Here is a 144,179-nt window from a genome sequence, read left to right on the forward strand (position 1 = left end):
TCCCAAGAATGCGACGCTGGCGGAGGTGATAAAATGTGAAGGTTTCGAGCACACCCCGCTAGCTGGATCGAAAGGCGCGAGAGAAAAACAAAATTTCTCTAAGCGCCAAGGTCCGCCTAAACCTAATGTTCATCGAGCCAGAAAACTATGTTGTGGGTGCTAGCTGTAGCGTCGGTTACTGAGAGAAGACACTCCGTGGGTTTCCTGTGTATGCATTAATGGTCCCTCTTTACCTTTTTTTTTTCCTGCATTGGAAAGTCTATTTATTGGTACGCTTGAACCAACAAATTTGAGCTGCATTGGAGACTGTGTTGTTCTGGCCTTAGGGTTGACAAATATGTCGTTTCTGACAAGTTTTTATTATTATTATTTTTTTTTTTAATGAAAAATGTTACAGGTGCTAACAATGTCATTTCTTAGCTCGATTAATACTAGGCTTAGGCGGGACCTCGGCTCATAGAGAAATTTGGTTCTCTGTGTCTTTTGAACTAGGTAACGTCGCATTCTCAAACTTCGGAATTCTTTTTTAGCACCGCCGGCATCACATTTTCATGGAGTTTCAACTTTCAGGGATGCACAGTTTGTTTTTGCAGGCCAAAGAACCATGTTTTATTTTATTGGTCAACCCCTGCAATAGGTGCGGCGGCGTTCCACCAAAACATTGCATGCGTGGTGGCATATAAAAAAAAGATGCAATGAACTCAAGTCCCCTTATACAATCACAATTTCATCGCCAGATGCCACACTAAACATCAATCTGATAGCAAGCGCTGCAGTGAAAATGCTATTCACTGCGTTTGACGGAATGTCTAAGACAGTCGATTTTCGTCAATTACATTGGGCAGCAGATGTTTCCGCAAACATTACTCATAGGGGGAATTTTTTAAATGAGCAAAGCAATTTTGCTTAAAGGCCGACGACCAGACTCGAGATTCTGCAAGGCAGAAGATCCTCCTCACCGTGGGGGAGGAGGAAACAGGCAACTGTGGACAGGGTAGAAGGGGGGGAGAGGAGGAAGCGGGTGAAAAATGGAAAGCGCGAACTGGCGGTCGGTCTTTAAGGTACAAACAGAAAAGCAATGTACAATTTTCTCTCTCTCTCCAAGTCTAATATTTTCATGTATGACTTATTATTTGCTGCTTGACATAATTTTGTAATTTTCTTGTCTGCACATTTGCCTAACATAGGGTTCAGGGGCCTTGACAAACTGCACTGTTGCAGTTTCCTTCTCCAGTCCCCCCCTCCCCATTCTTTACTGTGGAATGTAATAAACTGAACTGAAACTTAAGCATACCAAGAAGAAACTGAAATTCGGTTCTTAATTTCTTGTGCAGTAGTATTTGTGTTTTTTTTACAATTGCCACTTGATTGATCATAGAGACCGCAACTTAGTTCTGTGACAGCATCTAAAGAATCAAGGTGGCATGTAAGCAGATTCTTCTAACAAGTCATGATTGTTTGAAGGGGCAAAGAAGCTAAAGAGGCTTACACTATCAAAATGGAAGGGCGTGATCATTACATCAGCCAAACTTCAGTCACTCTGCATAGCAAAGAGATATTTTTTTTTTCTACACATGGTGATTGACCATGACTGAGATGATTGTTGTTGCTGGTATGTTCTTCATTGAACGTTCAGTCGAGTCTCAGTGCTTGTCCTATTTAGTCCCTTATTCTCTGTCTTTGTTCTTTGCATGCTGTTTTGCCATTTTGGCTATCTAAAGAACAATTAAAGTCGATCTGATGAGATGAAAATATGGGGCGGAAAGAGCAGAAAGAGCTCTTACCCAGTGTATGAATTGGAATTCCAAAGGGCCACCATAAATTGGCAGAACTACATTTGCTCCTTGAAAAAGCTTCATTCGAGGTTAGTCTACCTTTTGACATTCTCCAAAAAACAACTGCACCCCACTGTTGGAGTAGAACATAAGGCCATCGATTAACAATATTTAAAGCTCCGTAAGACCCTCTCTACTGCCACATTTTCTCTGAAAATTGAAGTTTTCCAAAATCTAGGGTTTAGGAAAGAAACCTACGCACTTACTTTCTCATGCACCATGCAGAAGAAATCATTTAAATTCATGGAGGAAACCATAGAATGAGAAGACAAAGATATAGGCTCAGACTCAAAACAGTAAGCTACACTGTCATACCGAGAGCAGGGCATATGTGCTCAAAGTCCCAACACAGCTCGCGATTTCGAGTGCACACATTATCTGTGGTGACGTCATTCACCGATCTCCTTCGGCAGATCTCCATGATTGGAACTTGCATGCTCCGTAAAAAATTTTATACATTGTGAGGTGATACGGTATGAATGAAGGAAATGTGATGCGATATAATATGGTATACTATAATGTATGTGAAGAGGTACGACATGGTGATGCATGTCAGAAAAAGTCAAATTTGGGGTCTTATGTGCCAAACTGTTGAAGGGCATCTGGCATGCCCCAGAGGAGGACTGAGGATTAATTTCAACCTCCTGAAGATCTTTTGGATGTACAATCGAAATCTTGAGTACACAGCATCTTCCCCATATTGAGCCTCCATCGGATTGCGGGCACCTCAACCGGGATTCGAACCCGCAACCTGGGAATCCTTAGGCCGGCCGTTTTTCTCGAAGCGATTGAGGTGGCTGTTATGTATGTGAAAAGATATATCGTATGCAGTCATCTCTTTATAAAGCTACTCACCTGCACTCCACCATTACGCTGCGTGCTCTTCCTCTTTTTCCTCGGTGTTATGCCATCCGCCTTTTGCCCGACCTGGAAGAAAGCCACCACCACTGAAATATGGTTGGGACCAACAGCAGAATGGGCCCCAGTTCACTATGATGCATACGAATTCGCAAGGGGGGTATGTGACAAAACCCGTACCAAAAGGACGATGACATGCCAATAACACCAAATGTACTTAGATTATCATCTCCAGACCAGCGGAGACAGATGCTAGGCGAGTTCTTAGCATAAGGCATAAAGTCGTGGCCACCATCGACCCTACGCCATTAATTATGGTGCACAGTAGCTAATACAAAAGTGTGTGGGACTGTTTCACACAAGGAGCTTGATGGGCTTAGCCGAAGCCAGCAAGCGAGAAGAACAGTGGCTCGGCTTTCCTGAGTTTTAGTTTATGCTCTGTTCAGCCCAAAGCACACAGTGTTGGAGCTTGCACTTGTTGGATCAATCAACCACTTCCCTTTCATCGCCTGACACTGCTCTCTGCGCGTAGGGGGCGGGAGCGTAATCACACAGGGAGAGATAGGCGTATGACTGGTCTGACGACCACATAGCTCCCACCGCATCGACTGTCGGCTTAGAGTTAAACAGAGTATACAGTACTCTTTGTGTACTTCAAGTCCAAAGGTCAGAAGCTTCAAGGGAGGGAAAGAAAGAAGGTGCAGCTTCTGCATTTGTAGGAATAACTAGTCTTTCCTAGTTTTAAACGGCGAGGAGGGGGTTCTTTCGTGTTGCGGGAAAAACGGCGAGGAGATAGGGCTGGCGAGAGTAAGCTTCCTATCCTTCTGCTTGCGGCCATAACGTTAGCAACTATTATTTTCCGTTTAAACGACGTAGCCTCCACGTCACTAGACAACATAACCATCGTTATACCCAGAAATTCAGTGCAGAACTGCGTCTTGCAGGCGACGTACCACCCCAGTCATCGTATTAATAATTACAAATCGGAGATGAGAGAAAGCAGACAGGACATGTCTAATAGAAAGGACACACTGCAGCGCCATTCAAGCGGCCCCTCTATATATCTGTTGCAAGTCAAGAGAAGCAGGATCAAGCCCCTCCCCTAAAGCTTTCTGATCACCATAGTTAGTGGTTTCCTCCTCCCCTGCATTTGCTTTGTTTAAGTGGAAAGAGGCTTGAGGAACTTTCCCTTTCTTTACCTACAGCAGTCTTGCGCTTCGGCAACGCCTGACACAAGAGCGACGGCTGAGCGCGCGCTCTCGTGAGGAGAGAGTGAGAGAGAGAGAGAAAGAGAAGCGTTGTAGAGCGGCTAATGGGAGAATGGGCACTGCTTCGCGTTCTTTCGCGGCTTCAGACACCGCCGGCCCCGCTCCATGGGATATAGTTAATGTTTTCGCATTCAAAATATTGAAGACATCTCAGGAGGCATCTCAGGGGAAAATGCCTTTTACCTTGTTGTTCCTGGGTGCTGCAACAGGTGAGTGTTTCCTTTTAGCCATTTTGCCACCGTTCTTGGCACGGCTTTCGGGCAACCGTCTGATTGCCTCTCTTTGCACGTGGCCGCCGAGCGCAGGACAGGACGCGTTTGATCGTCCGGAGCGTCTGTTTATGCTAGATGAGCGCTACTGTTACACAGTTATACTTTGCACAGCGGGATACTTCACGGCCATAACCAGAAAAAAAGTATGCTGCTTGAAACCTCCTGGAACCTCGAAACGCGCACGCCAAGACGCACACAGCAACACGCAGGATCTCGAGCGTTCAGCGTCGCCTTTGGTTACCGCAGCAACGGGCAACATTCAATCAGGGTGATCAGGGTTGTTTCCAATCTTTCCAATGGAGTTAAGCGGTGATTAGGTCTTTAGCTTCTGTCCTCTGGTGTTTGTGGTAAACATAAAATAGTTTTAAATTGGCATAGTAAAATAAAATAAGTTGAACTTATAAATTATTTTTTTATTATTTTTATAATAATACTTTTGTTACAAAAAATGACGAGTTCTTTTATTACCACCAAACCACAATGGCGCGAGTCACCGCCCAATGTTACGAATATGCCACTTTTGATAAATTGTCTACTCATCGTATTTGCCGGATAATTTTGCCGTGTTTATTTCGTGCGATACACCGTGTTTCTGTGCAACGAGCTGCATCGTGCTGTGTACCGTGACGGCCGGTTGTTTTCTTGCAGCAGTTCCGTGGTGAGCGTTTCGATGACCGGGCGTTTTACCAGCGGCAACCCGGCAAGAGTCCACTGCCAGCGTCGCGATGAGTCGCTAAAATGATCGACACCTTGCCAGCTGATCCAGCAGAAACATGGACTGCTGGCTCTTCAACGGTAATGCCCGCTCGAGACTCTCAGGGAAAACAATCTTTGCACTCCGCGAATCATTAATCGACTCAGTGGCTTGTCGACTGAACAGTAGTGTCGGCGGTAAATGGTCTTGCGGTAGGCGTCTTTCAAATTGCCGGCTAAGCCACATGTGGATAAAATCGAAGTTGAACACCCGAGTCATGTGCGAAGTAAGCATCAAAATCGTGGACTAAAGGCCGGTTCTCACATGCAGCGAAGCGCTGATGTAGCGCTGCTCACACTTTTGACGGTGCGATACAAAGCTGGTGAACGCGCTCCCGTCAGCACGCGCTTACTGCGAGGTCAGCGCTGTGCTTGTAGCGCTCCGCTGCATGTGTGAACAGGCCTGAACGCAATGAACTGTTTAAATTCTGCTTTTCAGACCACTGGGAAGCTCCACTTTGTGCTGTCATACGCACTCTGTTGTAGCTGAACAAAGTTCCCTCGCTTTTTGTTCTTTCCAATTCTTTTTCTCTGCTACCTGCTCGTTTTTGTGACGTCACTTGTGAGTTGTGACATTACACTGGCGCCATCTATCAGTAGCTTTGGAATTTTTTTTATCTGCTTTTAATTGGACTGAAGGTACAGCTCTGGACAGCTACCGCCATCTATGAGCGACGGTGACAACCAGAGTGTTGTGTCAACATTTCGGTGTGGACCGACATGATCCTGGGGAAGCTAGCCCTTAACAGCTCCGCTGTAAAAAAAAAGTTTGCATTAATAAAACAGAATAGAAGTGTTTCTGGGTCACTGGTTAGATGGCGCTAGCGTGATCTCGTCGTTAAAACCCCTCTATCCTGGGAAAAGTGGCGCCATTCATTGTTGTAGAAATGCTCAAGGCACGTGCCCCACGCCACTTCTGGGAAATTCATGGTGTCTGAAATGTAGCTCGGTGCTGCACTGTGCCGCCATGATCTTCCCGAGGGCTGCACGTTGCATGTGCCTTGTGCATCGGTGCACCTTGTGCTACTTTTGAAACCTGAAGGGGCTTTACTTCTTGTAAGTTGTTGCAACGCAGTTAATCACACTCAAATGCAAATGTGTGGTTCAGCCGTCAGAGTTCTCGCTGGCAGTTTAAAGTGGTGCTCCGAAATGAAAAGTATTGCTAGGGCGGTAGAAAACGACACTGTTGGGAAGTATTTGAAACACATTGTACTTAATGTACTTTACTTGAAGTACAATCTTTGAGTATGTACTTCTACTTTAAGCATTTTTGCTGGTACTTTCCGAGGAAAGGGTGAAATTACGCTCTCTCAAGGAACGCTTGCTTGCGTCCTTGGCTTTCCCAGTACAATTTCTGAGGTTGACTATAAGGGTTCAAGAACATCTATGAAAAAAATGGCGCATAGTCATGCGACAACACGCTATCCTCTTTCAAGACGTCAATCAGTCAATTCTCTGTCTATAAGACCGATACAAAAAAGTGCCTTATAAGTTGATTGTGTTAAATAGTTTGCCAGCAGGAGTGAAACAACTACTCTATAGCATCTTGACTTTATCCAGTATTCGCCGCCATTTTCGAAAAATGACTGATGCATCCCCGATTACCTCCGGGTAATGCGTGTCAGTTCTAAACAAAACACTGTATAGGGGAATGAAAGGGCATCATGAAAGATTGTGTTAAAAAAGTACCTGTACTGTTTTGAAAGTACATTCTACTTATAGTACTTCACTTGGAGTACATTGCACCCAGTGTATTTACTACTTTACTTGAAATACTTAACCTCTAATTTACCTTGTACTTTACTTGAGGTACTTTTCAAATGTACTTTACCGAACACTGGGAAACGAACAGGTTAAGGTTCCTACGTCTGGCTAAGTGAAAGGCTAGATGGACAGACCTTGTATATAGGAATTCTAACCCAGCAAAGCACTGCTTCAGGGTGTGAAAACGAGCCCTGCCACATGATGAAGCATCCATGCCTCTCCAAGACATTTACTATAGACATTTACTTGACCTGACGTGCACGTCAGCTGGTAGACGACTGAAGCTTCGGTGCTGACCAGTCTGGCTGAGAAGGGCTTGCTGGAGTGAAATTTGATGATCCTAGTCTAAAGGAAACTACTGATGTCTTGTTGCTTGAAATACTGACAGCCAATCTATACAAAACACTTATACAATTTTATGATGTCTGCTTACCTGCGTACCTCCATTCATTCTCAATCTCGGGATAGTCATTCGATTTGAAGAGCTTGACATTTCAGCAGTGAGGTTCACAAAAGGGACACTTATAATGCCAGCCTGGTACTTTTTGGTAATCGTTACTACTTACAGGCAGCTCTGGGGTTCACACTAAAACGAAGACAGGGCATGTGCCAAGAAGATGCAACCACCATGAATCAACATCACAGACAGAAGTTTTTGTTGTATAAGCAATCTTTTGGAAAAACTTGACTGCTTTTTCAAAAAGGAGTTGTTGTGAACCAGCATCTGCATAGAACAAGCCTCGCAATAAATGTGTTCCTATATCTGCAGCACATACCCCCCCCCCCCCCCCCCCCCCAAAAAAAAAAAAAAAAAATTACTATGTTCTTTTTTTTTTTTTTAGCCCCAAAAATGACTTATGCATTGCCAAACGCCTAATCTACATTGAAATGTAGTGCTAGTGGTCCGAACAAGATGCTAGAGTCTCAGAACCAGTTGTCATATTCAGAAGTTATAATTTATTTTCTGGACCCATTTGTGGGTTTAGCCAGGGGACATTTTCATATTGAAAAGTTTCGAAAATCACTTTGAATAAGGATTGGCTCAGACGGTCGTGTCGGTTGTGTTCAGAACGACCGAAACGACAGCAAGGGCTAATTCATTGGGGTAACTGTTTGCCATACATAACATGGCAAGCTAGCAAGAAGTAACTTCGTGTAGCAGGCACGATCCACGGTCGTGCCGGTGTCCGAGGCTTTGCCATCATTTCGGTTGCTGTGGACGCAACTGGCGCAGACGTGCGAACCAGCTCTAAAACTTTGGCATCTAATCTGGCCCGCTGGCACATTTTTTTTTTAGAGCGCAGCTCTTAGGCACCTGCTTCCAGTACGTTCCCTATGATGACGTCACATGTGACATCATGAGGGTCACCAGTAACGTCACTTGTGACTTTACCGTGTGTTGCATTATGGGTAAATTTCCCCGCTAAATTTAGCGGAAAAATTTCCCCGCTACATTTAGTGAGAAAATTTTCCCGCTAAATCTAGCAGAAAAAATTCCCCGCTAAATTTATTGGAAAAATTTCCCCTCTAGATTTAGCAGAAAAAATACCACATTAAATTGAGCAGAAAAAATTCCCCTCTAATTATAGCGAAACATTTTTGCCGCTAAAGTTAGTGTGAAAATTTCCCCGCTAAATTTAGCGAAAAAATTTCCCCTCTAAATTTAGGAGAAAAAATTTCCCTGCTGCATTTCGCAGAAAAATTTTCTCGCTAAATTTAGTGGAAAAAATTTCCCGCTAAATTTAGCAGAAAATTTTCCCCGCTAAATTGTTGCACTATACAGATTTTACTTACAGTGGAAACAATAGTAAGTTGCAAAAAATAGTTATGGAGACTAGAAAAAGACTTCTGGTTTAAAAAAATCATGCGAGGGAGAATTTAAAAGTTTAGGCAATATATAACTCAGCGTAGCAAAGCCATAATTTGTTCTGCATCTGGGTAGGTAAAAAAGGACCTTTTCTTTCCATTGTTCATAATTTTTTTTTGTTTGACAAACGGGCAAATCTATATTTAAATAAATTATTTACAGGCACAGTTTTAAACTGTAGGAGAGTCTGCCTAGTAGGGGAATCGTATGGGATATTTTAATAACAGGAAGCATTTTCTTTTTGTAAAATTATGATCTCTTGTGTATTAGATACTGTGTATCTCCCCAAACAAGGAAACAATAGATTAGGTATGAAAAAGGAAAAATACTCCAGAGTCAGCTTTGTTTTCATAGGTAAAACATGCCTATGACGAGAAGTAATTCCAACTGTGTTAAAGAGGGCAACACAAAGCTCGTTCCTATGGGCATGCCACATTAATGTTGCAAAAAAGTTACACCGACGGATCAGAAGCTTTCCACTTACTCCATTACAGTATCCTTCAAAACTATGACCGTTGGATTAATTACAGGCTTTCCTTTAGGGCGGAGAACTATTGCTTTAGTTGTTTTTTTTGTTGTTTATTTTTAACAAATTGACATGACCATTGCATTAATAATGTCAATACACTGTTTTCACTGAGGATCAGTTGTTTGATATTAGAAGAAAAAAAAAGGCTAGTGTCTTCTGCATAGGCAACATATTTTGGTAAAGGGCTAATATTGGAAATATCATTTATATACACATTAAATAGTAATGGCCCTAAAATACTACCCTGAGGGAAGCCATTGTAGATTTGAAGGGTATTTGAGGGGCAGTGACTCATAACAACATATTGAAACCGCAAGCTTAGTTAGATATGACTTAACGAGATTTCGGTCATTCCCTCATACACCCCAATGCTCTAGTTTAACGCAGAGAATTTTGTGATTTATGGCATCAAACGATTTGGTAAAGTCAACAAAAACACCAAGAGTAAGAAGCTGCGATTCAAAATTTTTCAAAATGTATTCCTTTTGGACAAGTAAGGCACATTCCGTTGATCTATTTTTAGTAAGTGCATATTGGCAATTAGCTATCACAGAGTGTTTTAATAAAAAGTTATTTAAACGGCAACAAATTATGCGTTCTAACCCTTTTGGAAAACACATAAGTACAGATATGGGCCTATAGTGCCCGAGATCATTTCTGTCGCCTCTCTTATGAATTACTGCAAACCTTGCCAGCTGCATATCCATAGGAAAGGGCCCTGTCATAAGGGCTTCATTTTAGATACGTGTTAGACATGGTAAAATTGTTGGCAGCACATTTGATCGGGCGACTCTGCAGGTTATGCGAGTCAAGGCTATTCATATCTTTTAGGCTTTTACAAATCGAGGAAACTTCAAATTCGTCTGTTGGTTCAAAAAATAAAGATAAGAAACCGAAAATGTTAGGAATGTAATGACCGTTACCTACTTGCCAAAAAAAAAAATATTAAATGCTGTAGCCAAATTGGAATCCAACAGTACATTGCCATTAACTGTTAAACTTGTAATCATTTGGTTTTGAATGTTTCTATTGAGGAGTAGGTTGAGGCACTTCTATTTTTCTTTAAGTTAATAGAAAGGTGTTGACCAAAAAGATCATTGTAGTGAGCAATTCTAGCTGACCTAATTTCACTGTTGAGCCAATTGCACAAAGACTTGTATTGCATGATCACAGTGAGACTTGTTTTTATTTAAATGCTGCAAATAGTTTGTATTTTTTCTTGACAAGCTGAACAAGTCTGCGAGTCACCCAGGGCTTGTGCGCATTTTTACGTGGTGTTATTTCGACAGTGGGAAAGCAGTCATTATAAATTGAAGTGAAAAGCTCAAGAAAGCTATTATAAGCATCATCAACAGTTCCTGCATTGTAAACCTAGCCCCAATTGACACGGGAAATATGATTCCTAAACATGTCGAGTCTTTCCTTAGTTATGAGCTGACGTCTTACTTTGTTGACAGGATTTGAGCGGATTTGTTTTTTTATGCACAAAAATATGGAAGATGATCACAAATATTAGTGGCAGTACGACCTGCCAGAAATGTGCCATTGTTATTTGTAATAATTAGGTCTAAAACAGAAGCTGTGATGCACATAAAACTAGTAATTACATCCTGGAAACCTGTACTGTGAAGTGAAATTAATATTTGTTGCTGAATGGGGTTGTTTGTTCTCATATCAATGTTGAAGTCACCAGTTGTATATCGTCCACCAAGAGGTGGACGATATACAACAAAAAAGGTATTGCGCCCAGATTGCACGATTAACATTTCAATAACGCTGTTCGATAAACTGTTGGCGAATAACACTTCGCAGATATCTTTTTTTTTTATCAGTATAGCAGCGCCTCCCCCCTTGTTTTGAAGGGCGGTTGATATAAAACGGGTTATACCCCAGAATACATACAACGTCAGTGTCAGTCCAATACAAAGTTTCGGACAGAAAATTGATGTCAAAGGAACACGAAGAACATGTGAGATTGTTTAAGACAGCTGCACAATGTGCCACCACCAACTGGTTTTTATACCAAACTCTATCATTTTTGATATGATGGTGGGTGCATAAACTGTTCAAACTCGGATGCCAAACACCAGTGTCCGGCGTTAGTTGTCTGCGTTCGCACAGTTAGTAGATATCCACCGTGCTAAAGACAAAGCCAGCTAGCTTTGCATCTACCCTCTAATTGGTGTGGATGTGATTTCATCTCGGCTGTATGGTCTTCTGTGCAGATTGTGCTCTTTAGAACATGTTGCGTCTTTCGTAATGGTTTTCGTGGCATCGCCAGAACTTCCCTCGGGGCTCCCAGCCCCAAGCATGTGATGTGTTATAGTTTGTTGCAGCTCAGGAAGGTAGGGCGAAGGAAAGGAAGACCAGGGAGGAGGAAGCAGACAAAACGCTAAAGAGAGGAAGAAGTTTTCCCCCCTCTTTTCCAGCGTTCCCTGTGCTGGAACGCTGGAAAGTTTTCCCCCCTCTCTGGCCTACCTTCTTGAGTTGCAATGGACTGTAGAAGACTAAGTTTTATTTGGGTGTATCACGCATAGCCGGTTATGACAAGCGCACCGTGGCACGCATGCAGGGCGTGCGCACGGCAGCAGCTGGCTCTTGCTGCTGCTCTTGTGCGTGGCAGCATCTGCGGGAGCGGTGTTCCACGAGCGGGTGTCAGGCACGGTGGGCGGCGGCAACTACAGCTACTACACCCTATCCAAGCCTGGCTCGGTCACCATCCTGCTGCACCCGGTGTCTGGAGACCCGGACCTCTACGTGGCGGAGCGAAATGTGCAGCCCACCTTCGACCTGGACAACCACTGCCTCCAGGTGGAGTGCTCTTTTTCTGCAGACTACCGCAGAGACGGGTTGTTAGGTTTCGGTAGTCACGATAGACCATTCTACTAAAGGCTCTCTGGGAGGCTCCATTTTGTTTGTCTGCAGCACCTTCTACATACGTACGGGCATTTCAGCGGAACCGTTGGGGTAAAAGGGGGAGAGGGGATGCATTCGATCCTGACAGCAGACGATAAGCCGTCCGTCTTCCACGGGGTGTTGCAACCAATTTGGCAGGATAGGAGAGAAAGACTGTACAAGCCGTGCCCATTGTTTGGTCAATTCCAGTGGGCTGTAGGGGAGGCTTGTTTCTCTCTCTCCTCTTACTCTTGTAGAGCGGTCTATAGTTACTCACAAAGTGAGAACGGCTGGGAGAAGCTTCAGTTGTCGTGTCTCCAGTGCATGCTTCCTACATTCGACAGCGTTTTGGCATTTTATGCACCTCGAGTGCATGCACGTAGCCAAAACATGGCAGAAGACATGAAGTGCGTGCTGAAGGCTGGCCGTTCGAATGACACGCCCTGCCATTCTCACTCTGCCCCTCTATTCTCACTCTGTGAGTGCCTACCGATAAGTTTCCAGAGTGGGCTGTGCCCTTCTATCTTGGGCTCATTTGCCAACAGAGTTTGTTTTTGGCCACTCCGCTCCAAGCGAGCCCAGGCACCGTAAAGCCACACTCTCATCTTTGCCCCCCTCTGGCGCGTGGCCTTCGCAGTCGACGACATGCGGCTCGGAGCGTCTGGAGTTGCCGCGGCACTTCAAGCGCCCCGTGGGCATCGGCATCTACGGCCACCCGTCGCACGCAATGAGCACGTACGAGCTAGAGGTGCGCGTAGAGGACTCGGCCGAGAACCTGCTCTTCTTCGACTACAACTACATGGCCGAGAAGCAGGAGCCCCGGGGCGAAGACCCGCCCGAGCCCAGCCGGGAGGACTCCGGCAGCCAGCTGCCCGACGAGTCCCTGCTCTGGACCGTGCTGGTTGGGCTGCTCAAACTCCTGCTCCAGGTGCTCGAGGGGTGACCCCCGTGGCCGACCTTCGGAGGCCATACGATGGCTTCGCCGACCGTCGGTGGCTCAGAGGGAGCCAAACGTCGACTGTGCGAACGGTTGGCTGCCGTCTTTCGGAGTGCTTTGGACGCTCAAAGAGTGAACCCTGCGGCCGACCTCCGGAGGCCGAAGAATGACCACACAAACGGTCGGTGGCTCAATAGAGACTGTGCATTGATTTTGCGAACGGTCGTTTACTTTTTTTTGGTAAGCGAGGGCCGGTTTTCTAGTAACGAAGTCTTAGCTAGACCGTGAAAAAAGAAAGCACTGCCAAGGTTGTCGCACAGTGGAGTAAGTGGCACATTAAGACGAGTCTCAAGAGCTCGTGCCCCAAGGCTTGGCAGGCTTGCTTTCACGCAGTCTTAGCTAAGACTCTGCTTTTAGAAATCGGACAAGATGCTCGGAGGAGGACTTCCAGAGGCCGAAGGACGGCAGCACGAACGGTTGGCGGCCAAGTAGAGACCGGATATCAACCGTGCAGAAGGTCGGTTGCTGTCGTACTTTGCCTCAACCCCTGCAGCGAAGTCAGGATGTAGTCTATGCTGCGTTTAAAGTAATGGCACGAGTCGGGAGCCGTGACTCTTGCTTCCTATTGTGTCCGAACCATGTAGAAGCTCTGCTGTGTTCTTCATTAAGGTGAAGCATGGAATAGAGGTGGGCCATTGAATAAGCCGTGACTTACAACCGCTGCATTGTTCCAAAGCCTCCAGAAGAAATGGACTGGCTAAAGGGTTGTTATAGGCAGTTGGGTTGTGCCAGGATTCATAAATGCTATTAAATCAGGGATCATTCTGCAAGAAAGTCTTTGATTTGGTAGTTTTGTTGCCAGCTTGTCTTCAGTATTTTCGTTGCTTATGCCTTCAAATTCCAGAAATGAGACTGTGTAGTGATGTTACAATTTCAAACTTAAAAGTTGCTTTCCGTGTTCATTTTTCACGAAATGCAGAGGGTGTTTTTCGGAGTTTATTTTTGTTCGATTCACAATTGTCTGAAATTCTGAGTTTATTTTACCGTGTACCCAGTTTATAAAAATTCAAAACCAAAATAAATGAAGTCCGGGTACTATGAAACATTCTCTTGAAGAAACCTTGACAAGCTAAAAAGCGAACCCCTTTTGTCAGTAGTTTGAGATTTTAAAGGAAACTTAAAGGGACACTGACAACCCCCAAAGCTTGTTTTTAATTTTTTGCCAGGCGATCTATTATGGTGTCCGAAGATTACCCAGTCAGTATTTTGCTACAGTGTCACGTATATTGTTAATAAAATAAGAAATGCAACTGCTTGAAACCGAAACCGAAACTGGACTGGGGAAGAAGAAGAAATATAGAGGAGGAGAAAGTTGCCAAAAGTCACCTGGCCGTGCAACTTCCTTTTTTTTTTTTCAATCAACGTATTTGCAGTTTTTTAGACGCCACAAAAAATGGGTATCATAGTTTAGTTTATATTTTAGTATTGAGTGGCTGCCTTCGATGAACCACGAGCTTGATCATCTTTGGTAGTTGTGTCTTAACCATATAAAACTGCTCGTGACTACGGAGAAGAGAGTGAGCGCGATTCAAACCCACCAGTTCTCGATTGGCGGTTTTCCGGCGGAAAGAAAACTAATTTTGAGCCGCAAATTGGGTTCTGGGTAGTTGCGCTCCCATATGTCGTGTACAAATAAAATCCTTGGTGGGCATAAATACCCTCTCAGTGTCCCTTTAAGTGGGATCTCCTCAGGACCAGTGACCACGTGCTCTTATGAAGTTTATTTGTAAAACACTTGTCTTTTTTGCTTTTAATTTTGTCATTGTGACCTTGAAATTTCGAGTTTTCCGGATAAATCCAAATGACGAAAAATTTACCAGTGCCTGTTTTTTGGATATTTTTTTATTTATCTGAAAACCCAGAACCCTAGCTATATATCTAGTAAATTTTTTTGTTTCTCTTATTATTTTCATAACAATGCTGTGTCTGCTTTTAGGATAATGCTTGAGCTTGATCTAGATAAGCTACTGTTGATTTGCATTTTCACCATTCCTTCTGGGATGAGAGTCTTAAGTCCTCCACCTTGGAGAAGTGCAATGGTCAATTGCGGTCCTGTGAGTAATCAGAATGTCCCACAGGTTGCCAGCAGAATGCATCAAAGTCTTGGATGTGTGAAAGGGTTCTGGCACACTCTGGAGTCAGAGAGAGTCCTTTTTGAGGAACTGCTGCATGTATACTAATACTAGTTATTGCAGAAATTGCTGCACATGCTAAGATATATGAGAAAGGTGCGCATAGTGGTTGTGCAAGATAGCTATATTTTGCTACCTTTCCAGTGGCCTCTTTATTATCACCTTGCCAAGAATGTTTTTGGAGCAGAAATAGTCAACCCGTGTGTGTTTTCCTAAATAAAAGTAAATCCAGTGTCTTATGCAAGCTGCTACTTGCTTTTTTGGTTGGCTGAGCTCTGCGCTTTTACTGTACAGTTGAACCTCGATTTAACGAAACCCGATTTTACGAATTTCCCGATTTAACGAAATAATTAGCTGGTCCCGGTGACTTCGTTAAATCGAGGTTCAACTATATCGTAAAGCTTCCGTATAGATCTATGGTACCAAGTGAAGGCTGTGAGCTGGCTGAGGAAGTTAGAATATAGGGTGCTTTTGTTTAGGCTGAATATAGCTTAATAAAAAAAGGGACGCTCAAGAATAAAGCAACAAACCTTTGGGGTAAAGGTGTGGTGGACATCAGGGCATGAGGGTCATTCAATAATCTATAACTAGGGTTCTGTGTTCTCAGTGTTTATTTTTTTCCCCTCGAATTGAAGGGGGCTTAATATTTCCCACAGATTTTTTTTTTTTTGTGTGTAAATTTGTTATAACTTATCCAATTTATGCAAAAAACGCAGAATCTGTATGAAAAAATAAACCCGTAAAAAAATACCCCCAAATTCGAAAAAAAAATAAACACCGAAAACACGGTACCCTATCTGTAAGCTCAAACTAAATAAACCAGTTTTAAAGTAGAGTCCAAGTTACAATTGATTCCGCTCGGCACAAGCCACGATACGCAACACACACGACGAGACGCACCCCAACACACTTTTCCAGTGGAAGGGAAACAAAACCAGCCGAACCTTGCTTCCCTGAAGTTACGCAGCCCCGCCATGTCGTGGCGATGGCCCAGTGTTGTCAGATGTTTTTTTATTTGTGCTAGAATGCTTCGCTCGTTATTGTTGGGAAAAAAAAAGGAAGAGTTCAGCAGTCTCAGGTTATTCAACATAATGGTAAATTGAACCACTCTTTTTCCTGTAAGCCCCGAGAGGCACAGGCAAGCGCTGGTTCCAGTTTCGTCAGCGAGAGAAAATGAAGAAAGAAAATGAAGAAAATTTCCTCCTTTCGAACTTCTGATAAAAGGTGCGCCTGACCGGTGACTGGGCGCGCTATGTGAAGTCACGGAAAGGCAGCAACGGTGCGTTCAGAAGGAAGCAAAAATGAAATTTCCTTTCTTAGAGTATACCAGTCCGAGATGCAAAAAGGTGCCCTAAAACCCTCTATAATGTGATCTAAATTCGACACACCATTTTAATAACTCCAAGTATCTAAGAAGCTACCAAGACTCGAGTTGCCGTCCCTGCCGTCAACAGTTGGACCGCCGCTGCTGCCACTAACATGGAGGAAGTTTGCATTCCTTTCTCAAACACCACCAGACGGTGCCGCATGAGAATCGGTGAAACGGAGGAACGGGAGAAACTTCCTCACCTTCCGTTGGCGACAGAAAGGAAAATCGGTTTTTCCTCCATTTCTCCTTCCTTTTCTTTAGGGTGCAGTTGCGGGTCAGTGTTTAATACTTAAACTGGTAGGAGGTGTTACCGTCGTTATTGTGATATTTTCCCAGTAGTGCACTCGCGTTTACCACGTATATACGAGTACTACGCTGCAGTGAGTGATGGGATTTTTTTTCCTATTTTTTGATGGTTTGACATAAATAAAATGATAGTCTGTCCTTGATTAATTTTCATGTTTAGAAAATATGCGTGTGCTTAAAATAAGTGTTACAAGGCAAAAAAAAATTAAAATGTTCTTCCATTTGGGCGCATCTTCTGAGCAGAATGTCGCAGACTCCGATGACAGTTTCATAACTGCAGTCGTCCATTCAGCGACACGCAGCGTCTCTGGAAGGATGATCGCTTATAATCCAAAATATGATAAAACAGAACATGATAGAATGAGTTTCACTGTATTCCAACTCGAAGAGTCCTTCGTATAAAGATAAGCAAACTGTTAATAAAGTACCATCCAGACGTTTTGGGTTTTTTTTTATTCACGCTTTTTATTACGATTTAACATGAATGTGCGGATTGCGGGTTGGATACGGTTCCGACTTTCGCAGATGCAGCTCGGATGCAGAGACAAGGTATATGAATCGGAAGTGGATACAATAATTTAAGAATATTGTGTTTCCAGTTTGGATGCGGATACAAAGTCTGCGGATGTGGATCGGATGATCAAACTGTTATCCGTGTAGGACTTTACAGATAAGTCACGCTTAAGAGTAAGGACACTTGAGCTGTCTTGTTAATACTTGAAATCACTGTTGCCAGTTACCTTAAAACTTTATATCCGATTTTGTAGGAAACATTATTTTTGTTCTCCAAAAACATTAGAACAGTCTGCAGGGGAGCAAAGCTATATGGCGTTGCACCTGGTGCCGTAACGAAACCTGAGCAAGCCGAAACCTGATTTTCCCATTGCATTTGCCCCGCACTAGGCAACAAAATGGTAAAAATCGTAACGGTGCAGGCGAGCTGGTGAATATTAACCATGTTGAATTAACCTGAGACTGGGGTAGAGAAGAAACATCCAAACGTAGAAGGGACAGAAAATAGACAGGACGACGTCTCCTGTCTATTTTCTGTCCCTTCTACGTTTTGATGTTTCTTCTCTACCCCAGTCTCAGGTTAATTCAACATGGTTAACAAAATGGTGGCACCCACAAGAAAATCAGGAAATGGCTACTGATACCCTAAGCATAACTTATGGTGTGGGTTTACTTCTACCCTTTGCTGCAGTTGAGAGCACAGAGTGTATAGACACTTGTCCGTGGCTTACCTGATTTCTCGTTTAGCATTTATTTAATAACGGGTACTAACATCAATTAAAAGCTCTTTCCAGCTGTTGTTAGGTTCAGACCACTGTGCTCCACAATGCAAGGCTCAAGTGCTAAGACGAGAAAAGCGCTTTGGATATGCGCCTGCTCATTTAGCCCAAGGTATAAGACATGCGCTTGGACCTTTGCCTTGCCACCACTTTGTATAACTTGCGAGAAATTACAAAATTTCTCGGTATTTTCTTAGTGTTCTACCAAAGGGTGTCCCAAAAAAATCTTTTAGTGTAAAACAAGCCGGAAAAATCGGCGCCTGTACTTGAGTGCACCAATCTTTCCGGCTCGTTTCAAAGTGTCGGATCTGCTTGTTCCACCCTCTTGCGATTATGTGCACCGTGGATTGCTGTACCCCGCTTTCATCATAAGGTGAAACGGGGTATGCACTCTGCTACTAAGAACCCTGGCAATTGCCTGCTCCCCTCGTTTTGTTTTGAGACTACCTAACACACTTGGACAGCTCGTGCAGAGTATGAGGCTTGCCTCCTTTGGCTTACTTACCTTGGAAGGCATAGGCAATCTCTGTTTTTTCTTTGGGGTTTGTTTCATGGAATTCGATTAGGTTTATAGCCAGTACTCTTCAGCTTGCTTGGCTCGATTTACACTACCCAGCTTTGTGGAGGATTCGGACTTGGTTATTGGAGATTTCTTGTAGATAGACCACTCGGAAACTGGGAGTTGCAAACCATTGCAGCACATTTTTAATGTTTGGCCAGACGGGTGTTCGGGACCAGCTAAAGAGTCCATATTTCTTCGTCTTAAACACCGCAGACACCGGCACTCGATTTCTGCCGCGGCAGCCACACATTGAACACAAGGGTTGCACACAAAACCTTGTTTGTGAACTCATAATCTGGAGTCGGTTTTGGCGTAAAGTTGGATGGAAACTCTTGACTAGACTGGAGTTTTCGTTCTGCGACGTCTGCTCGCAAGTCACAACCGAGGTGCGGCTTCCACAGCCAAACGTCGCGGCACTTCTCTTCGACACTGTTGCTTCCAGTCTGGCACTGTTGGATCCCAGCGGACCCTGTTTGCACTGGGCAGCATCCCGAGTTGCACCGGGCAGAGGAGCAGCAGATGCCGGACGTCTGCTGCCGCCATCTGCTTCCTCTATTTATTTATAAATTAAAATTTTTCAATGTACAAAGAACTGCAATGATCACCACAATCTGTACCACGTACAGAGCTACTATTTACATATGTACATCCACAAGAGTCACGTGGACATTAGCAGCCAGGAACACAACCTGTAGAGGTCGCGCGAGTTGGACGAAGCAGGCACTCACTTCTGGCTCATTGGCACCTGCGACCCAATGTGTTGTGCAGTGAGCCACCAGTCGAGGGATGATAAAAGGACCGTTGCCTGTATCCGGGCCTGACTTCCTGCACTGGAGGTACTGTAGAGCAAGGCATGCTGAGTAGTGGGCCGTAGCGGGAATAGCTATCTTGCCCTTCTGGCACAAGAGGCACTGCAGGACGAAGCATCCTGGGGGTGGGATCGGCAGAAGCAGGTGTCAGACAAGCACCACCACAGCATCGAGTTTGTCGTCGGACGACTCGAGCAGAGCCTTGGGCCCCGCTGTACTCGGCCGCGTGGCCAGGAGTGCATCTTTCTGGCACTGTTTGTTTGTGACCTCCGCAAGGTGGTTGGTGTTTTTGGAGGTGTCCAGGGGCAGTGCCTTGAAGAGGTGTGCCTTGTTGCGGGGGTCCAGCTCGCAGAGTTCCGTAGGTTCCCAAATGGGATTGCAGTAGCGCCGCACGTTTTCCTCGTTCTGGTTGTTGGCACGGTCAGGCTCTTGGGCAGCGTGGTCGACTTTTGCACTGACACTCGGCACGGCTGTTGGCGGCCTCGGTGGGCATAGGGCCCCAGGAGATCGCAGGCACCAGGCAGCCAGTGCCCCCAAAAGACAGAGAAGGGCCAGGCCAACCAAGGACACCGTGGCTGCAAGCAGGTAACTGCGCCCTGAAAGAGACGTGATTGTTTGCTTGATGGCGAGTGTATTGAAAGATCTCCCTTGCCCATGTGCTCTACGCAGGCATGCCTCTAGTCTACATACTTCTTTAAATGATTATTTTTAGCAGGTGAAGAGACTCTGCTGCTTTAGAGCACTGTTCCTGAATTTTCTGCAAAAGCCTGCTTTTTATCATTGCACACCTGCATAACACAATGTGCTGTGTTCTGCAGATGGCAGTCAGGTTCTGCAACATCGCACGCCTGTAGAACATAATCCCTGTGCCTGAATGTCTAATATCATTGAAGATGAGCAAGAACGGCAGATGGTGCCTGCCGAAAAGCACCCAGCAAGTGTAATCTCGTGGTAACCCGTTACTTGAAGCATATCATCTGGCACCCTTGGAACTAGATAAAGTATATTTTTTGCACCTTGTGTAGCCCATAAGTCAAAGGTCTATCTATGCAGAAGCTAAATCGAGGTCTTGACAGCGAGTGCTTTGTGCATCTGCAATGGTGTAGACTCACCTGTAGTCCTTTGGTCCAGGCCAACAAAGGAGGTCTCCACCTTGACCTCGATGACTGAAGCCAAGGCTGTGCTGTTGGTCAGCTTACGACTGATGAGGTCAGCCAGCCGCCTGGCACTCTCGCTGACGGCCGCATAGGTAGATGCTGATGCGTGCCCCGGCATGGACTGCATTCAAGACGTACAGGTTGGAGACTCCTTCACACATTGTGTGCCCATCAAGAACGATTAAGGACATCAGATGTAATACATCAGGGTAATCAGATTTCAAAGCCCTATGATGGCTACAGCAACCCATCTCCTACAGAGTGACTTATGGTCCAGGATCATTGCTTACTGAGGTCATGCTTTGTTGAATGCTCAATTTATATAACTGAGAACTCCCTGTTGTGTAAAATGCTATTGTTGGTGTCCGGCATAGTAAACAAGAAGCAAAATCGATGGAAGACTCACCAGAGTGACCTCAATGCTATCGGGGTCCGCCATCCTCTGTGCACACAGGATCAGGATGGAAGGTCTTGGGGAGAGCTGCCGAACACCGTTGCACAAGGACTCCACAGTGGTGCCCTGCATGAGAACTGGTTTCAAGCACAGTCTTGCATATCACCTTTTTTTTCATTTTTACTAAAGCATTAGGTGGTGCAGTGCTGAGAAAAATTAGTTGCTTGAATTCAGACATCAGACTCCAATTATTCAAAAGATTTTCCAGTATGATCCAATCAGTGATTTTCCAGAAAGGCTGCTAAAGAGAGCCAGAAGCTTTTCACACCCTGTTGAAAATTGGGTCTACCTATTATTTGGTGCTATGTGGCTTGCTGGCCTTGCTGAATTGATGTATGTTGTGTGAAAGTGCCATATACATGGCTGTAAATGATTCTGAAATCTGAAATTCTGACATCTTCAGGAGTGACATCTATTCAGATACCTTGGAACATCATTCATGAAAAGAAATGCCGCTTAATTCGTCCTATTTACAGATTTCAAGATCTTTCCATCTGCAGGGCCCTGGTCCTCCTATGAGCATGCGCTAAGGGGAAAAACGCTTACCGGTGTCATGGTTCTCCGGTCAAAGAGCAGGGTCATTTTGGCACAGTTGTTGCTGGGATCTGCTCTGTTGGGCAGGCATTGGGAGGGCTTGGTGGCATGTGACGTGTTGGCCACATCGCTGCAGTCCCCTCGCGGCCCCCCGGTGGGACAGGGGTTCACAAAACACGCCTCTGGGGCCCTGGCTAGGCAGGTCTGCCCCAGTGGACACTGGCCGGTGGACCCCACGGGGTCACAGCCAGACTCCGGGCATGGGCCCTGTGCAAAAAGGCTCAGGATCAGTCATCAGCGCTGGTGCCTGCCATCGCAAGATGACAATAGGTCAATCAATACCATATCTAATCTGCCTTGTTTGCATCAGTGGATAGCACTTCCATGTGCTATCCACAAATTGGAGTAAAATGGAGCAGGTGCTCCCTTCGGTGATGACCACTGTGTCAGCAAGTGTTGTCAGCTCCAGCTGCTAGATTTTATTAGAGCCTAACAGTTCATTGGGTTGGCTGGGGCATGAACATATCTCTTCTACTTATTACTTTGGTTTAGATTAATTGCTATATTTAACTTCCAATACTTATGGATTGCCCAATGAGCTCATTTGAGTGAAAGGGACTGAGCTCTATAGAAAGAATTTGACTGATTAATGGGAAGTAACTTGAACCGAACTCACAGGTGAGCAAGTAACGGATCCCGAGGTGCAGCTGCACAGGGTACAGTCCAGTTGCCATCGGCTGCCTTCTGGGTACACGGTACCTTTCCACTCGCACGGGGTGTACGTTGATGGTGTCACCAACACTGCATAACAAGAAAACACACTCGGGAACTTAGTATGTAACAACTGATGCTGTCCTGAATGAGCACATTAGTAGGGACACGCTGTGTCCATCATTGCCAAAGTCTCTGAACTACCCAAATAACCATCTCAACCTGAAACAGTGATGTCATCAGTGACATCAGCAAGACTTGCAGGTGCTCGCAATCATCTATTGGTTTAGGGTGAATGTCACTGCCACATACCAACGTTGCAACGTTTGCCAGTTCGTCCGGGGGGGCAGCTGCAGAAGTAGTCTCCGATGGCGTCTTGGCAGGTGCTGCCCACGGCACAGGGGCTGGATGCACACTCGTCCACGTTGATGCGGCAGTCTGGACCCGCGAACCCCGAGGCACACTCGCATCGAAACCAGTTGACTCCATCTATGCAGCGACCTCCATTGTGACACGGTTGGCCCCGGCAGTCATCAACATCTACAGGGGCAACAAAGACTTCAGTGGTTCATCATCATTCTGCTGTATAACTTTTTCCACAAATAGTACTCTACTAATCCCTTATGAAGAGCATCCAAATAGGACGGTGCCCATAAAATGTTCTGTGCGGACCGACACACCCACAGACCAGTTAGTCAGAGAAGTAAAGAAAAGAGCTCGATGCACGAGACACACGCTGGCCAGAACATTTGAGCCGAGCAGAAAAGCAGACGCATGTGTCCAGTGTCCTCACTGAAATAATTTGGTAGAATTTCGTCCTTCCCCACAGTTCCAAGTCTAATAGGACATGTGGCTGTCCATGAATGCTCCAGACAATTTGCAGGTGTCCAGATAGAGTACTCAAAGATGTCGGCGAGAACTCACTCTGCTGGCACAGCCTGCCCTCGAAGCCCTCTCTGCAGATGCAGGAGAAGCTGTGGCCCCTGTTGACGCATGTGGCTCCATTTTGGCACGGGTTGGACTCGCAGCTGCTCCCTTTGGCTGTTTGTGGAGGGTGATACGTTAGTCATGTCCAGACAGGGGAAGCCCAGTGTCACTAATACTGTCGGACTGTGACCCAAAGTACCCCGCTACTGTCTTCATCATCAATGGCACAAAATGGCAGAGATTGCTTGAAGATACCAGACTCTATCTGTGGTTGCCAAACTGTCAGCATCTTCGAAAGTGCTACTGGGTTTTCCGAGTGTAATCAATGAAAAAAAAAAAAAAAAACTTACCAATTTGGCAGGTGTGGCCTTGGTAATTTTCTGGACAGTGGCACACAAAGGCATCCCCCAGGTCCTCGCATGTACCCCCATTGAGGCAAGTACTGCTGTCACAGTGGGAGTCCCCTGCAGCATGAGTTACAATTCGTTAGGTTGCTTAGAGTAGTAATGCGATAGCATATTAAGCTACTCGGCACAGATTTCTGCTTGTGTATGTCGCCTCTAATGTAATTAATTTTCCGCTAAATTTAGTGGAAAATTGACTTCACGTGACCTATGCAGCAATTCAGATTCCCCGCTAAATTTAGTGAAAAATTGACTTCACATGACTTATGCACCAATTTAGGTTCACCGCTAAATTTAGCGGAAAATTGACTTCACGTAGCTTATGCACCAATAGACCCTTTACAAATATCCCATAAGCCCGTGCGTCCCGCGCGACGAATAATGTGAGTCCTCGATGCAGCCCTCCCATCGTCTTTCCTCCCACTACCATGTGGCATACGCGAGCAGGCGCAGGTTACCAACGCAACAATGTTTGAGCAGCCGAAAGCCACGTCGGACGAGCAACCGAGCGCACAGAAATGGGAGAGAGGGTACCGCATTGGTGCTCCTTTCTCTTCCCTCTCCTTTGTACCGGCTCTGTCGTCTGCTGCATCAACGCTTTGTCAAACCTAGTCGAACCCTGCCGCGGTTGCGGTGCGAAATCGGTAGGTTTGGTGACACTGCGAGATGTGAAGATAAGTTACGACGAATAACATATTCAAATAAGTGAATAGCTTCAACTGTTGCGATGCATTTACGCTGCGACAGATACGGTACGCCGCCAACGACGTACGCCGTTCCTGCGGCTGCTGGCGGTAGCTGCCGCGACTCGTGCGTAGCCGCGGAGGCGCAACGAGAAAGCGCGTGATCTGTATCACTTTGGGTTCCCAAAATTCCCCGCCGTCGTGGCGCTGTGCGTTTCGCACAAGGAGGTTATATTAAGCCTTCTGGAGTGGTGGTCTCCCGCACTCTCCCATGCGACCGGGTGAAGCCAGTCTTGCCGGTCGGTGGCCATCTTACTAAAGGTGAAACGAAACGGCACTCGAAGCGGCAGTAGCAGTGCACCGTTGCTTTTGGGGCTGCGTATTAAAAGAAAAACAAAACTGAATATTTTATTTGTTTAGAGGCCCCAAAAGCTGCTAAAAAGGTAGAAAGCCGATCCGCTTTCTACCTTTAGTAAGATGGCGGCGGTCGCCGTTTTTGGCGTCAGCTCCGCAGCGCCACCGCCACTCTAGAAGTCCTAAATATAACCACCTTGGGTTCGCAGCAGGTCTATTCAGGTTCCCCGCTAAATTCAGCGGAAAATTTACCAATAAAGTTGCCCCGCTTAATTTAGCAGAAAATTTATGTCACGTGACCTATGCACGAATTCAATTTCCCCAGTAAATTTAGTGGGGAACCCAACACCTGCCCATATGTGCAACTATTAGTGCTATTGCATTCATAGATAATAACCCTTGTGGTTTCTACAATGATCAAGTTGGTAAATGCCAAAAAAAAACCACAAACAAGAAATTTGCTTTTGCCATCAGTTTTTATTTAAATTAATTTGATAAGGGAGTATAATAATGCTGTCCGATATATAAAGCAGAACAAATAAGTTTTGCAACTATTTGCAACCTCTTACATTATGGAATGATATAATGGAGGTCGATCGATTGGATATGATATTACTAAAACAAGAAATTTATGTTACTTAAACATTCTTGCAGAATAGTTTGGATGCCGCTCATTTTGTATTTATGCAGAACAATCATCATGTTTATTAAAGCAAAGGAAAACTTTTCCCCTAGATGTCTATTCCTAACTAGTATGTGCATCTTGAGAACAGACAGGTGAAAACTACCCGTTAGTGCATGGATGACAATGCTAGGGCAGACTTACTCAGATTGCAGGTCTTGCCTTTCCACTGTCCCTGGCATTCACACAGGAAGTCAGCAATCAGGTCCGTGCACTTGCCATCGTTGTGGCACGGGTTAGGATGGCACTCATTGCGGTCTGCGAGAGCATTGCAGGAAGCACGTATGAGACGTGGTCAAACTGGGAGGGAACCTAAAGTCCCTCGTACAGCCACCAAATACGCTAAGCCATAGCCTCCTTTATACTCACAAAGTCCTGCAGTTGGACGACAGAGCTATAGAGTGCCTGGTCGCAGATTTGGAACGCGAGGATCTGGTAGCACAGAGCATCAAAGAGCCATTTGTCAGGGAACCTAGAGTTCATGTATAGCTGCTACCTACGGTAGCAGAGTTGCGCATTCAGCCTCCTTTCCCGCACGAGCTGGATGCTTTGCTCCTCACGTGACTAAATTTGGCGAATAGCGGCGCCGCGCATGGAAAACAGGAGAGGAGGAAAAGGAGGCGGAAAGCAGGGAAACATACGCCGGGGCAAGAGAAACGTCGGCGGAGCGACCGTAAAGGTGGCTTTCTTGCACGCCAACGGATGCTTTGCTCCTCACGTGATGGATCTCGGCGAATAGCGGCGTGGCGGCGCGGGGAAAACAAATGCGCAACTCTGGCTCCCGTAGGGAGCGTCAGCGCATAGCGTTTGCAGCGGCGAGGACCCGAAACACACTTGTTCGCTCGGGAGAAGTGTGTTTCGGCGTATCGCCGCAGCGGGACGCCAGTCACGTGGCTCTCCTCTGATTCATTGTGTGCCGCTCCACCTTTTACATTTTGGCGGTCGCTTCTCGTGCCGATCTGCCAGGCTTTGTCAGTATATAGGAAGCTATGGCTATGCTTGGAGTATCAACATTCCTCTCTAAGAGTGTTTCGTGGGCGTTGCCATTTTGAGGTTGTGTCAGGAAGCTCAAGCGGTGTTGTTTTGTTCTGTCGCGGATTATGTTAACATTTCTAGAGGACGGAAAAGCGCTTCCTACATTTTCAGGCAAAGCTTCAGATAAATAGCAAGAAGATGGCGGAAGTGTCTCTAGTCCCATGCGTGGGCATTAGGTGGTCCGTATAATTTGCACAGACACTCCAAAGGCACCTACTGTTGCTGCAGTGAGGTCCCTCCCATCCGTCCGGGCAGAGGCAGCGGTAGCTGTTCAGGCCGTCCACGCAGGTGCCTCCATTCACGCAGGGCCGAGTCGCACAGTCGTTGATGTCTGTACAGAAAAGAAGGCGGTGGCGACGATATGATCCCTCCGTGTCTGCACTGCGGCGAAGCATGCAAAGGGTGCGGAAGGGACGACATCACTAGAAGATGAGGCCTGACCCTTACGTCATCGTTAGTGGACCTCCGACCCGCCCCGAGCGGTAAAGACGCTGAAGCTCGACTACGAGGGTACGCCACAAAGCGGCAGACGCGCGCATCTTGGCGTCGCCGTCTGCTAGCGTCGCGCCCGTTGTGAGACACGGCAAGAGACGCTCGCGGCACTGCGTGGAGCCACACGTGATGACGTTTGGGGGAAGGCCTTGCCCCGCGTATTGAAAGGGGGGGTAGCCCAGGGGAGAGGGACCACCACCGGGGGGACCGGAGGAGCGGCATTCCAGCCGCATCCGGCTCCTCGGGGGTGGCGCCTGCACCGGCGGCTTCTGGGCTTGGGCTTCTGGACAGCTCCCGGCAGCTCTACCCCCCCGCCGCGCACGCTCTTATGCCCGGCTCAATGGAGCTCTTGATGACTCCGAGCGCACGTCGGTCGCGCTACCGAAAGGACCGCCTCCTCCGAGACACCGGCGGCCACGCGCCCGTCGAGAGGGAATGGCCACCCCCCCTCCCTCCCGGCCCTTTTGGGGCCAACACTGATGATGCCCTCCGTCCCCCCTTTGCGGAATGCCAGTGGAGTGGAACTCCGCGAGGGGAGGTTGCCCAGCGAGTTCTTTACGCAGGTTGAAACATGCGTGGCGCAGTCGATGCCCGCGGGCGGAGGTGATCGAATTCGCGCGGTCATTCCGGAGCGCTCTGGAGGGCTTCCCTTTTTGACGCCACTTTCATTTCATGAAAACATCTTGGATTTCTTCTGGTTTCTGTGGCAGTGAAGGGCGTATGGTTACGTGAAAACTGAGCGCTGGTCTGGACAAGGGCTACCTCTTTCGCCATGAGCGCGTGCTTGAACTAATCTTGCACTGGTAAGAGCCCGCGTGCTCGGCAGGCCCATTCGAAGCGCGCAGCTCGCTCTTCTGGCTTTTGCTGCGCTTTAAAGTGACACAGGCGCGTCCCAAATGCTCACAATTTGCGCGTGAAATTAAAGCTCCATGATTAAAGTCATGCTTCGCGTTTGTTACAACTTCCGACAGCCATCGTGCGAACGCGCGAGGAGTGCTTAGCCGCCATGACGTATTTGTCGCTACTACTCGTAAGGCAACTCAAACTCATCAAATGGCTTTACGTGATACGTCGAAAAAGCGTCACCCCATGTAAACTAACGTAAAAAAAGAAGAAAAAAATACGAGACGGAAGTCTGTTTTGTGTTTTTGAAAGTAAACCCGTTTTGGTATCTCTAGACGCGTAGTTTGCTTTATAGCCTAAAGCCTTTATTTACGTTTGCTTTGGTCCGTAGCAAAGGATGTCTCCACCCTGACACACGCGAACATCCATTTGACTGAAGATAACGTAGTAAGGAAAGCGAGCTGGTTATACTTAAACATTTCTAAAGCCCATAGAAAAGACAAACTAAAGACGTCTCGGTTGAGACGTCTTGTTTGTCCTCTCTTTGTAGCCTCCGTCTTGGTTTTAGAAATGTTTATTCATTTGCCTCTTTGAGAACATTTTCTTGATGGCTTTGTTGAATGTTGGCGATTCGTCTTTTGCTTGTTACTATGATTAAGATAGGCTTATGGGGCGCGTACTGTTTTTTGCGTAGCTGGAGTTGTAACGCAGCCGTCGTGCATGTCAGGCGTTTGTCGCTCTTTTGAAGACCAAATATACGCAATAATCAAATATACTGTGTAACACCCGAGACTTTTATTAACAGGATCCGGTCCCTTAGCCAAACGTTTTGGCTAAGGGACCGGATCGGGGATCTGCTATCTCGAAGGCCCGAAAATAAATAAGTAAATATAAATGAGGAAAAAAAAGCTATAAATAACCCTAGATAATCATATAAATGTACCATTGAAAGAGTAAGAAAAAAAAATGAAAGACGTTTACAACACTCTGTAACGCCGAATTAGAGCGCAGCTCTTGGGGAGGAGGAGGGAATCGTACTGAGGGGAGAGCATACCCCGTGCTCTTTCTTCCTCACCTCCTCATCCTCGCTGTTACTCCTCCCCTCCTCCCTCCTCTTCCTCCTGGTCGTCATCCTCCCCTCCTCCTCCTTCACCTCCTCCTCCTCCCTTCATCCTTCAAGCTCCTCCATTCCTTCTCTTCCCTCCTCCTCCCCTCTTCTCCTCTTCCCCCTCCTCCTCACTCCTTTCTCCTCCCCTCCCTTCTTTCTCCCCCTGCCCTCCCCTCCTCCTCCCTCCTCTCTTCCGCTCCCTCTCCTCCCCCTCATCCTCTCCCTCCTTCTCCCCTCGTCCTCCTTCCTCCTCCTACGAGACGGAAAGCCCTAGATGCATTACCACATCAAATGCGACCGAATAGCCTTGAAGAATGGGTCCTGCCCACTGGATCTCCTGAGCATCGCAAGGCAACCTTCGATTCCCTTCTCAGTTACGTGAAGGAAGCCAAACTCACACAATTCATCTAAAAAAAAAAAACACATAAACTCATTCGCTCAAAGATGACTGTCACAGATTTCAATAGCTACTTTTGCTTTTCAATGGTTATGTTGTTGTCCGTTGCCGTGTTTGTGAGTGGGGTGCGCGAGCGCCGAGGACAGGAGCACGAGCTTAGCCCGCGCGCGCGAGGTTTTGTGGAACACACCGGCGGAGTAAGGTTGCGACGGTGTGGATGGTCGGCGCTGAGCAGATCCGCGTCGGTATGGTTGTTCGAACACCGAGAAGGTATTCGACGGAGACGGGTGTGAGTGCTTGTGAGTGAGTGCTGTGCGTCACTACAACACCCAAGTCACCATGGCTTCCCGACCCCGACTGGCGGCGCAACGAACCGGACCTCCACCTGCACCTTGGAACGCTGACTCGGCTCTCCCCCTCCAAAACTGTATGACAACCTCGATTCGACTTTTGATTTTTTTTCTTTCCTTGTTTCGACTGTGTGTACGTCCTGTGTGCCTTTCCTTACTTTTTGAATTATTTTACATAAAATACTGTTCGTAACGTCGGCATGCTTTGCTCTCAATTCCTCCCGCCTCTCAGGATGTCTATCGCCAAGGTGTGGTCCTAACACCTGGACAGCGGGCCAAGTCAAATTCCAAATTTGTTTGTTTAAATGGGATCTTTAACATCCGAACCTGTGACAATGACTTAAGTCAAGATCGGCGAGCGTGAATCACCTTTTTATAATTATAATAGACATTTTTCAACCAACCAACCCCCTCCTCCTCCCCGCGCGGTGCATCATGGGAAATGTCCCATAATGCATCGCGCGCGACCCTCGTGACGTCACAGGTGACGTCACGAGGGTCCCGCGCAGCGCATTATGGGGCATTTCCCAGAATGCACCGCGTGGTTACGCCGACGGCAACGGCGACGCCGCTCAAGCCGGAAACGGGCGACTAGGACACACAGGGCAAAATACTAATGAGAATGATAGAAGTGACGTTGACGATACGCAATAGATACGACACAGGACATTAAGCACAGTATACACTGGAGCGCAAAGGAATTTTAAAGGGATACTTCAACGAAATTTGAAATATTCCCGTCGTGTTTAAAAATAGGTTGAATATGATCCACAATATCCGTAAATGACAATCGCACGTTTGTATTTTGATCCTGGTGGCTGTATTTTTCGTTATAAACGGCCCACTCTGGCAAGCGCTCGGAGAAGGCCCAGCTTAGAGCACGTGACATCCAACGCAATCGTGACGTAGGTCGTCTCAAGACGAGCAAAGCTACGGCGAAACTGACGTCGAGAGGGTGGCCTAGGCGTTCCAGCCACCGAAGCGGCTGCTTTTGTACGAATTTTGAGTGACGGGTTAATCTTCTATAATCTTCTAGGGGGACAATAGCGACTTCTGCGACACACAAAAGGGATTCTCGGGAAGAGGGGAATTCCTCCTTCCCCCCTTCTCTCGTCGTGGCCGGAGACGAGACAACCTCCGTCACTAGCTGTCAAGGTTCCTAGACGAGCATTACAAACGAGGCGTTAGCGACATCCACCAGGTGCTCCTCGCTAATCGTTTAATTCGTTTTAAAATTCCTTTTCGAGACTTTTTTAAACAAGATATTGGTATATTCCATGTGATACCGCTCTTTTGAGCGCGCGCCGAAATTTCTTTGTAGTATTCCTTTAACATGCATAGTCACACATATATGAAACTGGGAACTAAGAATGGTGATAAAAACAAAAAAAGACCCGGGAGGAGAAACGTTTCAATACCGCAGAAAGTTGTCTCTTTTCAAAGCGGGAAACGTCTCTTTTTAGGATAATGCAAAGGTGCAAGCGAGTCGGACAAGAATAACGATAAAATTCCGAGGACACCTAAGCATTTCTTATGAGTTGTGAATGGGAAAGCATGAATGGGAATGGGAAAGCATGAATGTCGTTCTTCCGCTCCCTTAGTTCGTCTGCGGCGCACTGGCGTGGACGGCCGCGTTTCGCTGCTGCTGAGGTAGCCGCCGATGGCCGAGCGCGGAGCTTGGCCGTGCAGCCTCTCCGGAGTTTGCCCGTGCTGGCTCTGCTTCCTCTTACCGGCAGCCGGGCCGCTGCGTGCGCTGCGCCGCCATGGAGAGGGTTTCTCTGGTGGCGTCCCTTGCAACTACACCGCGCGAGAGCCAATGGGAGCCTCGTTCCTTGAAACTATTGGTGAATTCCGCTCGCAGATCTTGAGCGCTCCAAAAGCGCTCCATTTCGAGCGCGCATATTCCGGCTGGCAGATCTGGCTCGAGTTGGTCCATCTTTCTCTCACAGATCTCTAGCGGCGCCTACTCCACGGAGCGCCTCAAACCCCGCCGAACTTGCTCTGCGGGATTTCACAGATCTTCCCGGAGGTTGACTGAGCGGCCCACGTGATTTTCTCCTAAATCGGCAGCGCGCATGCGCGGCGAGGTTGGCAGGGTCGGCGGGCCGGTGGAGCCACGGTCGGGTCGTTGAGTTGGATCTGTTCGGGTGCGTCGGTTGTTTACGAGGGATTGTGACGGCTCGAACGTTTCTACCTCGCATAGATCAGGGATACAAAGCCGGGTCTTTGGAGTGTGGTAAATTGTAAGTGCTGACATCTGAAGAACGACAGAAAAGTCGGAGGCGGACGCAAAGTTAGGCCTGTTCGTTCTGCAGCCACTGACTGTTTACAGTTTTACACGGCATTCCGCCGGCGTTTTCCCGTGCAATAAAGCAAGAAGAGATTAGGCAACGACCGTGCAAGTGATGGTTTGTTACCTCTGTGTTTATTGAAGTCGTACCAGAAATCTGAACTCCGCCGATGGCGGTCGCTGTCCGTGCCCCGCCGCTTCGAGGCGGCTGAAAAATATGTGACGGTGCCGAACGTGGACGTCTTCGTTATTTGTGACATGCGCGCAGTGGTACGTGTAATTTCGTCCGGCCTGTGTCGCTTGTTATGTGTCGCGTGTTATTTCTGCAGCTAAGCAGTGAGAGTTGTCACTGGTCATCGGAAAGATCAGTCGGCTGAGCTGAGGCGTTGGTGGGCTTGTCAAGTTCGAGCAGCGGCCATTTTAAACGGCGGAGGGGGAAGCGGGGGGAGTGGTTTGGGGGAGGTCGCTCCAAAAATTCGAGTTTATCTTCCCCTCGTCGATTCGGAGCGGGTCCCACGGAGCGGAATTTCGCCTTCGTCGTGGATTTTGGAAAGCGCTCTGGATCGACGTGTAGAATTCACCATATGACGCGCGCCAGCCAATGGGGGCCTATTCATCAGATTTCTGCTACAGACGCTTCGCTCCAATGGGACAGGGGAAGGTGCCGTTTGGCGCGCGCGGCTTCAAAAGCTGATGACGTCGGTTCTCTCCATGGGCACAGTTAATGCTTTCGCATTAATAATCCCTGGAGAAGGGGGAGAAAGGACACGTTCTACCTCCTTTTCCTTCGACTCGAAAGTTTCTTCTTTTTTAGGGGCGAAGCTCCTTAGGGGCTAGCCATGTCCGTATGTCCGTCCGCCGTCGGGTAACGAGCACGTGAGCACGTGCTCCCGTGCTCGGGTAGGGCAAAAAAAAACAACAACAACCGCATCTTTACGTGATGATTGATGTTGATTGGGGCGAAGCTCTAGTGGTGCTTGTCTGCGTGGGCGGTGAGCCGCAGCATGCCGAGCCTTTCGTTCGTTTTCATCCATGTCAGAAAGAGAATGTGTGGTATGGAACGTGGTTATATACGCATTTGAGCATTTGATCGCAGCGTGACATGGATGAAAACGAACGAAAGCCTCGGCATGCTGCGGCTCAGCGTCTACGCAGACAAGCACCACCAGAGCTTCGCCCCAATCAACATCATTCACCACGTGGAGTTGCGGTTTTTCCCCCTCACAACAGTGTCGGGTGTTACACAATATCATCACCAGCTCTCCTCCACATTCGCAGCCTTTTCGATACGCAATAGACCCTTTTCAAAACTCCATCAAGCAGCATCGGCAGTAACCAGTCGTTTTGCACAAAGCGGATCCGAGTCAACGTGTCACACCATATCGCGCAGCCCTTGTGGCTAATGGATGCCCAAAGAGTGTGCCCAAAAAGAGCAATGGCGAACTAGGATCACTTGCGCGGCAGCTATTACAAAAAAAAAAAAAAAGAAAAAAAAAGGTTTTGTTGGCTACAAACATTTCATAGAAGGCCGTTTTATCGAACACGATTTCATAATAGCGCAGCAGAAGCCTAGAGATTTCTGCCATGTTTACGTTGCTTGAACATTGAGCGAGCTTAATAAGGTCTATACTTTCTTGGCGATTCACGAGTAGTGACCACGACTGAGCTGTCTTTAATTATTATTCACGAATATACGTTCCCTTTGAAAACGGCGAAGTATCGACCGTGCCGCTATCGGAATCGTCGGAACAACCTACTAAATCTCTCGATTGGCTACGGCGGGATGATAATGAGGAGCTCCGGACTTTAAGCTCTCAGAGAGGGTGTAAAGGGGCGACTCACTCTCGTGGCAGTAGCGTCCCGTGTAGCCGGGGTCGCAGAGGCATCCGAAACCCTGCGTCCTGGGCAGGCAGCGTCCGTGGGGTCCGCACAGCGAGGCCGCGTCCGGGGCCAGCGGGGCGTCCCCCAGCGCCGAGCAGGAGTCGGCCCCGCTGCACGGGGGCCTGGCGCACGGCCTGGGCCGGGTGCAGTTCTTGCCCTCGAAGCCGTCGGCGCAGTGGCAGTAGTAGTCGCTCTGGCCCAGGTTGAAGCACGAGGCGCCGTGGCCGCACGGGTTCGGGTTGCAGGGATCGTCGTCCACCTGGCAGCGGACGCCGCCGAAGCCCACGGGGCAGATGCATCGGAACCGGCCGCCGGGCAGCGGTACGCAGTCGCCGCCGTGCTCGCAGGGCCGAGCCGCGCAACCGTCCGACGCCGGTTGGCACACCTCCTGCGCGACGCAGGACGTGCGCTCAAGCACCCGGTCGACTTGGGGGGACGATTCGTTTTGGCCGTCCCGCTTTAGAGATTGGTTTATGCCCTTCGTACTGCCTCAGTGAAGCATCGTGTTTAGGGTTCCGTGTTTTCGGGGTCTATCTTTTGTGAATCTCTGAGCTGTGTTTTTATTTATTTATTTGTCTTAAGAGGGTGAGAAGGGGTTGCTGGATGTTTCTTTTTGTGTGTGTGTGGCAATTTTTGGTGTTAAACAAAACAAAAACAACACAAAATGATCTGGACTTTAGGATTGTGCGTATCTTTGAATTCTCGAATGGGAGTTTCGAATAATACGCTGTTCGATATTCGCTTGGAGATGAACTGCGATACTGGTATTTTTCATAAGTGTCGATCGCGGCGGGTTAGCCCCGTTGAGCGCGCTTTTTGCCGAGCACCGGTGCACTGAGGAGAAGCAACACGCGCGGAGCTCGCTTGCGCGGGTGTTGCGTCTACTACTTCTGAGATCTTGATAGCTACACTGCAGCAAAAGTTTCAAAATTAAGCTGACTATTGCATGCGTATATCTTCGGAAGAACAGATGCTAGGCGGCTGAGACTCCCGTTCTGTCAGCGAGGGCGTGAGTCCCGGCAACCTGGCAACCTGCTTTAATCATTCTATTTTTTTTTTTTTTTAAGATTGAAGAAAATAACTTTGCATATAACAAGGGTATCTATAAATCCACTCGATTATGTATAACTGGGCATCTTTATAAGTTTAATTTTATGTCAAATCCGTCGTTTACTTGCCATTCCAATGTAGGCATTGGACTTTCCGAGGCCACATTTGATATATAGTTAGATCAAAATGAGCTTAGAAATTTAAAAGTGGAAGTTTAAAAACAGTTTTTTACAAGTTCAGCTGACTTTTCGCTTAAGCGTGGTACAGTGGTGAGGAGCACAGAAGAACTTAGAAATTAAATGTGAAAATATTTGGCTAAAAACCAGTATTCGCTTCGAATTCGCATCAACCTCAAAATCCACTATTCGCACATGACTGCCTATTTCGAAAAATACGGAACACGGGCACCGGATTCTCCAACCCCAGGGAACAAGCACCTGATCCGAGTGCTCGGGAGAACTATCGACACGAAAAGGAAACCGGCCCAGGGGAGTGGTTCCCGAAGCAAGAAGCAGCCTCGCCGACAGGACACACAGTAAAGCTGCAGATAAAGGTATACCGGGAGTTCCCGAGGGAAGAGAACCGTGTTTTTCTGCCCGGGTAAATAAACTATGCATAGCAGAAAGCTCAAACTTCGCGAGAATATGACGCCAGCGGTTGGGATAGAACGTTGAAAGATTGAGAACATGACGCCACCTGGATCAAAACATAATTGAGAAATACGAAAGACGGGAGGAAAAACACGGTTGTTTTTACTTAATAACTCTTTGTATGTCCGTGAAGTCGGGGTTGATCAATAACAGCTCTAAGGCGGGATTTTCTTTTTTCTTTTTTTTTGATTTTGATAAAATCAGCTTGGTGGTTAGTTTTCGGTGTTTGTCGGTGAAATACCGAAGACACAAAACCGTGCTTATGACGTGCCCGGTTTTCGTTGAAACCAGCATTCGAAATCAGTACCGAGCGAGTGCAAGCAAACCGAATGAATTTTTATTGGTTGGAGGTGTCAAAATATATAAAACAAAGTAAAGGTACCATGAAAATGTTACTATCCATCACGTACAATTTAGAGCTCTTTCCGTGGGTACACATCTGTCAATACGTTTTTTTCGAAAAAATCTGTGTACCGTAGACTTTTTTGTATATTAATAAATATGTCAGGGGGGCTTCGGCTTTGTTTACGAATTGGTAAGAAAGTCGCTTTTATTCTCAACTAAGAACTCCGGAAATGTGCGCGTTTTCACCAACAAAACTTTCCTTATTTTTTTTTTTTTTTTTGCAGGATTTACGGCGGTGTTTTTGCTCACTCTTTCGGAATCGAGCCACAAAAACGAGAAAACCGATTCATAGAAACCATAGTGTCACACTGTCGGATGTCGCGATCCTGGCGCTTGGGCGTGAAACTTTCGGCGAAAAGCACGAGCAAACGCGAGTGTCGCAGTCGTCGCGGCGTCCCAACTTCCGGTTTCCGAAGCTTCCGTGGATTGTCAAGCTGGAGAGGGACGCCGCCAGGATCGCGGCCGGCGACAGCGCGGCACGTTTATGACGTCATCGGGCGGAAACCAGTCGGATCACTTTTTTGGACGCAGTGTACACACCGGTCGGAGATGCGCTCCGGCAGGCACCGTAGTCGTAGCGGTAGATTTTCTACCTCACCCACCGAAAACCCGTCCGTGAACACGAGTCCCGCGCCAGCGTTCGGGAGGAACTCGTGTTCCATCGGGGAGGACACGAGGTAAAGCCGAACGCCGACGCGCGACTCTTGTGACGCTCTTTTGTTGTGTTACGTGGCTAGGAGCCAGCCACATATAACACATTCTGCATTATGAAAAAAAGAAAAACGTAATAATACGATCATATTTTACGCATATATTGAAAGAACCGTTCGACATTATATGTAGTTTTCTTAATGAAGAACGCACATGTCAATTTGATGTTTGGATTTGGTTGTCTACCGTGCTTTCCCTGTCAGATGGCAGATAAATATTTTAGAGAGAAGCTCTTACGCGCCCCGTTTCCGTGTTGAGCGGCGTCGCCGTCGCCGTCGGCGTAACCGCGTGTTGCATTATGGGACGTTTCCCCTAATGCACATGATGTGACGTGCGACGTCATGAGGGTAAAATTTTCTCGCTGAATTTGGTGGGAATTTTTCTGCTAAATTTAGCGGGGAACATTTCCCGCTAAGTTTAGCGGAAAAAATTCCCCCTCGTGACGTCACACGTGACGTAACGTGTGACGTCACGCCCTCGTGACGTAGTTTGACGTCACACGTGACGCCACTCAACCCGTAAAAAGTTTTGCGCTAATATAGCGGGGAAATTGACGTCACGTGACCTCAGCACCAATTCAGTTTCCCCGCTAAATTTAGCGGGGAAATGTTCGCTAAATTTAGCGGGAAATTTAGCGAAAAATTTCCGCTAACGGGAGGGGAGCAGGAGAGGAGGAAAGGAGGGTACGGAAGGGGAAGAGGGCATACCCTCCCCTCCTCTCCCTCAAGAGCTGCGCTCTAATTCGGCATTACAAGGAATTGTAAACGTCTTTATTTTTTTTTGTTCTTCCGCTTGTTTTAATTTTATTTTTATTAGCGATATTTTTGTTAAATAGATGTAGCGCACAACACCGAGATCATAAAGATACGAGAGACTTATTCAACCACTTAAAATTGTGAAGTTCGCTCGTAAAACTAATTAAGTTTTTCCTTCATTCATGGGATATCGGTCGTACTGGTAGACAAAAAACCTTTTTTGCAATAAAGTCTGTTAAAAAAAATCAGCAGACCAGGAACCAGGCATTTCTGTTAACAGTGCTGTACCTGTGATCTGGGCCCGAGCACGCAGCGCGATCCCTTGGGGCAGGCGGCGCAGGGCGACGGCGTCTCCCGGTCCGGGGCTCCGCTGTGCTTGGCGGGGGACGCCTGCGTGTCGTCGGGCGTCTCGCAGCTCGAGCCCCTCCAGCCCGGCTGGCACAGGCAGCGGTAGCCGGCCACCAGGTCCAGGCAGGTGCCGCCGTGCAGGCAGGGCGACGACGAGCACTCGTTCACGTCTGGGAAGCAGAGACGAACGCTTCTTTTTTTAAGTCCGCGCATACCCCATTTCATCGCAGGGCATGGCAACACAATCGTCACGTGACCAAACGTCACGGCGTCAAGTCATGACGTCACGTCACGTGCCATGGTGTTACCTGGCATCTTGGTATCACTTGACACTTCGGCATGACTCAGTGACCTAGCGTCGTATGACCACGTCGCGTGACGTCAAATCATATACAGGGTGTCACAAAAAAAAAAAAATTTACACGTTTTCTTTTACCGCCAAAAAAAAAAAAAACTAGGCATCGCCAAACGCTCATTTTTCGCTCAAAGGTAGCGCTAGAGGTCACAGCTAGATGCCAGAGTTTCAGACCAATCCGATATCTATTCAAAAGTTATATGTGATTTTCTGAAAATTTCAATGGGAAAATGGAGCCCATTTTTGCCCTTCTTCGGTTCCTGGTGCCATAGAGCCCCATGTATTCGAAAACTCCGTCGGCCGCCATTTTCCCATTAGAATTTTCAGAAAATCACTTATAAATTTTGATTAAGGTATCGGATCGGGCTGAAACTTTGGTATCTGATTGTGATCTCTGGTGGTATACCTTTGGGCGGAGAATGAGCGTTTGGCGATGTCTGGTTTATTTTTGCGGTAAAAAAAAACAACGTAAATTTTCTTTTGCGACACCCTGTGCATTACGATTAACACTCCCGTTTATTGCATTTCAAAACAAGTTTAAACGTTCGCTTCTTAACTATAGCGGGTTCTATGCATCGTAGGACTTGAACGAAAGGGACGCTGCCATTTGGTTCTTTTTAATGCCATGGAGCGAGCCGACGTCATCGGCTTTGAAGCCGCGCCAAACGGCCCCTTAACTCCTTTCTCCAAGTGAAACCGCAATCTGATGGCTCCCAGTTTTAAAACTATACGCGAAAGCCGGGCACTCAAGAACTATCAAGATAACCGCTACCAGCAGAGCGCTTGTATAATCCCTCAAAAAATATTGTGAACATTAACTTGGTTTAAGCATTGAAAAACAGATTTCCAAACTATGCGATGCAGGATATCTTACGACTCTTCTAGCCCGCCCCCCCCCCCCCCCCCCCCCCCTGGTCTGTGAGAATATTTGCAAAATATTGAAACGCACAAGGACAGACTCCAAAGAAAACGGAGATACTCTAAACAATGACCGCCGGAAGAATGAACATTCCAATCGTTTGCTCAGCGCCAAACAAAGCATACTCTATGTGCAGAAGAGTTAACCAACCAACAAACCAAATGAAAACATGCGACACTTCCCACGGAACAAGATATGCCCAGGGCCAAGCAGGAGTTGTTCATCACATTCCCCTTTCGTGCAGTAAGTGGTAACAATGGCCAAACAGGCCGATGCATAAACGACAGAATTAGGGAGCATGCAGCTTCTGTGGAGGGCACAGCAGCAGGCAATTTCTTACTCCTTGTAATACATGCGATTGCAGTGCAGCATTCAGCAACACCACCATTCTGGCAGCAAACAAGAATCCTTTTGCACATGAGGTGCCAGTCGAGGCACTGGCCATTGAAGAACGCGTGGAGGAATGTGTTAGTGCCCCGTCCATCACTATCACCACGTGACACACACAAGAAAATCGGTGTTTGCGGTGCGCCATGCCCAGAAGGTAACGGTAAATTTATTAAGTTTCTTGTGTAAATATAATTTAAAACTAATAATGTGTGCATGCATATGTGAACATCCTCCGAAGAAGACGATTATACATACGAAGAAGTGTATAAAAGCAAAGCTGTCAGTCAGCAATTTTGTCTTATCTCGTCCTTTCTACTTCTGTTTGTGTACGTTCAAGCTGACCCATCACCCACTATACTTCGCCCATTGTATGAACAATACGGAGATAGGCAGTATTTCAAATACAAGTATTTTAAAGGCGTGTTTAAAGTACGTTGAGTATTTTGTATTTCGTATTGAATTACATATTAGGAAATGTATTTGTTGATTGTGTTTAAATAATAAAAAATTAGTATGTTAAATACTTGTATTACAAATGCTGTCAGCATACAATGTTGTGCACTGTTCTCAATCAAATGCTATTTTTGGCACTCCTCTTTGCGATAAGAGTGTTAGCAAAACCCATTAAACTTGCTGCGCCTTGTGCATCATGAACGTCGAAGAAAAAGAAGGAAGAAAACAATGTATTTAGGGGGGGGGGGGGGGGGGACAAGATGGGTAGACTTATAAACTGTTTGGTTAGGTGCTTTAATTTTTTAAAGACGTTATATGCTGTTTGAAAAGCCTCTGGTGCTTGGATTAAACGTTTGGAAATAAACTTGCACTGAACACAACGTGTTTCCTAATGTTGTGATCGCCTACCAAACGCCAAAACCCTTTTATTTTTATTCTTTCTTTTTATGCACTCCATTCTTGGTACATATGAGCTCCACTATTCAATTTGGCGCTGTCTTTTTAATTTGTAATTTAAGTTAAATCTAAGATTTCAAACTGGGAAAACAAATTTTATTTCTAAAATTATTGGAGAATTATCAAATACCCCTCGTTGTATTTGCATGTTGTATTTAAACGCCTTTCTTAAAAAGTGTAATTGTATATGCATTTAAAGACATCTTGTTGAAGTATTTTTTATTTGTATTTCAATCCCTGGGGTGTTGGTATGCTACCACTTCGGCTCGCGTTTTTGGTTGTTGAAAAATATGATCGCCGAAGTCCCCCGCCGTTATCAATGGTTTTCTAAATGTGTTAGCATTTATTATCCTAGTAAATACATGCGGCCGTCTTTGGTTTGGACTGGACTGGACTGGTTCCGCGAGGCCGAAGCTCGGTTCCCGCCGTGTTCTTTCGCTTCGTTCGTTCGCTCGTTACGTACACTTACCCTCTTACCTAAGAGGGAAAGCGTACTTGGAGTTTTAGTAAACCGTGTTTCCCCCTCCGCTAGCCCTCCGCTACATAGAAACCGCCACTGTGCCTGCGCGCCGATGGCCTTGGCTGTACAGTTCCGGGTAGCGGAGGGGCTTAGCTGAGGGGGAACACGGTCCACTAAAACTCGCTAATGACGCGCCGCTGTTGATCCGCACTCCTCTTACGGGGCCGTAGGCACATGATTTTGTTTGCCCGGTATGCACAACGTACGCGACAACCTAAAACCGAGGCGCAGCGACGACGCCGTTTGCGCGAAACCGCCGACACCCGAGAGAGGAAGATTGGCTTTTCGAAGACAACGCCATGCGGACTGTAGGCGGCGATCGAAGAAAGCTTTGGTGGTGGCTGCATTCGACGCCTAGGAGAACAGACTGACTCTCCGAACACAACAGAGTTCGGTCCGTTGCGAGGTTGAAATACCCATCCTCTCCTGTGTCGGAACCCCTGCGCTAAATGATGAGGCATGTCGTCGAGAATCAACGTAGCAACAGCAACTATTTTAGCATGTTTTTTTTTTGTTTGTGATTTCGGGAGCAGAGGGTTACATATGGCGGTCTTTTACAGGTTGTGCCGTGTCATGTGCCAGATCAACGCACAATGCTCGGGTTTCAGCAGACAAGCATTGGACACAGGAGGGTTTGCCCCGATTTTCATTTCCTACGTTTCAAATCTGCGGAGATGCGTTAGCGTCAGTGAGCTTCCAGAGTCTTCACCTTCTTTGGGGAAGGGATAGTACGACTGTTGGTGCGGATGAATGTTGATAAACGCACTACGTCTGTTCAGGCGTTAGCGTATAGTTGCGTTCAGAGCAACCTAGGTAACACGCTTATACGACAGTAACAACAGAGTCACCGGAACAACTGTTCCATCGCGCCAACCGCCGACAGCATGTAATCACGGAGCCTCAAGGACCGAGCAGAAATCACGAAAGGACCTGTTTCGTTCAGTTCAGAGTTTTCCCACTAGGTACCGTCCGTTTTGCTGGATTCGCGAATTGACTAAGCGATAGCCCCAGGGCCTAGTGAATGCAATCGACTCGAGGTCGGCCCACTCACTCTTCTGGCATCTGTTCCCAGTCCATCCAGGCAGGCAGGCGCACTCGAAGGTGGAATTGCGCTCGCTACACGTGCCGCCGTTCAGGCAGGGGGACGCCAAGCAGGGTCGTTGGGCTGCGACGCGCGAGATGCGTTGATGGGCGTCAGTTTGCGTGAAAATGCGTACCTTTAAATCCCGCCCAACTGGAAAGAAAAACACTTGGGAGAGACACGTACAGATCTTAGGTATATTTGCAAGTGTCCATCGCTGTCCCGTGGGATTTCTTATGACCAAATTTTACGTTAATCAACACGACGTTGTTATCTACCAATTGGCAATATTACATTTTTTTTTTTTTACTCTTGATGTGTACTTTGGGGCTTTTTTGATACGACATGACGGGAGGCACGACAGGTGGACAATATTCAAGGATCCGAGCGTAAGGGGACAAAGGAGGCATTGACCTATTTTTACAATCTGAAACATAATTTTAGGACTCATTACAAAACCGAATGCGGGAGCATATTTGAGCATGAACTGTTCTGACCTGTTCGCACGTAATTTTTCATAAAGTATACAGCGGCCAAAGTGCCATTCGTCGAGTAGCACTTTCGAGCATCACCCATCCCGTAATTTCTAGTTTCAAAAGATTTGATGCGCTGCCAACTATCATGGTCGGTGACAGATTGAGAAGGTAGTTGAGGATCCGCCTCCAGCACGATTCCATGGCTTCCGTCGTGCTTTAGCTGAGCTTGCGCTAGATGGGTGTCGAAAGTTGAAAGATTGTGCTATAGGTGGAGCTCTCCCTGCATTCTTAATATGTACCCGACTATTCACTTAACGTTAACTCGTCATTTTTGTTCGACGCCAGCGTGATATAAGACTTAAAAGTAATGCTTTTAAGCTTCTGTGCACTAGTTTTTTAAAGGTGTCATAGGAATTGCTCCCAAAATCTTCTTCGGCACGCACCATTTGCGCATGCGCAGTGTCGACAGCAGCGCCACCGCTGTTTGTTTGTTTGTTTGTTTGTTTTGAGTGCCCAAAAACAGCCCAAGCCTATACATTGGTGCACTTGTTAGTAACATTTCAGATAGCATATAAACGTAAACAAGAAAAGTATGGTCGCCTGACACACCTCTAAAGGAAAAACACAGGAATTGAATAGTTGCAAAGCATGAACATTATTTCAATACCTGAAGCAAGCACTTCCTGCGTGGCGTGACGTCAGCGAGTTGAGTTGGTGTGTGGACGCTTTGCAGCGGCTGTGCGCACCGCCATAACCGACCTTCAGTTTTTTTCTTTCACTCTTATTCCGTTTACTTGGCTTCATCATTACCATTGCAGGCCAGGTTATTGCCATTTTAAATTCTACTGTGTCTTTCTCACCACCTTTGGCCCTTTAGCAGGCTCGTCAATGCCTGCTTCAGTGGCTCAGTATCTCGGAAAGACAAAATAAGGTCGCAATGGCGGCTACATTTGGGCCCGTTACCCAAGCAGCACGGATTTTGGCCAAGCTTTGGTCAATGGCTGGCGATGGTCTTGTGGCCAATGGCTAAAGAGTGGCCGCTCATCGGCCAATGCTTGACCGATGGCTGATGGCCAGTGGCCAATGGCCACTGCCCAATGGCATTCTGGGCAGACCATTGGCCAATGGCCATTGACCGATGAGCAAAGGACCATTGCCAGCCATTGGCCAATGATTGGCCAAATTTGTGCTGCTTGGGTATCAAAGTAAGCAATTTGAAATGAGAAAAGCTCTGTGTCAAGCTTTCTTTTTAATACTGGTATGCTTTTATCTAGCCCATTTACGCGCTTGAATGCGCGTGTTTGCCGCTTGGGGCGGGTCGAGGATTCTCGAACGACGACGGCATGGGCATGTCTTTTCCTCGTGTATGATATTGCCCTTCGGGCACACAGTCCTTACCTTGTCCCTGTCCCAGCTCGCAGTTCCGGCCGAAGAACCCCTGGCGACAGCGGCACAGGTACTTGTCCTGGCCGATGGTGTGTTCGCACGTGGCCCCGTTGAAGCACGGCTCGTGGGTGCCGCAGTAGTTGAGGTCCTGGTCGCACAGGATGCCTCCCCAGTTGACGTCGCAGATGCACTGCCAGGGCGTGTTATTGCAGTAGCCGTGCCGGCAGCCCGGGTACGGCTGGCAGTGGTCGCACAACTCGGATTTCCAGCCGGGCCGGCACAGGCACTGCCCCGGACGGTCGCAGTAGCCGTGCACCGGGTGGCACCCGCGCCGGCAGACCGGGCTCTCGCAGGTCGAGCCCGTCCATCCGGGACGGCACACCTTTGAGGCAAACCAAATCAATTCATTTCTTTGAGAGTGAAAGTTTGACAGAAATCGCACGTAGCCTCCACAGCGATGTCAATGTTTTGAGGTCTACTCGGCCTCTTCAGGGATGGCTGTGGCGATGGCAGTCTCAACGGCCATTGCCACAGTCACCCCTGAAGAAGAGGCCGCGCAAGCATGGGGACGTCTTGTCCTTAATTAGGGCTTGGTTGGACGTCCCCCCCCGCCCCCCCCCCCCCCATTTTAATTACATCGATTCATTTGCTGTCATGTGGTCAGAAAATTGGCCGTCTCATGGCATTTTGCTAAGGGGTCATTCCATGCCAAAGGAGACGGCAATTTTCGTCATATTTTGGATATGCTTGAAAAAAAATAATATGAATAAAGACACATTTGAAAGTAAGGATGACTAAGTTTGAGGGCTGAATTATGTTTATTTTTGCTGACGTCATGCTCCAAAGTGCCGGGAATTTGAGAAAACCTCTTGTATTTAAAAAAATTGCTGAAAAAAAGCTATTCTTACCACATAGCTTTACGTTAATTTGCACGCAATCAAGCATAAATATATTCTATCTTACCTTGAAAGGAAAACACCTTACCCCGCCATTTTGGGTCCAGACAGGCACTACAAACCGAAGTAAATTTTTAAGATTTCTTGATTTTTTTAGTCAACTGGAAATTAAAATTTGACTAAGAAACTTTTTCTACTTATTTTCATAAGCCTTATACTCGACTAGGTTTCATTACTACAGTAAAAAGTTCTTCGGACAGTTTTTAATTAAATGGTGAATATGACACTTTCTTCAAAAACTGCCCTATAGAGGGTAAAAAAGCCATGTGGGCAACGGTGCTCGCATTTTCTGAAATAGCCAAAAGTTTAACCGACCCCATCTGTTCAACATAACAAAAAATTGGAAAAGTTCTTATTGTTATTTTGGAGAAATTATTTTTTAATTATGAGGCAGAACGGCATCACCTCCAGGCGTCCACCTCGTCGGGAACGCACGCCGTCGTCTGCTACGATCGAGTGAAACACTGCACGGGGTACTTTCGTTAATTATATTTGTATAGCTAAAGCTGAGGATCTTGACATTATGACATCTTTATTTATAGTGACTAGAGAGTGCATACATTTTTTTCTCTAAACTATATGTCCGGGTGCGCTTGCAAGTTGAATAGCGACAACTCGAAATATTGTTTGGGATACTTTTTATCAAAGCCGGAACAAAGCACATTTGCAGCTCACCGACGTTTTTGTTTCTTATGTAGATAAACATAAAATATAGTCAAGAAATACTATATCACATTTAGAATATCAGTGTTTCATTAGCTTTCAGTTCATGTCATAGGCTAGAACACTGCGCACGTCTGGAATGTCACGGGTGTGAACCGTCTGCCGCGATGTCTTAAATTCGCATGGAAAACTTCCTGCTCGATGGACGTGGGTGTTATTTTAGCCACCACGTAATAATATTCTTTTGACACGCTAATTTGAAGGCTTTAATTCCACTTTACATGTGCTCAGGTGACTGGAGACAAAGCCGTCGTCTACTAACCGAGTTTGTGAACGCAGACGGTTCATCAAAATTGGTTAGCAGACGGCGCGTCTTCCCTTTTTGGTCATACTGCGTTTGCTTGTAAAAAATGAAATAGTGAACGCTTGAGATCGTCAACGATGCCGAGCGATAACGGTGATTTTTGTCCTTTTCAACGAAAAGGTATTGGGGTGCAAATACATAGTGCAACTGAAACACAGAGAGTGAAACATTAAAAGAAACAGAACATTAAGAGTGGATATTCAGGCCAACGGCCATTCGAAGGTTATAACACAACAAAAGCATGTTGCGTGTTTACCACTTGTAAAATATATGTCTCCCCTATATGAAAAAAAGTTGTGTTGTGCTCCTATCGAAAACCCCTAAATATGAGTATCCGCCTGCCCTTTCTGGTATATTGATATCTTATCTGAGTGACATCTGTACATAGTATTTCTGGACTATATATTGCATTCATCTACATAAGAAAAAAAGAAATGTCGATGAACTACAAATGCGATTTGTTTCAGCTTTGATAAAAAGTATCCCAAACAGTATTCGAGTTGTCGCTGTTCAATTGCAAGCGCACCCAAACATATTGTTTAGATAAAAAAAAAAAAAAATATATATCCCCCTTCTAGTCACTATAAGTAGACATGTCATAATGTCAAGATTCTTAGCGTTAGCTATACAAATATAGTTAACGAAATTAAGTTCCCCGTGCAGTGTTTCGCTCGACCGTACCAGACGACGGCGTGCGTTGCCGACGAGGTGGACACCTGGAGGCGATGTTGTTCTGCCTCATATTTAAAAAAATAATTTCTCCAAAATATCAAAAAGTACTTTTCCAATTTTTTTATATGTTGAACAGATGGGGTCGGTTAAACTTTTGGCTATTTCAGAAAATGCGAGCACCGTTGCCCACGTGGCTTTTTTTTTTTACCCTCTATAGGACAGTTTTTGAAGAAAGTGTCATATTCACCATTTAATTAAAAACTGTCCGAATAATTTTTTACTGTTGTAATGCAACCTAGTCGAGTATAAGGTTTATAAAAATAAGTAGAAAAATTTTCTTAGTCAAATTTTAATTTCAACTTGTCTAAAAAAAATCAAGAAATCTTAAAAATTTGCTTCGGTTTGGAGTGCCTGTCTGGACCCAAAATGGCGGCGTAACGTGTTTTCCTTTCAAGGTAAGATAGAATATATTTATGCTTGATTGCGTGCAAACGTAAAATTATGTGGTAAGAATAGCTTTTTTTCAGCAATTTTTTTAAATACAGGAGGTTTTCTCAAATTCCCGGCACTTTGGAGCATGACGTCAGCAAAAATAAACATAATTCAGCCCTCAAACTTAGCCATCCTTACTTTCAAATGTGTCTTTATTCATATTATTTTTTTCAAGCATATCCAAAATATGACGAAAATTGCCGTCTCCTTTGGCATGGAATGACCCTAAGGCGTTCAAATGCATAGCATAAGGTCTCTTTACGCTACCCTTTTGCGGGCACCGTAAGGAGGCCACTCGGGGGAACATTGCTATGTTTTCGTGGATATACGTATAAAGCCACCACAGCGTCACGTGACTCCATGGTGCCACCTGACGTCACGTGACCAAATGACGTGACGTCAGTTCGCGTCACGTAGCACCATGACGTCACGCACGACCTAACTACGCTACGCATTTTGGGCGCCTGTGGGATGACGTCACGAGGCTGGATGCCACGGACAGGAAATCCTTACGGTTACCCCTATATAAATTCTGTGTATTAAAAAAAACAAAAAAAACGGCACGTGAAAGAGGAGGATTGAGACAAGAAGTTCTTCAACAGCCACTTGGCGAAGAAGGTCCCAGCCGCCCCGCAGTTCGTAACAGCTCATATAAAAGCGTACGGGTCCTCGATACGAAAGTTTCACGATACGAGCTGTGTCGCGTCGCAGCAATTTAGCAACCACCCTGCAAAACAAATATGAAGAGGTGACCCTATAGCTTGCAATCACCGATCTAGTGTGCGTCGGTTACCGAGTGTTCCCAACTGCTCGAAAACGTTCGAATGGTCAGGAAGGCTTTGATCGTGCGTTCTCCGCTTCTCCGCCCGCTTTCATTCTCGCCACTCGACAACGCATGCGCACTCAAGGCCAATCTGCGCAGGAGGCGTCCGCAATTAATTTGCAAACGCTCTTGATGGTCCCTGTCTTAAATGCAAGTACCTAACGCTTTTGTGATACCGGTGGCGCCTTGAGGCCGTAGTTTTTTTCTTTTTCTTTTTACCGCCCCGAGAGTGCGAAGACGTGGCGGGAGACGGCGCTGTCACGCAAACGGTGGTGGTGCCACCTGATTAAGGCCCCGGTGCCTCTAGGGCAGGGTTGGGCAGTATCGCGATACAAATGTATCGCGATAGTATTTCAGAAATACATTTCGTATCTGTATTTCTGTATCGCGATACATTTTTTTCACCAGTATCTGTATTCCTGTATCGAAATACATTTGGAATGGTTCTTTGTATCGCGATACAATCAGGATGAAATGTATTTCGTTACATTTCTTGAGAAATACTCCTCCCCCCCCCCCCCCCCCCCCCGAAAAAAAAAAAAAGGAAAAACAAGTCCGAACGCATTTTTTTTTTTACTTCTGAGGGCACCAGAGTAAAGGAGATGCTGGGGCATTGTTACTATGCTGACCAAGGTTCCTTTTGATTCTGCAAACTATTTTTCTATGCGTCCTCTTATCTCAACTGAGAAGTGTTCCGTAGTCGGGGACTCCAACCAGGTGGCGTGCCAGGAGTGGAGTCAGAGCGTCTGCCGCAGGTCCTTAGGTAGGGATTTCTTGAGTCATTGTTTGCTGGCATCCAATGCCCGCTGCTAACCGTCTCTCTCGCCTTAGCGTACAAAGTACACCGAGCCGGCAATGCTGAGTTACAGTCCGTTGCAGCACGAGCCTGGCGGTGGTTGACTTGAAGTAGTAGGATGACTCATGCAGTGAAGTTCAACACATATGCGAATGCGTCTGCGGCTGCGCCCGTAACATTGCACGGCTCAAGGGCACGTCATCAGCCGACGTGAACGTGACCCGCTGGTCTGGTGATCCGAGACCCAGGAAGCAGGACAGACGTGGCCTCGCTGTGCCATCCCAGACTACGCACTCCCGCGACCCCTCTCGGGACCGCTGTTTCTCGGACAGCTCGTACCTGTACGGTAATATCAGCTCGCAATCCACGAGGTCTCTGTTTGGATAATGCTAGGCAAAACTTCAGGACTGCAATCCGTGCGTCGGTGGCGGAGGGTCGGTAGTAAGGACCTTCATAACAGGGATGCTACCGTATCGTTTTTTCAACCGTAACAGAAGAAAAGACATGTATTCCAAGATCCTTCAGGTGGTCCACTATTCTCGAAAATTCCAAATGACACTGCATTCACGATCTTCAACTAGGTAACCTACAACGAAAGTACGTATTGTCCTTTCGTACAGCAGCGTGGTAAAGTTTCATGTTCAAGGCCACACATACAGATAAAGAATACTAGTTCATTCCACCGTGACATCATGTGATCAATGTTGACAGGATTCCCTCGTCAGACAGACAGGATGTCATGGAAGGGACCGCGGTCAGCCCTTGATGGAACGTTTTTTTTGGGCACATTGAAGACCCCTTGTCGTCCCAAATCAAGGCAAAGTGCCAAGCTATACAGGAAAGTAATTTCGGGATCGAAAACATCCACTTCAAACTTTAAGCCTCATCTCAGTTGGAGTCTCAAAAAATTTGTAAAATGTATTGCACTATCAGTATTTCTGTATTTGTATTTCTTCCCTCCCTAAAATGTATTCCTGTATTTGTATTTCCAAATACTTTTTGCCTATTTTTAAAATGTATTTCAAATTCAAATTCAAATTCTTTATTTGACATTCCTTGTCGAACAAAAAATGCCAGGGCAGGAACAAAAAGCTACAATACAGTAGCTTGACGGGGTTCCTGCCCCTACCTTGGCATAAGAAACAACCAAACCGACAGTTTAAAATTGACAAGACATATACACAGAAATTCAAACTATGAAAAATATACATGTAATCAATTTACATCAAATATAAACTAATACTGACATCGTGCACACTAAAACATGTATTCCGACAGTTCTATACAGGAAAGATATAAAGCAAATACAACAAAATTTTTGCACAATTATTCACTGTGTGAAAAAGTGTTCTTTCAATGTTTTTTACAAATGGTGTGTATATCAAGGTTCCTTTTCTCTAAAGAGTTTAGACAACTAGGCATGCGGTGTTGCAGCCTGTCTAACCCATGATTAGTACGGGAAAAGGGTACCAGCCAGGAATCCTTTTTTCTAATATTATACGATGCATCATGAGGCCTTTTAAGGTTACACAACTTGATAAAAGTGGAATTGTTATTTTTAATGCTAAGTTTATATTTCATTATTAGATTAAAATTGTATAAGTGCTGGAAGGGAAGCACATTGAGTGAAGCAAATAATTCTTTTGTGTGGGCATCGTATGGGGCATTTACTATATGACGAATAGCTTTTTTTTGTAATAAATGCAACTTAGTTTTGTTAGCTTGCGACGTCACTCCCCAGACAAGGTTGCAGTAGTTTATATGGGATGCAAAAAGAGAGTTGTAGAGCATTAGCTTGACTTTAGTTGTTAGTATTTGTCTGAATCTACAAAGTATACCGCAAGCCTTTGCCAAGGTCCCAGCAACACGGTCCACGTGTGCATTCCAGCTTAAATGTTGATTAAAAGTTATTCCCAGTGTTTTGACTTCATTTGTAACTTTTATCATTTCTGATCCGATACGTATCGCGATACATTTTTACAGATGTATTTTAGTATCAGTATTTTAGCTACTATTTCAATGTATCCCAGTATTTGTATTTCCAAATACATTTTTGAGTATTTCTGCCCAACCCTGCTCTAGGGTCATTCTTGTATGGCTACAAAACGGTATGTAGTTCGTCGAAAGAAATCTGAAAATGCTTACTCAAAAGTAAGTTCGCTAACACATTCTTTGTGTTTTTGAGGATTCTAGGGGAAGCAATTTTAGTCAGATTAATGCAGCAATTAGATAATTAACTAGAACATATTGCCGTTTGCTTCTCATTTTCGTCCTCCGATATTAATGTGAAGGCGATGATAATGTTTAAACGCTTTCTCAATATTATGATAAAGAAGTGAACGAGAGCTTTTCTGAATTTTTTTTTTGTTTCAAATTATTTTTTAAGAAATAAGTAGTTTGTACCACAACATGTTTTATTGAAAAGCAATTTGAAGCGAAAATTTAGAAAAAGGCTCTCGTCCACTACTTTATTGTACTACTGTGTACGCGGTGTAACTTTAGCAGTCTGTTAATGTTAATATTAAAACGGGGAAAAATGGGATGCGCGTGACAATATTTACTCGTTAATCATCCAATTACATAACTAGCCTCTGAATTTATTAGTCTCACCTTGAGTCCCCAAGAACACAAAACATGTGTTAGCAAAGCTAGTTTTGAGTTTCCATTTTTATATTTTTTTAATCAATTAAAAAAAAATGCCTTTTCGGTAGTCACTTGAGATGGCCGCCGTGGAACCGGAATTGGAATTCTGGACGCCCGTACAAATAAAGGCTGTTTCACATACTTGCTATTGCCTACGACCGTGGGCCTTAAAACCTCTTGCGATCTCTTCGGGAGAACACACTGGTGCCGTCTATCGGGTAAACGCATTTTCAAATTTTTCCGAATTTTTTTATTTTTATTTTTTTTTTTGTTTCTGCGCATTATTTTTTTTTTTAATTATTTGGCGATTTATCAACGAATCTTTGTAATAGATAGTACGTACATTTAAACTCGCAAATACCGCGAAGCCGTCGCTCTAGTGAAATTACGTTCCAATATCACCTCATAGATGGCGCCAGCGTGCCATTGTGTTCTCTAATCGCAAGAGATCAGAAAATTTCTTTCATAAGCAAACCTAAGTGCGCGAACGGGCCTTAGAGAGTCACTAAAGTGGATTTTAAGATTGCATTTTTATGATCCGAACTGAACTTATGTGCCCTTGATTTTAAGGGGTTTTAAGAAGCTTATAAGCCTGTTAAAAAAAAACCAAAATTACAATCATGTGCGACCTTTTCCCCAATTAAAACGCAACCAAACATCCCACCACGCCTCTTTTCTAAGATATATATCAGAAAAGGAGCATGCCGTGATGTTTAGTTGTGTTTTGAATTAATACTTTTTTTTTTGTTTTGTTTTATGACGTGTTTAGGGTACGTAGATCGAGTTTACGCCACAAAAAGGCAAACTCAGAATCCATCACGACCAGACTCGAGATTTTGCAAAGCAGAAGATTCTCCTCGCCATGGGGGAAGAAGGAAACAGGTAGGGGGGGAGGGGAGGGGAAAAAGCGAGGGAATAGTGGAAAGCGGGAACTGGTCGTCGGTCTTTAACAGAAGTGACAAAGAGGCACACAGCGCAGCACAGGAGGGCGTACCTTGCGGCCCTCGGGCGAGCAGCGGTAGTGTCCGAAGCGGTCGTCCCTGGGCTTGCACAGGCTCCAGCAGCTCGGGCCGTAGTAGTTGGCCGCGCACGTGACCCGGACCCGGTACGCCAGCTGGGCTCGGACCCCGGGATGCCGCAACGTGTGCCACTCGGCGCTCGGCAGCACCAGGCCGGAGTAGGCTAGCCGCTCGATCACGTGGTCTGTGTCTGCGGGTTTCGGGTGGGACACTGTCAACCGTCCTTTGGGCGTTTATACATTTTTAATAAAATTGCCTGGTTTAGGCATTAGAGAGTTGTAGAATAGAGGACCACAAAGCTTGACCCCCAAACAGCTAGGGGCGTCACATAGAGCGCATGATCAGAATAAACTTCCTATTCTCTCAAACGCAGTGAAGATGGGATAACACTTGGTGGGCTTGTTAAAAGAGCAGCACTTTCCATCGGAATTTCGCGGAATATATTCCCGCGCTAGATTTTTGTGGGGAAATCGTGACGTCGCGTGGCGCCATGACGTCACATGACGTCATGAAAATCGTCACGTCATGTGACATTATGAGGTCACGTGACACCTCGCTTCTTGTGGCGGGGACTTTATGGTGTTCGAGAGATTCGCTCCGTTGCTAACCATGGCCTTGCGACCAACACGGGCAAATCGAGTTTCATGGAGGATGCCCATATAAAGGTGATCGTCTTAAAAGGGAAGTACTGAATTTTTGTTGCCTAATTTGAGTTTCATTTTCTTTCGGTGATTTACTACGGAAAAGTTGAATAAATCGATTAATATTACGGTCCGCTTGGATTTTATCATGGTGCAAATCCTGAGAACTTTCTCAAAAGCTAGCAAAACACGAGTTGTCAGTCTGACAACTGGAGCAATCAAAAAGTAAGTGTAAGAAGGCAGGTAGGCTGATGAGGCAATGTTGGGGGGCATCGTCATTGTCCCTTCTTCATGCATCGTATGAAATAAACACACACACACACACACACACACACACACACACACGCGCGCGCGCGCGCGCACGCACACACGTGCACACGCGCACACAGAAACAGGGGGGGGGGCGCATAGATTTGATTGCTTATGGAGGAGAAGGTAATCTGTTTCTGCTACTATGTTTGCATTGTTCTATTCTCTCTTGTCCTGACGTTGTACCATAGAAAGTGATCGAAATTAAGGCTAGCTTCGTGCACCTATATCTTTCGTTCTTCGCCTGTCCGTCTTTCAATTCGTTATTAGACTTCGACCCGAGGTTCCGGAAACTCAGTTGGTAGAAAAATGGATCCTTACTCAAAAGACAGCTTCCCACGACTACATCGTCTACTGGAAAACGTTACCAGAAATGATCGGCGCCCGAGTTGAGCTTAGGGTGACCACCTTCCTGCTAGCGAAATGCGGGACACGACGGGGGGGGGGGGGGGGGGGGGGGGGGGATGATGGATGGGATGGGATGGGGGGGATTGGGATATGTAAACAAGCACACCATGAACCGAGGCTCTGTTACCACATTTACCATCATGAGCTGTTTATACACCTGAAATTGTATTTCAGGAATTAGGCTAAAATCATTTTCACTCCCAGCGATATATTTTTATGCCAAATATGTTATTAAATGTGTCGAAGTTGAAAGCATCAAAATCAGCTGCAGCAGAACTCATTGCATCAAATGAAATTAAGAAAAACAATACATGTTTTTCGGGTTATTGTTTGCTGTCAACTCTTACATTTATCAACATGGTCCTACACAAATTTTTAACAATATGTTCTTTTTCGACCGTTGTGAGTTGCAGTCTTTTTGCCTTGAGTGGCTGTCTTCACAAGAAAAGAAGAAAAAAAATATTTACATCAGCTTTTTAGCCATGACACAGCGATTTAAGAATAATTACGATATTTTATATTTAAACTTTTGGCGAGCAATTTTTCTTACAATATTTTGCCGCTAAGGGGAGAGTAGTAGTAGTTAGTGCGGAAAGCCGGAACATGCGCGTCAGTTCTCCTGCAAGAACGAGGGTCGCTTCCCGCAGTTCTTGGATAGAAAATGTTGTACCATTGCAATTCACACGATTGCCAGCGACCTCCGCGCTTCCCCGTGACCCGTTGTTCGGCAGCACCATGAGTTGCAGAGTGAATTTTACGACAGTATGAAATGCGGGACATTCTGAAGATTTGGGAATTTCTCGAGGGACGCGGGACACGAGCCCTCAATGCGGGACAGCCCCGCGAGTCGCGGGACGGGTGGTCACCCTAGTTGAGCTGCAAATTCTAAACTATACATTGAATCAGGGTTGGGCTTTGAACTGCGTTCTAAACTGGTTCACGTAGCAAGTCACGTAGCCCCACGTGGGCATTTAAGGGATAAATAAATGAAATGAAATGAAGTCGATATCTCTTGGACGGACTGGAGAACCCCAGATACGTCAGAGCGGGTGAAGCCTGCTCTATATTGGCCATTTTCTACCGCGCGTTTTGGAACCTGCTTTCACGGCTCCCTCTTCACACCGTCAGGCAGAGTGCACTGCCGGCGAGCGAACCCGCCGCCACAGCTTTCAGTTCTAGCCGCCAGGTGCCGTCGATTTCGCCCGAGTCGCCAGTAGAAACGCGGGGTATGGCATGCTGCCTTCACGCATTCTCGCTTTCTGATTGGTCCTTTGGCGTTCTTATCGGCCCGTGCCGCACTATGATTGGCTGCCGGGCAATGATCATGTGCTCGGGACTATCTGCACGCTGCGTCTTTTGAGCTGTCATTGACCTTATACCAGACTTGGACGGCACTCGTTACGAGTAATCAAATTAATTGTGATCGATTACTTTATGGAGTAATATTGTAATAGTTTGATTACAGTTATTGGGAAGTAATCGCGAGAGTCATCTGATTACCTTTGGAAGTACTAATTTCAATCCACAAGGTGTCTCAAATAGCGGCCAGGCTTTTTAAATCGACGGCAAAATTCGGTTTCTTAACCTCTCGTGCTACGATTTTGTGCAGCGTTGCCCACAGATGGTGCATTTTTTTTATATAAAATTTAGAAAGAGCAAACATACCCGAGAAAAAAGTAAAACAAAAGAAAGAAAAAGGCTTAGCTCATATGGAAACGTACCGAACGGCGCCGTTTGGCACGGGAGGCAAGAGTTATGGCGCGGGCTTGTTTGTAAACTGTGTTTTAGTCGATAGACCATTCCAGAAACTGGCTTTTGGCCAGTGCCACTTTCAGCGTTCGTACGTATTTGCGTGTGCTTTAGTCGCCTTTCGAAGCGACAAACCTAGGGCTGCGAAGGAGTCGCGTCTGTTCTGCGAAAGCTTACACTTCGGGGACTGCGCGTGCCCCTCGGCGTGCGCCGGAAAGCCAATTCTTCGAAGCAGTTCGTTTTGAGGTCCTTCGAGGTGCCCGTCAAGCAGACCGCTGTGCAGGTGAAACAGGAGCATTACACCCCAGTTTCGCGAGTAATTAAATGCCTTCAGAAGGATACCCGTGAAAGAGAGAGAGAGAAATACAAATTGGATCGGGGTTTGCTTTATTGGGCAACTACGGGGAACTCCAATATGGCGACGCCCTCCTCCGATGCCAGCGTTCGACGCGAAAAAAAAATCGTTGATTCTCGCACAGTTAACCGCCACGTGCGAAGACTCCGCTCGGACACGCGCCACCGGAAGTCGACTCGTGTCTCTCGGCCTTTTTTATCGGCTTCTTTGGGTCCTTCGTCGGAAGAGACAAAAAAAGGAAGGGCGGGGAAGCGAATTCCCGAGGGCGCTTTTTTTACTTCCGGGTTTTCCCGTAAAGAAGGGGACCTGCTGTGGCGGCAATTATTTCGGGAGACATCCGCCACGTGCGGTGGTAGCCCGCGGTTCCGCTAAAAAACGACGGGGTCGGCCCCCGGGGGTCGACGACCGCGCTTCAACCTTGCCCTTGACGGACCGACGCGTCCGAGCGGAATGCTCGTGCACGTGCACGCGCGGCCCGCCTCGATGCACCCCTCCCGCTCTCGAGCCTGGGCCCAATCGCCCGGAGAAGAACAAGGCCTGGCCCGTGTTTTTCGTGCCTCCGCTTGGCTGGAGAAATAACGGACCAGACGGACGACGTGCGGCGATAAAAAAATATGAGAAATTTTGGGGTCTAACGAAGCCGCTTCGTCTTCGATTATTATGGCCTGGCATCTGGAATGAGTTCCACGAATAGAGCCTGCCCCCCTCTCCCTTTAAGCCTCGTTCTCACTGCTACGGTGTCTCAAGTCGCAAGGGTCGATCTAAAATGGACCGTAAAAATCGACGCCAGCACGAAGCAATCTAAACTTTTCATCAGAGGTGTATTTCACAGGTTCGTTTTTCTTGTAAAATTGCAAAGCGTAGCTCCGTTTCTGTAAAAAATAAGACCAAAAAAACTTGTCAGGGTCAATGGCGGGCGCCGACGCAGACGACTGAGTCGAGCGGCCGGGCACGTTTGGCGCTCGTATTGATAGATGGCGCGACCTCCTTATCGATACTGATCGCGACGACCATGATTTGCTAAAATGAAAATAGTATTTTTGCAGTGTTCCCTTGGTTTAAAAATAAATGCGGACAATAAAAGCAAAGCTTAAAGATTAAAAAAAAAAAAAAAAAAAAAAACGCGGTTGCAAAATGACGGCGTTTTTGCTGCCGACGTATTTCGTCTACGTTTCGTCTGCTTTCTTTCGCTGGTCGGCGGCACGTTCCGACGCTGCTCCCGACGCCATCTATCAATACGTGAACCAAACGCGCCCCGCCGCTCCACTCGGTATTCTGCGTCGCCGCCGTCGTTGACCCTGGCAACTTTTTTGGCCCTATTTTTTGCAGAAAGGGCGCTACGCTTTATAATTTTTAAAGAAAAAACGGGCCTGTGAAATACATCTTTGACGAAAAGTTCAGGTCGCTTCGTGCAGGCGTCGATATTTACGATCCATATTTTACATCGGGCCTGGTGACTTCAGACACCCTATGCATCATACAAGAAGCTAGTCTGCGGACACCGTCTGAGTGACGCTCCTATCACATTTGTACAAAAGCCTTCTGTAAACATGTTGGAAGCATACACACACATGCCTGGAACGTGCCTCGAACATGACTGAGGCATGTCGGCAGATAATCATGTCTGCCGGAAACACCTTGTCTTCTTTAATGCATTAGCATTAGAACGCCCCTTTTGACGAAAACCCGGCGGTGTCTTTCCTTTGTCAGTTGTCGCGTGCGTCAACCGCGTCACGTGTCAACCTCTCCCTCTGAACCCGGCGCTGACAAACTGACAGACACCGCCGGGTTTTCGTCAAAACGAGCCCTTTCGTTTTCGGCCAAGTCACGGGCACAGCTGGCACGGAGCCAGAGAGGAGGAGTCGCCGCGCAACACCTCCTAGATAACAAAGTGCTGAATGAGACGACTGAATCAGAGAAGGCCAATGCTGGACACAGATTGGAAACGAGTGCTGCGCCAGCGCTCGGCTTTGAGTCAAGTTTGAGCCGAACGTTGACGGAATCGTCGTGTCCAATCTGAGCCCAGCGTTGGCCTTCTCTGATGACGCCATCTCATTCAGCACAACGGCTTTGTTATCTAGGAGGTGTCGCGCCGCGGCGCGGTGGAATGCGGGCGTGCTCAGTTGCCGCTCTGCCGTCGCCGGTTGTTCTTCGCTCTGGGCTTTCGTAGTAGCGGCGCGTGGGCTGTGATGTTTTTGTGCAGTTAAAACGATGGATGCGGTTCCCTCCACGAGTGATATGGATGTGGTTCCTTCCACGAGCGGTATGGATATGTTTCTTTCCACGGGTGATATGGATGGCCGTATACAAGGGTGTTGACAAACTCTGGCAGACAGAGTGCAGAAATTGGGGCGAAACAAATTTCAGGAAGATCTGTTGGCGGATTTTCGGCGAATCCGTTAGCTTGACCTTTGGGAAGCGCCAACACTGACCCCTAACGAGGCCAAAAAGAGGCAGCAAAAATAGAGGAAGCAAAAGATAAAGCCAAAACAGACAAAGCCGAAAGGGGTACGTGTGTGGTATTTCCCAAAGGGTCAACCTAACTGATTCCCCAAGAATTCACCGATGGATCTTCCTGTAATTTCTATGAAGTATGAGCAGTGTGACATATGCACGCAGTGTGACGTGCACGCACGCTCATATGATAAATAAAAAGGAGGAGTTTTTCCTTAGTAAAACGCATGTTTTTCAAGGACGCATACAACTTCGTCTCGATGTACCGATGAAATAGGCGTTCGTTCGGCTCCGATTCTCCGCGCATTGAAATGACGTAAAAGAGACGTCGTTTCGACTGCTTTTCTTCTACGGCACGCGGTGAGCAGAAATTATAAACTGCATTTCTAAGCGTTATTCGTAGTATATTATAGCGCCGATTCCCTCGTGTGACTTAATAAAAACGCTAGTTTTAACGGTGAATTGCATGCTCACGGAGGCTCGCACAAATTTTGGAACGTCACGTGGTACAGTGTACAGTGAGGTTTAAAAGAGATGAACATCAGCCAGAAAGGTCAGAAAAACAATAGATAATGATAAATAAAACGAAAGGCCGAGGAGAGGACGCCTCGACTCTTTCAAAAGACGTCCCCATCTGCCAAAAACTTTAGAAAATACAGGAAAAAAAAAAAAAGGAGCACAGCTGGAGAAAAGGATTTGGTAACGCTTTGAGAAGACGCGGCGGCACACGCCAGGAAGGCCGAGACTCGTCGTCAGCGTCCGTTTCGTTCCTTAAAAAGCGCTCTTCTGCGTGTGACAATTTGATCGAGAGATCGAAGTACCCTATTAAGAAAAAGATACATTTCATATATGATTTGTTTGATAAACATACTTTTATACATTTTAGATGGCTCATAGAGCTTACCACAATATACGTTGTCATTGGTCTCTTGGTCACGTTCATATCATTGTTCTCCACCACAGCCGTAAATGTTGTGTTTTGTTGTTTATATAGATAGAGGGCACAGTGCAGTATTTGTATTTATACTTTTGTTTACTGTGCTATAGGAACGGTTCTCTGCCTCATATACTCAGTGGCAAGGTGAGAAGGGCAGGGGAGGAGTTTCAGCTGTTCCACGTTTGCAGCGCGAGCTTCCCGCCGTCGATGACGCCTGGGCGTCTCGCCAGCCTCGAGCGTGCTCGCGCGCAGTCAAAGCACGACGGAAGGCAACCAGCGCGCGCTGGAGTCCGGGCGTTCGATAGAGACGCCCTGCCGTTCTCACCTTGCTATAGTGACTATACTAGCGGGCGTCAGACACGTAGCCAGGATTTTGTTTCGGGAGGGGGGGGGGGGGGGGGGGGGGCGCCCATGACAAAATGCTGTATGAGGTGGAGGGGGGAGAGGAGGGTCCCAGCAAAATTGAAGATTTCGGGGGGAGGGGGGGGGGGCGGGCCCCATGGCCTCCCCCCCCCCCCCCCCCCCCCCTGGCTACGTGCTTGGAGGGTGTACATTACAGAAAAATAAATATAAGGACAACACCATCGGCCATTAAATGTCGCAAAATAATCTTGATTATAGATATTTCCGGTGGCATTGTTTATCTTTGATCGGCATCTGTGTCGTCTCTCAACAACTATTTATTGCGTGGTGGCAAAAAAATCGCAGAAAATTAGTAAAAAAAAATGGCGAACTTTTTTTTTCGTTTTTTTTTTTGTCATGCAACAATTAGTGTGAAGTTTTAATGCTGTGGTTAGCGTAAGCACAAACACTGAGGACGTGATCGCAGTATCGCTCGTATCGCAGAGAGGACGTCCACGACGTAACTCTTAAAATCACATGAAAACATACATACGCACACGCACAGATTGGCGGATGTTAATTTTAAAGATGCATCTCTCGCTGACAGAGGAGCAATAATGCGTAGTGCTTATTTGAAATCACATTTTCGGAAATGCAACGAATCGCTGACAATACCAGTTATTCTAAGTCATAATTACGGAGAACCATTAGTATAAAAACCGAAATCCGTGGTGCGAAATATATGCTCCCGAAGGTGCGCGCTCAGCGGCATGGCCACCACAATGAGAGTTGATATGACGTCAGTGCAGGCCTTGTATACAGTGCACGTGACTTCATTGAACGTTACACCTCGCAGATTGGTCAAATTAGAGATTTTGTCATATCGCGTTCAAGATCAGAGACATCTATCGTTATATATTGCGTCGTTATTTTCCTGTATGATATTTTTAGTTCATGGTTCGCTTATATTTCCTTCCACGTTGGAAGGTCTTTTCTGCTATTAGACCCCAGACTATAATCTTTGATTCGAATAAACGAAAACAGCGCGAAAAAGGACGCACGAACGAGTCCTCTACTTGTGCCTGTGTCCTTTTTTGGGCTGTTTTATTTATTCTGATTACGCACCGCACTCGCCGAATTACATACCTTGTTATCCTCTATGGCTGTGGCTGTAAACTTCTAGACTGCATCATGAACGAACTAGGCCAACAACAAGTTTTAATTGAGCACTCATTGTTTATTGATATAAAATATAAATTAATAAACGAACAAACAAATGAATGAGTATATGAAATAGCAGGAATGAAAGAGAAGACACTCACGTGGCTGGCTCTGGTTGTTGTGATCTAAAGCCTCCAAGATGAGCGTGAAGGATCTCTGCAAAGGACAAGAAAAGAGTACTACTTCAGTCTGGGACGTCGATTGAAGTCAGCGCATCGTACACTAACAGTATCCCGAGAGGCAGACACTATCCGTCACTGCACGTCCGAAAAAAAAAAAATAGAACTACACAACTATCTGCGGGGAACGGGGGTCGCAACTTCAATAGTACGCATTTGGTCACCGTCCCTCCGTTTCACAACTCGGCCACCAGGCTGCGATAAAAAAAAAAAAAAATGTATGCCGCGCATTTAGATAGGCGCGGTAATGGCCGTCTTCTCCGTTGGGTGGCGTCGCCTTCCTTGGAGTTGAGGAACATACTTTATAAGTAGGAACGTCGCAACTAGGTTCGACTTTCCTAACTTTCAATTCACAAGTTTTTCAAAAAGTTAATGCGCCTAGATGTGAGAGCGTATCAACCGTCTCGATCGACGTCCCGTGGTTTATGGATAGCGTTTGCAATACGAGCTGCGCTGAGGTGACGGAGATGTTGTTGATCGTCCGGAAACGTCTCCGCCCGCTTTTCCCCTTATCAAGTGACAAGGCGACGCGCGCGCGTGCAAGCATTCTGCACAGGAAGTGTCCGCCATTACATTGCTGCAAACGCTCTCTAACGTTTGAGTTGTTCACTCTCTTAAATCTAGGCTCTCTGTACACACTGAAAACGAGTTGGCACCGCCTATCGCAAAAAGGGTGCAACATTTTAACGAACTAACTATCTATCTATTGCACAAATGTTGGTAATTGTTTTCTGAAATCTAAAACATCACGCCTTGCATTTCTTAAAATGGCTGTGATAACAGACTGTACTCGTTTTCACCTGAGATATTTAAAATAATATTATTTTTTGTTGTATTTTTGGGGTAGACAAGTCGTGCAACACTGTTTATAGGGAAGCTGAAGCGGTTTTGAATTTGATTAAGACCACCTAAATACTTTTAATCTTAATCCAAGCATCACGAATATCACAAAAAGTATGGTATTTCATGTCCGCATCACCTAGAAAGACGCCTTTGAAGTTGCCTTGAAACCACGCCCCTCCGCGGTAGTGGGAGAGTAAAAGGCAAAGGGAAAACATGACGTCACGAAAGGTTCCTCGCACGTGCTCCTCGACTCGCAAATTCCGGCGTCGTACGTCGTCGATACTGAGCTAGTTGGTGATTCATGCTTCTGAAAGATGCCAGCTGAACGTAGGATGATACGCGAAGAGAGAGAGAGAGAGAAGAGGACAAACACACTTCTGGACTAGCAACCATTTACTGAAGATCATCTTCCACAGCCATTAGTTTCATATCTCGGAACTAATGGGACTGGAAGAAGAAGAGGTTTATTTTCAATAAATGGTTGCTAGTCCAGCAGTTTTGAACATGTTTCTACAGAAGAGGCAGACACCTCAGCGAATCCGAGGAGCTCACGCGAAGCGGAGACGAAACGAGGTAAGGATTTCCAGTTGATAGCTGAGCGACAGATACAGCACACCGATCTCATCAGCCAGTTCGGACTACGCCACCGCTGCCGATATGCAGCCTTCGACGGAACCGAAATTGCGAGCTTTGTTTCGTTTTATTTATCGCAAAAAATGAAGGGATTATTCCAAGTGGTTAATGCATACGTCATTATCTGGGGAATATAGCTATGGTTATGTTAGTTTTTTTTTTCAACCCTTGATCTAGTCCTTATTACAGGCGTCTATAAATGTGTGTAATTATGTTATAAATCATACAGGCTTTATCAAATTTTGAAGAAAAAAAAGTTTTCGTAGTATGGAGTTGAATATATGATGTAAAACAAGGATGTGTACATAAATTATTGTTGTATTGTTTCAGTGAAAAATGTACGTCTCTACTCAAATTATTCACTTCATTCTTCTTTGGCCTCAACAGCCTGGCAGTATAAATAAATAACTAAATAAAAAAATAACCTGCTGAAAAAGAATGAAGTTCATAAACGTCAGTGAGCGTTGAAATTGTGTCAATACTGTCGCTTTGTTGTGACGGCCACGGATGTGTACCCGTAAGTAGCAGTAAAGTAGCAAATTAAAAATATAGAAGTAAATGTAATTGAAATTTTTGTATCTAAACACTTGATAAGAGGTGCTAAAATTTCAGCAACGGTGGCTGTGACTTACACGACGGTAACTGCTGACCTAAGAAAAAAATAATAATAATAACGTGTGTTTCATCGGCTGTTATGAATGTGAAGGGATACCTTTAAGAGATATTTACTGAAAGTCCCGACGGATGGCTCACTGGACGCGCGTGACCCCGCAGCTCCGCGTCTAGCTTGCGTCAGCAGCGACCGGTACTGCAGCGCTTTTTGCAGCGTCTCAGAACGAGCGCGACGCTAGGACGCGGCAACGCCAATCGGCGGACTCGCAGGCAGGTTCTCGTCTAGCTTCACCCTGTTTTCCGCTTGGGGCGGGTCGCGAATCCGCGAACGATGACGTGAATCTAAGTGGTGTTGGGTAACACCACATCAGTCAGAGACGCGCGCTCCAGGCGCCTGGATTCTGCGGACGATGCCGGGAGCCGCCGAATGTAGGTGTGGGCTTGATATCTATACTATGGTGCCTGGAAGGCGTCTCCGACTGGTGTGTTTACCGCGCCCAAAAAAGTGGTCCCTCGATTTCCGCCTGATGACGTCATAGGAGTGTCATGCTGTCGCCGGTCGCGACCCTGGTGGTGTGTCAGCAGCTGTGGTGTGTGTGGCAGACGCCTGTTATGCTGCAGGTCGGTCTTCACAGTGACAGTCCACGGAAGCTACAGCAGCCGAAAGTTGGGACGCCTGAGACGCCGTGACGACAGCGACACTCGCGTTCGCTCGCGCTTTTCGCCGGCATTTCTACGTCCAACCGCCAGGATCGCGACAGTTAACAGCATGACACTCCGGCTTCTGTGACGTCATTTGTTGCCACTTGGGGACCACTTTTGATGTATGGGCAGCATAGGACACTAAACACACCAGTCGGAGACGCGTTCCAGGCACCATATCTATACGATAAAGTCGAGTCGCACAGAATGAGGAGCACCTCTCGTTTCTCCGCTACATCTAGCGGGAAAACCTCAATTGGTGTATAAATGAATTGGTGTGCAATTGACCTGGTGTGCTATTGAATTGGTGCATATTCATACGCGAATTGTAAATCTAGATTCAATGTCAGAGCTAAAGTTTGCGGGGAAATTACACGTTACGCTTTTTTGACATTTTTGTATGTAAGCCCATATAGCAAGCCTAAAACATTCTGCGCGAAAACCTAAATGTTTCTTTAAAAAACACAGAAAATAAAAACCAGAAAAAAAACAGGGTAGTTTACGGAAGACCCGAACTCGTCGCGAATAAATGCCGCCATTGTTCCGTCAGCCCTTGCGGCCTTGCACCTTCGCGGATCCTTGACCCATGGGTCAAGGATCCGCGAAGAGGAAGTCCCGGCAGGAGGGGACGTCAACTGCCTGACTGGGTCAGCGCGTCGGCCACTCGTCTGAGTCGTCTCCGACGCACAAGGGCGCGAGGTCAGCGGCGAGGGGTTAAGCGAACCTGAGCGCACTGAACGTAGTAACATAATGAAACTTTTCTTTTCCCGAATTTCGCTTTATTTTAAAAGTTATAGCAAACCAATATTACAAAAACAAGCAAAAAATAACCTCCCTCATGACGTCCTTGGTTGCTTGATGTGCCGTGAACTAGAGGAGGGGTAGTGAGCTCAGCGAGCGCTCACGGCTGCCGCACTCCGTGTCGACGGCTCGTGAGGGCGCCACTAAAGCATGTTCTGGATAGGCTGTATGCAGCGGGCAGCCAGAGCGGCTCTCATTGCATTTGCTGCGCGATTAAACATTAATTCGGCATGACATTTTATTGGCCACAAACGACAGCAAACACGGGGTACAGATCAGTTCAGAATGAAAGCCACTTCGCGCTGCCATGACGCGAAACGGCCGAACCGCAAGACAAAGCTGCTCACCGAAGGCCTTCGGAACGCTCGGAGCCGGTCGGATCCTTCAGTCGATACGACCGCAGCGCCGCCGCGTACATCCGGGACCTTTCCGTGTCGGCGCCTGATCCCACTACTCCTTTCTAGTATGCGCCGCCTTTTTCACCTCTTGGTGGCGGGTATGTCGACGGGTCCTTTCTTGTTTCCGTACTTTATAAACTGCATTTGTTTCTTTTCTGATCTAAAATACTGAACAAAAACTACTTTTATAAATAATTCAAACGGTTCGCGCCAATTATATTTTGTATTTCGTCTAAAAAGAAGCTTTTAGCGCCTCTGACCAGTAGTAAGCCTAGGACCAAAGACGTCACATATCGCGCGCTTTCGGTACCGCGGGTTGCCCCTGTCGGTGGAGGAGGTTTCCGCATCGTCCGGTTAAAATATGATGCACTGATATTTAGTTACTCTCTCCGTGCCCGCGGACTTGCCCGATCCCCAAGAGACGTGGAAACCGCAAAAAAGGTAGACACTTAAAGGACCGGTGCAACGATATTCAATTGGAATGTTTTTCACTCTACACGAGCTTACTGGCACACCTGGGACTCAAGGATACCCACACGCAACGCCACTGGCCAAGGAACTCCTTTGTTGCGGTGTAATTTCAAGGACAAAAGCGATCATTTTCATTCAATCTCTCCTTTGCAAAATTTGATGACGTAACGTGGGGATCGCAGTACACCCAAGTGACGATATTTGAATGCGGTTCATAGATTGGACCCGAGCGTTGCGCGGGCACTCGACTTGGGCTCGTGATAATTGCTAGCTCGAGAAGCATTCGGGTAGTGACCCGTGTCCAATCGCTGCAACGACGACAACAGCCGAGCCATAACAATGTCTGCAACTCAGCGCGTGTCCTGCGCTTTGCCAACCCCAGCGCGTGGCTATGATCAACACTGGCGGCATATAATCGGCTCCAGATCACGTGGCCGCTTGTTCTGGCTGCGAGTTGAGGGAGTGAACGCTGCTCGTTTTTCTTAAATTTTTTTCTGGGACTTCTATTGCGTGGGGTGAAGAACGAACGCGTGTTTCATAGGTCCTTAACGTTAGGGATCCGTTTTAAGCGGTATTTGCGCAAAGTAAAAAAATTGTTGCATCGCTCCTTTAAATATGATTGCAGGGCCCCTTTAAGGGTGAACGGGGGTAGAACGGAGGATAGCATGGGGTTTGACCCGCAGATCCTTTGCACGCGTTCTCGTACAAACGAAAACCATAGAAAAAGTCACGCGCTCGCGCCAGTAGGTTTGACGGCGTTGTATAGATCTTTCCATAAAAGCCTAGGAGGGCGCCTTCACTACTGTGTTTTGTTTTATGCACGCGCATTTTCAGATGAGCGAGCGCTGGCTGGACTGGACGTGCAACTCTGGTTTTTGTAAACAGTGGAAACGTGCGGAGTATATTTTGGCAATTTAGGTCCAAAGTTGCCGTATGGAAACCGAACGACCAGAAGTGAAGCATAACTCTGGCACTTGTGTGTGGCGTTTTAGGGCTAAAGATGACAGATGACAATCAAAGTACCAGCAGGTAAGCCTAACTTTGACGCTTATTTGACCATTCAGTGCCAAGATACGCAAACTCTGGCAAAAGAAGGTCACTTTTGGCTTTGCCTTGGTTTCTTCGGGCTTTTTTCAGGCCCTAGACAATTCCCATGAGAAAAAGCAAATTTTGGCCCAAAGTATTTTTCTACCTGGATCCGAGAGTACCTGTGCGCCCGCCATCTAGAGGTCTAGAGGACACCAGAGGTCTCTCCGTCGGCCCCTCATCTCCGACGCAAGGGCACGGGGTCAGCAGTGAGGGGTTAAACGGTTCGGGGCCCGCACCTCGAGGCAGAATACAGACGACATCTTCGTGCATCCTCCTGGAGCCTGCCGGGGGGCTGGCGGCCGGAACCGGAAGTCGGTTACACGATCTCCGTGGGGAAGCGTCACTACTGCCGTTGCTGGCCCAAATCTCCGCGGTAGCGTGCAGCCCTCTTTCCCTAATTACTCTTTTAAAACGACTTTTTTTTTTTTCTGTCTCTCTTCCGTCCGTAGGCTTTCGCTTTTATAAATAGAGCGCACCGCGGGTTTTGAGCTCCAGGTCTTGAGACTCGCCGCCTGCCTGCCCGCCCGCCCTTTTCCGGGGGCCTTTCTTGATGTCTTCCGGAACTTGGAATCTTTCGCTCGTGCGGTCGTTGAAAAATGTCCTCATGTGGAGATTGCGGGGGCCTCGTGAGGGGGGACGGTGCGGGCACTCGGTCGCCGGGGCACTCTATGCGTCTTCCGCCTCTTCCCGCACGGTGGTACTCAGTCAGAACCGTTTCCTTTCCCCAGAGGAGGCACTTGAAATTAGCCAACTTAAAACTCGGCGAAAGGCGCTATTTCTTAGTTTCCTTTTTTTTTTTTATATATGAGGAATGATTTTTTTTGACGGCGCCCCCTCCTCCCCGAAATGTGTCCATTCGTCCGTCTGTCTGTGAATATATCTTCCCGCTAAATTTAGCGTGGAAATTGAATTGATGTGTAATAGACCCTTTTCAAAGGTCCATCAAGGTAAACTGGCAGCCGGCGTGTTTTGGGCGTCGCTTCTTGCCCGAAGCGGTGTGATTGGACTCGAGCTGACGCCCAACGCCATGGCAGTACTTGGTATCCAAAGGGCGCGTTAAGTCCGCGCTCCTTTACACCTACCCGGACGCTACGTGTTTCATACTCCGAACGCAGCAACTACACGTAGCGTAGTGTACGGGAGCGCGACACACCGAAACTATCGAAGTGCCGGACGAGCGCCTTCCGAAAGCACGGCTATGACAACCCGGGCATCTCGTGGATAAGGGTGGCAGAAGCCGAAATTAGTTCCAAGATAAATTAATTAAGGCCGGTATGGAGTGGTAGGGTGTAAAGTAGAAGGGACGGCGACGTTATCAAGTTTCTACGAATGTTCAATAGTCCGGAAAGATTTGAAGACTCTCTCTTTGTGCACATGTGTGGAAAGTTACCTTGACCGATCTATTTATCGACCTTGCATGATGTTCAGCTTTAAATAAAAAAAGTCATTCTTGATCCCGCTTGTCGACGCAGGAAACTGTCAAACTTCTCAGATCTTCCGTGCTTCCGTCTTACAGCGCGAGACGGAACCCGTCGATGTGCTATATGTTTCCGGCACCACCGTTCAATAGAGAGCACGTCGATTCGTTTTCAGGCGAACGTGCATGAAGAATCGTTTCCCGCAACGCCAACTCATGTTTCGGATTTCCAATCGAAGTACCTTTTATAGAAAGAGCAGCGGTCCGACTGTCTTCTCATCTCGACAACTTTTCTGTCGCTGTGCTATCGGCACGCCACCGTTCGATAGATGAGTTCTTTTTCAGGTGAGATAGATGAACGAACCTTTTGCGGAGGGCTAATTACTGTCTTGGCTTTCAAATCAAATCGTTTGCACGTGCTGGATTAAGCACGGTTCAACTGAAAAGGCGCAGCGGACCGGCTGCCCCCTTCCTCTCGACAACGTTTCCCTCAGAGCAGCCATCTCGTTTGCGAACGTGACGTCACGGAGGAGCGCGAGGAAGTCACTCGCGCTCCGAGAAATACTCGGTGCACGAAGAGCGCGCTCGAGTGTCAAGTCTCCGGCGGCGCTCCTCTGCGTTTAGTGAACGCGTAGAGCCGAACTCTCACGCTCCGGAGCACGGACTTATACGCTCCCAATGCATGCTCAAAGTGCCTGCCCAAATTATAGGGCGACCTCGGAGCAGCTATACTGGAGGTGGCGCACTTCTGAAAAGGGTCTATCAGACAGTCGCTCAGGTCGCGTCACTGACCAAGGGCGTGATGTTCGGATTTCGGACCGAGCGTCAGATAACACGCAACGATGGTTTCAAGCAACGAGTTTGTGGTGCCACTTAGGCTAGGTGGCGCAAGCTACCGCCTGTTTCAAAGGGTATAGCCATTAACATCTATCTATCCATCCATCCATGGCTCAAGCGTTGTTACTCTAGAGACGCGGTGACACCGCTAATACAAAAGACAGTTTCCAGACACTGTCTGAGGTGTTTTCTTTCCTTGTATATGGCGGTTGTCTCACACTGGTCGTACAAACACTGTCTGCACGCATATTATAAGCCTACAAATATATGCAGGAAACGTCATTGGAACACGCCTGACCGCGTCTTTTGTATGATGAATGAGCTGTTCGACTGCGGCTTAAAGCTGCAGAGCGCTTCGTGGCTTCGTTTCACTTCAAGTCCATGGGAACAGTCGACCGCTCCAAATAGCACCGATTTTGGCCAGTGACTGCCGATGGTCAATTTTGGCCAATGGCCAGAGAGTGGCCAATCATCGGCCAATGCTTGGCCGATGGCTGATTGCCAGTGGCCATTGGCCAATGGCCAGGAAAAGGCCAGTCATCGGCCAATGGCTGACCACTGTCTGGCCACTGGTCAAAGGACCATTGCCAGCCATTGGCCAGTGATTGGCGAACTCTGTGCTGCTTTCGGCTGTGAGCTGATGGGACCAATCAGATGACGTGAAAAGCGCATTGTCACGGTGTTGGTCGTGTTTCCGTACGTGTCATATCATCCCTGGACCAATCATTGACAGGAAGGGCCTAGTGAGTTGCGCTTTTCACGCTCTTTGATCGGTCCCGTCACCTCGTATAGCGTCGGCCGCGTCTGGACTTAAGCTGAAACGAAGATATAAAGACAGGGGACAGCGCCAGCGACATCGTTTGTAGTGTCAAAGAACGCTGGTGTTACCCCGTCGTTCTTCGACATCGCATATATGGGGCGGTGGGCCAGCGGCTATGCGACGAAATGCCGAGCTCCTCTCGCCACGCATAATTTTTCCCCCGTCAATCCACTTTACGAGGGCCGTCCACGTACCAAAATGCTTACTGAAAGGGAGTAGGTAGATAATCGTTTTCAATGGACGCGATACGCGAGCGAGCGGTCGATTGATCACCGTGCGTTAACCGCGCCGATCGAGGTGCGGAAACAACGACGCCCTGGTGCACGATGTCCTCACACTTTGATCGGCTCAATCCGTGAGAGATTGTTGACGGCCATCAAGCTCGGTAGCCCCCCCTCCCATACAAAAAAAAAGAAAAGAAAAACGTATGAAAAAAGAATCCAGTGGCTTTTGTCGGCGTCTCCCAACAGGTAACGAGGCCGGGGTGCTGGAGTTTCTACGTCACCGATCGAAGGCCAGCGCGAGCATACTGGACACGAGTGCTCCGTCGGCGTTCGGCTGGGACCCGTGTCCAATCTGTGGCCTCCGGTGGGTGACGTCATAAATCCAGCACTTTACGACCTTGTTGTCTGTGAGGTGTCGATTCTATCCTCACCCTCTTAGTTGACTATTATCGGGTTCAAACGTTCACGAGGCAGCGGCAGTGAAAGAAAGAGCCGGCGCTTTTTGTACACTTCCTTTTTTACGACGACGACACTACCACGCGTAAAAAGACGATCTGCAAGGATTCTTTTTTTTTTTTCTTTCCAATTGGACATTTTCGACGTCGGCGAGCGATGTAGATACCTGCTGCTGCCCTCGGACTTCGACGTCGCCGATCGCCCGTGACCTCTGTGCTCGCGCTCTCTCGTCCTTTGCTTCTTGTTTCGCTTCTGCATCTCTCCCCTTTCGTTTTTTTTTTCTCTCATTCCGAACCAGTTCAGCCTCGCTGCTGGAACGACTTCTCCTGTAGACACCCGTTTCCCCCAATCTCTGGTATCTGACTAAACGAAAACCATTGATCGGTGCTCCAAGTTATTTACCGCGATGTTGGGAAGCAGACAAAGATGAGGGAGGGAGCTTGAAGTACGAAATCGATAGGGCTCGAGATGGCGATGAAATGGGATACTCGGTGACAAGTTCAGAACACTGTAGATGCTCCGCCTTCGAGCGCGAGCTTTCTGTTCTTGATGACACTTGCTCGCTCACGCGCAGCCAAAGCCCCTCCGCAGGCAACGAGCACGTGCATGCCGGAGGCAGACCGTAGAAACGAAGTTCGCTAAATTGACTCTCGGCTCAATGGCCGAAAGTCAATTTCTTTAGTACGTGGGGTACCAGGACCAAACCCGGGCCAGCGCGGTAGACTTTCGGGCGTCGCACATCCTCGCCGCGTAGCGCAGTGCATGTGGAGAAGACGGTCCGCCCCGGAGTCCCCCTCGACGGGGGGTGCATCCTCCGAGTCCCCCCCTCCCTCCGGCGTCGGACGTGCCCCACGCGGGGCAAGAATTCGCCCGATGCAATTACCGGCAGCGCGCCTCGGGCGGCTACCGTGCGGCGGGCCCCTCCCGCTAATAGGCCGCTCCCCGAGGAATGCCCGCCGCCGCCGCCACGGACCCAGTCTCGGCGGCAGGGGCAGACGCTTCTTCTTCTCGAGCGCGTTTTGCCGTCCGCCGCTGCCACCTCCTTCCATGCTCCGTTTCACCTCGCGATGGACTGCAAACGACACTGCCAGTCATCGAAGCCTATTCAATGCCGCGTCAGTGTCACGTGATCGGTTCCGATCCCGCTACATCATCCTTAGTGATTCCACGCAGCGCCGCCTATAGGTTAGCATCGCCGCCAGCCCATTTCGCAGCGTCTCAGAACGAGGTTGAGGGACCCACCAACGATGACGTCGTGCTCAAGCCTTGTCTCTTCTAGGAGGTATCGAGTTGGATTGGCTGGAAGGGCCGTAGCGAACGCTGCGGTCCACCGTAACGCGAGACGGGTGTATGGACGAGCGACTCGCTCGGTCCGAGAAAACCGGCACTGCTTCGGCGGCGGACTCCCGGGAACGCGGCAGGACGGCTCGACCACCCGCCTCTCCCCGGAGTCGCCGCCGGCCGGGACGGGCTTGCCGTCGTTGCCGAGGTCCAGGAATGCGACGGACGGTGCGGATGTCTCCAAGAGAGGGGGGAGAGCGTGAAATGGGGGTCATCTACGTTAGTGAAACTGGCGATTATACGTTTCGTACGCTAACCGCAAGATGTACTGGGCGGGAAGACTGAAGTATGTGTCCATTACGTCGTGTCCCTGGAGGTTTTTTTTTGCATCAGTACCCTAGGCGGGCAGGCTGAATCATGTCTGAAAGTGAACTGTTGATCTAGGTAGGCAAACGTGGCAAGAACACGAAAAAGCGCAGTGGAGAAATAGTCAGTTCTACTTTTTGTCGTCCGTTGTGCTTTTTGTGTTCTTGCTGAATCATGCCGGGTCAAGTTGTTTCGTCGGTATATACCGGGCGAGCAGGTTAAATAATGTACCAAAATGAACTGTAAGGCCAGTTGCGTAAACGTAGTACCAAGAACACGAAAGGTGCAACAGACAAATTGATACTTCTACTCCTTGTCCATTGCGCTTTTGTTCTTGCTGACGATGTTGTGTCCTTTGCAGTTTTGGTGCAGTACCTTGAGCGGATAGGCTCAACCATGTTCTAGAATGAGCTGTTGGGCTTGTTGGGTAAACGTAGAAAGAACTAGAAAAAAAAAAAAAACACACAACGGACAAGAACAAGTACGCACTTCGGACTCTTTTTGGCCGTCGTGTTTTTTTTCTGTTTGATAAATGATCTGTGCGTGTGTGTGTGTGTTTTTTGTTTGTTTTTTCATTCGTATTTTGGGCGAACAGGCTGAATCACGTCCCGAGATGAATTGTTGGGCCAATTGGGTAAATATAGCAAGAACAGAAAAAAAGTGCAATGGACAAAGAGAAGTATAGAAGCTTTTACTTCTCTTTCTACGTTGCGTTTTTGTGTTATGGCGGAATTATGTCGTACCCTTTGAAGTTTTTGCTTCATACCCTGGGCGGGCGGAATTATCTCCCAAATTGAACTCTTGGGACAGTTCGGGAAACTGTAAACATGGAAAGAACACACACACACACACAAAAGCCCAACGGACAAGTACAATTAGCTTCTGCTTCTCCTTGCTGAGTCATGTTGCGCTTTTTATATCCTTGTTGAGTCATGTTGTGTCTGTTTATGTTTTGGCTGCTTCGCTTCTCCCCTTTCTTTAAACTGCACAGCTGAGAAAAAGAATTGGATACTTGGAGAATCGAACTTGCACTAGGACGGCCTCACCATCGACCAAGATCGCTGAGCACAGATGTGAACCAGGCATCATGGATGGACATCTCTACTACACGTCAACAATCCAAGTGGGATTGTTCGAATGTGGGAGATGCTTAAATCCCCGACCTCGGATGGAACTGAAATTTGCATCGAAAGTATAATCGATTTCTGCATCTTTTAGCAGATATGTAACCTCTTGCAGTGAGTAAAACTCGTAAGTTGTACTCCCTGAATTTTATTTGTTTTTCCTCAATAAAAAAAGACACATAAAAAACCAGTTCCAACAATTTATAAAAGTAAAAAAAAAAAAAAGATGGTGATGAAATTGTGAAGTTTCATCGCCATCTCTATGTTCTATTCTATTCCTTTATTCTATTCGGTTATATTCCTTTTTCATCAGGCATATTATGGTGCCTCAAGAAGTCAGTGCTATCTTCGGATATTCAAGACCATCTCTGCGGCCCGCCAAGAAGATTTGCATGATCCTCCGTTCGGAGATGTGGCGGCAAGCTCAAAGAGCTCGTCCTGTCTTGTTCTTGTCCTTCGCGCTTTTCGATTGTTAACAGTTAATTTTATTACAACTCGTATTATTGCCGATGATTTTAGGCATACAGGATTAGTTGGTAACTTGTGCTTCGTGGCACCGTGCTAGCTCCCGGGGTGCACGGCATTGCACGAGTACGGACAGCACCAGTCACTGGCGTCCTTTGGGGGGGGGGGGGGGGGGGAAGGGGGGGGGGCGAGGGAGGGGGCTGAGGGATACGGGTATCACTCCGGGTGCAGCGTTAAGGGGGGTGCAACTGGGCAGTGAAAGGAAGGAGGGAAGGGGGGGGGGGGGGCTATAGCCCTAGGTGCCGCTAACCCTAGTGACGCTACTGCCACCAGTCTCGGACGTCTAGCAGAAGCTGATGGTATAGTCTGCGGTTACTAATCATAGAGCTACCAAAAAACGAGATCGGAGCTAGTGTTTACGACAAGTCGTCAAGTAAACAGTAAGCTCTCGGTGGGTTGCATGCATAGTTTCTAGTGTGTGTTCGAGCTGTACCAATTTACGTTCCTCCGATGCATTGCGTAGGGTGCCTCAATGTTCTCCTGTCTATGGTGGCGTCACCCTTTGTAATTCGATGCCGACATAGTGAGAGCATCAAATAGACGCTGCCCGGCTACTTCTGCCTTTGCCCTTGGACTGAGAAGGTTTTAGTCTTCTTTCTTGTCAGTACCGGCTTCATAGTGCGATGAAATAAAACAAACCATACCGGCACAATGACAACGTATTTCGGTCTAAGGATAACATGTTACTCTCACAGGACAAGGTAACTTAGCTAACGAAAGAATGTCCAAGGTCAGGGAAGAACAAGGAAAATAGCCTGCTTTGTTTGTTCTTCTGCTAGTTTATCGTCATAAAAGCCAGATGTGCACGTTCAACTCTGAAATCGTAAATAGTTGAATTATAATATAGGGCGCATTCACTGGCCGGCATAGCCCTGCGTAACGCGACGATGAGTTGATTTAAAGAGAATTCCTGCTCACTGCCCCTGTACGTGCATTGTTGAGATAAATTGATAATTGAATAGAGTATTACAAGCCCTTTTAAAGCAATCATAAAACTTAAATTTATCCGTTAGTATTATGTGAAACACTATAGCACTAAAGCATGAGCAAGACATAAGCATCGAAGGACGGAATTGTAAAGGAGCGCACGGGGCGACCGTGCATAAACCAGTCAGGCAGAAACAGTCGAATAATCTTCACGCTGCAAAAGGGGCGAACATTTTTTTTACCACAAGCCTTATTCCTGTCAGAATCAGGTATTTTACCCACAGTTCGCTATAGTGTTCATAAACAAACTGTGGGAATGTGGGCTAGCCTGCATCCGAAAATCACCGTAAATTCATAAAACTCTTAGTGGCCCTAAAACAGGGATGGGAAGATTGGGAACTTGTCGATGGCTTTATAGGGCCAGGTCACGAATCACCGGGCACACACACCAAAGTTCACGGGCGAGCTTCGAACCTCATGGCCATCCTTGCTGTGTCTCAGACGAGTGGATAGATGGATGATAGGGGATGTATACCCGTTGGAACGGGCGGCAGCTTGCGCTACCTGGGGGCCATCCACCCACGCGTCGAAGGCGGACAGGAGCCGCGAGGACGCGCGGATTCAAGACCTCGCAGGGCGCTCGCTACCGGGACGTTGCGCTTGGCCTCCGGGCAGAGCGTGGAGGCTCGGCTAACCCCGAGGCCCCCTTGACCCGCGGGGGCGCCCTGCAGAGCGTCCAGGGACCCGCCGCGGCCGACGCGTCGTGACGCGTTCGTGCCGCTTTTGCAGCCGCCCGCTCTCAAGCTCCCCGATCGGCTCGCTCGAGCTTGACCCCTTTCGCGGGTGGGGGGACGGTCGGGGTCGGGTTGCCCCGATCGGGGTCAGCGCTGCCTGCTATCGCCGAGACGACGCCCTGGTCCGACACATTCGGCCCGGACCGGTCTCCGACAGAAAAACGAGCCGCGGATCGGGCCTTGTTGTGTGTGCATGCGCGTACTCGCCGCGCGGGGCCGCAATCATTTCCCGCATTCGCCGCTCGTTCGGGGCTCACGTGGACCATCCATTTTCGCGGCGGGAAAGAAAGCAAGAAACTTCCCTCGCGCGGTCTCCACATCTCGGAAGCGCGCGCGCTCAGAGGTGCCGTTGATCCACTTGGGCTTTTCGCTGCGGGGATTGAATCCGAGCGAAGGCGTTTCAGATCCTAAAAAGGATTTCTCCCCGCGCCAACACCGCCGCGGGACAGCGAAAACGCGGGACGTGTTAATCAACAGAACGAGGACGTATATATAGTGCTCGAGTCCGTATACCTGGCCTACCGGAGGCGCACAGAAAACACGGCGAATGTTTTACAATAGCAATCCTTCGTCGTATCGGCAAACCTGCTCGTTACGTGCAGGCTGCGGAAGAATTAACTGCCCCATGGAGCGAAGCCGGTGGCTTCAGCGGCCGTTTCCTGTAGCAGCGAAAAACGGCACCTAAATTCCCATTGGCTGAGCGAAACGGCATTTTAAGTTTCATTGGCCATAGCTGCTGCTAGGCGCGCGGCAGCCGTTGCTCAAATGGCACCGACACACGGCTCTGACGTCTGCGGCCGTTCTGTGGTGGCGCTTCTGTTGGCACGGGGCACACGGGGCATGCGCAGATGTCCTTTTTGCACGAACCTGGCTTCGTCGCAAGTGCAGTGCCCACACTGAGGGGGGTCAAACGTGGAACTGTTTTTTTACAGTTGGCATCAAAACGACCTGGCTCGACGGACACGACGGCCAGAACTGCAGAAATTCCGCCTGGGGAGAGAGCCCCTGTCGCGATAAGCCGTTGAGAGCGAGGCTGGAACGGACTGCTGCGATTTCAAGCGCGGGGCTGGTTGGTAGTAACGACAAGTCACGCAGCTAGCAGCTAGCCGACGACAACTGATCGTATACAAGAAAAACTAACACACACACACACAAAATCGTCCGTGGCGCGTGATGATGCATCAAAATCAGTGGCCGGCCACGCAACGAGGGGCGTCAAGTTCACCCTATATGCGACTGATCATTTTGTACCAACCTCCCCCAATGCACGAAATTCCATTCCAGCTTCGCTTTCAGCGGCTTGTCGCGAGAGCGGCGCCACAGCGGGACTATCGCCGCTTCGGCCGGCGTTATGATACGATGAGCCTGCTCATATCAATACAATAACGTGGTGTCTCGAGAAAGCAGAACTAAGAGATCCTGGGTTCGAGCCCCACCTCTGTCCGTTTCGATCTAGATGAGCATCGTACCGGCGTGCGGTCGGGTATCACTCCTGCGTGGTGCACGTTAAAAACCCCAGGTTAGCAGCCATACTGCACTGGCAAAATTGCTCATCTACTGTGTAAACCAGTGTCGCCTCATCCTGGCAGACCGACCTTACGCTGTATACATCACTAAACGTCCAATTTGACTTTTTTGTCTCGAGACAGGCACGGTCTCGAAGACAGCCTGTGGATTATGGATGCATCCTCGGCCATGTGCCCCGCGCCGTCCCGCCCGCCTTCTCGTTTCCCCTTTCGCAGATCCTTACAGCAGAAACAAGTCACGGCCGACACGGGAGAACCACCTACGTAGCCTGCGACAACGCACACGTGCCCCAAGCAATGAACGAACATCGCCCAATCAAGTGCCGTTAGGTTTCCCCCCAAAAAAGGACGCGTCCGTTCCACCTCATGCGAGGATGGACCGAAGCGTACCAGCCATCCCATTGGCCAATCCAGCGCCGCGAACGTAGATCACGTGACCAGGAGCTCCAAACATCCCTGCGCCGCTCCCCAAAGCCACGTGACGCTCACCACGAGGCACATGGACTGGCCTCGATGTCCCTCATACCGTACCCTGCGGTCCATCGTATAAGGTGACGCAGAGCACAGGCACACCGCGCGTCCTGCGGTCGCGTGCATGGGGGCGGACGCGTCCCTGGAGTCCGCGCTTTACGTTGCCCGGGCCACGTGCGGGCAGCCGGCCGTTGCCGCACGCGCGCGCGCACGTGCACACCCCGATCTCCCGCGCGTGCGCGGTCGGGCGTGCTGCGTTCGTCGAGCGCACAGAACCCCCGGTGAAAGAGCCGGCGTACTCGAGATGGAGGGGCGCGCTCGTTTATCGCGGGGGGTCTCGAGTTTCATAGTTTCCATAGACACCGGGATCGCTATCTGCATGGTGGAAGGCAGACAATTCGAACACTGTTGTGCACCCGTGGCAGGAGGGAAGGCCTGCCCTTCGTGCTGGAGAAATGCTTCGTGTGCGTGACCCCTTGACCCGGCGGCAGTTCCCCCCCAGCTTTGCCGTCGAGTGCCACACGCGTCGCTGCTAATCGCGTCCTCGAGATTTCTCGTAGCTTCCGTAACTCCTGCACACACACACAAACACACACAAACACACACACACACACACACACATGAAATAAGAAAACAAAAACTGCGTCCAGTTTTATGATGCCGCTGCTGCTTGTGGAAATCGGCGATCGCTCTGGCTCTGATCTTGACGACAAAAAATCGCTTCGAACATTCTGCATGCCGATATTACGTGTACTGTTTTTTTTTGGAAACATTAGCTTCACATTTTACGTGTCGAAAAAAGTGACCAGTACGAAAGCAGTGTGTCATGTGAAGAAGTATGAGGATAGGACCGCGCGACACCATCCCTCGACACTCGGGAACGATGTAGGGATCAGCGATCAAGTTCCCTCAAATGCTGGCGAACATAAGACATCGTAGTGCGTTTCACAACGATCGATTTTTTTTTCTCACGAACTTCACCTTAGCGTTGTCTAAGTGAGGCTACCGAGCGGCCACATTGGGGGAACGCATGCTGCGTAAAAATTTCGGTGACATAAACTATCTCGTCATGATTATGCTCAAATACCGCGTATTTCGGCCTGCGATCGCCAACGCTCCGCTGTGACGTCACGCCGCGCATGCGGAAAGCCTTCACGCGAATTTCGTGTTTCTGCGCAGTGCCCGCGACTGGAGTATAGTGCATGGGCAAAACGCGGACGTACTTGTTCGTAAACAGCGCGTGGCTCTATTGCCACGTGGTTTGGATTATACCGCGACGCGGTATCGCAACAGTGTACAGCGCGTAAACATGTCTCGCGGTAATGGTAACACGAAGACCTCGCGGCTGCTTCGGCTTAACAAATTGAAAAGGGGCTCACGACGCGGCGATACGATATAAATGGAGGTCAGCGGTGATCACGGGGCGTGAATGTTTTCTCAACCAAGCAGCAGCCCGGGCAACCGTGAGGAGGCGTCCTTCGAAGTATCCGTAGGGTGTCCCTGACGCCGATGTTTTTTATGTTTATATTGTCTGTATTCAGCAATTATCGGCAGCTGATACTGGAGTCACACGGGCAACTCGTATGAGTCCTGTTTCACTTCGAGTGCGAGCGAGCTCTGCAGGCTTTCAACGTCCTTGCCGAGCACGCGCTCTCGTGCAGTGCGAGAAGCGTTCGGGGCGGGCAACATGCTCGTCATGGGCGTACCAATTGGGGGGCCAAGGGGGGCGCTTGCCCTCCCCCCCAGTTCTCAAAGTGTGAGGGGGGGGGCAAGGCAAGTGGTTTGCACCCCCCCCCCCCCCCCCCCCCCGAAACAGCCGCCACTAGGCAGGGCAAGCACTGCCCGGCGGCGCCCAAGGGATACCAAGGGCACCACCCCCCGGCCCTTGGGGGGGGGGGGGGGGGGGGTCCGGTTTGCCCTTCTCCCCTCCCGATTCAAAAACAAGTTGGTACGCTACTGATGCTCGTGCATCGGCGCGGTGTACGGTGTATGTATCTTCCATCCGTACACCACGGGGATGGGGCACCATCCTTCTCAAATCGTTCGACACGCGCTTCGCATCGCCTCTACAGATCAATCTACCGATCGACTCGCAAATCAGGTTCGTGCCCCACGTGACGCGAGCCGAATGGCCCACTCGCGGCTGACATCTCTAGAGATGCCGATTGAAATGTGCGTGTGCGACGGAAGGCGCTGATATACTGTCTCCGAGAGTGCGTAAAGAACCAACGAGATTTCCTATCCGATTGTACGAACTGGATTGTCTGCATAACCTGCTGGGGTCGGTGGTGTACACATTTGATTGGACACAAACGGCGCGTCATCGTTCGGCCGGGACTCGGGTCTTCACTGATTGGTCACCGGCCCCAACAGAACGATGACGGAGCACGCTTTCAGAGGCTTTTCCCCCGGAGCCCCTTTAGTGGCGTGCAAGTCATCTGCTCTTTGCGCACCCCCTTCGTGCGTTTGTTTACTACTCAAATGCGCCCACTTGCTTTTCTTTCACCCGTGGCCCCTTCATTGGCGTTGCTCCTGGTCGTGTTCCGATGCACCCAAGACGCGTTCTAAAACACTTGCTCGCAGTATAGCAACATCCTGCGTGTGACTAGACGAAAATTCCTGCTGACTACACCGTGGTTAGTGAATCCCCCACCCTTTCCTTAATGCTCAAGTCCCACTAGAGCGACAAAGGGAAACAAACGACGGCGACAAGCCTCAAACCAGAGTCTTTCCCGATTTCACAGGCTTTGTACGAAATGAAGGAGGCTACGCGAGAACACGAGCATTCTGCGCCGAGGGTATCTTCGGTAGGCTTTGCTATCACTCGTGCTTACTTCACGAGCGCCGAAAGACTAAACGCCTGCCAAAGGTGCCATCGCGGGGAGCGTGGTACGTGCGGTGGAGGCTTGTCGCTGTCGTTTGTTTCCGTTTTTCGCTCTAGTGGGACTCGGGCATAGGCGGCAAACGCGACGAATCTCGACGAGAGGACGCGGCAAACGCGACGGATACGTGCGTCTTGGCGTCGCCGACATCGCGCTGGCGGCGACGCGAACGCGAGCCATAGGCGCCGCTGCGTCGATCCACTAAAGATTACGTCAGAGAAAAAAAAAAAAAAATCGCGCTCCTTGTCTCTTAGGTGTTCCCTGCCCGGGGCAACCCAGAGCCGCGACCGCGGGGGTGCCCGTGCGGGTCTCCCCCCCGGGGCGCAGACGGGCCTTGGCCGGGCGTGGCGGCTCCAGCGGTCGTCCTCGCTCCAGTTGAGTCCGCGCCGAGCGTGCCTGCCTTGGGCGTCGACGGCGACCGAGGCCGGCCGGCCGTCGGCGCAGCGCCGGACAGCGCCAGACGGACGCGTCAATTATTCAAAAAGCACCGCGTCGCCAATTGCGACCCAGACCAGAGCGCGCGCCGGGATTCGAACCCGGGTCCTAAGGGGGCCATTCGTCTTGGCGGTGTCGCGGCGCGGTCGCAGCCATCTGCGCGCCCGGGCACGCGCGCTAACGAGAGCCTTTTGTGGGCGCAGTGTCCCCTTTCCCCTTCCCCGCGCGCGCTGCGGCTCATTGCACCCGTGCTCGCCCCCCCTTACTCCCCCCCCTCTTCTCCCTTGCCGCTGTTGGGGAGTCGGAGGAGGGGGGGGGGGGGGGGGGGGGGCGAGCACGCGCCGGCACCTGACGCGCGGACTCGTGTTCGCGGTGTTCGCGCCTCGTGGGGGCTTTTGTTTCCGCAGCCCCCGGAAGTTGTGCTCGCGTGCTGCCACCGAAGATCGCGGGTGGTTCGTGGTGGTGTGTCCCGATGTGTTTTGTGTGGACGGTGTCCGTCGCCGGTAAATGATCGCGCCATGGAACTTGGGGCGATTGAGTACAGACTTTTAGCGCGTGTTTCCAGACACGCTTCGAACTGGCACAGTGTGAGGACCCGATACCCGTTTCGTTGGACGGTAGAGCGATCCGATGAAAAAGCTCTAAATTTTTAAATTCAATGTCTAAAACCTTTTTTGTTTTCTTTTGGTGCTCGGGTTTTTTTATGTTTTGTTTTGTTATTTTCTGCGAGATTTCTAGACGTTCGACACTGAAAGTAAAAATGCATGTTTTAATTTGAAATTGACGAATATATTATATAGATACATCGCTATTTATGTTGCGTTTGTCAACCCGTCGGTTTCGGCTGCTTTCACCGGAAAACAATTGAAATACCCGGCAAAATGTTGCTGATTTCATTAAAAAAAAATGTTTTTCTAGAATTGACCCGATACAAATTGGCCTGACATACGCGTAATATGCAAATGTTTCTGTTTGTCGTCCTAAGCAACTGACCTCGCGAAAAAATACATAAATATCGGTCTTCATTTTGATGCACGATGCAGAAAAAATTGATTTTCGTTTGCTCTGTGCACCCTGCTGAGCGCAATAATTTATCTGGCATCCTCATTGTACGAGCGGACAAGAAAAAAAGCATTTTGAATCATCAACATATATTTTTTACACCAATGTTTATTTTATGAAAATGACGTCTCTTATCCGCGCCTATGATAAGCAAATACGGGATACAGCGAATACAAAGCCGTTTAGAAGGAGAGAAAAAAGAAACCGGTTTCCGCTTTGTGAAATAATTAATCTTTCGAAGCCAATCAAAAGAAACCGCGGAGATTGTCCAAATAACCAAAGAATATGCACGAACGACAGCCGACCACTAAATACGCTTTGTGCGCGCGTTTTTTTTTTTTTTTTTCGTTTGGGAACGCGTTGGGGGTTACAGGCGCGAGGTCAACGCCTTCGAAGGCTATTGGCACTGCCTGCTCGCGTGCACTGCTGGCTCGCTCGGGGGACGCCGATTACAGGAATGGAGAGCTTTAAAATAGGAAGAACCAGTACTTTGCGCTTAGCGTGAGCTCACGAGAGTTGCCACGAGCCCCCCACAGGATGGACAAACTAGAGCCACGAAATGAGCTGCGCTTAGAGTATCAACAGTCTGTTCCCCGACATCGTTGTGGGCGCCGCCATTTTGGTACTTGTGCAGAACAGACGCAATCTGCCGATCGTCAGGATTCAAAAGTCCGACTTCTTCCTTAGCGTTAGATTCGCTTTTAGCAAGCTCATGTAATATTGCTTTGCTCTTTCGCGAACTGTTTAAACATTCGTGGAGGACGCAAAAGCGTTCCCTAAGATTTCAGATGAAGTTTTAGATAATTTAGTGGCACCAGGACAAACGAAGGCGCTAACAGCTTTTCCACAAGGGCGCAGCCATCTTGAATGTCGTCACTTCTGGTATGCGTTAAAACATCGTTTTGATCTCTCCACGCCACTGGAAGGTGTTCGCGAAAAATGCGTGACAACCACTCATTCTTGTCTTGCCTCGCCTTCATTTTCTTGTATATTCCAGGTTGAAATGTTTTATTATTTTTTCGTCCCGCATACCAGATACGAAACCCACGTCACTGAGAACGAAAGAAAACGAAAAACGGCTATAGGCGCCAGCGCGTGGTTTTGCCTTCGTTGCGCTGCCAGCTTAGTCGAGGCCGTGGTCGAGGCACGGCTTCTCGCGCACGTGCATTTCATGACATCATGACATGACATCATGACGTGCATGAGCCATCTTGCGACATCGAGTTTGGGCATAGCCTCCTTCATACTCACAAATCCTGGCAGTTCGACGACGGAGCCATAGAGTGCTCGGTCGCAAATATGGAGCGCGAGGATATGGCAGCACAGAGCATCAAAGAGCCATTTTTTGGGGAACCCGGACGTCAGCGCACAGGTTTTGCAGCGGCGAGGACCCGAAACATAGATTTCCAACCCGACGAGAGAAAAAAAAAAAAGCGGTAGCGCGAGGAACCCGAAGAGCACGAGCGGATATTTCACCGCTCGGGAGAAGTGTGTTTCGGCGTCTCGCCGCAGCGGGGCGCCCGTCACGTGGCTCTCATCTCATCCGTTGTCTGCCGCTCTACCTTTTCAATTTTGGCAGCCGCTTCTCGTGACGATCTGCCAGGCTTTGTCACTATAGAGCAGGCTATGGTTTGGGGATCGTAGTACGTGGAGCGAAAGCTCGAGCTGCAGAACTCGGGGAACCCCGGGTTCAATCGATCCCCCCTACCCTGCTCGTTTCGATCTAGATGAGCTTCGTGTATCGCCGCTACTGCGTGGTGCACGTTATATATATATATATATGTATATATATATATATATATATATATATATATATATATATATATATATATATATATATATATATATATATATATATATATATATATATATATGGCCCATGAACTGGCGGTTGAACTACGCGGCTAAATTTTTCGTCTACGGCGGAGGTGCCCATTGGGGCCAGCCTCCCACTGTTTAAATATGCACGCAACGTAACTACTCTTTGATCGAGCTAAATTTAGTGGAAGAAACCGGTTGCCATTGAATGATCACTGGACCAGAGCTCGGATTAAAACTTTATGATTCCCGTTTTAGCCCCCTCATTTACTGAAGGAAGGACTTAAGTCTGAAAGCTGAGTCCCTCTTTTTTAACTGGACGAGTTGTACCGCGGTGTTCAATCGTGACACATTATACTGCGTGGCCACGAAATGTCCCGCGAACATCTTTGGGTGGCTTGATACTTTAGCCTCGTGTTCCAAGGGGAAAGGAAAAACATCCGTCCCATGGCCAAGACCACACGCTTTTCGCGAAGGGCTCGTCAAAATATTAGGCGCGGAAGAAAATCAGCCGTCTGCGTGAAGCATATACTTATTGCAAACTCTGTTCGCGTTCCACCCATTGAAAAGCACGACGAAACCTGATCTCGTAACACCCGCACGGCAAAGTGATTTTCTCCAACTGGGCACATTTTGACGAGCCTGTCACGAAAAGAATGTTTTTCACTCGCAATTTGTGCGAAGCTTTTTGTACACTGCGACATGGGGCTAAACTATTGGTGCCCATCCTTTGACGAAAACGGCTCGTACACCGCTTCGTATTGTACCAGAGTCTCATACGACGTCCCGAAATAATCCAGACGGCTCCTTTTCCCTGGCAATCTGCCGCGTCATTATCCCCTAGAAGATCTTTTACGTAGCGTCATTGCCTGTGGATCGCCGACCTGCCTGCCCCAAGCGGCGAACGGGCTGAAGCTCGACACGCCGCGTAGCGGCCGCAGACGGGTCAGCCTTGGCGTCGCAAGCTCCAGTCTCCGGAGACTCAACTTTTTTCTTCTTTTCTGGCCCGCGTGATAATCGCTGGAAAGGTGTCTGGCTCCTGATGTGGCGCGTCATCTCCAGGCAAAACCAGGCCAGGGTACTATATACCTCGTCGGTGCTGCGCGTGGGTCTGCGCGGGTATAGCGTCGGACGCTCGTCGCGAACTGCCCCCCCTTTGCACCGCCGTCAGCGGCCTCTTGAAGCACTCGAGGGAAGTTTGGATAACGCCGTGCGGCCCGACCTTTGATGACGCCAAGCGACGGGCCCGCCATCTGGTGTGTTCTGTGCACGCGCGGCGCGCTCACGGGCTCCGTCGGAGGCCGCGAGGGGTCGCGACGATCGATGTCACACTAGGAAGCGCGCGTGTGTATGAAGGCACTCTATGTCACACCGTCCGCAGGGTTTGGTTCGCGCTCGTGTAAACCGTTATCGGGCTTATTTAAAGAAAGCACTCGGCTCGGAACGCGTGCCGAGACGTTTTCGCTCTACCGGATGGATGGATGAATGTTCCCGAAACCTCTTTAATCGGGTGGCGGCCCGCCCCACTTAGCCAAAGTATGCTGCTAAAACGAGAGATGCGCCTTATCAATCACCCGAATATTGCGCGGCGCCGCTCTTCCAAAGGATATGCGTCCTGGAAGATACAGAAGACGCACCTTTCTCCCTTCCATCCTTATCACGCGGGTAAAACTTGCCGGGGGCTGTGCACATCGTCTGGTATTCCGCGGAAGAGAGCTACTTCACTTGCTCTGAACGCCTTCCATGGCCTAGTAGACCGAACCCGCAGAATGCGGTTCCTGAAATTATTCGCGCTTATACCGTTATCGGGATTCATGATTACAACCATGAGAGTGCTCTGTGTGAAACGCGACGTCTGTCGTACATATGCCGACAGATGAGAGTATGCGCTCCCCGTCAGTCAAGGGTTACAGCGGCCGCCCTTCTAGAGAGGTACCCTCTGGGACACACAGCGTAGAAAGCGAGTGATATTCATTCTTTACTCCCTTTCCCACTTGGTGTACGACGCTACAAAAGCGGCTGGTACGAACTCGTGGCATGCGCGAAGGTACCGGGAGTGACTCCCAGTTCCTTCGCGCCCCCAGCCATGGCGTGCAGCGTTGTACATATGAGACAGAGTGTAATGAATATACCGTATTTTCCAGTTCATGCGGAGGGCAAATTTGTCTGCTTCAATTTTGCGGGGGGTTGGCTCCGATTGATTTTGATCCAGGAATAGTGGGTAGACCTCGAGGCAGCTTGCTTCGATGTCTACCCACTATCCTTCAATCACAGCCAATGACAGCTCAGCGTTCTGACGCCATTATAACCACTGCAAAAGAAGCAGGCAGAGTAAATTGTGCTCCGCATAAGTCACAACTCTCCCCTATATATGGCCGTTTTATGAAAAAAAGCTTCTAAGTCGCTCTTCTTTGTATGGTCGTTGCTAAGAACAGCGGACCTTGCCAGTAATCTTCGAACCGTTTTCGTACTACGAGACGAGCAGGCCACTGGAGAGGGGGGGGGGGGGGGGGAGAAGGAGGAGGAGGAGGAGGAGGAGGAGGAGGAGGAAGGAGGGAGGGAGGAAAGTTTGCCGTTTTGATTTTCTAATTTTGCCGAAATGCTTCAGCTCTTGCTGCGTTAGGGTCCGTATAAAATAAAAACGCACACAAGCCGTACCGTTCTATACGCACTTATAGAAAAAAAAAAGAAAAAAAAGGAAGAACATTTGAAATTACATTCCCCCAACTTTAAACTTCTTTGTTGTACCGTGGCGACACTCTTCGTCGCAGCCTGCCCGCTTCTCGAGACCGCTAATATTCCCCCATGGCGTGACCTTTAGCTGGGCCGTTCTCAGAAGCGTATCGCCGTAGTGATTAACGCCGCTACGAGCCTGGCGATGGGCGTCGTTCACCGGACAATAAAGAAAAGAAAGAAAAAAAAGGCAAATTTCGAACGCGAACCCTGAGGTCCCGTCGGGAGACCCCGGGCCGACGACCGGGGCGGGGTTATTTACACGCCAACGGCGATCACGCGATGCCGTGTAATTGGCGGCGCCCATCGTGCCCACGGAGATGTGGCGGCGAGCCATGCCGAGATTCGAGCCCGACCAGATTCGAACTCCTCTTTCGAGCTCGAAATGCAAAGTTTGACTTTTTGGGCGCACACGCATCACTTTGGCGGAGAGCCTAGTTGCAGGAGAGGGACCAACTCAAAGCATGGAGAGCATCTCCTCGCGGCTCACATTGCGAACACGGCCCACAAGCCGCGTAACAGCGACACTCATCTAGCAGTCGAAAAACGCCATGACACGCTAAAATTTTGAAAACGAACCGATTCCAGCTGGCGGTGCGTAAGTGCAATATTCGTTGCAACTCAAGAAGGTAGGTTGAGGGAAAGGAAGACAGGGGAGGAGGAGGCGGACGGAACGCTAAAGAAAGGAGGAGGTTTCCCCTTCCCTTCTCCAGTGTTCCGTCTGCCTCCTTCTCCCCGGCTCTCCTTTCCGTCGCCCCACCTTCTTGAGTTGCAACAGACTATATATATACATATCGTTTCATATCGTTAAATAAACTAAAGCGTCGAAAAGTACGCATCTTGGCTTTAACGTTGTGTGCGTATGGCTAATCGCTAATGCTATTATAGGATAGTAAACGAACTACTTTATAAATGATTAGTTTCTATATATTCCAAATTTTTTTTCCAAGTTGAACATTGGTTAGAAGATTACCAAAAAATGTTTAGAGAAGTGCGATAATAGGCAACATTGACGGGGTAGATGATCCAACGAGGAAAGAAGCAGACGACGTTTAATCGTCTGCGTCTTGCTCTGGAGTTGCGGTGACGTCAGAATGATGCCGAGCTCTTATTGGCTGATAAAAAAAAAAGAAATAGTGGGTAGACCTTAAAGCATCTAGCATTGAGATCCACCCGCTATTCTCTTCAGTCGGCCAATAAGAGCTCGGCATCATTCTGACGTCAAAGCAGCTACTGCGTATGAAGCAGACGACTTGCTCTCCGCATTCTCAGCTCCACATTAGGTCGGACCGTTACGCGCGATCCGACGGAGCCAATCCATCGGCTCCAAAAAATGCATCGTCATGGCGCTGGCCGTCTTTAGGCTATCGACAATTAAAACGCAATCACTAGTAAAAAAAAAATATAGGAGGATCTTGGTGTGATTGGTTTAGCCGGTGACCGCCCAAAGACCACGAGCGCCGTTGCGATACACTTTCGGCGCTGCTTGATTGGCTAGAGTGATGGATGGATGTTAATGGCTATGCCCTTTGTAACGGGCGGTAGCTAGCGCCATCTAGCCTAAACTCAGCTCCATCGGATATAATAGGTTGTCTGTGCTCGGACGTCTAAGGCGAAAACTGAGTATAAACAAATAGTTGAACTACTTAAAAAAGGCACGAGTCAGACACCCTTAGCTTAGGTCGAATTATCCTATCTTCAGTCTCTTCTGCAAGTGGATGTTTGTTTTGTCGTGTTCATTTTTATTAAGAAAAAGTATTTGAATGCAAACGTCGCGTGTCCCGTGTCCATCTTCTTCGTCCGCTGACGGCACCTGGCGGTAGGGAAGTGCAATATTCGTTGGCTATAGTGGTTTACGAAATACACACATCTTCACTTTAATATTGCGTGAACATCGGTCATCGTTTCATGAAATAAAAGAAAAAAAAATACTTCTTGAATTATTTGTTCCTCAAATATCTCAAATCTTTTGAGTAGAAGTTCAGCAACACTGTTCGTAAGTAGAACTTCGTTCAACTTTCATAAAAAAAGACGAAGGTTCGCCGCACCGGACGAATTCCAGGTTCGAAAAAAAGGTTCGCGGCGTCCCTAATTATATCCGCGAGCGCTGCGAGGCGCGTTCGCCGACTTGGGCGAAGCCGATTCACTGCCCCTGTGCCGAGAGTGCGTGCATGCCCCGGCGGCGGCGGCGGCCGAGAGTTGGCCGGCACCGTGCGACCCGCGCGGCGGCCTTAATAAGGGCCTCACGATCGGCACGAGCACCGTTTTGCGGCAGGACGGACCGCCGCTCGGGCCCTAAACAAGGCTAAGCCTGATGAGTTGTCGTTAAAGGACGATAGCCTTCTTCTTCTTTCGTTAATTTCTATTGTCCATCGGCGTATCCTGGGTGCGCAGGTTTCAGAAGATCAATCCCCCCTCCTCCACTCCGAAAGGGCTACTGCGCGAGTACAGTCAGGGACAATGTAAACTAGAACGCGTCCAACGCTTCCGCCCAACACCAATATTCGAAGCCCCCCTGCGCTAGCATTTCGACGTGATCCCAGTAAGACCGAATGCAAACATATTGGACACGAGCGCCATGTCAGCAAACTTGATGTCAGCTTTCGGTTGTGCTTTGAGTTAATTCACAGCGTCTGACGGACGCTTTATGTCAGGCTCGGGGCCAATCGGTGACCTGGCGCGGTCCTAGTGTGTTGACTATCCACGGAGATAGGTGAGTCAATTCGAGGTCATTGATCTTTCTATATTCCTATTTCCCTCGTCCAGAGGGCGCTGTAGCCGGGACGCGACCACAAAAGGGGCGCTTCTGCTAGCGTCCGCGAGACGCGACCACTTAACGCTGACGTGGAGCGGCGTCCTATACCATCCCATTCAGTTTCACTATGCACGATCCACGGGCGCAAAATGGCGTCTGTCATCGTCCCCCGTCGTCTGTGCACGGGTACTAACCGGGCGTTTGAAATCGGACGCAACGCGACGCAAAACGAAGAAGGGACCTAGAAATATCCGAGTTCGCTGCCCCAGGGGCGCTGCTCAAAACTCGATAGGTACAGGTCCAGAGACATTGACCGGATAAAAACGGGAGGAAGGAGTTCCACCATGAAAATAAACAAACAAACATCCGAGACTGGGAACAAATAAAATAACGGACAAATACACACGCACATCGGAGTTGCAGGGACGTCAGAACGACGCCGAGCTCTGAGTGGATTTGATTAAAAGAATAGCTAGACGTCTTGCGCTCTACCCACTATTTTTCTCAATCAGCCAATAAGAGCTCGGCGTTCTGACAGCATCGCAACGCCTGTGCAAGAAGCAGACGAACTTGCGCTCAGCGTTCCCTGGAGCGTCGAACGTGCGTCCCTTATGGGACCGTCGTAGAAGATGTCATAAAGGCGTTCGAAAGAGACCAACTCCTGGTGGAGGGGAGAACCTTTGGCAATCTCACGAACCTCTTTGACGTCAACACCCGTTACACGTTGTGCTCGCGAGCTGTGACATGTGCGTTCCCGTTTCGTTTGTCCGCGACTCACTGTACGCTTTCAAGTGTACCCGTTCTTGTAACGGCGTTTTAAGCCCCGGTCCCCGTTGCTCGTTCATCGTACAAAAAACGCGGTGTTCGCTCGAATATGATGACAAAATTACCGGCTGACATGACTCAATCATGTTCAAATGCTTCGCACATGTGCATGCTTCGGACATGTCTGCAGAGAGCTTTTTGTACGACCAATGTGACCGCCATACAAGGAAGAAAAATGTCTCGGACACTAGCGAGTTTTAGAATAGGGGGCCCCACAGCTTTGGGTGCCCGAAACAGCTTGGGGCACCCAAAGCTGTGGGGCCCCCTATTCTAAAACTCGCTAGTGTCTTCAGACCGACTTTTTAGTGGTGTATTAGCAGTGGCTCGAGAGACCAGGCAAGACCGAACGAACGTAGAAGTAACATTGAGCACGAAGTCTTTCTTGTTCGCTTTAGAGGTCACACCTTTTCGCTCAAATCACGTTCTCGACCTCGTTATTCCATAAGCACAGACCTCGGGGATTGCATTCCCGCGTGTCTTGCGGGCGTGAGAGCTTATTTCGTTAAAGCGAAAGCGGAGGGACACGCTATTTGCGATTTTATTTCTGTGTTTCTGAACCATATTATACCGAAGTATTCCGACCGGGCAAGCGTCGCGAAGCGTCGCGTGCTAGTTCCAGTTGGCAACCCCTCTCGGCAGCTGTGCGCTCTATCCACTAGAGCTTCGATTCGTGATGCGTCTTCACTATGTTTACGAAGGTTCGTTCCCCCGTGCTAATGCTCCACCTTTGGCACGGGAGCATTGCGGTGCAGCTAATCGAAAAAAAAAAAAAAATTGGTTACAAAAAAAAGAAAGTTCTTTTTCCCCGACTAAAGCGCGCTTTGATGTTAGAAAACTCACGTTATGATTACAAAGTACAACTTTTTTCGTACACACTTCGTCTGATCTAATTTGTGGCTACAAACTTCGGGTGGAAGTTGCTGTATGACTGCTTGTTCGAGCGCGAGAAGCTATACTTCGTGTCACCTTAAGTCCAGACGCTGCCAACGCAACGAGCTGATTGGACCAATCCGACAACGTAAAAAGGGCGCCATCTTGGTGTTTGTCATGTTTTTTTGTACGTGTTCTGTCGTGGCTGAACCAACCATAAACAGAAAAGGCCCAGTTACTTGCGCTTTTAACGCTGCTTGTAGGCCCCATTAGCTCGTAGGGTGGGCTGCGTATATGAACTTAAAGGGATGCTGAACTAAAATTTAGATTTTGCAAACTAAGGCCGCAAAAGCGTTGAACGGGACTCTACGAACTACAAAACATCAGTCGTACATCGATGCCTCATAGGGGTGGCCGTATTTTAGGAAAAGGAAGGCGCGATCAAGCGATGACTGTGACGTCAGGATTCTCTTCGAACAGTTGAGAATGAAGGGAAGCGGCCTCGCTTCTCTCCTCCTCGCTTAGGTTCACCTGCTCGAGGGGACGAAGCGAAGCGTTGGCGGGGAGGAGGATCGTGACGTAAGATCCCTCGTCGGCATCGTCGGCGGTGTTCAATCGCGCCCTTTTTTTCCGAAAATACGGTCAACCGTTCGAGATATCGCTGTATCGGTGATGTCTTTCGGTTTTGCCGCGTCCCGCCTATCGCCTCAGCCTTGTTTTGCGAGCTGCAGACTTCGGTTTAGTATCCCTCTAAGCTGAAACGAAGTGTGATCCGTCTTGAAATGCCGCCACTTGTGCCTCCGTTCTTGGGAACAATCAGGACAGCGCATAGAACAGCGCATAATGACACACGAACGTGCACAAAAATGACACCCGTAAAAAAAAAAAAAAAAAAAAAAAATTAGGCAGGATGTTGGCACCGCGAGTTTCCAGGGTCTAGGAGATGTTGGTTCAGCACTCGTGCTGCACCCTAACACCCCCTCCAGAACATGGTCGTAATCAGTGCTGCACACGTTCCCTAAAACACAGGAACAGAATCACGATCTTCACTCCTTCTGAATCCTGGAACGAGTTCTCGTTACAGGTCCCAGTGGTTCGAGAGAAGCGCGTTTCGGTTACATTTCTTAGATAGGAACGTGTCGTTACATTAACGTTACTTCGCGAACTTCAATGGAATAGTGTGCGGGATAATCCGTAAACAAAAATGAAGCGGGCGAGTGAAAATATCTGTACCGAACTACGTGCCGTGTCACCACAACTAGATTCTTTCTAGTTCTTTGTTTTCGACTATCTCTCGGACACTCACCCATGCCTCGAAGTCGGAGGTTCAAATAGCCGTCAGTAATTATCCCAAATTCCTACTACAGTCCATCTCACGAATGTCTTCAGTAAAGACAAAGGCACAGACGCGTGAGTCTATAGTTCAGCAGAGTGATTTTGTTTGTACGAGAACTCGTGCATAGGAGGCACTTTCCAAAGCCACGTGCTCTTGACCATTCCTTTGTTTGTGCTGAAGATGTTTGAGAGACGCAGTGTAAATTCGGGTAAAGCTGCAGATATATAGGCACAATAAAAAGAACGCCGTTCCCTCGAACTCGTTCCAGAAACGTCGTTTCTTGGGACGCCGTTTCGTACAACGCTGGCTCGTAATGTTGGATCTTTGCGTCGCCCACCGGAAGCCAGAGTGGGGAGGCCCAGATGGAACAAAAGTGCTGCGTCAGCGCTCGATCGGAACTTGTGTGCTCGCCGATTGAGAACGAGTCACAGTCGAACGGCGACGCAGCACGGGCCTTCGGCGAGTTACTTTCAAAAAAGCAACTTGTTACACTAACGTCGCAACTTTGGCCGTTATTCGAAAAAAAGTAATATGACTACGGTTAAAAGTTACGTCTCGAAAAAGCAACCCGTTACAGTTAAAAGTTACCAAAAACAAAGTAACAAAGTTACAGTAACGCGTTACATGTAACGCGTTATAAGTTATAACCCGAGGCTGCGCAGAATTCGCGTCCAATTTGTGTCATGCACTGGCTTCCTCCTGGTGACGCAAACAAAAATCTATCACTGGGCTTCGTTATCTACAAGTAGAGCCTTTAATTAAGCTGCGCATCAGGATAACAACTCGTCAGCCATCTTGACTCTCAAAATCATGGTTGCCAGGTAACTGATACTGTAGTTCAAATCGCAGCAAACGCTGTTCTGTCCTCCAGACACGTTAAAACTGTCCGTGACAGAGCAAAACGATATAACCGGAGTTTCGATATACCGCTTCAGGCAACAAAATGGCGGCGCCCACAACACAATCGGGGAACGGTCCCACCGTTACTCTAATCGTAGCGTAGGACTACTGCGCCGTCACTCCAATAAGCCTAGCCTGTTAGTAGTGGTGCTGTTTACAAACAAGTTGCCATTTTCCGACACCGGGTGTGAGCGCTACAGCCGGCCCATACGCAGAAACTCAGATTCGCGTCAGGTAACACGTCTGCTCATGGATGGCGTCGGCGGGAGCAGCTCTACCGCACCGTCGTGACGTCAGAGACGGGCGTTTGGTGCGCAGATTCGGCGCCGCGGATGGCAGAAGGTCTGCCCAGCAGCCAAAGCTGCCGCCGTCGGTGTCGGAGAACAAACCGCAACTGTCGCGCAAACAGCGCGTTCGCGCCGACACCGACAAGTGCACGCGGGACTCGGCACTACTCGGGAACGAAAAAAAGTGCAGCAGCTGCCGGAGCCGGCGGGCAGGGGGCGCGCTAATCGCGTCAGGATCGGGGCCCCGGAGGCAGAGAGAGTACTCGAGGAAGTCGGGAGCCGCTAAAGAGCTTAGGCCATTTGTCAGCGGCTGTCAGTCAAGCGGAGAGCCACACGCAGACCGCGAGCTGCGCCCCCCCCCCCCCCCCCCCCCCCTCCCTCTCGAACCCCTCCCGACGGGACAGTCGCGGGAGGGGGGTGGCAGAGCCCGCTGTCGGTGTACCGCAGTTCGCTATGCTCGGTTTCACATTAGGATGGACCGCAGGGGACGCTACGAGCCATTCTGTAGATCCAGCGCTGTGAAAGCATCACGTAACTAGGTGCCCGGCGCGTCGATGCGCCACTCTGGACGGTAGCGTGACACTTGCACGGTATCCGGTTGGCTTCGATGGCTTGTAGCCTCCGCTACAATCCATCGTAAAAAAGAAAAGAAAACGAAAAGTTAATTTACTGTACTTTTTGAACCGTGTCATAGCTGGTTTCGATGCAGATGATGATGATGATTTCAAGTTCAGTGGCGCAGGGGCATGTAAGGCCATAGAGTGCCGAACGCAAGTTTTTTTTTTTTTTCAAGAAACCCTAGCCGTACTTGGATGTAGACAAGCGTTGTGTTGATACGCTTTGGGCTGTAACCACTACTACGCGCTCGGGACCTTAAGTAATTGTGACTGTTCTTTTAACCCGTCATTATTTAAGGGCATGGGTACGACTGGCCCGCTTGACGGACGTCGTCTGGTAATAAGTCGGAGTCGAAGTCGAGGCTGGTTTTGGACATTTGAGTTTTGAGCGGGATCGACTGCGTCACAACTCCTTGCGTCTCACTCAGAAGGGTTGCGGGAGCCTCATGGTTGCCCTAGCAACCATCTCCCCGTTAGGAGGCATAAGTGTTCGTGATGCAGTCGGCGACGCTCAAACGCAAAGCGTCCGAACCAGCCGTAGCGACCAAACTCTCGTTCCAACAACGTCTCCGTACGGCGTATCAAAGAGTTTTAGTGGAACCGTTTTTGCATATCTGATATCCTGGACCCTCCGGTACGCACTGCGCATGTTCTACCGCGTAGGACCCGCACATGCGCACTTCGTACCGGAGGACCCATTGTATACCGTATCGGATGTGCAAAAACGGTTCCCTAAAACACTCAGATACATCGTTCAAACGATAGTCCGCGGACACTGTCTCAAGCGTGACCCTTCCTCGTACTGTCGAGACCGGCTATAACGAACTCGGTTATATCGAAATAGCGGTTACAGCGAAGCGATCCCTATTTCCCATTCCCTTTTGCACTTCGTTAACCGGAGTCGGTTATAACGAAATAACGGATGTAGCGAAGTGATTTCCGATTGCCGTTGACTTCGTTATAACCAGTCTCGAGAGTATGACTTTCTTGTCGCTTTGGTCGTAAAAAGAATGCCTGCAGACATGTTGGAAGCACGTAGGAAGCTGCTTTGAAGATGCTTTAGGACTGTTCGCGGATAGAGTTCAGACATCGTGCCTACAGCAAACGCCGTTTCCTTTGAGTGATTTACAAGCAATGGGACTCCGGCTTGACTGTTGTAGTTTCTGCAGCCTGAGTCGCACGCCAAAACGGGCGATCGGGGTGCACTGAAAGTGCGCAAAGAAAGTATGCGCTTTCCGTCATTAAACGCTTATAGCTCCTCGAACAGAACGCGAGAAAGAAAAAAAGGCAGAGAATGAGAAAGGTGACATACGTAAATAAATATTGAGTTAAGTTGGTGTTTTGGGTTTTTTTTTTCCCGCCGAACTACTCTTATCGAATCAGAGTATATTGTTTTGGAAGTGGCTTTGTAATCATTGGGAAGCATCCTTCTGTGACCTTAGTTGTTTACCGCCTAAGGGAGGGGAACTACGCCCAAGTGTTGGCGCAACTGCTTAGTAGAAAACGCTAGTAATAAGCGTGCGCTTTACACATTCACCTTAATCGCACGAAGCCTCAAGTCTACCGGCGATTGTCCTTGCTAATAGCAGTGAAGCACCGGTAGCAATTGAATATACCTTTTTTCTTCTTTTTTTTTTTCGCGTAAATTTTGACCGAAGGTTCTTCTTCAGATGCTCGAAGAAGGCCGTTCGGGGTCGAAACGTTTCTTTCCCTTCGTTTTCGCTGGCACATCTTTTCATGTACCAGCAGAATCCCACTGTTTCATATCTCTTAACTAGCCTCGCCGCTTTCTACAGTGTAAGGCATGCGGAACGCATACTCGATTGCGATCTTTTTTACTCGCACGGCATTAGTTTCATTAAAGAGACTTCCGTGCCTATACTTGCCTCCAGAGTCAATGGAGAGCAAATCACTGTAAATGCGGCCGAAGGGTCCTAGGGAAACTCCGGAAACATTTCCTTCATAAAATATAAAAGCGCAAACCTGCGCAGGGGCTACTCCTTTCGCACAGGTGTTGAGCGGTGAAGCCAACGCAAGCGGCCTGCATGAACAGTAGGGAAAGGAATGCTTTCTACTTTGGCTTACGCACTTCTGGACGTGAAAGAACATAGTTCGTGACATGAAAAATACACCTACCTAAAGAAACAAAAGAAATTCCCAAGTGTTGTATCAGTTTTTGGCTATTGGGCCGGCGGCCAGTCTTACAAAAGCAGACGAACATAAACAGTGCAAAACACATTGTTTGCAACGTGTGGAAAGTTTTATGTGGGGTTACGCGCTTACTAATTCAGGTTGTGTAATTATTTTTCTCGCTATAATTCGGGTCAGAGTGGAAGAAAATATACCTTATTAAAAGTACACAGAATATATAATTTGTTTGATTTAGTTCAGGTTTATAATGTTCGAAGAAGATTTAGATCACTTTTTCTTGTATATTTCGGGCCAGAGTGGAAAAAAATGTACCTTAAATAAGAATATATAGAATTTATAGTTTATTTGATTTAGTTCAGGTTTATCATATTCAACCCAGATTTAGATCACTTCTTTCTAAACGAGCGCAGTTTTTTTTCCCCTACTTTCAAACACGACAGATTCATTTTGTCAATCCTTCAAATACTAACGTCTTCACTGACTGTGGAGGTTGGATTGGTTTATTTGTCCCTGATGTTATTAAGCAGTACAGCTCAACCCATTTTCTCACCGTGACAAATTTTCCAATAAGAAATGCAGAATACATAAATAAATCCAGTACCCCTGAGCGTTTAAAAATTATTCGTTAATCCTTTCTAAATGTACTTACGCCGTAAAATTGCAACTAATTTGAAGATCGTCGATGGTGAATATAAACCATTAGTAAGGCAACTTTCTTTGTGTGTTTTAAGTGTCTCAAGCAACCCCTTCTATGCACTCAATGTTTCAAAAAAAGTTTTAGTCGTCTTTAAAAAAAAAGAAAAAAAAAAGGAGAGGAAAACGTACAGACACGAAAGTGAGAGCCGTTTGAGATTAATATTAGTATCCTGTGTAAGTAGCTTTCGGTTTTCTTGAAAGATATTAGTCAAACACGCTTCACTTCGGAAACGTTGCCGTCTAGTGAAGTACAGAAGAAGAACCAAATGCTCGATTTTGGTTAGCCAAAAGTATAATATAAAAAAAATCGTGCGTAGACCGCAGGCTGGAAAGCCCCCAACTAGTTGCGTTATGACGCTACTGGGACAGCTTACCCTAGTATTTTAGCTGAGAATGACGCTGGAATTAGAGTTTGGGAGGGAAGCCACACTTCTTATTCGCCATATCAACATTTACCTAAAACAAAAAAAAAAAAAAACTATCGGGAACGGGCAACATTTTGCTATTGAAATTTTCAAAAAATCACCTATAAAATTTGAATAACAAAAACGGTTACTTCTCAAACTTTAACGTCTGCTCCGAACCGCTGGGGCTATATTTTCTCCTAGAAACTAAACAAACAAAAAAACTTTTTTTGGCACATTGTATTTGTTTATTTTGAAGTGCTGGGGAAAAGGTCTGATCGTGATTAATCGGTGTTTCTGGACAATTGCTGACGACGCAAAGCCCACTACATTTCACAGACTTGGTTGCACCGGCAGGACAATCGTTCCCAGCCCGTTCCCTCCGCCCAGAAGACGACGACGATGGTGCGGCTTTTTGTCGTCGCGGACTTAGGGACAGAGATCGTCGGACGTCAGGACGACTCCGTCAGGCACTTCCTCGTGTAAGGCGCACGGAAGAAACTCGAAGAGCACAATATCGGCCAGCAAATCGTGGGAAAAAAGAAGCAGCTCACGCTCGCATACATTCCTCATAGAAAACCTGGCCATAAACAAGTCGAGTAAAATTGATGGGAACCGGTGAGTGTTCTTTTGTTCCCGAATAATCAAATTCGTTTCTTCAAGGTTCCTTGCGGCGCTTTTTGTGTGTGTTCACTTGTCCTTGCTAGAGCCACTAAATCGCCTAGAGTATCGACATCGATTCTCCGATTGTCTCGTGGGTGCCGCCATTTTGTTTCCTTGTGTAGACCGGGCGCAATATGGCGATTGTTACGCTCTCAACATGTGACTCTTTGGGGTTTCGTATGTGGTACCTGGAATGCCTCTCGAAAGGCTCGTTCACACTCTTGCAACCGAGTACGACCGAGAGAGACCAAACCGTTTTTTAAGCCTCTTGCGACCTCTTAGGACCGGGCGCGCTGCTGCGGAGCTGGTCCTAAGACGTCGTAAAAGGATTAAAAACTGGTCTTGTCTCTCTCGGTCGTACTCGGTTGCTAGAGTGTGAACGAGCCTTAACTGGTGCGTTTACCGCATCCTAAAAAGGCGGTCCCTCGAATTCCGCCTGATGACGCCATAGGCGTGTTTTTGTTTTGTCTATCTGCAATTTTACCCTAATTTTGTAGGCATTTTTTTTTGTTATTAGTGGATATTTCAACCCCTAACTAGGAGGGATCGAAAAAATGTACAAAAAATAGTCGAAAGAAGAAATGAAACAAATGTGATTGCGTCGACTCGACGCGTAGTTCGATGTGGATATTCTCTTGCTCACTTTATTTTTTTTTTGTCTACAAATTATCGAGCACAATATTTCGTTAAATACGCGAACGTAAGGTTAACATAACGACACCTTCAATTTTAGAAAGACAACGGGAACGTATTTCTTGCGAACCCCTGGAAATTGTAACAGGAACTCGTTTCAAAATCGAAAAGGAACGAGGAACAAGCTTTCGTTCCAGTTCTAGAGGAACGTAAACAACACTGTATTCGGGCGTAGCATCCTCGAGCGTTCCCACTCCTTTGTTGCTTTGATATTTCAACGTGTAACAGTGGTGGCGTTCTTTGGCTTGCGTCATCCCAAACAGCATGGATTTTGGCCAAGTATTGGCCAATGGCTGGCGATGGTCTTTTGAGTCTTGACCAATGGCCAAAGTGCGAAAGATTGCCATTCATTGGCCAATGCTTGGCCGGTGGCTGATGACCGGTGGCCATTGGTCAGATACTAGTCATCGGCCAATAGCTCGCCACTGTCTGGCCACTGGCCAAAGGACCGCATTTGTGCGGCTTGGGGTTAAGTTACAATGATTAAGCTTCGTTTGCTCGTGGCTGTACGCATTTCGGCATTTTCTTTGCCTGCGGAAAATGGTCTGCCTGAGAGTGCTACCAGACGCGAAGTGTACCTGAGCGACGCTAAGCTATGTCAACCTCGCTTTGCACATTGCTATCAAGGCGCGCGTTCTTTGCTGGCTGACGTTATGTTGGAGCATGAAAGGATGCCGACTTGACCCCACCTCCGTAGCTACGACATCGCCGGACACTTGAATGAGTATAGTTTACCATTGTGCGTGACCGATGTATCTTTACGGGCCTAACAATGACCCTCAAAAATCGCTAATCACAAAAATTGCTCGTGAAGTGTCGCTAAAGTTTATAGCCGAATATCCTTCTTGTTACTAACACTCGCTATACGCGAGTGTTAGTAAAAAATATCGATGAAAAAAAAAAAAACCTATTTGTAAGTCGTACAAAATCAAGCTTTTGGGGGAAGAGGTTCTGAGTCTTGTCCAGACCATACAGGGCCGGCATCCGTCAACCGCCACCCGCCAAATATGTCGGACACCGCTGCCAGACGTAGAGTGGACCGGCGTCTGGCAACTTTCTCGGCCGTCGGGCAGCTGATGCTGATTCCATGCTAGCTGCACTTGGGCAGAGGGTTTGCCCAGGACTCTCAATCTGGGCGGGTATTGAAAACCTCTGTGAGGGGTTTGTTGGAGGTGTGTTTCATAGGCTTATGTACATTGCGCACAAAAGTTTAGAGACACGTCGACTCTAGCTGCAGGGAGGCTGTAACTGTGCGCCATAGGTTTGGTACCATGGGTTTGGCAATTCTAGAGATGTGTTGGCTCTATCCAGGAGTGGAGTTCAGGTGCATATGATAGATTTGGTACCATGGGTTTGACAACTCTAGATGGCTGTCAACTCGACATAGGCTGAGTTTACATGGATGCGATCGTAGCGAATCGAATCGAGATTAACCGCCTATGATTGGGTAGACGAGGAAGGGAAAGGAGGATCGCGGGCGCGTGACTGGTCACATCTCGATTCGATGCGCCACGGTCGCATCCATGGAAACGTAGCCATAGAGGGCAATGGGGTGTAGGTGCTTATCATATGTTTGGTACCATAGGTCTGGCAATTATATAAAGCTGTCGGCTCTACCTGGGGGATGGTGTGTAGGGCTATCGAATCTCAATGAACGGGGTATAGGGCTGTGTTGGGCGGGGGGGGGGGGGGGGGTTAGGGGGAGGGTATAAAAATAACCGCCGCACCGGCTTACGGTCCAGACCCGCGCGTTCACGACAAAGTCCGGTTCCGAACCCGAAGCCCGTCCAAAGGAGCGCGGTCGATGCGTCTGCCCGGTCGCCGCGCAGCCCCGCCGTCTTTGTTGCTTTCCCGTGGCATGCAGTGTCCGGCGGCCCGCAGCAGCAGCCAGCACCGGCGGCGGCGGCATGCACGGTAGCGCCGGGAGCCGACCGAGGCTCTCCGGAAAACAGGTTTCCCGGCCGCCCCCCGCCGACTCGCCGGGCGAGGCCGGGAACGGCCGGCCAGGCGATGGCCGCCCGAGATACGCTGCCGGACGACGCCATGGACCGGGACGACGCCTACGCGACCCTGCTCAAGATCCCCGCCGCCGACACCGCGCTCGGAGGGGCCGGAGAGCTGACCCTGACGCGGCCGCCAGATTACGGACCGCTGTCGTTAAAGGGACACTGACAGGGTATTTATGCTCGCCGAGGTTTTTAGTTGTACGTGACATTTGAGAGCTCAACTACCCAGAACAGAATTTGCGGCTCGAAATTCGGTTTCTTTCCGCCCGAAAACCGCCGATCAAGAACTGGCCGGTTCGAGTCTCGCTCACTCTCTTTTCCGCGGTCACGGGCCGTTTTCTAAGGTATCGATGCGACCACCAAATTTAATCAAAGTCGTGGGTCACTGAAGGCACACACTCAATATTAAAAATAGAAAAAAATATGAAACCAATTTTTTGTGGCTTCTAAAAAGCTGCAAATACGTTGATTGAAAAAAAAGTTTCACAGACAACCGGAAGCATTCTGTGCGTTCGTCGTTTCGCGTATCGTGGGACTCCCAGGGACGCGATGGCAGCGGACGACGGGCGTGAGACCTCTATTTCAGAACTGTCGTTCGCGGTACCGGAGAAATTTGTCTGCCTTTAAAAGAGAAATTTGGGACTGATCGAAAGAATTGGTCCTCATCCCGTACGACATGCCCGACCACCAAGCCGATTTGCACGAAGACGTCGCCGAGCCGTCGCTCCCTTCTCATGGCTGAAGACATCGCTCGCGCAAACGTCAAGCACAACGTGTCTACTTCGAGTTGAATATGCACGCGTACGATTTCTTTACAAGGTGAGAATGTCGCCAATGCGGGGTGCATCCCGACTTCGACCCGGGAGTGCTTTTGCTAAAGGAAAATCGGTAGCAAACTTTCAAACTTACAGTTTATCGGCTGAATTATTACTAAGGAAAAAGATCCCCAACTTTCGATATCCCCCAGTTGCTTAGTGGGAAAGACGTTCGCTTTACACGCCGTAGGGTCGGGTTCGATCCCCCGTAGAACTTTTTTTTTTTTTTCGTATGTTTTTTGATGTCTACATTTCTTTTCTTTTGTTAAAATTATCACTGAAGAAAAAAAAAAAAGAAACAAATGTTGTGGACGACACGTCGCTGAATTAAATGGTATGGGATTTCCTTTTTGGCACCTGCGAACTCAACGTAATCACTTTCCACGAGATGCAAGGAGCATATAAATCAGGTAGCGTCCGCTTTCCGAGGTGCCCGTAAATGGTCTACAGGAATTGCAGCCAGCCAATGGTCCCGATCCCGTTGATCTTTCGGAAACTCTGTCGCACAATGCCACTTCTGTTTCGGACGCAGGACATGTGAGCCAGCTCTTCACGCAACATCTTGGGTGTATTCTTTTCGGAGCCGATCAAAATTCACCACGGGCACTCACTACTCATCTCCAACTCCTCAATATACAAAACAACTCATCTTGGAGTACAGAACAACGAGCGGAACATACATAACTGCAAAAGAATCCCACGGCGAACAGTTCCCGTACCCGCACGCCGCATGTCGTCTGCTACCGGGAAGGAGAAAAAAAAAAAACAAAAAAAAACACGTCGGGTGTAGCCACGTGACTTCCGCCACTCGCTCTCTTCTCTCCACTTCTCCGACCTCCGTCGGGTTTCGGTTTCGGTTTCGAGCAGTTGCGTCTTTTGGCTTTATTAAAAAAATACGCTACTCTCTTGCAAAATATTAATTGGGTAGTCCTCTGACACCATAATGAAGCGCCTGGCAAAAAATTAAAAAAAAATTTTGGGGGGTGTCAGTGTCCCTTTAAAGCGCGGAAGCCCCACCGTGGCTTCCCGGAGAAAACTCCCAGCGGAGAATTTGCACCGACAAGACGAGGACCCGCCCGGAGGACGGAAGAGCTGTGGGAAGCTCAGTGGTCATGGCGGCCCCTTCAGTGTCCTTCGCGGAGAGAGCGCGGTCGTTCGTCCGAACTCGAGCATGTTCCAAGCATGTTTGCTTTGTACGCTTGGGACATGTCTGCAAATAGGTCTTGTGTGACGTCATACAAGAAAGAAACACTGACAGTGTCTGCATATTGTCTTTTGTACGGTGTATTAGCGGTGCGACCGGGGCTTTATACATCCGGCAGCTTAGGGAAGTCGTGACAAAACGAGCCCCAATAGTGCCAAGATCGTCACCAATAGCCTCAGAAACGTAAGGCGTGGCATGCCGTCCCTTCTTCGCGTTTCGTTCCTTTGCTCTCTCATCGGCTACCGCCGCTATCCTATTGGCTACGGAGCCATAATAGAGGGGACTCGCCACGCAACGTGTTTTCATAACCATAGGCGATTTCAACCATTTCGTTTTACCCCATTCCGTTTAACTCCCCTCATGACCCCCTTAGCTTTCCTTCCCTCGTACTATACGGCGCAAGTCTCACGTCGTACTCAAAGCCCATTAAAATACGATTGGTCGATCAGTCACTAGGCAGCAGGTAGGAAACGTAGTCTAACCCAATATGTGCACTAAAATACCGATCGTAAGCCTCCAGATGTCTTCGGCTATACAACTCGGTGGCGTTCTTATGCTGACTATAAGACTGTAGCCGAACCCCGGCTACACGGAGAGTAGGTCGTCTGCTTGTTGCGCAGGAGTGGCGGTGACATCACAACGACGCAGAACTCTGATTGACTTTGATCGAAAGGATAGTGGGTAGACCTCAAAGCCAGATGCCTTGAGGTATACCCACTATTTTGTTTCCAATCAGCCAATAAGAGCTTGGCCTTCTGACATCATCGCAACCCCTGTGCAAGAAGCAGACGAACTTGCCCTCTGCGTCTCTGACGACACGAGACACGTAGCGCTCATTATGCATTCACACGTCCTGCCATTTGATTGGCCCTTCGGAGTTCTTATCGGCTTGTACCGATATCTCATTCGCTACGAAACGTTAATAAGATACTCCGAACTAGCTCTGTGTTTCTTAAACTCTCGATAGCTATAGAGGGTGCGCGCTCGCAGCACCGGTGACTGCTCACTCGCTAAAGTATTTTGTTTACGAGATAAGCACCATGAAGAAGATGATCTTTAAAGCTCTTACGATGAAAGAAATGCAGGGTTAATCTATTTTAGTTTGTGCATCACTCCTCGCGAGTCGCTCCCTGTCTCACCGAGCGATGCTGTCACCCGGAGACTTCCTGGCCATAGCGAAGTCGAGTCGGCATCCAGCCAGCAATCTTCAAATGACATCTTCTCTGGAGGTCGGTTACCCGAAGACCGAAGACATCCGCGGACGGCAATGTGTTTGCCGCTTTCGCGTGAAGCGTGCGTCACGGGATCCGCCGAACAGGTTTTCCAACACAACCCTTTTGGACCCGCCGCAGACCTTGTTGGGTTGTTGTGGACAGCATAGCGGGTGCCCAAAAGGCGGGTAAGTTCGCGTAATACAGAATGCGCTCACCTATTAAAGAAGAAAACAGAAAAAAGCGCAATCGTCGTTCCGCGTAGCGCCTGTCCCAGAGAAGTCAGCAACTAAAGCGACATCTCGTCGAACATGGTGGTACCTCGAGGATGGGAAGGAACGGAGGTGAATCTGTAAAGGGGAGAGAAAAAGGGGACTGACGGCGTCTCAAGCATTTTACAGTGGTATAGCTGTTACGGACCCGTCCGTCCCTGTTTTGCGACGGCGTGCGCGAAAACGAAAAGTTTCCTCGCTAAATTCGGCGGGAAATTCACGCACCAATTCAGTTTTCCCAATAAAGTTAGCGGCGAAATTGACGTGACGTGGCCTATCCACCAAATCAGTTTCCCCGCAAAATTCGATGGAAAAATTGATGTCGCGTCACCTGACGTCACGAGACCTACAGGCGAATTCAGGATCCCCGCTAACTTTAGCGGACAATTTTACGTCAGTGACCTATGCGACGATTCAATTTCGCCGCTAAATTTGGCGTCAAAATGGCGGCACGTAACCTGCGCACCAATTCAGTTTCCTGGCTAAATTTGGCGGGAAAATTGATTTCACGTGACTTGAAGTCACGGGACCTACGGACAAATTCAAATTCCGCGCTAAATTTTGCTGGAAAAATTGACGTGACGTGACCTACGCGCCAATTCAGTCTCCCCGCCAAATCCTGCGAAAAAATTTGGCGACGATACGACGATCGTCATCGTCATATCGTCGAACAAGCAGCACAGCTGCTGCTGTCTAAACGAATCACGCCGTGTGATCGTGCCCCAATTTTTTACATCTCGCCGTGTCCGCGTGTGGGGAGCATGCAGATGTACTTCTTGAGCTGGGCTATGACTACCAGAGGCGAGCACCTTAGTATCACTCCGCCTTTAATGTGAATCATAGGATAAGAACACAACAGAAGAAATTACGAATTAAAAAACAAACAAACAAAAAAACACGAACATTATAGACCGCTTCATAAATTTCCGAAGCTGTCTGGGTCTCAGGATTTCTAATAAAACTATAAAATTTCCCAATAAAAAAATTCCTAACCTGAAGCGGACGTCCTGTTATGCTATTGTGCACGGAGTGACCTTCGGGTGATGTTTGACGCCGTACATCGCGGAAGTAAAATGAAGCAGTATGGGGTTCACCTGTAGGCATACCTATTTTTTCCTTTCCAAGGTGTTTACGTTTTCTAGTTCCCGCGGTAGACATTTCCGTGCCCACTGCTCGTGAGCAGTGCTCCGTGTTATGGGATAACAGTGTGGAGAACCGATTTCTTACTATGGCCATATATATGTCGCCAGAGATTTCCGTATATCGGGTTACGAATCTTTTTCATTCGTTGCGAGGTACAATCTCGAGAAAAGTTCTGGTGGCCATTCGGAAAGAACTTACGTATATTTTCCACATAGTTGCACCCGATGTCACATATTACCACGTCGCGTTAACTATAAAAGGAAGTGCCTTTTATAGTTAAAGTTTAAGTTTTATAGTTATATTAGCTTTGCCCTAACCTCAGCTTATATTCCACCGAATACGCACTTTAACTCGCTACGCATTAAATCTAAACTATTGACAACATTCCTTCTTTAGTCATCCCAACGGGGTCTTGCTCATTGCTCTGTATGTTCTCTTTGCTCTGAGTCATGGAAGCCGTAGCTTCTTTTGAGCGGCTATACTGAGGAGAATGATTGATTGCAATAACTAAATATTTAGCAAATTAACTAAATAAGTTCTAGGTTATTTAGTTAATTGGTTGATTTATTGATTGGTTATGGTCATCTGAACATAATCAATCAGCTGGACTACACTCTTTGTGAGAACTCAAATGGGGCGTAATAAAAACACTTAAGCACGTTTTTTCTTTGTCACAACATTGTCTAGGCAAAGCAAAGAAAGAAAGTGACAATTTTTTTCTCTTTTCAACGCAGAGAAATGCTTACAATCATTCTTTTACCGCGGCTATGAAGGTTAACACCGGAAAGTTCAGCAGTTCACTCGTCTGCTTTCCCCAAAAGATAGGACTTGTTCAATACTCTAGGATTTACTGCTAAACCAACTAGCCACCGATCTCCCGTTTTTTTAACCTACTTTCCTCTCTTTTTACCCTTATTTTTTTTTTTTTTTTACTTATCTTTAACACCGCCTTTCTCTTTCCCCAAGTGTGAAGTAGCTATCCAATATATCCCCGAGGGATGACCTTTCCGTGTTTCCGATTAATTTCTTTCTCTGTAAATCATCAAGCTCTAGCTGGTCACGAGTATATACGTGTAAAAAATGTAATGCCTTAATTATGTGGCAAAAGAATCTTCATATGTGTAAGTATTATGCTTATCTAAAAATAACTTGAAAACCTTGAACATAGTTCAATATTCAGAGAGTCTGCTATACGCCTTCGCACGTGATATAGGAATGATAAGAGGGGGAAAAATGGCGTAATTATCTTGAAAAGTAAATTTTCTCTGGATATTTTTTTGTTGTTGCAAGGTGAAAATGTGAATATGTTGAAAAAGAAACAATAGGCGTATTGACAAACAAATAGTTCCAATGGCTGTTTAATGTAAAACAGGGTAGAGGAAAGATAGCGCGCACGTTGCATGTTTGCTACATTGGAAGAATTAAAAATTTAGTTCCAGATCTTTTATCACCACCACAGGGCGTTCCTTGTCCGAGTCGTCTTATCATCGCCGATCAGAAACGCGGGTTCAAGCGATCAGCCACCGCAGAATTCTTTTTAAATAACGAGGTAAGTGTTTATAGATGCCAATGCTCTATCGATAAAAACAGCTTCAAAACGTTTCCATGGCAGTACACTGCGAAACAAGAGCTCATAATGCCGTTAGAAGCAACACACACACACAATAAAAAAGAAATTGTTCTGGGACATCATAAAGTAAGCGTTTTCATGGCGCTTCACTTATTATTATTATATCATGTAACATATAATATCGAAATTATGCAGATGAATGAACCGTACTTTATCGAATGAATCAAGGACGAAATTTTTGGCGGAGCCGGGATTTGAACTCCGGGCCTCCCAATATCCGGTCCGGTGTCCTAACCACTCCATCACACCACCCGGTCTTTTTTCTTTTTTTCTTTATTCACACCACTCGGTCTTTCTGGCGTTTGCTGTCTCGGTAATGCACAGCAACGAAATGTACCCAATCAGATGTCATATTATTATATAATATTATATAATATATAATATTATAAATATATTATATTATTTAGTATATATTTTTGATAATTATTTATAATTGTCAGTATCATAGCGTGGAAACAGTAGCATAAGTCGGGAATTGCGTAACAGCGGGACATTTTTTAATCGTTAAGTGAAACTTGCTCCCCCACAAGTAATCGAACTGGCTCTGACAGACCCGTCTATCTATCCGATATGATACGTGCCAAAAATAATTTAAAAAAATATTATTGTTATTATTATTACGATTATTATTATTATTATATGTAGCTTCCAATATATCACTTCATTTCATTTATTTTTCTCTCAGGGCCCAAAGGCATTAAATAAAAAAAAAATAAAAAAAAATAAAACGGCGATGACTCGTTCATGCTAGCAGTGTCGCGGTCTGCACTCTCGCGATACGATTAATCTGAAGCGTGCATTTGAAATAGCAGAGCTTTTTCGTGACCGGCGGTAGGTCACATCTCCCATGGCTCAGAGAGGTCATGGTTCGATACCCACACCGTACCAAATCCCCCAATTTTTTTTTTTTTACCTTTTTTACTGCCGTGGGAATGCCGCTTCTCGGAATAGTGTATAACTTTTTCATGCCTTCTCGGAATTCCTTTATTAATATAAACTGCGGCCAAACTGGTGCCGAAAAAAAAAAAAAAATTTGGAACGTGGAAGCGGAAATGCCGACACGGTTAGTTGGCCTCGGGACGGCACCACGAGTTCGATTCCCAGCGTATACAACCTGCCTCGGTATACAGAGGGGCCTTACACCGGCGTGCCTTTATGTAGCGTCAATCAGCACGGCGTGATGCACGTCCAAGGCGTAAAGCCGGATCACACTGCTCATGCGGCATCGTACAAAAGGTCTGCGTGCAGGCATGTTCCCAGCATGCGCATGTACGAAGCGAACATGCTTTAGACAGACTTGAGGCGTGTTCGTAAACAATTCTGTCATCTCGTCGGCAGCAAACACCCTGTCTTTTGTACGATGTATATAAACAGCGCGTCTGCAGCTTTACGCAGTTGCCCGGCCCTGACCAAGAGGCCTTGCGCGGCGAAACGATAAGAAACTTTACAAACCTAACTTGAACACTATATATACGTCTTTAAACGGCGAGACTCGAAACGAACGAGGAGAAAGACTGGACAACGGGAACGTTGACTAACAACTGTCTGTATTTTTGTAAGCAAGAAAGAAATTTGTACACAACCCTTTACTCACGATGATATGGGCCCGCGCGACACTTTCTCGGTGCCATCGCGGTCCTACACCGTGAATGCGGCATCCAACGATGTAAATGTTCCACCTCACTCTATATCTCTAGCAACGGTAAAGACACCTAACTCAAGCAGATTGAATCATCCTTTTGTTATTCTATATATATCTGTGCCTCCACTATCTCTCGAGCTTGTTTGTTCCTTTTGCACAATACGACAGCAGCCTCAATAAGAGCGGTCTGCTTTCCGTAGTCTTTCTCTTGAACCTCCGTTCCCAGTCGCGCGGTTTCAAGGCGAATACGCACCAAGTTGCCCAATCATCTATTCTGTACAACACTATATTCCCTTGCACCTTTCTAGAGACCGCAGCGGACGCTACAAGCTACCTCAGCCAATGCATGCTGCAAAGGGACCACGTGACCACGCGCTTACTCCCCGAAGGTCCCGATATACCCTGACGCTGCATTGGATTGACTTAGACGACTTGTAGTGTTCCTTGAGGTTCATCAGGGCTAAACGGAACATAGCCATGTTTTCTGAAAAATGGCATCCATACTCCTAATTCGGCTTCTCTAGACGCTTTACTACGCCTGTAATGCGGAGAACAAGTTCGTCTGCTTCTTTTGCAAGGGTCATGGTGACTTCAGAACGCCGAACTCCGGTTGGCTCTGATTGAAGGATAGGGACCTCAAAGCAAGCTGCCTTGACGTCTACCCACTATCTTTCAATCACAGCCAATCAGAGCTCGGCGTTCTAACGTCACCACGACCCGCGCAAAAAGAGCAGACGAACTTGCTTTCCGTATACTCCAAAAACAATCCCCATTTTTATTTTGCCTGTAGCTTGGTTTTGCTATTCGAAGTGTTTTGTTTTTGTTTTTTGTATGGAGTTAAACATCTTGCTTCGATTGTGCTCTTCGTTAGAAGATTAGGAATGATCGCAGGAGCGGTCCATATACGCTGTATACGAATGGGGATCACCGTGGTGTGAGAGAGGTCCTAAAGTGTTATACGGGGTAAAACTGACCACTCAAGTACACATTCGATAAAGATCTCAACTCGTTAAGTGCGGTCGCTATACTTTTTACGGCTCGTTTTATGGCTCTTTGGATGTCGATGCATCCGAAAGTCTAGAGAAAGAAAACCGATGGAACATGGACTGATACCAAGATGACGTAGTTTTTGTTCCTCTCTCTAGTTTCTCCGCACTTCAGTCCCAATCGTTCATAGCATCAGGTTATTTTTCATGATAGCTAGGTTGGGATTTCAGAAAGATATCGTGTGACGTTGCAAAAAAATACTACCAGATAAGAATGGCCATTGGGTCGGTCTATTTTTCCCCCCCTACAAATCGATAAAAATGAGAAAAATATGTTTTGTCATCTATAGAAGCTCGATGAAAGTCATAACGTGTAAAGGATGTAACGGTGACGCGAGCAGGGTCATCAACTATACAGTCTCCAACGACATGAAAGACCCAATCGACGGGACAGTTTCATACAACCATGAAGAATTCGTTTTTACGAGGCCCACATTAATTAGGACGAGGAAATAACAAAAACAAACAAAAATGTTTCTATTCCCTTTTTGGACATAAATTACCTCCGGTAAATGCGTTTGCTTATCATCGCCACCTAGACAGCCCCTGCGAATAGATCCTTCACATTGTGGGGAACTATTACATACATGTCGTTTCACTATGACTATGACGTAAAAAACATCGCGGCCGAGTACGTTCTGGGACTTCATGTACGAAACCCGCGTCATTGCTCGCTTCCGCTCGCGGGTACAGTTACCTCGGCGCTTATTCGAGCTGGCTTTTATTTGACCTAGAGCCACTAATTGAGCTAGGCTTAGAGTGCCGTCACTCTATTCCCCGATATTTTTGTGGGCGCCGCCATCTTGGTGCTTGTTCAGAGCAGAGGCCACTGCCGATCGTCATGGACTAGAGTCGATGTTAGAAAGCTCATGTAATATTGCTGTGCTCTGTCGCGAACTGTCTAAAGATTTGTGGAGGGCGGAAAAGCGTTTCCTGTGGTTTTAGATAAAGCTTCAGGTAACTGGCAACCATGGTTTGAAGGCACCAGGTGGGATAAGTGTCGTCTCCGGAGCGTAGCTTATTTAATGGAACTAGTTTGACCAATTCGTTGACGGAAATTGCCAATATTTGGCAATGTCTCGAGCACAACACACGCCCCGAGCGTTCCCCACCAAGACGGTATACATATGAACTACCAACAAGAGATTATCTAATTGTTTGTCCTGGCGCGCATGTACTTTGCATTGGTAATGTGAGAAAATCGCGCGGTCTATAATGGACGTCCGGAGGCATTTCCCGAGGCCGGCAATTTCGCATAGCGCGACTTCCTTCGGAGAAGACGAGCCTGAAACCGAGTGGAACGAAGCTCGAGAATCATCATCATCCTCATCGTTGTTGGGAAAAGGTTACGACAAAGGTGCCCAGATGGGTCTCTGGCTGCATGGTGTGTTTACCGCGTCTCAAAAGGTAGTCTCCCGCTTTACGGCCGGTGACGTCATATAGGTGTCACGCCTTCGCCGGCCGCCAGGATCGCGACGTTCGACGGCACGACACGTGAGCTTTTGCTACGGCTTTTGAGGCCACTTCGGCGCCGGTTTTGACGTGTGTGGCGGGTTAGGACGCTAAACACACCAGTTGGACACGCGTTCCAGCCAGCAGCGTATAGTTAGATAACGACGACGACGGCTTCGCAAGCCCGTTTTGTTTTCCGAAAGAAACGCGCGCCACGCCGTGCCAGACAGCCCGTGGCCGGAACGGACGCCGTTCTTCGGGGCCATCGACGGACCGGCCGCGCTGCTTGACCAGCTCTCTGCTCCGCCATGTTGGGACAGTTCGTGCGGCGACGGCGGCGGCAGGGCGTGAGCGGCCCAATCTAGAGCAGGCCGGGCGCCCTTGGAGGTTCCGCCGGGCGTGGCACCGGGCCCGGTTCCGCGTTGCGCCGGGCCCTTCCGGACAGGCGGCCGACGCGACTAGCCAGCGGCCTTCCATGGCGCCGACGGAGGACGCCCGACAAAACTCCCTTTTCGCTCCACTCGCTCTCATAGGAGGCCGCGGCCGAGCAGCTGGACCAAAGCCTTCGAGTCACAGCCACGCGCTGCTAATACATGTGGCGTAAAAGAAAGTGTACAGACACTGCCCGAGGCACGTCTTTTTCTTGTCTACGACGATCACACGGCTCGTACCACAAACTGTCTGCAGAAATGTTAGAAACGTAATGTGAAAAAAAAAAATGCTCCAGGCATCTCCGAAGATCACTGCGTCATCATGACCGCAGCTAACATCGTGTCTTGTGCGATGTATAGACCAACTCAACTTACTGATCTCCCGTCACCATTGGTGACGCTGCTGTCGGTGCTGCGCATGCGCAAACGGATCACTCCTCCCGAGTTTGGTATGTGCGCACGCGCAGTGGTGCCCACAGTTGGTGTAGGCAAAACCGGCTTGTTTGGTGTGTATACGGTGGTGGTAGTGTGTGACTGCTGCTCGGCTTCCACCGCAGATGACGCTGTATACGATTCGACGAAGGCCAATGAAACAGCGCCAAAAATGCATCGTCACGGCGTCTCGGCGAGTTCCAGCTGCCGAAGCTTCCGTGGCCTGCCACAATGAAGAACGACCTGCAGCAGCACAGGCGTCTCCCACATCCATCGAAGCTATTGGGACGCCGCCAGGATCGCGACCGGCGACAGCGAGACACGTCTATGACGTCATCGGGCGGAAATCGAGGGACCACTTTTTTGGACGCGGTAAACACACCAGTCGGAGACGCGCGTTCTAGACACCATGGTACCTGTACCACCAAAAGACAAGACCTGCGCACCAAAAAAAAAAGAGTCCGGCTTCTCGCGGAGTAATACTGATTTCACCCTTTATGTAGATAAATAAGATGTATATAGATGCATTTTAGATTAGATACACGTTATCTTCTGAAGACGCACGCGTTTCAAACTCCAAAAATCATCGTTTCTTTCTCCGACAACCAAATATCGTAAGAACTACTTCGCGCCGCGTATGAACAGTGCGCAAAACTTCCTCGTTCTTCTTGGGGTGGAAACCAGTAGAGGTGGTACTGGCAGAACGCGGCGTGGTTTGTGTCCACGTACACCTCTCGTTCCGGAAACGCGTTCAGCGCTCTCCGAAGGGATCAGTTCAATGCGCTCGCGCTCGGAAACATGCCTTCGGCCTCAATGTGGGATTGTCGGTCACGTTCTTCGAACAGCGGCTGTTGGCGGCGGAGTCCGGCCGTCGGGCCGGTCGCCCGAAGCTGGGCGCGGGCGGTGCGGCCGGCACTGCGGAGATTGCTTTGCTCGCACGCGTCCCCGGACGTGATTGAAAGGGCATCGGGATTTCTTAATTATCATTCCAATTATGGGACCCAAAAGGTAGTAGTACCGAGCGCATTGAATCGCTGTTTACAATGGTCAATTTGCAAGAACGAATATCCCGACGAGTCGCGGAGTTGCTGCCGTAAATTTGCCGAAAGTTCGGTTTTTCTTTCTGAAATACCAGCTTAAAATTTACGAGGATTACATAGACGCCTTGCAGCAGCTATGCATATGGGCGCTCCCATAACCGACTTTCAGTTTTCATTTTCTCTTCTTTCGTTTAATTAACTTATCATTACTACAGCGGGAGAGGTTATTGCAATTTTAAATTATTCTGTCTGCTTCTTCCCGGCATTGCCCTGTGTAGAGGCTCGTCAACGCTCGCTTCAGTTGTTTGGCATCTCGTTTAATTACAATCGGTGTAATATATATGTAACTTTGTAAGATCGGTAACGGAGTTTTTTTTTTTTTCAAAGCACATCCGAAATGTACGAAAGTAACTCCGCCATCTTAAATTTCCGGTTGTTCCTTCTGCCAATTTTCAACTTGCTGCACAACTTTAGAGAGATATTTTATTTCGAAACCATCGCGCATGCAAAATAGATGCCTTTATAAAAGCGCGGTTCAAGAATCGCCTACTATTGAAATCTGAAGATATGCTTTCTTGGAAACAAAATTGGAACGAGACGAAGAAGCTTCCGCGCACTCCACAAGTTCTTCGCCTAGCCCGATTACCTGACCGTAAGTGTAAGGTAGCGTGTTACACCGAGGCGTGCTAGAAGAAAAAAAAAAGAGTAACATGCAATCAGTGCAACGTTTTTTTGTTTTTTTTTAATGAACATTCCGCTTGACTGCTTCTATCTTCGAGAACCACTCCTTACCTTGTTTATCTTTTTTCGTCGGTAGTGGGATGACTTCCGAGCATCAGGGTCACACGCGTGTTCCTTGGAGGTCGATTAATCCTCAGTGTTGGCGGTAACGGGTTACAAGCAACGACGTTACCGGTAACGTTGTAACGTACTCGTTACGATTTCAAAACAGTAACGGGTAACGTACTGACGTTACTTATTCCGAGTAACGGGTAACACGTCACTTGTCACATATTCTTCCCAAGACTTACAAAAAGAATGACACTTCCATTGTTTGTGTTTTTAGGCGCCAGGCCATATACATCTTAGTTGTTTTTTTTTTGCCTTTCCCTTTGCGTTTTTTCTCGTAAGTACTCAGGTGGAACCGTAAAACGAAAAAGAGAAAATTGTGTTCAATTTCTGAATACTGTCAAGACCGGTTATAACGAAGTCGGTTCTAACGAAATAGCGGCTACAGCGAAGCGATCACTATTGCCCATTCCCTTTTGTACTTCGTTATAACCGAAGTCGGTTATAACGAAATAGCAAATATAGCGAAGTGATTTCCGATTCCGGTTGACTTCGCTATAACCGGTCTTGTCGGTAGACATAATTTTTTTTTTTTAAATATAGCGCTTATAATCTGTAACGCGAAAAGAGCAGAACGTGTAAATTTATAATAAAAAAGTAACGCAAAAGTAGCGTGTGTTACTTTTTATCAGTACCGGCAACGCGTTCCTTTTATTTTGAAGTAACCATTAATGTATTTCGTTACTTTTTTTCGGCAATGCCTATAACACTGGCAATCCTACAGCCATGTCTTTTTTTCTTAATTTAAGGTAATTTCACACCCGATAAAAGTCAATCTTTTTCCGATACTGAAAATAGACACTGATGAACTCCAAATCTGTGGAAAGTAAATATTCCTCCTCTGCGCACCCCCCCCCCCCCCCTTTTCCTCCTTAAAAAAAAAAAATAATAATATAGCGTTTACGAATTTAAAATCAATAAATAAACGAAAACACGGAACATCAGATAGGTATAATCTCAGCCATGTCATTAGTTTCCAGTTTTCTTTAGCAAAAGCCCGGCGTAAACGCCGGTCTTTGGTATGGCACTGCAATATACACCGAAAAACACAGAATCTCAGTAAAAAAATAACCTCACCCCCCCCCCCCCCCAAAAAAAAAAAAATAGCACGAATCTTAAAAAGTCAATCCCGAAACACGAAACCATATATGTAATCCCAGTGATGTCATTATCTCGTTTCCTTAACATAAACACATATAAACGCCGATTGCTTGTCAAACACCGAAAGACTATGAATCCGTGCGAACGAACTAAACAACTAAAACATGACCCTACAGTAATCCCAATAGTAGCATTGTCCAGTTTTCCTCAACACAAGCCCGATGAACGACAATGTTTTTGTCCGACACCGAAAGACACCGAATCTATGGGAGCAAAGTCAGACCCGATAACCGCCGATTTTCGGTCCGACACCGAAAGACACCGAATTTTCGGAGGAACAAAGGAAACCCCCGCGGAAACACGGAGCCCTGCGCGTAATACCCGTAATTCCATTAGTGCCATGTCTGAGCGCCCGGAGGCAGGAGTAGCGCCCATTGCGGACGCGGCAGCAGCAGCCGCGCAGTCCGTCCCAAGGCGTGTCTGGTCGGCCTCGCTCTCCGTCCGGTCAGGCTCCAACGAGCAACCGGCCATTCCCCCGAGACGCCCGAGGCGTCCGCCGGGCAAAGAAGTCGAAGGACGCACTCTCCCCGAGCGGCCGTGCACGCGCCCAAATCCCACGGGTGCACGCACCGGCGGCGATGAGCGGTCAGCTTGCTTGGGCCTCGCCATCGACCAGAAGACACGTCCCTTCCGCGCTTCGAGAGCGCCTCCGCTCTTTACGGACACAGTTCATGAGCGCTCCTGTCATTCCGCTTGGTTGGTTGGTCGGTCAGTCGCTCGGACCGGTTCATCCGCCACTCGGCACGCTCATGTGTGGGCCTCCTCACAAACCATGGCACGACGGCGTACCATAGAAGCTTCGTACCAGAGGATCTCTGTACGCTTAGCTCTAGGCCTCCTCACAAACCATGGCACGATAGCGTACCATAGATGCTTCGTACCAGAGGATCTCCGTACGCTCAGTCCTATGCCTCCTCACAAACCATGGCATGATGGCGTACCATAGATGCTTTGTACCAGAAGATCTCCGTACGCTCAGCTGTATGCCTCCTCACCAAACCATGGCGTGCCAAATACTTTTGTGCCGGACGATCTTTGTAGGCCTTTGTCTACGCCTCCTCACAAACGATGGCCTAATATAGATGCTTCGTACCAGATGACCACTGTACCGGAGACTACGCACCAAGAATGTATGATATATTTTAGTAAAAAAAAAATACGGTTGAGTTTGAAAGAAGTTTTATACCAGAAGATATCGTCACCAAAGACGTCACCAAAGATATCGTCACCAAAGACAAGAAAACATCCGTGCCTAAACTTCTTTTCCCCCTAGAAGGAAAACTCCCCAAACGATCGTGTCCCGAAAAAACTCTGTTCAGTAAGTCTCCGTTCCAGAAGACCTCTGTACCAAAAAAGCCAAGTAACAGAAAAGGTCTGCGCTACAACTTCTTTCCCCGAAAAAAGATATATTTAAACCTAAGTGATTTTCCACATCCACCGGAGATACCGGAGCTAGAACACTCTGCCGGATTATACTGTCCAAAAATTCCAGGCGAACCTAGTATCTTAAAAAAAAGATTCCACGATGTCCAGAAAATAAGCCAAGAATTGGGTTCCAAAAGTGCAACACCTCTTTGACGAAGGTTCCACCTGTCTGGCTACGATCCTGTTAAAGGGCCCACAGCCCACATGGTATGAAACAGTAGCATGTTTGCTATAGGAGTTATCGGGAAATGTAACCTTTACACGCTAGGCCTCACCAACTTCATTGTCAGGTGTTCGACACCATATGAAGCAAAAACGAGATTCCACCATGAATGGCACTCGTATAATAAAAGGGGACGGGCTGAGGAACCTTCTCCACGCGAGCGTTCCGAAACAAAGCGCGGTAGCACTCACCGTCCACCTGAAGTGGAAAGGCAGCCTGAGCAGAAGCTGCTGGTCCGGATGCGTCTTGACCGAAAACGAACTGCCGCCGATGAGCGGCGACGTGAGGTTTCCAAAGGTGCACGGTCCGGCCAAGTCCACACTGGCCTGGTACTCCTTCAAGCAGAGTCTGAAGATGGTGTTGCACTGTCCGGGGCACCGACCGGAGGTCCTGGCGACACCGCCGCAGCAGCCGCCGTCCAGCAGCTCCCGACCGGGGTTGTCGATGCCCAGCACCTGGAGCTCGAAGAACCCGGAGCCTCGGACCGCGGGCAACCCGAGGCACAGCCAGAGGAGGACGGCTAGGCGCGCCATGCCCGCGGCTAGCCGTCGGGGCCCAACCCCTTCATGGGCCGGGCGACCGGTCAGCGGGCCGGTCGCCTGGCGGCCCGCCGCGCGTTTCGTCCGAACATGCCAGGGGCCGAATCGGTGGCAATCCAGTTTGCGAGGGGGGGACTCCGAGGGGCACGGGGTGGGCTGCCGCACCGGTCGAGGACGACGCGCGACTGGAGCGGCGATCGCCGCTGCCGTGTGCCGGGGAGGGATCCCGCCAGGGGGACCCGCGATGGCCGAAGGGGAGGGGGGCCCACACGCGAGCGCCGGGATGCCATCGCGGTCCCCCCTCTCGCCTGAACCCCCCCTGGGGACGGGGAGCGGAGCGTACGGGGGGCTGCAACTGAGCGGTGGAGTCCCGGCGTCACGCCCCGACACAGGTGTGGTCGAAAGGGGCTTGCATAGGAAAGGGTGTCGCAGCAACGACGACACTCGCGGGGTTGAAAGACGGACCTCGGGGGATCCGTTTAGTGTCTCTCTTCCAATGAATCTGGCGGAAATAATTGACCGGGCGGGGGGGTCATGGCAATAGGGGGGATGAAAGGAGGAAGGTGGGGAAGATAGCGCGCTTGAGGGCTAGTTATACCCCGTCAGACTGGTGTCTTGAAAGCCTTTGGAGTAGATGTCCTTTAACTCAAATGTCATTTAGGTGGTGTCAGACGCGCAAGCCAAATGTCATTCGGGCTGAATGACATTTACGATCAACGGAGTTATAAAAACTCCGTAAACTCCTCAACTGCCTACTCTCATCGGCTGCGATCACGGATGACTACGAAAATAATAAAAAATAGATATTCTTATTTAGGAATTCATCAATTAGAATAAAATTTAAAACAATTTATGAAGCTCTCTGCTTGCTTTAGAGCGACTTTAGCGTAATTTCTTGCACACACACACACACACACACACACACACACACACACGCACACACATATATATATATATATATATATACGCTCGCGGGCACAGTAATCACCTCCTCCTTTGTTCCTTCCTGTTCGTACTTGTCCATGCTCATCACTGTGCTTTCCGTTCTCCTTATCTCTTTGCTCTTGACGTTGTTTTTGTGTTTTCCATTTTCCTTCGCTTGTGGTTGCGTTTTATAACTTAACTTTAATTTTGCAGTGTTCTTTTGTATTTCGCTTGGAGGACCAGCATCTGGCCTTCCAAGCGATCGGCTTCCCTTTTTGCCGATGACAAGGCAGCTCAGAGGGCAGCCAAGGAGCTTTGCTGCTGCGTGTGCATACAAAAAGAACAGCAACCTGAGTCTGGCAGCTCCGAAGCCTCCATTGTCGACACTACCGGAATCGTTGGGGTAAGCAGAGCAGACGAGGAACCGCACAGAGAACAAACTCAGAAGCCGAGGAACAATGGAGGGTTTTCGCTCGGGAACATCGTTGGTGCCTTTAGACTTTACAGCAGCTTGTACCAGCCAATAACAAGCAAACTTGCTTTGCTAGCAAAAACAACACGTGTAATCGTTCAAAAAATCCATATCATGCCAACCCATAATATTATTTATAAAAATAAATGGCAATACAGCAGCAATTTTGTTTTATCGAGCCATTTATTTTGTTAAATGGGTAACCGTTGTCAAATGTTAAATCTGTAAAACTACAATTGCAATAAATATCCCCTAAATGACATTCGAGATGTTCTCCGACATGTCTGACACCCGAAAGCTTGAATAACCTTTGGGAATTTCGAAACCCTTCGACTTAAATGGCATTTGAGTTGACCGTCTGACGGGGGTATTACAACTATTGCCTTGTTCTGCACAAATAGTGAACATCGCGCAATGTACGAAATCATGGGGAAAAATGTATAAGTTTATTTCTGTGCTACTGCGAGATATTTATATAAATTTGGTGAGTTGTCTGTTTCTTCTAATTGTATAACACACTATACTGGTTCTTAACAATGGGGTCTGTGATCGGCTTGGCAAGCTGTCCAGGGCAGTTATTTTTTTCACAGCTCTTTATTGTTTACTGTCAAGGTGAAAAATAAACTCTTGTGATCTATTCAGAAACTGTTCTAGCCACTGTGCTTTTCATAGAATTTAGATCTGTTTTTGTCTAGAAAAGAAGGGGTTTTGAAGGAAATAGAAACAAAAACATAATAGGTTTTTCACCTTTCTGTGAAAACAAAAAGATTGTAGTTGTTGCGCAACCGTCAAGCACGCAAAGAGATATTGTACAGAGGTTTAGACAGCGTGGAGTTATTCTGCTTTAACAAAGTGCGTGTTTTTTTTTTTCCCGATGTAGATGGGCAAGCTACAGGGCAGCGAATTCGGCTACAAGAGCGAGCTAGCCGGCGTTTCGTGCTTCGAAAAGTGCCTTTCCAGCGCAAGCACTCGTTTGACGCATATTCGAAGTTCACAGTGAACTTGATTTTTTTTTTCCAGTACTATGTCAGAAATTCCTACATGTGACAATTTCACAATTTCTAGGTGACAGAGACGTTGATGGGCGTTAAAGAAAATGGTCACGTTGATTCTTAAAAGGTGCGGAAACTTCACAGAACTTGCGAAGCTTTGTGAAGGGTGAGTGCGTTTTGGGCACCGGCCATGCACGTCATTGTGCGTGGCAAAAGGATTTTGAGGGCGATAAATATATCGCGGTGTTTGCGCTGTGTCTGTGCCATCAATGACGAAAAAGTGAGACGCGCATGGTGACTGTCATGCTCCAGAAGAATAGTCTTTACGGTATATTGATGTCTCAGTGTCACAGGGCTCACAACTTGCGCGCGGCCGCGGGTTTAGTGCATTGCAGCACGGGATGAACATACCCTATAGTTACTAATAGGCAGTTTTAGCATAGCGTGACTGCAGACAACCGTAGGTATGGCATTACAATCGAAGGCTAGCGCTGCACCTTAGAAGCATGATTTTCAGCGCGTGAAAAGAGCGTATCGTGCCCCCGGTATCCCGCGGCAACGCGGTGCGAAAACTGCCTGTTAACGCCATCGGCGTATTTTGGCGGTTTTAATTGTTGCTGTATCAAAAATAAACATTCAGATCTTATATACTACACCCGTGTACCTTGTTATTCGCCGCACCGTGACTCGCCTCGCCTAAACTGCACGTTCAAATCTTCGTTGTGAATGGCTGGCTAACACAGACAGGCTTCAAAATGCTGCGCGGATTTATATATTTTGCCTTATTTAATTACATGAACGTTAGTACGTGTAACCTGTCGTTTGGAACTGCTTGGAGCAAACGGTCATAATCCATGTTACGACCTCTCTGCGAGTAAAACACAAAGCCACTCCCGATGTCTATCGCTCGACACACCGTTGCGCGAACATTTCTCTACTACTTTCGGGAAAAAATAGTTTTTCTTAGGTCATACGTAAAAGCTTGACCTTCTTCCGTCATTTTGAGCATAGATTGAGCTGGCGAACGCAGGACCCAAAATCCGCGGGGTATACAATCTACGGAAAGTCTCGAATGATACGAGACACCCCGGTGCCTTCACTTTGTCGCGAAGTGGAACACTACAATTCCTATTTTACACACTCGCTTTTTGTTTTGTTAAAACTGTACGATGCATGAATACGCCGACCAGAAACATGCGGTACCAGCAGCACGAAAGCCGACAGTCCCTTCCTCCGTCTCCGCCGCCATCCCCGCTCCACTGGTTCTTCGTACGTCCACGAGAGGGCGCGCGGCAGGTTGGAGTACACTGAAGAGGCGAACCGACTACACGAAGGTGTCCCGCCTCTAGCGACAGCGTTGGGCTTCTCGTCAACAAGCGAGACAGCCAATACTACTGAAGCCTTTTGGAAGACCATCGAGCAGACGAAAAGACGACTGGAGGATTGGTGGCATCATACACAACGCAGGGGGCGCTGAATTCACCCCCAGGCTTGGGCGCGATTATTCGAGCCCGCCCGTTATAAACGGAGCAGCCGCAGTATCATCATCATCATCATCATCATCATCATCATCATGTTGCGAATAGACCTTTTAGAAACATCCCAATAATTTTTCGCGCCAAGCGCTCAAGGAATCATGGGACTGTCCTGTATGCACCTCCTCGACACTGCAGCATCTGCCATGTAACCCTGAAAAGAGCGTAGTTGTTCGCCCGGCCTCGCTCGCTTGCATTGCGCATCCACTGTCGCTTACAAGGTCACCGGCGTCATCTGCTACGGCCGGTTGTCTACAGGATGTCCCCGGCAACCCTTTCGGCGCCGCGGAGGGCGCTGTACGTTCGCCAACATGTCTATTAGGAACCACCCGTTATTTTGTTATCGGCGCTTCCCTTGGACCTATCACGACTTGGGTCGAGAAAACGTGGCGCGTGGATTTAGTTCAGTGTCGATGAACTCGACATTATATCATTATATGGCGATTCATCATTTCAGTAGCGCGTGTCAAGGGGCCTCGTACACGGAGAGAATGATGGATAAGTCAGGTAGCAACGAAGACGCCAGCCGCTTTCTTGGTGCTACGGCATTATTTTTGTTTTCCTCTCCTTTTGGAGTCTCGAGGACCGCGTGAGCTAAAAGACTTCCTCGTCCCTCTACCGTCTCGCCCTCTTTAAATTTTTTAGAGGGATAACCGTATTCACACATTGTATAGGGTGTCCTAAAATAAAAAAAAGAAAGTAGTAGGGTTTTATCACCGCAAAAAATATATACGCATCACCGAACGCTCATTTTCCGTCCAAATGTAGCCTTAGTGGTTCGAACCAGATGGCAAAGTTTCGGAAGTAACCATTATCTTATTAAAAAGTTATAGAAGCCTTTCTGTAATTTTCGAGGGGAAAATGAACGCCGACGGAGCTCTCGAATACAGAGTTGGCACCAGCTACCGAAAACGGGCCTTATTTTCCCATTGAAAGTTCTAGAAAATGACGTATAACTTTTCAACAAGGAAACAGTTAGTTCTGAAACTTTGGAATCTGGTCTAGACAGCTAGCGCTGCATCTGGGCGGAGAACGAACGCTCGGCCAAACGTAGTTTAATTTTGAGGTAAGAAAAACTCTGCTTTTCAGGCCCTTCAGGAGAGCAGCTTAGGAGAAGCCCTTCAGGAGGAGCTCTTCAGGACGAGCCCCTCAGGACGAGCCGTTCAGAAGGAGCCGGTAGAGTATCGACACACCCAAGATGAAAAGGCCGTAGTGCTGGAAGTGTTACGCCACCTACTGGACTAGTGCGCGGTACAGATTGAACACAACTGCTGCGTCAGTGTTCGGCTAAGACTGATCTTCTCACCGAATGAACACGAAGCTCAGTCAAGCGCTGGCGCAGCATTGGTGTCCATATGTGTGTCGAAACGAGAAAACAAAGGAAAATGACGACGGTCCAGAGGAAGACACAGCCAGACCAGGCGGCGACTAAGAACTGAAATTTTAATAGGAGAAAAACACGAAAGCCGCGAAGCCCCCCAATAATCGGTCGCACCGATGTCGGCACAAACTAGGCTCCCATTGGCTAAGATACTCTGTCTCTTTCTGAAACATGGCAACAGAGGGCGCACTGACACGCGTTTTCTCCTTGCATCGTGATATGTGAAATGCCGCAGTAATGTCTCTCGTTCTTTTGTGGTTGTGGTGCACGATTATCGTTATCTCTTCAATCTTAGAGGCTCACCCACACCTGCCACAATGAACTGCCAAATGACCCGCAGGGTACGATCCCACATATGATGAGCGCTCCTTCAGTCGATCATTAACACATCTACCAGATTATTCAATGTATACTGTTTACTGCATGATAAAGGTATTATATACACACTGCCCACTTCGCACGCTACACAATTTTTTATATTTCTTTGCCCATCGCCGCCGCGTGCCTTTATCCCCCCTCAATTTCACCGCACAACTTCTCAAGTTTTTTTTCGGAACGAAGAAAAGAACCTTGACTCCGGTGTCTCTCCGCCACCTTCTTAATCCTGTGTGAGGCTGACCTTGTGCACGTAGGGCACCGCCGTAGGTCTCGTTCTCGGCTGCGCTTCTCCATGGGAACTCTGCCAGTCCCCCGAAGCCTTTTCAACTCCGATTCCCCACTCCTGTGAGGAGCACCGGTGGATATCCCCCCCCCCCCCCCCCCCCCACTCCAGCCTATTCACCTGGATTTTGAAACTTTCTATCATCCTGTGTGTACAGGATTTCCTCAAGGATACGCGCAGGCAGGTTATAATAATAACAATAACAATAATCTATATCCTTAGCCAGCTCGCATGCCTACTTGCTTTAACTTCAATAATAACAACTTTATTTCCATCGATTATAAGGGGGAGGCCCAAAAATGTAAAAGCTGCACTATAGGAGCTTGACTGATCCTTGGGCCCCTTACACTGGTCAACAGAAAGCATGCGGAAACATACAAGGCATACAAACATATAAAAGACAACGTATACAGCAGAAAGATCGCACATCTACGGTGCATATGCCTACAGAACAGAGTTCACCCAAATACAAATCGTGAAACTAAAATAATATTTACATACCAAACTACAACCGCATATCCTTGAAAGTAAATCAATATTATCAAAGCAAAGACTACTTAGCAAGTGTGGGAGTGAGAAATGTTACAGCAGATAGCCATACTTTGTTCGTCGCGTGACCATTTTCCATTTCTTTCCGTTACGGGTAGGGTACAGTGGGAAAATTAGTCTTTCTAGAAAACCCGAGCCCCTTATTTTTTTTTTTTTTTACATTCGAAGCTAGTGCACAGTCTCCAGTGATATAATTTGTAGACATGAATTATATTACAGTTCATAAATAAATCGACAAAATGGAAGTCATATGGCACATTACCATATTCCTCTCAATATTTCCTTCTGAAGAAAACACACTTTTTTCAATACTAGTCGCTGTTGTTGTTCCCCAAACCAGATGGCAATACGTTAAGTGGAAGTAGAATAGTGATTTATGAAGTAACAACTTAACGCTCGTAGGTAAAAAACAAATCGGTAGCCATTTACGATCGCCACTACCCGAGCAAGCTTTGGAATAATGTAATTCATATGACTAGCCCAGCTCCTTGTCTCGCTTGAAAGCAGACCTAGAGTTTCGAAACAACTAGAGGCTTCAATGGGAGACGGGTCATAGCTGAGAATTTGAGATAAAACCAAAGGCTTCTTTTTATTTCAACTTTCAACTTTATTAACCTTCAGTGAATTTCTGGCCCCGCCAGCTTTTTATATTTGATAAACTAAAGTTCCCCTATCAATTATTTCGTCGCAGGCTTTCGAACACAAATTCTTGCATCATCTGCGTATAATACAAATTTCGCCTTATTATCAACGTTGATAATATCGTTAATGTTCAAATTAAAAAAAAAAAATAGAAAAGTTCTTAACATGCTTTCTTGTGGAACACCTGACGCAACAGACCTCAGAGTTGAAGAATGACCGTTAATCTTAACGTATTGTTGGCGATGTAGGTATGTCTGTAAAAGCATGTCCGCGATTGCCGTAGATCTCAAGCTTTTTGAATAAGACTTCGCGATTAAGATAGTCAAATGCTTTTGTAAAATCTAGGAACGCGCTCCAGAACCAAGGATCCTGGGATAAATCCCCACCTCTGCCCGTTTCGATCTGGATGAGCATCGTAGCGGCGTACGGTCGTGTATAACTACTGCGTGGTGCACGTTAAAGACCCCAGGTTAGCGGTTGTACTGCACTGGCTAAATTGCTCATCTACAGCTGGGAGGCTCGTCGCCCGTTGAGGCAGACCAAGTTCCAGGCTGTAAAAACATACACACAACCCATTTTTTTTTTTAAACCTAGGAAGACCCCTAGACTATATCTTTCTTAAAGTCCATCGTACACTTCGCGCTTTCCACTTTTGCCCACCACCTCCTTTCCTATATCCTCCCCACGTTTTACCTTACCCCAACCTGGTTTCCCCTCGCAGCTTAGGAGAGGGGAACGCCAAGAGGATCATCTTCCCAGCTGAGAACTGAGGTTGTACGTCGGCCTTTAACCACCTTAGGGCCGGTTGCACCAACGCCGCTTACCTTAACCCAAAGCGGCACTTTCCTAAGCCGGCTTAGCGCCCTAAACCGAGCTTACGTAAGCACGGGTTTAAATTCCGGTAGCACCAACGTTAAGCCGGCTTTACAGACGCGCCCCTAGCTAAACGCTGGATTTGCCTAGGGAATCTAGGGACAAACAGAGCAAACTAGGGAACGCTCAGAGCGACGAATACGATTGGCGGAGAAGAATCACGTGATGTAAACAAAAAAAAAAAAAAAAAAACTGCCGTAGTAGTTGTCGTCGGCGTCTGCTTTTCGCTGTATTTCTTCGGTGAGTAACAAATTAAAGGTCTCCAAATTCAATAATTTTTTCGTTTAACTTTCAATAACAGAAGTCAAAGCTTCAAATAAACACGAATGCTCTTTACATCTGTGATTGTGTGTTTAATATCGGTTGATAACAGGATATTTTGACAGTGGTAGTAGTTTTCGTGCTCACATTTTGAGGCGAAGGAGCCATCGGGGGCCCCAAATCTCACCGAACGCGAGAAGGACACTCTACTCGCTACATCGCTGAAGACAAAACATCATGGATATAAGTAGGCAGGTAAGATGACTACTAAAACCAAGCCAAGCCTGAGACCGATGAAGTTCAAAACAGTGACGAACTCGCCACGGCAGCTGCGAAAATGCCCGGAAATCGTCGAATAGAAGTCGTCGAGAGGTCAGGTCACGAGACCTTGCATCGACGGTACTCGTTGCTATCAGCAAGGTGACAGAACTGCACTGTACCGTCGTTGAACATCCGCTGCAGCCTCAAACGGACTTCAGTTTCACACTGTCAAGTTCAGAAAAAAAAAAAAAAAAACTCCCACTAGTACATCACATTGTGCCGATAAGAACGGTCGTCTCTTCGCATCACCGATACAGCAATGCACGAATCTAACATAGTAGTCGTTACGATTTATCGTCGCCACGAATGAAAGATATAAAGCAAAATATTCCTAAAAAATCGCGATCACCAAAACAGTTACGGAGGACACAACAAGGCGCAACTTTCAACTGAATTTTATTGAAAACGTGTTCCGGTATATAGTCTCAACCATCGTCACAATGACAACAAACGACAAAAGTAAAGGGAAAACACCAACACAGAGCACAACTCGGAAACAACAGTATCTCGTTCTCGGGAAACGAATGAAAGATATAAAGCAAAGTATATAAAAAAAAAATGCGATCACCAAAAAAGTTAGTTATGGAACGATACAGTTTTCTGAAGCCAAGATTCTACTCGCGAGATAAGGAAAATTCACTGAAGATTGTCTCAAAACTCAGAAAACGAAAGAAATTGAATTTTCGCTGTTTTATTACTTAAAAGCGCCGCAATCTAATGCAAACGGCAGAGGTGTCGACAATCAGCTGATCGCCGAGATCACATGTACTGCCACTATTCAACGCGCTGATCAGATTGAAGGATACGCGCTGCAAGTGTAGATAAACAACGTGGTAAATAACAATACGTTACAGCTATGCGAAAATTAGTAAGTACATACGAATAAGCTCGTTGACAGAAGAACCAACGGGAATACAGACGTGAGCCCCACAGCTCCGTACGTTTCTCGGTTAGGGCTAACACGCCCTGAACGTGGAGAGCCAACTTGAAAACAGGGGTCGATAAACACTTCACGCGACAATATTTTGCATCCTTGTCACAATCGAAAGTCATTTTGCCGAGACTTTCACGCTGATGTAGCCTAAAACACTTTGCACAACCAATTTCGTCCACCGCGTCGACCGTGACAAACCAGCCGCCATGTTTTTAATCCAGGATTAAGAAACAACCAGAAGCAAAGCGCCCAATGTTGGGCGCTTAAGTTAAGCGTAGTTTAGTGCTAGGTTTAGCGATAAGCGAGCTTGGTGCAACCGAACGAAACCGAAACTAAGCTTAAGTTCCCGGCTAAGCTCCGCTTTGCGCTAAGCGACGTTGGTGCAACCGGCCCTTAGAGTGCTTGAAATGGTAAGAGAGTAGACCCTTTTGTTACCTGGAAGCATAACACCAACATACATGTGATGGCTGAAGCGAAAATGTAAAGTCCAGAAACTGCAAGCTTTCATATCAAAATGAAATATCCTTACAGGAGTGAAAGAACCGCCGTTGAAAATGCTTCGGGGGACGACCGAGGTACCAGAAAAGCCGAGAAGGTGACCGACAGCTGGGAGATATCAAGTCAAGGTCCTTTTCTCCGCTCCGAAAAATCCGGATAAGTTGGTCAAACTGATAGGGCAGGAGGGCACCTAGCGTGGTTCACAAAGAAACATATAAAAAAATGAACAGTTTGTAGCGAGCGAAAAGGCCATTGTGTACAGAATACCGTTATTTTGCGGTAAACAGCACATTGGACAATCTGGTAGATGTGTTAATGACGGACTGAGGGAGCATTCATTTTCTGTGAGATCGCCCCCTGCGGATCATTTGGCAATTTATTGTGGCAGGTGTGGGTGCACCTCTAAGAAACCTCGATAATGGAGCTCCATAACACGAAAAGAACGAGGGAGACTATTGAAGCGTTTCACATGTCACGATGTAAGGAGAGCACGTGCGTCAGTGCTCCTTCGGTTGCCCTCTTTCAGAAATAAATAGAGTAGCTTAGCCAATGGGAGACGATAGTGTGCGTTGACGTCGATGTGATAGATAGGTAATTTAGCGCTGTTCTCTCTTTTTCAATGCGTCACCAACTCACTTCTACATGTATGTGCGTCCCGCGCCGTCCCTCGGTTGGCAACGTTGGTGTTGACAGTGCACGCTCCAACGTAGCCAATATAAAATACGCTCGATAAAAAAAAAAAAAAAGTGTGCCAAAGGGGATTTTCGTTTGGCTGCAAATTATGTTGTAGGCAGACACGTATGCGTTACTGAAAGAGAGCAACTAAATATCACTACCCGTTGCTCACCCAAAAAGTAGCCAAGTACATTACTTGTTACCGCGATTAAAAAAAAAAAACGCTTTACATCAGGTTTAAAGTAACTCGTCATTTTCTCGTTACTCTGAATTTGTCGTTTTTACGACGGAGTAACCGCTTTTCAATATTTGTCGTCGCTAATGATTCCTCGCTTTTTAAGGCGTCCACTCAGGAATAACTCTGGCTATGCTGACACACTTTGTGCCACAGCCTCCTTTATACTGACAAAGCCCGGCAGATCGCCACGAGAAGGGGCCGCCGAAATGGAAAAGATGGAGCGGCAGAGAACGGATGAGGGGAGAGCCACGTGATTGGCGCCCCGCTGCGGCGAGACGCCGAAACACACCTCTTCTGAGCGAACAAGTGTGTTTCAGGTCCTCGCCGCTGCAAAGGCTGTGAGCTGAATACCAGGTCCCCCAGAAATGCTCTGTGCTACCAGATCCTTGCGCTTTAAATCTGCGACCGGGCACTCTCTGGATCCGTCGTCGAACTGCCAGGCTTTGTGAGTATACAGGATGCTATGCTTGTGCGCATCGGTTTATGGCCTATCTAGCGTTTTATCGTCGCCAAAAATTACGGGCGTGAGCTGTGGTGAGAAATATAGGTTGGGTACTTGTATTCCAGGCGTTCATCTCCACAAGTGACTAAATACCGTTACTCGTTATTTCACCAAAAAACCACTAAACTACGTTACTCATTCCCTCTCTTCAAAATGGACTAAATCGTAACTTCGTTACTGAAAAAACCACAAATATATAAAAAACAAATATTGGCGGCGATCTTTACCTTGACTCCTGTAATGCATGAAATGCTGTTTTCAGGAGCAATTGTTTAAATCGTTTGAAAGACGTCAAACAGTCGCTACGGTAGGGAAGAACCTGGTCTTATCAATTTATCATTATATGTCACCCGACGTATGTTTTCCCGCTAAATTTAGCGGGAAAACTGGATGGATGTATTGGTCAAGTGACGTCAGTTCACGTGTCGTCGATTCCCCCTACCCCCCCCCCCCCCCCCCCCCTAAATATAGCGGGGATATTGGATCGGTGTGTAGGTCAGAAGACGTAAATCTTTCTGCTAAACTTAGAGGGAAACTGGATTGGTGTGTAGGTAACGTGACGTCAATTTCCCCAGTGTATAAGTCACGTTACGTCGTGTGACGTCATGTGACGCCACTTTCACCTCTAAATTTAGCGGTCAGTGCACGGACGGACGAATGGACGTACACAATTTGGGGATTGGGGGGTAGCGTTAAAAACATTTCATGCTTGAAAAACGTAACTAGATTCAAGTTACCCGTTACTTGTAACGCGTTACTAGTCTGCAGGGTAGTAGGTCGTATCTGGCAGCGAGAGGAAGTTCGGGCTACAAGATTCGAACTATGGTGCCTGGATCGCGTCTTCGACTGGTGTGTTTAGCGTCCTATCCCGCCCATACATCAAAAGTGGTCCCAAAGTGGCAACAAATGACGTCACAGAAGCCGGAGTGTCATGCTGTAGCCTGTCGCGATCCTGGCTGTTGGCCGTAGAAATACTGGCGAAAAGCACGAGCGAACGCGAGTGTCGCTGTCGTCACGGCGTCCCAGGCGTCCCAACTTCCGGCTGCTCTAGCTTCCGTGAACTGTCACAGTAGAGAGCGACCTGCAGCAGAACAGGCGTCTGCCACTTATACCACAACTGTTGGGACGCCGCCAGGGTCGTGACCGGCGACAGCATGACACTTCTATGACGTCACCAGGCGGAAATCGAGGGACCACTCATTTGGCCGCGGTAAACACACCAGTCGAAGACGCGTTCCAAGCACCATAATTCGAACGTCATGACTTCAAGTTCCGGAGCACTGGTTGAACAGACATTTCTACTTTCCGACATTGTTGCTTGGGGAGTGGGATTTTTTTTTTAAATATTGGGCGCAAAAGCAGTTAAGGTTACAGAGCACCAGAAACTAGACTGTTGTTCATATAGGGTTAAGGAGAGGAGAGGTGCGGGCGTTGTAACTCCTTCATTTCGTGAAGTTACCGGTGGGCCACACATGGCAGAGACGGCGGTAATGACATTGTAATGAAATTAAAGTAAATAAATTACGTTTTAGATAATTAGTAATGTAATTAATTACCTTTCCTGGCTAGTAGTTTAGTAATGCAATAAATTACTTTCAGGCAGTAATTTTGAAAAAAAAATTACTTATTACTTTTGAAATTACTTTTGTCCCGAATGAGACAGTTTGTTTGCGAGCTTTAAAGACAGGCGTCAGGTTCACGCTTTCCACTTTTCCCTCCCTTCCTCGATTCCCTCTTCCATCCAGTCCACCGTTGCCTGTTTCCTCCTCCCTTACGGTGAGGAGGATCTTCTGCCTTGCAGAAGCTCGAGTCTGGTCGTCGGCCTTTCAGACAAAAAGAGAATTATTTTGCGTGGTGGAATATTGTGACAAAGACATCGGAGCATATAATGATGGCCATCCGAGCTGAAAGCCTCGTACGAGGAACACGACGGACACACACAGGCGGGCTTGAAAGACGAAGAAGATGGAGAAGAGCTTTCGTATAAAGACATCTCTGGAATGTCACGGCTCACGAATTCCAGGCAAGAAAGATTCATGGCGTCACGTCATCATGACGGTACTATACTTCGTTCATTAGCTGACAGTGCGGTGGGAGGTACGAGCTCACCACAACCAATCAACCACCTTCCTTTCACCATTTGACCCCTGCTCTGCGTGTGGGTATGAGCGAGAGAGCAAGCTATGTGGCGAAAGATAGAGGTGCGACTGGTCCAACGAGCACCTAACTTACACCGCGCTGTGAGCTTGGGCGCGAACGACTTATAAGCTACAATGTGAAGGACATATCATCAGTGAGTTCAAGACATTTAAAAACCTGAGATAACAGGACTAGGAAATTCCCATCCTTGCTCTTTCGTAATGCAAGTTCCAACCGTAAGCTTCGACCATCATGAACGACAAACGACCGGAATAAATAGTAAATTCCAAATGCCTTGTCAAGGCTCCAGAACGTTTCGTGCGTATCCTTGACCTTGGTAGGGTAACGATGCTTTTTGTAGCCGGGAAAGACGGGAAGCGAGGAAAGCAGGTGCCGCCCGCGATACGCATCTCTGCCTTTCCTTGGGACGTCTATTCGGAAATAAGCGAATGAGCAGGTATCGCCACCCGTTCGTAGGAAAGGTACACATTTCAGGAAACTCGCGGCGTCCCTTTCCCCAACTGGCGACGCTTCTACCCAGGAAACATCCAGCTTCCTTGCGCGGAACTTGGGCTCTTTCGGGTGTTTTAGAGCAATACGCCTCGCAAGTGGGCTCATTTTCGTCTTCTGCGCATGAGAAAGGAAGTAGCGGTGTTGTCAGAACGCCGAGCCCTGATTGACTGATCGCGACCCCTTATCTGAGCGTCGTCTGCTCCTTTGCAACGTCGTCTGCTCGCAACGTCGTCTGCGACTGTCTTACCTTTCCTGCGACTTTCGGAAGTCGAGTGAGCTCGACCTCGTTTTTCAGAGGGGGCAGACGAAATAACTCGAGCGGTACGTTGTTTTTGTCTAACAACTAGCCGACGCGCATCAAGGAGAGAAGTCAAAGGACTCACTGGCGAGGTGTCCCGAGGCGCCAAGGTTTGTTTGCTAAGAACCGAGAGTGAGCGTGTTAGTCTCCGCAAGTTCCCTCCCAAATACTTTTTCCCTCCTTTCGTGTGCGGCGAGACCCCTCACTCTTTAACGGCGTCGGCTGGTCGGCGCAGTTAACATCGTCTGCTTTACGTCTGCTAGTCAAAGCGATGGCTGCTTTACCTTTCCTGCGTCTGTTGGAGATTCACCGCTTTTCCACCGGCGAGAGTCACCATTCCTCGGAAAACAAGGAGATGACAAGAGAAAGAGATTGACCTCTTAATCTAAAATTGAGGTCAGCGATTAAAGTATAGACCAACTCATGTTTACAAACAAACCGGAGTGCCCCTAGCGGACGCCACCGGCGCCGCGCATGCGCGGTGGACGGTGGGCAAGAAGCCCGCCGTCGCCCATAAACAAACCATTGAATTGCGTTGTTTTCGGCGTCGGTGGGAGTCCCCGTGCTCTTTTTCGAGTTGGAATTGTTGATTCTACGTCCTCCTAAAAGTGTCTGACTACTTGAGCGGCTTCAGCAAAATTAATGAGGCAAAACTTTGCGTGAATAATGTGACTTACGGCGATTCATTTCACGTGGACGCCACAGAATGGGCGCTAAAGCCTGCCTCCCACGATGAGATTCTGCCCGCTATTTTCAGTCGTGACGTCGCTCGGGCTGCAAAAGCATGGACCGTAGCTGAGATGGTGGACGTCGATACTGAAAACCGCAAGTATAATCGGGCATTACAAGTCGGTGATGGCCACTGATAATGATACACATCGTCTTGTATCTACTGTTTACATTTCTTACCCCAACCAACCTTCAAGAGTGTTTTGAGGCTTACACTTATACTTCGTTTCAGCTTCGGTCCAGACGCAGCCGATGCTACAAGCGCGAGCATGTCGCTCAGAACAGTGCTTTGCACTGCACGAGCGCGCGTGCTTGGCAGGGATGCTGAAAGCCCGGAGCTCGCGCTTGTAGCTTTGGCTGCGTCTGGACCGAAGCTGAAACGAAGTATAGTTCTTATCGCAATTACCGGGTCAACGTTTGGTTGACGGGCCGCTGTTGTTTGAACGAGCTGACGACAAAAAGCAGACAAGTTTGAAAGAGCAGACGACAGAGTGCGGGCAAGAAGCACCGCGTCCCGCGTCAACAAACCATTGGAATGCCACGTTGTCGGCGTCTGTGTGAGTCTGCATACTGTTTTTCGCATTAGAATTGTATATTCTACGTCCTCATAGCAATGTCTTACCACTTTAATTGCCAGAGCGAAATTATCAAGGTTCGTTACACCGCTAAACTTTGCATAAATAATTTGACGTGCGGCGATTAATTCGCGTGAACGGTGCAGAATGGACGCCGAAACCATGATATTTTCGGTCGCGACGTCGCTTGTGCTGCAAAAGTGTAGAAGGTAGCGGCGATGATCGACGTCGATACTGAAATTCGGAAGCGAGAACAGACCAAGCGTGACAAGTCGGTGATGGCCACTGGTACCAATGATCAACATCTTGTATCTACTTTTTACACCAAGCCTACATAAGTCTTTTGAGGCCTGCAATTACTTCTTATTGCAATCACCGGGTCAAAGTTTGGTCTACGGGCCGCTTTTGTTTGAACGAGCAGACGACAGAAAGCAGGCTCGAAAGAGCAGACGAAAGTTCGAACGATCATGCGGCCGTGTGAATTTGAAGACGCACTGAACCCGCGGGTGGCCCGGACAACTTGGCGGTTTTCTCTCCTTCATGTTGGAACAAAACAAACACATCTGCCGACCACAAAGCATTGCCGGCACAAGCAATCGTAGTTCGACAGCGTCTGGTTTACCCTTTTCAAGGCTACTATCCACGTACTCGGACGAACGGAGCGGGAAGAAACACATGAAAACTGATCTTCAAACCTTTCCAGACTCATTTGGTACAGTCCCCGTCGCAGCATTTTGACGAGAACGCAGGTTTTTTGTCTGGTTTATCCGGAAAGAACGCAAGAATCCATGTCCCGCACGGCGACTTCTGCCCACCGCCCCAGACCGGAAGTGTGACCGACGCGCCACCATTGCGGCGTGACGTAGGAGAGTTGAGTTCGTGTATAAGACGGGAAGGGTTCACAAGGGTCGCACGGGCATATTCCATTCAACACGCCAGCCGGTCGTGGGCGCACGGTCGCCAAGTCGGAGTGCCTGCTAGGCCTATCTGCCGTGCTCGCTTGGTCGTTGTCGGTGGAATCGTGGCCGTTGGAGCTTTTTCGGGTGTTTATGGATCCAGCGTTCTTGTTCCTCGTGGTCTGTTTCAAGTACTTTTTACTTTTTCCTTGCTGCTTGAAGTCGGGACGCGTGAGAAGCGCACGTAGAAAAATAAACGTCCGTTGGTCGGCGCGACCGCGACGCTGTCGGCCATGCTGATTTGATTAAGACAGCTTCGGAGCTGTCGTAGGATTTCGTCGTAATCTGCACAAAACTTAGGAACATTTCGTTTCGTGAATACGAATTTGTTCTAAAGTTTTGTCTTACGCATATTTTTGGCGTAAGATCGTTTCGTGAATCTGGCCTCTGCACTTCCGAAAGTCGCAGGAAACGTAAGACAGACGCAGACGACGTTGCGAGCAGACGACGTTGCAAAGGAGCAGACGACGCTCAGATAGGGGGTCGCGGTCAGCCAATCAGGGCTCGGCGTTCTGACAACACCGCTACCCCCTGCGCAAGGAGCAGACGAACTTGCCCTCCGCATACACCCCGAAGTGAATAGCCTGGAATGCGACAAGGAGTGCTCTTGGGAGAAAATAATTATACTGCGTCCGAGTCGGAAGGTAAATGTTTCACATTGCTCGATGTAAGAACGAGCTGCCATGGCCCGTCTTAAGTTACCGACAAGCACTATAACTTCTTTGAAATCAGGAAGACTGCTTCATACTACCCTTTAACCAAGGAGCTTCACCGTTGAATGAACAGCACATGACGCGTACACGCTTCTACGACATATTACGCTTGCCACTGTTCCTTCAATATGGCAGAAGACGACGAAGATTTAGAACACTTGAGCCCTCTCGGTGCTCAAAATAGACTCTTTTCAAAAGTGCGCGCTAACGCCTGTCCGCCATTGCTTTCTCACATACTCTGAGCTCGTATTGGACACGAGGGCTCCGTCAGCGCTCGGCGTGAACTCGGCTGAGCTCGTATTGGACACGAGTGCTGACGTCAGTGTTCGGTGACGAATTGGATCCAATCACGCGCTCCGTGCCCAAGCAATGGCGACCGCCAATGTTGCTGGATGTACTTTTGAAAAGGGTCTATTGCCGCTCATTCACACTGGAAGCGGATCCGCGTTCGCAAAGCGGTTGCGAACGCGGTTGTATCAAGATCCAGTACAATTGCACGCGCATTCGATGACATCAGGTGCGCGTGCAATTGTTCTGGATCTTTATGCAACCGCGTTCGCAACCGCTTCGCGAACGCGGATCCGCTTCCAGTGTTAATGAGCGGTCGGTGTTGCCAGTTACGCGAAGCTTCGTTTAAAATCGAAGAAACGCTTTTCCGTGCTTCATGAATATTAAAACAGACCGCGGCAGAGCAGAAACAATGTCGCCCGAGTCTTCTGACGCCGTATCCGAGGCTCAGGGAGGGTGGCATTTCGGAATCTAACGATCGCCAATTGTGCCCACCCTGCTCACCAAAATGGCGGCGCTCCCAAAAACAAAAGTAGGGGCTGGAGTGTCGATGCTCGAAGCGCAGCGATCTCTAACGTCGAGCGTGGTCCAAGCATATTTGTCATTTCCTTGGACCAAGCCCTGCCAGTTGTGCTTCGGGAGTATGCGCCTCCAGTAAGAATCTGGGAACGTATACCCAGTGAGCTAGACCACACCGCTCTTATCCGGTATGAACTTTCGAACATTAACTAGAGTTTGAGCTGTTCCGACTGAGTGGTAGTATAAAATCCAATCATCCAATAAAAGGTAGTTAAGCAAAAATGCACCCTTCTACAAAAGAAAAAAAAAAACGATATATATTTTTTTTATTATGTACAGGTTTTGCGATCCGTGTGATTTTATCTTTCAATTCTTGAACATAGAAAAAAAAAACAAAAAAAACTCGACAAATGATGCTAATATTAAAAAAAAAATAAAAAAAAAAAAAAAAAAAAAAAACGTTCATCGCTTATACAGATGCTCATGCCTTACCGCCCTAATGGGTGTAGTCTTGTCAAAAATAGATTACGCGAAGCCTAATGAAAAGATACCCGTTAAAGTTTAATAAGATTTTAGGAACGTAGAAACCCCCTGCCGAGCACCGAGCAAAATGGTCTCTGCAGTCATTTATTTAGACTGGATACGAAAGCGATGTGATTAATAATACGCAAATTTAACGCGCTCCAAATGTAGCTTAAATAGAAAAAAAAATCACAAAACAAAACATGGAGGACGTTCGCACATAACCGCAATCTTCTTTATGGTTGTCTCTTAACGTCGTCAGTGTTTTCATTTTTTGTTCTATATTAAGTATTAATTATTACAGCGCGCTCTCTTTAACCAGTCCAAATGTATAGCGCCGTTGGAAATTTGTTCCCATTTTTGCGTACTAAAGCGACGTAGTTTTAGCTCCCCGGCACTGATTGGTATAGACCGTGAGGCGAGCCCGACTTATAGAGTTTGACTATATCTGTAACGTTAAAACCGCCGCCGGAACGCTAATGCATAAAAAAATACAGGGTCTGCCGACACCCCGTCTGAGGCCTGTTTTTTCCTCAAATATAAACCCATCGATCAAAAAAAAAAAACTGTTTGGAGACACGTTTGAATAGGGTTCGTTGCAGACACATGCATGAAGCAAACGTGCGTCTGGCATTCTTCAAACTTGTTCGCTTGTTTTTTATCGATGGACATTATTATGGTTATCGATAATTATTATAATTGCCTTACTAAATACCCTTTGCTGCACACGGACTACATTTCGCGGTTTTCACCGACTGCTCGATCTAATCAGCGAGAGCCTGAGTCCTATCCGAACAATCATGCAGAGTACTCGTGTGAGCACTCCGCTCAACTGGCGCGACACTTGCGGAATAATCGGCGTGTGACCAGTCCCTTCTACCATAGTGCGGGGAACGTGTCTCCGACTGGCGTGATTAGCGTCCTACATGCGGAAAGCAAGTTCGTCTGCTTCTTTTGCGGGGATTGTGGTGACGTCAGAAAGAAGCCGAGCTCTGATCGGCTCTGACTGAAGGATAGTGGGTAAAGACCCCAAAGCCAGCTCCCTCAAGGTCTACCCACTATCCTTCAATCAGAGTCAACCAGAGTTTGGCGTTCTGACGTCACCACAATCCCCGCAGAAGAAGCAGACGAACTTGCACTCCGCATAGCTCAGCCGAACACCGACGACGCCAAGTAACGTCCACCGCGATGACGTCACAATACTAGTGCACAAGCTCTGATTATTTTGGATGGTGTTGTCTGTCCCCCGACGTAGACACTCCGGTACTACGGGACCCTTATCCAGGAGGTGTTGAACGAAGCCTCGTAGGAAGTCGCAACATATGGGCCGAGACTACGGGAAGTATGCATGTCGGCGAACGGAAAGAGGACCTCTCTCTTCCTGCTCGGGCTGTTGTGTCGGCCTGTCAGCCGCCTCTCGCAGCTTCCCCCGTCACTGTCACCGTGGTGACAGAACTGGTGACGGGTGCAAACCCGAGCAACCGCTGTCGGGTCTCCACGAACATTGGACGAACGCGGAAAGAAAGACAGGTGGGAACGCCGGTAACTTTGAACATACCGTATTTTCCGGGCTATAGTCCGCGGACTATACATGTTTAAAAGTTGAAATTTCTGGCTGTGCGGACTATCTACGCGGGCGGACTATACAGGAATTATGTTTTTCAATATTGTTGATTATGACGAGACGGGACGGATTTTGTGAATAAAAGAGTATGTTATTGATAATTTATTTTTTTATAGGCTTTTTTTGGTGAGCTAAGAAAACATGCATATGTCAAGACGCGTATGAGAAGAATTTCGTGTCGACTAAGCACCAGGTGCGGACTATGCACTGGGTGCGGACTATGCAGCGGGTGCGGACTATCTAAGCAAAAACTTTCATTTTTGACCCCAAATTTGCCTCTACGGACTATACGCCGGGTGCGGTCTATAGTCCGGAAAATACGGTATACTCCGTCTTCATTGTCCATGTTTTATGGTGAACGACGCTGACACTATAAAGGCTGGTTCCCATATGCGGTTCGGCTCCGAGACAAAACAAAGCCGGGGCTGCACACACTATAGCATTGTATCGCGTATTTGTGTACCTCGGAAAAGGTGGGGTCGCGTTCAGCGGAACGCGGCTACTGCAGAGCAAAGTCAGCGCTGATTTAGCGATGCGATGGATGAGCAATATCGCTGCGGACACTGCTCGTGCACTATATACAGTTTTTTTCTATTAAGCTTAACAGATTTGTTAAAAAAAAGCCGTGAAAGTTACACTTATGCGGTTTGTGCAGGTTAGTTATACGGCCATGGGGACATAGTATAGTGGGCTAATTGTAAGAATCAGTGGGCTAATTAATTTAAATTCGTTAATTAACTTTTTTAATTAATGAAAATAGACTTATGTTTCCATTTAGAATCTTGCTCAGCGTCATCGAAAACCACTCGATCAATTTTTTTTTAGAAAGATATAACGCAGGGAAACATTTTACGGCGTTCTGCAGAAATGATTCATTTGGACGCGTTTCTAGGTTTCGGATTCTTATGGTAGCGCAACTCTGAGCCCGCGGTCCTGCTCTCCAGTGGCTGAGAAGCGCAACGCACGTACGTCGTACTTCCCCCAATCCTACGAGGGAGCCGAGGGCGTTGGCTTCGCGCCGCGACCACCAGGGAGCAGGACCACGGCCGCAAAAATGCGCTTCGATAACGAACCGAAACCTAGAAACGCGTCCAAACTGGGCGCATTTTCAGAACGCCGTAAAAACCCGCCGCTGTCTTATATCTTCATGAGAGGAGTTGATTTATTGGTTTTCGATGACGCAGGGGCCTAAGGCGCATACCCAGCTTGACGCACGTGGAGCGAAAGCTCGCGCTGCAGAACCCAGCAATCCTTGGTTCGAGCCCCACCCCTGCCCGTTTCGACCTGGATGAGCATCGAACAGGCTTGGGGTCGTGTATCACTATTGCGTGAGCACGTTAAAGACCCCAGGCTAGCGGTTGTACTGCACGGGCAATATTGCTCATCTACAGTGTAAACCAGTGTCGCCCCATCTTGGGGCTTGCGGCCTGAATATCCATCGAGACGGAAGATCCAACGAGTCGAAAGATCCAATTGGTCACGTGACAGGCGAGACGGAATATCCATCGAGACGAAATGTCCAATTGAGACAGGATGTCAACGAGTCCGAATGTCCAACGAGAGGGAAGATCCAACCAGGCCTGAATGTCCACCGTGACTGAATATTCATCGAGATGGAAGATCCAACCAGGCCTGAATGTCCACCGCGACTGAATAATCAACGAGACGGAATATCCAACCAGGTCTGAATGTCCACCGAGGCTGGATATCCAATCTGTTATGTTTACTTCATTCCTGTAATTTATCGAGCATACTGGTCCCAAATAAATAATGAAAAGGCAGGATCTTATTTTCAGAGCACATTTTTGTATTCTATGTGAAAGGGCTTGCTGGAATGCTCCAAATTATATTTAATAACGTAAAGATCACATAAGATACGTAATCTCCGTGCCAAAACAAAATCAGGAAAGTTTATTATTTTTTATATATTATTAAAAAAAAATGGAATGCGCTGCCTAGCGAAATTGTTTGTGCCGCAAATGCCGAAAGTTTTTTTTTTTCTAAATGTTTGCTCGCCTGCGCGATAATGCCTGTTCAGGCGCCGAAGGCTAAAATAAATAAATAATTAAGATTAAAAATAACAAAAGCAACCAAAGTCAACACCGAAGTTTAGCAGTCATATGCCCCGATAAAATATTTTAATAATATTAATAATAAAAAAATAAACAAAAGACAACAACGCTGCCGACAGAAACCAAAAGGATGCGAGAAACAAAAAGTCTTCAACGTAGCGAAGCATCGTGAACTTCCTAAACAGGGTTCAACACGGAGTCTAAAAAACAAAAGCGACTGATCGCTCCGACACCAAAAAATAGGCGTAGAACAAAGAGGTCTTCGAAACCTTATGTTCTACGCATACATGTCCCATGCCACCCGCTTTCCGGTTTTGGATCAAAGTTTTTTTTGTATTCTATATAGTGACCTCAAATCACTTGCCAGGTTAGAAAGGTTCACTTTTGTTCTTGGTTCGATATAATAATGGTACAACGCCTCCTGAGTTGGTTCAAACCTAAACTGCAGACAAACTATACCATATACTTACCACCAATGAGACGGAATGTCTAACGAGTCTGAATGTTGAACGAAACGGAAGATCCAACTAGGCCGGAATGTCCACCGTGATTGAACATCCATTGAGACGGAATATTCAATTGGGACTGAATGTCCATTGAGACGAAAGATCCAACCAGGCCTGAATGTCCAACGTGTCTGAATATCCAACGAGCCAAAATATCCGCTAGTGGATCTTTCGTCTCGTTGGATCTTTTGACTCGTTGGATATTCAGGCTCTGAATCCCATCTTGGCAGACCGACCTTACGCTGTATAAACACATAACATCCAATTTGACTTTGATTTTGACTTTGATTACGCTCAGCAAGTTTCTAATTGGAACCATATGCCTACTTTCATTAATTAAAACGTTAATTAACGAATTTTAATTAATTGGCGAACTGATCGTTAGGATTAGCCCCCTATACAATGTCCCCCTGGCCATATAACTCACCTGAAGAAACCGCATAAGTGTAACCTTCAAGGCTTTTTTTTTTTTTTAAACAAAATTGTTAAATAAAAAGAAATTAAAAAGCGGTATGTATATACTATAGACCGACACCCAGAGCGGCTCTGTTTACCAACACGGCCGGAAGGCCGCGCATGCGAGGTAGCTATGTGGGCAAAAGCAGCCCGGCTCTTTGTGTTTTCGCCGTTGCGTTCTATGGCTTGCGCTCGTTGTTGACGTTGTAGGGACGCTTGTATCTTTATTTGTGCGTCGTATTTCCTCACAACGCACGTCGTATGCTATGCCCGACTATTTGAGCTCGCTACCCGAGCCTGAACGGCCGCGGTATTGAAACAAACTGTGCGTGGATGGCGTTGCCTACGAGGATCCGTACGCCGTAAACAAGGCGTAAAGTTGCTGCCACGGAAGTCGACGGCTCACGTCGTCGTTTGTTTAGTTTTTTCGCCAAGCCAGTTCACGGCCGACTCGGTGCAGGCGTACAAGTCTCTCGAGGTCTACGATTACTTCGAGTCGGTTTCCGCACTGACGGCGGGATTAGCAGACTGTGGGTCTGCGGAAGTGTGTGTTCATTAATTGATTAAATACACACAGCGTCTTCAAGTCAAGGTATGACATTTTTTCTACCCTCACGACCACAAGGACAAGCAGTAACGCTTTGTCCGTTCTGCGGTCTTGGTGGTAACAGGTTACAAGTAAGGGCGTTGTTGGTAACGCGTTACTTTTTTCAGTAACGTAGTAACCCACTCGTTACGTTTTCGACACAGTGACGGGTAACATACTTAGGTTACTATTTCAAGCAACGTAGTTACGTTACTCGTTACTACTTCCCAAGTCTTAAAGAAATTATACTTAAATTCTTTCCGTTTTTCAGGCGTCAAGCCATGTTTTTCTTTGCGTTTTTTCTCGTAAATATTTAGGTGAAACCGTAAAAAGAGATAAACTAATTATGTTCAGTTTCTGCATGAACATAAAGTTTCTTGATATATGAGCTCTGTCGTGAAGACCATAAAATGTGTTAAATCATAATTTTAAAAAAGTAACGCAGATGTAACCTGCGTTTCTTTTTATCGGTAGCGGTAACGCGCGTTCCTTTTATTTTTAGGTAACGTAGCTCAGTAACGCGCACCTTTTATTTGCAAGTAACGAGTAACGTATTTCGTTACTTTTTTCGGTAACGCCTACAACATTGCCGTTCTGTCGCCGATCCCCTTCTGCTGGTTAGCACGAGCGTAGCGAGCCTCCGATGAGCGCTTGGCCGATGCTTTGTGCACGAACACGATTGGAACAAAATCCGGGTGGTCTCGATCAGACAACGGTTTCCCTGCACATAAGCAAGCCTTGGGACGGAGATTGAAATGGAAGCCGCACTTGCCTTCAAGAAAGTGTTTGCCGCACAAACGGCCGTTCGCGCGAGGCGACCATTCTTTTCGACCCACGGATATTATCCACCTTCTTTGCCTTTCAGAGTCTGCCGGGAACTTGTGGAAACTCACTCCGCTGCTTTTCTTGTACATTTCGGTGCAATTAACGGCAACACAGCTTCGCGGCATGCTGAAATGCTATGACGCCCATGCGAAACGTGCGCGCTTTTGCCCACACCACCCGGCTCCGGCGCGATCGCAGCGCCGCCGCAGCTCCGTGACGTCAAGCCCGCGTGTCGGTAGTTCGCTGCAGATATAACGACAAAATTATACGCGGTCACACTTCAACCATGGTCGAAGCATGTTTTTTTTACATATATACATGCTTCAAACATTTCTGCAGAGAGGTTTCTTTTATTTTATGACCGATATGTTACAGTATACTTGTACAAGGTAAGAAACATGCCTCAGAGAATATGGTATAGTTAAACGTGAGCGCGTTGGTTTTGATGACTTAATACAGAAAGAATAAACAGAAAGGACGGACAAGGACGGACATCTTTCGACTTTCAACAACATGTAGCTTTCTTTATTAGAAGTTGGCATCGAGATCGGTGAACCTAGAGAAAAAAGGGGGGGGGAAGGAAAGGACAAGTGACAGAAGGGAGGGAGAGGGAAGAGGGAAAGGAGTAAAAGGGGGGAAGGAAAGAGAAAGCGAAACAAGGGAGGGAGAGGGGGAGAGAGAATCGGGGCAGCGGAGGAGCGAGGAATTGTTAGCCCAGTGGGACAAGAAGGGGGGTCGGCATGAGAAAGTCGGGAAGTTGTTAGCCCGTTAAGATTAGGAGGAGGGGAAGGAGAAGAGGGGTCATCTCGAGACACAGAGCGGCGCCGCATCACCGTACTGTTTATTATTTCTGTATTAAGTCAAGAGAATATGGGCACACTGTTCCTTGTACGACGCATTAGCAGTGTTAACGCGGATAAGAGACGGGCGGCGTCATAACCAGGGTTTTGTGTATCCGGTGCTTACTCTTCCCCCGGATTCGGTGCTTTTCGGTATCAATTTTTACGCATCCATCAAAAAAAAAAGAAAATGGAAAAGATTTGATCGGGGTGTATGCTGTAGAACACAGAAGTCGGGCACGGCATTTCCCAATCTCCAGGGAAAATGAGCGTGACGTTTGCAAAAGCGTTCCGGTACCAGTTTTCCAGTTTCCGGTATCTGGTGTCCAGATACCGGTTTTTGGTATGCGGAAACCAGATAAAAGGTGCGGTTCAAAGCTCAAACTACGTGAGATTGTGACGATAGCTAGTGGTTGGGATGGAAAGCGAAAGTTTCAGAACATGTATGTTCCGAAACCCGAATCAAAAGATAATTGAGAAAGACGAAATCTCCTTTATAAGCCGATATCCCTGTAATATTGTCAAAACAATTGAAATGACATTGTGGGTGCCCACACCATCTCTTTCAATGAAAAGTATTTTGTCACCGAGAACGAAAACAATACTATTTTTCTTTGCTGACAAGCTTTCTTCACTGAAATTGGTTGTGCAGGCGCCCACACAATGCCAGTCTTTGTTTTGACGATATTAGGCTTACGTAGACGTCGGCTCGTAAAGAAACTTCATTTTCTCTCAATTGATTTTTTTTTTTTATCCGGGTAACGTTATCTTCTCAAACATTCGATTTCTATCCCAACCGCTAGCGTCACAGTCACGCGGAGTGTGAGCTTTCGGCAATGCACAGTTTCTTTACCCGGGTCGAAAAACACGGTTCTCTTTTCTCCGGTACGACCTGCACTTGTCCGACGAATAAGTGAGAACACCATTTACTTCGTGACAGCATGCTCCCGTATGAAGTGTACAAAAAAAAAAAAAAAAAAAAATAAAAATAAAAATTAGCTTGTATTGTTGAAGCTTCGCCATTGTTAGCCTCTCGGCGAGTCCACTTAGAATCCACTCCGCGTGTGCACCGCACGTCCCCCTACCGGCAGCCACAAACCGGCGGTCGGGGCGGTCGGCAGCAGCAGAGATATCGTCGTTGAACGAGGAGGCCGCGCAAGCAATACCACCAAGAAGGCGAGGCCTGTTCCTGACGTCATCGTTGGTGGATCCCCCGACCCGCCCCAAGTGGCGAACGCGCTAAACTCGACGAGAATCGCCGCAAAGCGGCAAACGCGTCCGTCATGGCGTCGCCGCCTTCTAGCGTCGCGACCCTTGTGAGACGCCGCAAAACGCGCTGGCGGCGACGCCGACGCGAGGTACGCGACGACGCGTGGGTCCCCTAGTGATTACGAATGAAGAAGGGAAAGGACCGGGCCTTGTCTTCTGGGTGGTGGCAGAAGGCACCGGGTGGCGGGCAATGCGGCGCTCGGATGTCGGCGTCGCCGCGTGGTGGCAGCGGATGCCTCTGCCCTGATGAGCCCCGTCACGCGGAGTCACGACGGTCCGGCCAGGAATGCGGGTCCGCGGTCGGCGCCGCCGCCGTCGATTGGGCCATCATCCTGTCAAAGCGGCGCAAAAGAAGGGGCGGACCACCACCGCGGACTCCGGCGGCGGAGGGGGACACGCGAGGATGTCTCGCTGCGGATGCCCAGTCGACGCCGCCTGGACGTCGATCGTGTCCACGAGGGACACGTGACGCGTCGTCCGTGCGAACCGCGGGAGGGGCCCGCTCTCACTCACGACCCGAGTCTCCTTCTCCCGCCACG

At 47.8% G+C, this 144,179-nt stretch overlaps 2 protein-coding genes across 2 annotated transcripts; one reads left to right on the top strand and one right to left on the bottom strand.

Annotated features, from left to right (window-relative positions):
* Nucleotides 1-4,555: 4,555 nt before the first annotated feature.
* Nucleotides 4,556-15,409, top strand: LOC8032265 (UPF0669 protein C6orf120 homolog). Its single transcript, XM_029971466.4, has 3 exons — nucleotides 4,556-5,028; nucleotides 11,719-11,957; nucleotides 12,679-15,409. Exons 1-3 carry the CDS (start codon nucleotides 5,007-5,009, stop codon nucleotides 12,982-12,984), a joined length of 567 nt encoding a protein of 188 aa, XP_029827326.1. The 5' UTR covers nucleotides 4,556-5,006; the 3' UTR covers nucleotides 12,985-15,409.
* A 3,430-nt stretch (nucleotides 15,410-18,839) lies between these two features.
* On the bottom strand, nucleotides 18,840-116,747 carry LOC8032264 (protein jagged-1). Its single transcript, XM_040504004.2, has 16 exons — nucleotides 116,406-116,747; nucleotides 60,711-60,765; nucleotides 52,169-52,383; nucleotides 43,778-44,147; nucleotides 41,874-41,987; nucleotides 33,772-34,179; nucleotides 26,667-26,780; nucleotides 25,559-25,672; nucleotides 23,642-23,755; nucleotides 23,289-23,405; nucleotides 22,677-22,904; nucleotides 22,330-22,454; nucleotides 21,666-21,920; nucleotides 21,072-21,185; nucleotides 20,621-20,786; nucleotides 18,840-20,104 (listed from the first exon to the last, which is right to left on the bottom strand). The coding sequence occupies exons 1-16, from the start codon at nucleotides 116,745-116,747 to the stop codon at nucleotides 19,656-19,658; spliced, it is 3,300 nt and encodes a 1,099-aa protein (XP_040359938.1). The 3' UTR covers nucleotides 18,840-19,655.
* Nucleotides 116,748-144,179: the final 27,432 nt, after the last annotated feature.

This window comes from Ixodes scapularis, unplaced genomic scaffold, assembly GCF_016920785.2.
Source record: "Ixodes scapularis isolate PalLabHiFi unplaced genomic scaffold, ASM1692078v2 PGA_scaffold10__122_contigs__length_95168666, whole genome shotgun sequence".
Classification (NCBI taxonomy): Eukaryota; Metazoa; Arthropoda; class Arachnida; order Ixodida; family Ixodidae; genus Ixodes; species Ixodes scapularis.

Bases quoted from the DNA above. Each gene is read 5' to 3' on its own strand.
- LOC8032265 (XM_029971466.4), top strand. From the start codon at position 5,007: ATGGACTGCTGGCTCTTCAACG. The intron at 5,029-11,718 runs GTAATGCCCGCT...GCACGCATGCAG, and splicing joins GGACTGCTGGCTCTTCAACG to GGCGTGCGCACGGCAGCAGC. The intron at 11,958-12,678 runs GTGGAGTGCTCT...TGGCCTTCGCAG, and splicing joins TGGACAACCACTGCCTCCAG to TCGACGACATGCGGCTCGGA.
- LOC8032264 (XM_040504004.2), bottom strand. From the start codon at position 116,747: ATGGCGCGCCTAGCCGTCCTCCTCTGGCTGTGCCTCGGGTTGCCCGCG. The intron at 41,988-43,777 runs GTAAGGACTGTG...CGCGCGTCGCAG, and splicing joins CGAGCTGGGACAGGGACAAG to CCCAACGACCCTGCTTGGCG. The intron at 20,105-20,620 runs GTGAGTCTACAC...CGTCTCTTTCAG, and splicing joins CCTGGACCAAAGGACTACAG to GGCGCAGTTACCTGCTTGCA.